This window comes from Pimephales promelas, chromosome 9, assembly GCF_988280905.1.
Source record: "Pimephales promelas chromosome 9, fPimPro1.hap1.1, whole genome shotgun sequence".
Taxonomy (NCBI): Eukaryota; Metazoa; Chordata; class Actinopteri; order Cypriniformes; family Leuciscidae; genus Pimephales; species Pimephales promelas.
Window position 1 is genome coordinate 13,817,153 of NC_142777.1, and position 144,179 is coordinate 13,961,331.

The 144,179-nt window shown below is 38.0% G+C and overlaps 6 protein-coding genes and 2 long non-coding RNA genes across 19 annotated transcripts; 4 read left to right on the forward strand and 4 right to left on the reverse strand.

Moving 5' to 3' along the window:
* Window positions 1-18,807: 18,807 nt before the first annotated feature.
* On the reverse strand, window positions 18,808-30,979 carry ids (iduronate 2-sulfatase). The gene is made up of 8 exons (XM_039675311.2): window positions 30,632-30,979; window positions 30,349-30,526; window positions 30,068-30,156; window positions 27,648-27,848; window positions 27,398-27,568; window positions 27,175-27,301; window positions 25,224-25,397; window positions 18,808-19,592 (listed from the first exon to the last, which is right to left on the reverse strand). The coding sequence occupies exons 1-8, from the start codon at window positions 30,845-30,847 to the stop codon at window positions 19,072-19,074; spliced, it is 1,677 nt and encodes a 558-aa protein (XP_039531245.2). The 5' UTR covers window positions 30,848-30,979; the 3' UTR covers window positions 18,808-19,071.
* A 380-nt stretch (window positions 30,980-31,359) lies between these two features.
* LOC120481586 (lysozyme g) lies at window positions 31,360-34,260 on the forward strand. 2 transcript variants are annotated; one of them, XM_039675313.2, is made up of 5 exons: window positions 31,360-31,495; window positions 31,644-31,727; window positions 31,817-32,013; window positions 32,563-32,701; window positions 32,920-34,260. In XM_039675313.2, exons 1-5 carry the CDS (start codon window positions 31,492-31,494, stop codon window positions 33,051-33,053), a joined length of 558 nt encoding a protein of 185 aa, XP_039531247.1. In that variant the 5' UTR covers window positions 31,360-31,491; the 3' UTR covers window positions 33,054-34,260. The 2 variants fall into 2 exon arrangements, with proteins under 2 accessions (XP_039531247.1, XP_039531246.1); XM_039675312.2 differs by having other exon boundaries at window positions 31,363-31,495; window positions 31,611-31,727.
* On the forward strand, window positions 31,369-84,678 carry LOC120481588 (lysozyme g-like). 4 transcript variants are annotated; one of them, XM_089134756.1, is made up of 6 exons: window positions 31,369-31,495; window positions 61,154-61,237; window positions 61,329-61,525; window positions 61,719-61,857; window positions 62,257-62,842; window positions 84,595-84,678. In XM_089134756.1, the coding sequence occupies exons 1-5, from the start codon at window positions 31,492-31,494 to the stop codon at window positions 62,388-62,390; spliced, it is 558 nt and encodes a 185-aa protein (XP_088990882.1). In that variant the 5' UTR covers window positions 31,369-31,491; the 3' UTR covers window positions 62,391-62,842; window positions 84,595-84,678. The 4 variants fall into 4 exon arrangements, with proteins under 4 accessions (XP_088990882.1, XP_088990883.1, XP_039531248.2 ...); XM_089134757.1 differs by lacking the exon at window positions 31,369-31,495 and adding an exon at window positions 48,391-48,447; XM_039675314.2 differs by lacking the exon at window positions 31,369-31,495 and adding an exon at window positions 60,903-61,004.
* LOC120481589 (lysozyme g) lies at window positions 48,313-58,031 on the forward strand. Its single transcript, XM_039675315.2, is given in 6 exon segments — window positions 48,313-48,447; window positions 48,580-48,663; window positions 50,334-50,347; window positions 50,349-50,528; window positions 50,722-50,860; window positions 57,165-58,031. Coding segments are annotated over 6 exon segments (555 nt in total). The 5' UTR covers window positions 48,313-48,443; the 3' UTR covers window positions 57,299-58,031.
* On the forward strand, window positions 62,708-115,217 carry LOC120481584 (uncharacterized). Of its 7 annotated transcripts, none has more exons than XM_089134754.1 (14): window positions 62,708-62,842; window positions 74,393-74,449; window positions 84,595-84,674; window positions 90,702-90,870; window positions 90,984-91,116; window positions 95,366-95,524; window positions 98,012-98,071; window positions 102,770-102,928; window positions 103,118-103,223; window positions 107,608-107,975; window positions 109,215-110,445; window positions 111,830-111,942; window positions 112,358-112,445; window positions 114,892-115,217. In XM_089134754.1, the coding sequence occupies exons 2-14, from the start codon at window positions 74,400-74,402 to the stop codon at window positions 115,053-115,055; spliced, it is 2,880 nt and encodes a 959-aa protein (XP_088990880.1). In that variant the 5' UTR covers window positions 62,708-62,842; window positions 74,393-74,399; the 3' UTR covers window positions 115,056-115,217. The 7 variants fall into 7 exon arrangements, with proteins under 7 accessions (XP_088990880.1, XP_039531242.2, XP_039531239.2 ...); XM_039675305.2 differs by lacking the exon at window positions 62,708-62,842 and adding an exon at window positions 68,485-68,750; XM_039675309.2 differs by lacking the exon at window positions 62,708-62,842 and adding an exon at window positions 68,485-68,750 and having other exon boundaries at window positions 107,725-107,975.
* A 1,628-nt stretch (window positions 115,218-116,845) lies between these two features.
* On the reverse strand, window positions 116,846-138,299 carry LOC120481574 (uncharacterized). Of its 2 annotated transcripts, XM_089134758.1 has the most exons (4): window positions 137,627-138,299; window positions 136,635-136,694; window positions 132,682-132,784; window positions 116,846-117,660 (listed from the first exon to the last, which is right to left on the reverse strand). In XM_089134758.1, the coding sequence occupies exons 1-4, from the start codon at window positions 137,831-137,833 to the stop codon at window positions 117,305-117,307; spliced, it is 726 nt and encodes a 241-aa protein (XP_088990884.1). In that variant the 5' UTR covers window positions 137,834-138,299; the 3' UTR covers window positions 116,846-117,304. The 2 variants fall into 2 exon arrangements, with proteins under 2 accessions (XP_088990884.1, XP_088990885.1); XM_089134759.1 differs by lacking the exon at window positions 136,635-136,694 and having other exon boundaries at window positions 137,627-138,296.
* On the reverse strand, window positions 121,780-123,674 carry LOC120472233 (uncharacterized). Its single transcript, XR_005620935.2, has 2 exons — window positions 123,541-123,674; window positions 121,780-123,424 (listed from the first exon to the last, which is right to left on the reverse strand). It is a non-coding gene; the product is annotated as an uncharacterized LOC120472233 (long non-coding RNA).
* LOC120492258 (uncharacterized) lies at window positions 125,834-128,066 on the reverse strand. Its single transcript, XR_016169652.1, has 3 exons — window positions 127,920-128,066; window positions 127,064-127,113; window positions 125,834-125,985 (listed from the first exon to the last, which is right to left on the reverse strand). It is a non-coding gene; the product is annotated as an uncharacterized LOC120492258 (long non-coding RNA).
* Window positions 138,300-144,179: the final 5,880 nt, after the last annotated feature.

A 144,179-nucleotide genomic window follows, 5' to 3' on the forward strand; every position in this document is an offset into this window, starting at 1 on the left:
ACAATTAAACTCCCTCAAGAAGGCAAAGTGAGACCCTATCACCCAAAGTCTCCAGGCCCATTTTCATGTGCCGCTGAGTAATAAACAACCCTTTACTTTCTTGATCCGAGAGTGCTTTGTCCAAATTCACTTTGCTCATAGGTCATAATAGTGGAGTGGAACTACATATGACATTATTGCATTACATGTTGTACCTTTAATCTTTAAAGTAAATAGCCAAGAGCATTTTTTGTCTAACAGATGTATTTAAACTACTGTAAAAACAAAGGTTAGGTAGGTCCGAAATTTGCAACAGTCTTAACAAGTCACATTAATTACGAATTATTCTACAGACAAGCTCTGAACATAAATATACAGCTCTGCATGGGGATATCATTTGGTGTCATGAACTTTACAAACTTTCTTAAATCCCTTAATTAGTTAGTAACTCAGAAACATTGGTTGCTTTTAAACATGCTGCTTTCAAGTATAAATCACATTTAAGTGTACCCTGACATTCTATATGAAATAATAGTCCGAAAAAATATTTGTTTGCATTTGTACTTTTTGGTATATCAGAATTGTATGCCTCATTTATACACTGTAAAAAATATTGTTGGTTTAACTTAAATTAAGTAACCTGGTTGCCTTAAAATTTTAAGTTTATTGGAAAAATTGAGTTAATACAACGAAGAAGATTGATTCACTAACCAGAAACTAAAAATATTATGTTATGTGAACTACTTAATTTATTTAAGTTGATTTGACAAAAGAAAAAATGTTGTGACATCTTACAAATCGTAAAAAAATATTTTTTTTTACAGTGTAGTATTATTTAGGCGAGTGCGAAGCTTGTAGAAGGGGACAAACACCTCAATTTTTATTCAGAGGCCCACTCTGAGCGAAAATATGCAATTTGGTGCTAATATTATGGCCAGAAAGTAAAATGAAATGTATATCTGCCTGTCCATGTCTTTCACAAGTTTAAATGAAATTGGATATAATAAATTATGCATATTTGATGTGCTGTCCGGGGGAGACACTGTAAAAAAATATTGATGGTTTAACTTAAAAAAGTTGCCTTAAAATTTTAAGTTCATTGAACTGGAAAGAGTGAGTAAATACAATGAAGGAGATTAATTTAACCATCAGAAACTCAAAATTGTATGTCATCTGAACTAAATAAATTATTTAAGTTGATTTGACAAAAGAAAAAATGTTGTGATTACTACACTGTAAAAAATATTGTTGGTTTAACTTAAAAAAGTAAGTAACCTGGGTTGCTTTACAATTTTAAGTTGATTGAACTGGAAAAAGTGAGTTAATACAATGAAGGAGATTAATTTAACCATCAGAAACTCAAAATAATAAGTTATCTCAACTAAATAAATTATTATAAAGTTGATTTGACAAAAGAAAATATGTTGTGATAACAAGTCTTGAAAATTTTATTTTTTACAGTGTGAACTAACATGAACAAACAATGAACAGCTAGATTAACTAACATTAATAAAGATTATAAAATAGTGCAACGTATGGATTTCTCATTCTTGGTTCATGTTAGTTACATAAACTATAGTTAGTTAGTTAGTTAGTTAGTTAGGTACTACTGTTAACAAATGAGACCTTATTGTAAAGTGTTACCACTTGTTGGTTGGATTACCTAAACGTGCTCCTCCTGAACTTTGTTAAATAAACTTCCTCAAGATTATATTTGAATGCTTATATGATCAAATTTCCGGGGCATTCCTACATTCCTAAACATTCCTAAAACGCATGATCTATCATATTTGATACTCACGTTTTAACGTGCTTTTCTAAAAAATGATGTATCAGTCCAGTAATTGTTCATCTTGAATTATTACTAACAATAAGAAATTTTCTTACGCGTCTTTTATATGGAGACCCTAAAGGGACATGATGATGGAAAAAATATGAGATGGTTGGAAAATATATATTGTGTATATATTTCAACGCAAATTTGGGCTTAGAAAAGAGGGTTAAAAATAGCAATGTCGTCATAACAGCATTGTAGAATATAGGCACTAGATATGATGGAAAGTTTATTAAAGAATTCACCTTCATTAAGCATTTTGACTGGTCATTATTGATTTCAATTATTCAGTTTATATTCAATCAGCGTGCAAAGCCTAATGATCCCATATTAACACAATACGCTTAATAAGATGTTTCAGAATGTAACAATTTAATCAGTTGGCTGTCTTCATCACTCTATCTGCATGACACCTGTTTTCCTCTATTAATAAGTGGACGTTCAGTGCCAATTGTTTCGCATTAAACAACTCTCAGGGAACATTGTGTTTCTCAAAGAGCATCAAACAGCTTTATTTCGATTAGTTCATTAGACATTCAACCACTTTTTTATTTTAGAGCAAAATATATGAGGCATTTCAGGCAGTTTCATCATGGGTAGCTGCAATGCTGTAATTTTTACAACCCTTGTTTAAAGACAGAGAGGGTCGTTGTGCCTTAAAAGCAAGTGATGTATGACTGTTTTATCACATTTAACTTGCTCCAGTGCCTTAACGAATTGAACTATGCCCCGGGGAAACAGTCAAGCTAATTCCTCACCCTCTTATTATTAATATCACCTCAGCTGCCGTATTTTTTTTTCTTTCTTTTATCGTTTAGTGGGTGCTGGATTCTAGCAGTGTTCATTCCAAACTCCAAACCTCAGAGGTCATTATCAATCCTGTTTCCCTCTCCTCCTCCAACCCAAGGATACCGCCTGACTTGCGTAGACTAAACAGATGGCTGTGCACCATCCAAGATGACAGCCCATCAGAGCAGATGGCAATCTAAAGGGCACCAACCTCAAGATCCACACAGTGAGAGAGAGCATGCTGTCACCAGAGCAAGATGTTACACATGATGCACACTAGCATCTCTGTACTGCAAATGACTGTGCTTTTGTTAACAGAGAACAACTCATTCGTAATGTGTCACGGGCAGCGTCACACCCCGCAGAAGACATCAGTCATCAAACGGCTGAGGTTAGAGGTTCATTTACATGGGTCATTCCTGATATGCAGAACTTAAAAAAGACTTGAACACAACATTTTGATTAGAAAAAGGCTGGAATGTTTCTAAATAAAAGAAAACATTTTTGCAACTACATGTCAACGTGTTCTACTGACCCTTAACCACGTCAATTTGTTCTGCTAACCCGTAACTGTCAACTTGTTCTACTAAACCGCAGCTCGTCAACTTGTTCTACTAACCTGAAACTACGTCAACTTGCTCTATTAACCTGTAATTGTGTAAATTTGTTCTAGTAATCCACAGCTCCTCAACTTGTTCTACTAACCTCTATGTCAATTTGTTCTACTAACTTCTACGTGCAACTATGCCAATTTGTTCTACTAACCCGCAACTGTCAATTTGTTCTACTAACCCGTATCTACGTCAACTTGTTCTACTAACCCGTATCTACGTCAACTTGTTCTACTAACCCGCAATTTGTCAACTTGCTCTACTAACACGCAATTATGTCAACTTGTTCTACTAACCTGTAACTATGTGAATTTGTTCTACTAACCTGTAGCTACGTCAACTTGTTCTACTAATCCAAAACTCCTCAACTCGTTCTACTAACCTCTATGTCAATTTGTTCTACTAACTTCTACGTGCAACTATGTCAATTTGTTCTACTAACCCGCAATTTGTCAACTTGCTCTACTAACCCGCAATTATGCCAACTTGTTCTACTAACCTGTAACTATGTGAATTTGTTCTACTAACCTTTAGCTACGTCAACTTGTTCTACTAATCCACAACTCCTCAACTCGTTCTACTAACCTCTATGTCAACTGTAACTATGCGAATTTGTTCTACTAATCCACAACTCCTCAACTTGTTCTAATAACCTGCAACTAAGCCAACTTGTTCTACTAACCCGTATCTACTTCAACTTGTTCTACTAACCCGCAACTCGTCAACTTGCTCGACTAACCTGCAACTATGCAGACTTGTTCTAAAAACCTGCAACTACGTTAACTTGTTCTACTAACCTGAAACTACATGTCAACTTGTTCTACAAACCCACAACTCGTCAACTTGCTCTACTAACCTGCAACTATATCAACTTGATCTATTAACCTGCAACTATGTCAACTTGATCTACTAACCTGCAACTACATCAACTTGTTATACTAACCCGAAACTAGGTCAATTTGTTCTACTAACCCGCAACTCGTCAGCATGTTCTACTAAGCCGTAACTACGTCAACCTGTACTAACCCGTAACTCATCAACTTGCTCTACTAACTTGCAACTACATGTCAACTTGTGCTACTAGTCCATAACTACGTCATGTGCACTGAACATGCTCAGTTGACTGTTATTTATTATTTAAAAAATATTTTTCTATTGAAATATATCTATTTTTTGTTCTACCAACCCATAATTTCGTCAACTTGTTCTACTATCTCGCAACTCGTCAACTTGTTTTACTAACCTGTAACTATGTGAATTTGTTCTACTAACCTGTAATTACGTCAACTTGTTCTACTAACCTGCAACTACATCAACTTGTTTTACTAACCTGTAACTATGTCAATTTGTTCTACTAACCCACAACTTTCAACGTGTTCTGCTAACTTACAACTACATTAACTTGTTCTAATAACCTGCAATTATGTCAATTTGTTCTACTAAACCACAACTTTCAACTTGTTCTACTAACCTGTAACTACGTCAACTTGTTCTACTAACCCGGTATCTACGTCCACTTGTTCTACTAACCTGCAACTTGTCAACTTGTTCTACTGAACTGTAACTACATCAGTTTGTTTAACTAACCTGCGACTATGTCAATTTGTTCTAATAACCCACAACTTTCAACATGTTCCACTGTCTTGCAACTACGTTAACTTGTTCTAATAACCTGCAATTATGTCAGTTTGTTCTACTAACCCACAACTTTAAACTTGTTCTACTAACCTGTAACTACGTCAATTTGTTTAACTAACTTGCAATTATGTCAATTTGTTCTACTAACCTGCAACTACGTCAATTTGTTCTACTAACCCGTATCTACGTCAGCTTGTTTTGCTAACCCGCAACTCGTCAACTTGCTCTACTAACCTGAAACTATGTCAACTTGTTCTACTAACCCACAACTATGTCAGCTTTGTTCTACTAACCTGCAACTTTGTCAAATTGTTCTAAAAACCTGCAACTACCTCAACTTGTTCTACTAACCTGCAACTACGTCAACTTGTTCTACTAACCCGTATCTACGTCAATTTGCTCTACTAACCTGAAACTATGTCAACTTGTTCTACTAACCTGCAACTTTCTCAACTTGTTCAAAAACCTGCAACTACTTCAACTTGTTCTACTAATCAGCAACTATGTCAACTTGCTCTACTAACCTGCAACTATGTCAACTTGTTCTACTAACCTGCAACTATCTCAACTTGTTCTACTAACCTGCAACTATGTCAACTTGTTCTACTAACCTGCAACTATGTCAACTTGTTCTAAAATCCTGCAACTACGTCAACTTGTTCTACTAATCCGCAACTCATCAACTTGTTCTAACCCAAAACTACGTCAACTTGTTCTACTAAACCGCAACACATCAACTTGTTCTACAAAGTACTAACCCGTAACTACAACATCTTGTACTAACCCGTAAATCTTCAACTTGCTCTACTAACCCGTAACGACGTCATATTGTACTAACCCGTATCTTCAACTTGCTCTACTAACCTGCAACTACGTGTCAACTTGTTCTACTAGTCCATAACTACTTCATATGCACTGAACGTGCACAGTTGACTGTTATTTATTATTTAAGAATATTTTTATATCTATTTATTCTATCTATCTATATTTATTTTTATAACAATCATTTATATTACTATTTATATTGTTATTTAGTTTATATTTGTCTCTGAATTGACAATAATACTTGATTTATTATTAACCTGTAATGTAATTTCACCCTTGTTGATGCATCATAAAGTATAATAATGGTTCAGTATTTCATTTTTTATTTTTTTATTATTTTTTCTATGAACGGGAAATCTAATGGATTAGTTCTCCAAAATCTACCACCACTCTACAACACATCTTGTTCTGTGTTCTTCTGTTGTGTTTTGTGAAAGAAAGTCATACATGTTTGGAACAGTGAGTAAATTATGACATACTTATCATTTTTGGTTGAACTGATCCTCAGAACGTGTTTCGTGCTGCATCTAAAAAACATGTTGATGTTGAGAAAATGTTCCTGATTAGATAATCATATTTATTTCTTTATAGACCCATCTCTGCACTAGATTACTTTATTTCAGTTTGCATATAATTTATCTACCAGCCAAGACTGTGTTTGTGTTTCTTTTCACTGTGTCTCCATGGAAATAATTGCGACAGAAATGTTACATATGCCAGCTGTCACTTGAAAAGGAGGTCAAATCAGATAAATACGCTTCTTTGAAGTTAGTGCTCAAAAGACCAAGATGTTCTAGGAGAGAGAGAAAGCTGTTATTTCTGAAAAGTGACCAATATGCTGTTTGAAGTCATTTCCCTATCTTAACTCGAACGATTAACGGGCGGAACGACTGAGAAAGAAGATGGAGAAAGAGTTCCTGCAAAACTCCCAAGGAATTACTGTCACTTATGCCTTTTCCGTTGTCAAGCCCAGGGTGTGTCGGGCTAATTCAGTAGCAGCAAGACTTTATGTCTGATGTCAGGTGGCATCATTGTCATTTCGGCAGAACCCCTGTACGGCCATTAAAATGACACTTTCCCCACATAATGCAAGTCCCACAAATGGGATGTATTAAGAGATAATGAACATCCGTCTCCCCGAACACACATTCTGCTGATGCAAGCCAACTTGCACTGTCTCTGCGGGCTTGCTTAACCCGATCCAACCTAGACTCTGGCTTGTGGAGTGACATTCCTAAATGCCAACATAGTGCCATGGGAGCATCAGGGGGAAATAATGATGGAGTGCCCATGCCCGCAGGTCGGCGCAAGCTTGCTGCTGGAGTCGCTCCCTGGCTGCGCCAGATGGAGGACATCAGATCCTGGACTATTATGTGCATCACTCTGCCTTGCATTTTTTTTTTTTTTTTCTTGTGCTTTTTCTCTTTCTCTTGTCTGCTCATTTCCCAGCGGACCTGCACAGTCATTAGCAGGAGCTCAGCTGCCAAACACTATTGAGCATGTGGCGGCTACAACTTTGCAGTTCCTACAGGAAATGGCACTAGCTCCTAATGTAGGTGTGTGTGTGGTGGTACTGCATTGTGCCGATTGCGCAAACATAGAGGGTTTGTGTTGTTCTGATCTTATTGTGCATGATTCAATGGTGCATGTAATAAAAGGTTATTGTCTTTAGGCTTTTATTAAGACTTTCATTTTTGATTAAGAACCAGTTGGTCTATAAAACCTGGAAAAAGCTATATATTAGCATTCCCATTTATCTCAATGGCACTTGCTTGGCTGGCACATACTCCCCCAATGACTATATAATCCTGCCATTTTCACTCATAGGAACCACAGAAGTTTTTCAGCCAAACGTTTGAGTGCTTAAATGCCATGTGATTAATCACTGTGGAGCAGCAAGAGAAAGTCCATGACGGCGTCATCATATATTCGTGGTCAGAATTATTGCCACCTTTGCCAAATATAATCAAAGAAACGCTGTGGAAATAAATCTGTATTGTTTATCCTTGTGATATTTCATTTAATAACATTGCAAAAATATAACCTTTCAACAAATAATGCCTGGGAGACATTGTACCATGTTAAGCTGTCCCAGATGAAGGATGAACAATCGTGGCGATTTCTGTGGTCGTGGTTTCTAAACGGTGGTCTTCCATTGTACAGTGAGGTTAAAAGATGGCCGTTCTTGTGATCAAAGATAGCCTGCGATAATTTTCTGACAGTGTCAGAGGTTTAACAAGATCATCTCACTGTGTGTTTGCTGCTACGACAATCCTACATACTAGCCAGTGAAAATACAACATGAAATGCAGTATTGATCAATGCATCATGGCACATCATGTCATGGCAAATCAAATTTAATTTACGGTAATATTGTAGTGTTTATTATAAATGATTTATCTGTGCACTTCATTATTTTTATTTTTTTTCAAATTCATGTACCCTTATAATCTTTAGCCAAATACATTACCCTTCCATCCCCATTGAAACGACCTCTCTTTTATTTCGGTCACGTGCAATGGCGAAAGGGTGCGGCCAGATCCGATGAGGGTGCGACTATCGGTGTGCCTCCTCACAGAGAATAACATTCAAATTTGCCGCCATTTTTTTGCAACGCCCAACCTCCAACAATCCAATCAATACCCGAAGGACGAAATCAAGCCCCGCCCTACTTTTTTTTTTCTAATTTCAGAAGCCGTTTCACTCGGATATACGTCACAACAAGGAAAAAATGACAATCTCAACTTCCGTTTCATGCCGACTTTAAAACTATTTACCTCAAGCTCCATTTGCAAAATTGACATGCCAAGTTGGCCTCTTTCCACTATACTAGCCATGATGACTGTGTCCATATTCTCATGAACAGGCTTCTTAAATTTTATTATATTGGTCAACTTATGACGTTCGCTTGGTTTTTGCATTCAAAAACATCAAAATGAATAAGTAATAGGCTATTTTGTACCCTAGTTTTGAGGCTAGCTGAAAAACGCTTGTTTTTTTATGGTCGTCTCGCACTGAAGTCTTGGAAGTAAACGCCCACTGCTGTGAGTGGGTAACAGTTTTGCATATTATAATGAGTTTCAACTCACCCGTAGATGCACATGGGGGAAATTGTTTTGAAACGTCCAATGTTGTAAAATGGCAACCGGAATGATTCGGCCGTACATGTTCGACCCAGAGTCCGTGTGTTGCACCATTCCTGTCAGATCCAATATAGACGGCACTTTTTCTATTGCTCGGTAGCTCGATCCGGTTTGTCATCACGAGGTAGACATCTATGTTATTTAGCTATGCGTGTAATGCGCAAATCGGTGGGTGGGGCTAAACCAGCCATGTTGAAGTAGGCGTTGATCTTCTTCTGCGGGGGTGGTGTTTTATCCTCTTTGATGTCATAGTTCCCCACTTTGAAAAATGAGTCGTTTGCTGAGCCTGGTGTTATAATAAATGCCTTTATTGGACTAACAAGGACGTTTTCAGTTCTGAAACTTATAATATATAATAAGGATATTCTTATAATATGATGACCTCTTAGATGGCAAAAGCTCAAGGAAAATTATATTTCTCAGTTCATCACTCCTTTAACACTATTTCACATAATGATGACTTTTTATTGTTCTTTAGTAACTTGAAGCCTGCAGTTCAATAGGTGTCATCATCGTACCTACTACATACATATCTAGTTTATTAGGTCCATGTCATACAGTGTGATTTAATGATCTTGTAGGATTGCTGAAATAGCAGTCCGAAGCAGGCATAATACACATAAAGTGTGTGTGTGTGTGGGGGGGGGGGGGTCACAATAGTGGGGGGGGGGGCTGTCACATTATGAAATAGTGATGCCATTTTAAATTGTTTTACTTAAATGAAAAGATATGTTTTTGTGTGTGTGTGTGTGTGTGTGTGAGAGAGAGAGAGGTTTTTTTATACATAAAAGATCAAAACGATTAGACATGTCACAGTGGGTTGAGTGCAGGACAAAACAAAGGAGTATCCCAAATAAACAGTGCTTTAAAAGGCTATAATTCCAAGGAGATACACATGAGAGAACAGAATAACACAGCCACACAAAACTCCGACGAGAAAGGACCACAAGCCTGGACTCAAAGTCATAACTGACTCCCACTGGTTTTTATTTTTCACGTTGAATATCCTGTTTCTCTCTGTAATATGTCAGAGCACAGAAGAATAATTGGTCATTTTTCACGTTGATTTTCAAAGCTAGGTTTGTGCCGGCATTTTTGGCGAGCTCCCGTCTGTTTACCAGCGCTCGTTGCGATATGATCTGGGCACATGATGGGGGGTGGCATTGGCCCCGAGGGTGGACGTCACTGAGCCAGCCGGAAAACAGCTTCCCCACCAGGCCACTCAGACCGCAGGGCCAAGAAATCTGGCCCCAATCTGATGTGACGCCCCTGTGTGGCTTGACTGTGTATCTGTGTCAGTATTGCAAGGCTGATGTGTTCTTCTGTTTTGAGGAGCTGATTGCAGAGATCCTTCCCGATTGAGAACACCTGGTCCCAGTGCACCAGAGGAGATAAAAGCTCCACCTCCAAGATCGTCGGGCTCTCTGATCCTTGCTACCAGCAGTCATTTGTTTTGGTTTTGTTTCATGCTTGTTTTTATTTTAACACTACAGCACTTTACGCCACGACCACTCATCCACACTTGCATAACTGAGGTTGCTGACTAACCCATCCCATTATTCAGGTATTGTTTGATTACTTTACGTTATAATAAACCTTGTTTAAATCAATTGCTGAGTCCTTTCCCAGTTTTTGCCATGGCCTTTTGAGCTCGGTCATGACAAAATGGGGGCCCGTCCGTTTTTGAACTGTTTGAGTAGCGCGATCTATATGAGATGCTTGTAGATTTGTTTGAAATAGGTTTGTGGAGTGCTCGAGCAGTTAGTCGCACATGTTGCTTTGTTTGATTATCAAATTTGGTTTGTTTGTGAGCAGGGTAGCGCAGGTACGATAAATTAATTTGTTTTTCCCCTTTGTTACCGTGATTTGATTGGGGAATGTTTGAAGGGAAAGGGCGCAGTGTTATTTTGCTGTTTTGATTTGGCAGGGTAAGCGCAGGGCTGGCACCATTAAACTCATCTGAGACACAGAGACTGTGCGTGACCCCTAAGAACACAATCAACCAAAGTGCACAAGATGACAAAAAACTGTAGCTGCATGAACCGACTACTGATTAACCCATTAAAGCCTACTCTGTCATAATCATACACACATTTGTACTTCCTCTAAATTATGAACATCATCTACATTACTACATGCTTCTGTCGTCTGATTGATGGTTCATACTTTTTTGTAGTAAAATGCCTTTTTAAAACTATATTTAAAAATGTGTTTTTGCTGTGAAATCTTTACCGATTTTTTTGGTCATGTAAATATCAACTCCAACAAATTGCAAATATTTCCTTAGTTTGGGCCTCTGAATCATTTTTTTTTTCCCCAATCCTCGTCGAGTACATATTCTCACTATCTAAACGCTAAAAGCCTGATGTATTAAATATGAAAAGAAAAAAAAAACATAATGCACACTTGTATACATTCTATTTTGTCTAAAGGTTCAATCAAAAAAAGAAAAGATTTTTCTGACTATAATTTCACATGTCAGGCTTTACATGGTTAATATAATGCCATAACTCCACTTGACTGCATAGAAAAGCATTTTTAGAATTATAAATTACACATACAGTATAACAGCACATCGTAAGAACCATAACATGTTAAAAAATATCGGTAACACTTTACAATAAGGTTCGTTAGTTAATATTAGTTAATATGAACTATAATAATGAATAGCACATATACAGCATTTGTTAATCTTTGTTAATGTTATTTTCAACATTTACTAATACTTGATTAAAATCTTGCTAACATTAATTAATGCACCGTGAACTAACATGAACAAATGATGAACAGCTGTATTTTCATGAACTAACATTAACAAAGACGAACAAATGCAGTAACAAATGTATTGCTCATGGTTAGTGCATGTTAGTAAATACATTAACTAATGTTAACTAATGAACCTTATTGTAAAGTGTTACCAAAATATCATATTAAAATAAAAGAATGAGCTTTCATTGGGTAGAAATGTAATAGCACACCTCTCTTGAACAAGTCGTTTGATCTTAGATATTATTCATGTCCGTAGCATGTGATGAGTTACACATCGGATTTAAATGTGTGGTAATGGTTTGTTTTAATCTTTAACCCCAAGAGTAATTGCTATTCTTGCAAACACACTAATGATGAGTAATAATTAACTGTTAACCGTTCTCATTTTTTAACATTGGTGGGATGATTCATTCAGTTCAGTCTGTCCCCTCTGACCCGAAGCTGAAAAACATCATTACACAGTTCTGATTTCGAGATTCTTGTTAATCAGTTTGTTTTGCTGGCTGTTTGTGAGCCTTGTCAGACCATCAGATCTCTGGAGACGGCCCTCTAAAGAATCTCCAAGTTCATTACCAAAGCGTTCATATTCACAAATCTAATTGGAAAAGTAATAGGTCACAGACTGTTTCATAATAAAGTCCAGCTGTCTTTTATTGCTCCCATGTCAGAGCTCCAGCAATCATGACATTGTTACTTTTCATTCAGGACCGTGCGGTTAGAGTTGGGTTTCCAAACAACGGTGTCTGGTTGTTTCCAGAGGATATGGAGGAAGCCTTCAACTTCAAACTGTCAAACAACACATCAGGTAAGCAAACAGAAGAACTTGTGATTATGAGGTACTGAAAAAGCCACTTAAAAAAAGAATCATTAATTAATTTGATTGAAATGGGAAATTTAATAATATAAAATAGAATGTGTCCACCAAAGCGTTTTTCCACGCACCTGGCGTATGTTTTCAATTGTTTTCAATGGGAGCGCCGCGTTTTTTTAAACGCCATTAGCGTACCGAGGCGCTGAGCGCTTTTTTCACGCTGAAGCGCCGTGCGCCCGGCGTTTTTACTGGTCGCCGAGAGTTGAAAAATGTTCAATGGCGCTCATCACTGTCACTTTTTACCCAGCCGTCCAATCACAGTGGAGGAGGGGCGGGACTAATAACACACCGACCAACTGTCACAACATTCCAACAGCTGCGGAGATTCTGTATCATAGCAACGAAAAGTCTCAACGGAAAAAAACGCGGTAACACTTTATTTTGATAGTCCACTTTAGACATTCAACTAACTATAAGTAACTTTGCCACTACATGTCAACTAACTATCATTAGAGTATTAGTCGACTGTCAGCTTAATATCTGCTAACACATTATTTTGTTGGTCCCCCAACAGATATTCAACTGACTGTAAGTAACTTAGCAACTACAAGTCAACTTGTTCTCCTAACCTGAACCCTAACACCTAACCCTAACCTAACAGTCTACTACAGCCTACTAATACTTTAATGACACTTGGTTGACATGTAGTTGAAAAGTTACTTATAGTTAGTAGACTGTCTAAAGTGACTATCAAAATAAAGTGTAACCAAAAACGCTGCTCTGCCAAAAGCACGCAAAGCACAGTGTCTTTAGCAGAGTATCTGGCGTTTTCAGTTGGCTAAAAACGCTTTGGTGGACACACGGCCTAATGGGTGCCATGCACCTGTATGACGCCTTGGTTTCCGCGTGTTATATTGACACTAAAGGCATAGTATTTCGACGAAATGTCATATGGCGTCACCTATATGACGCCAAAGGATAGTGTCGGCCCAGATACAGTCCAGCTGTCAGTACATATTCTTACTATAAACCCTAAAAGCCTGATGTATCAAAATGTGGTGCATGTAGATTCCACGAATACCAGATGTAGACCGGATCTGGGCCGACACTATGTTGCTGTCTTGGAATATAATGCGTTACGATACAATACAATACAATAAAACAGGACACAGCAGCATAGCATAACATAACATAATATAACATTAACATAACATTAACACAACAAAACGCAAGAGATAGAACTGAAATGGTTAGGGTTACCGTACGTTCACACCGCCACCGACGAGAGCGGAAAAATTCGCTCTCGCCGCCCTGCCAGCGACGCCGTGGAAAGATTCGGGGACGCTGACACAGATCGAATGACTGGCCGCAAAGCAAACAAGCATGTCGATCGTTATTTTTGTAGACATTGATCGATGGAAAGAACTTGACAATTATAGTAACATGTTTGCTAAGGAAATTAATTAAAATCCATTTGTGTGGTGTGGCTTTTGTGTTCATGGTTAAGTGCTATTAGAATTTGCATTCTCGCTGAAAAAGTGTTCTAGCATGAAAATCTTGCCCATAAATAGCGTTGCGCGCCCTCTTATCAAATTCAAATGAACCTACTCTGTTTTGCTTGGGAACTAATGCGGTCGGAACCAAAGTTTACAGGACTGCGTTCTCTGGAATTCTCTCAAACGGAGCTCTTCTACATTCCTCTACATTTGTTGCCGCCAAGGGAGTAATCCATCAGCCGGAAGTTGTAGCCGCCATTGTAGCAGAACTTCACCTGCTGTTAGCATCCCATTAACTCCCATTCATTTTGGCGTCACTTTGACAGCGAATAACATTACATCTGAGGCGTCCAAAGACTTCATTTGTCCATTATTTATTTCTAAAGAAACATGACAATGTATAAAACGCTCCATTACTTTGTATTTTACGTTACGGCCTCGCAGATGTCGTTTTTGTGAAAAATATGCTACAGATTGCGTCATCACTACGCAACTTTCTGTCGCACAATCGAGACATTACCGTATAGACAGGAGGAGAAGCTCGCAGGCAATCTTTTACTGTCTGTGAGGCAATCTGGGGGACATGGAGGCTCAAAGTCAAGGGAGAAGCCCATAGATAGAGAGTCCATAAAAGCAACGGGACAAAATATTTCAACAATGTTTTGTCTTGGCACAGCTACTAGATTTACAGCTGTCAGACTGTCGTCATGCTCAGTTTGAATCTGCGCAGTCGCTCAGACATCAGACAGGAAGTGCAAAAATCGGGCTTCAGTCTTCTCCGTTGAAATCAGTGGGGTCGCTCTGTCCATTTTACTGTCTATGGTTGCCGCCGAACTGCGTCATTGCTTATTACCATAAAGTAATCAGCTCATTTAGAATGAACGACTTCCAGCCACTTTGACGCTTTCGCCGGCGGAGGTGTGAACGCACAGTTAGTCATAGGTTCAACTATGCTTAATATATTACTACAATAAGTGCATGCAAGTTATGAAACAAGGACACTGTAAAAAAGGTGTTACACAATATAATATAATGGTAAATATGAATGTATAAATTGATTAATAAATGAATAGATTAAAAAGGTATTTAATTCATGTTTTAAATTTAAATATAATAAAACTGTAACACTTGTGTGCATATATCTCCATTTCAGCAGCAAACTATTAATCCTGTATCTATATATTCTGAAGGTTTTAAAGGGGAGTATTTTATTTTTCAGGCTGTTGACAGTACTTTCTGGATATTTAATTACATTATGACTCATTTGCATTTTTAAGCATGCATTTCCAAAAACGTGTAGCCTAATCCAAAAAAAAAAAAAAAAGTATTTAATCTGGGAAAGAATGATGATGTATATTTTTTTTCACCTGTTCAAGTCAAACATTATAGAGGACCCAAAAGAAGAAATGCAGTGTGACTTTTGCACTTGTTCATCCAGTGGTTTACGCATAAGTTTGCCAGCTATTGTTTTTGGATGCTTTTCCACAGTCACTATAACTTTGGAAAAAAAAAATGCAGCATTTGAGACAAGAAAACCCACTATCAAACTCCAGGCGTAATTACTCACATTCTCACTGTGCTTATGGAAATCAATGTTTATTATCCAGAGCAGTGATCCCTAACCATGTGTGCATTGATTCTGTGTTTGAAATCACCCAACATAATGGAGTTAATACAAACCATTTATCATCACCCGCTCTAATTCTTTTTCCAGATGTTAGTCTTTAGGTTATAGGGCACAAATGTTAAAATAATACTATACGTCAATGTTTGTTGGAACAATGCATGACAGGTTTTGGTAAGTTATTGTCAGTGTTGGTAACACTATACGTAATCAGACCTTTTTCAACTAGTAAAGCAGCGCATTACTTTTAAATGTACAAAATATATCAATTACTTTTTCAAATACAAAAACTTTTTTAAATACTTGTCCCCAAGTTTCAAGTACAGAGGCGTTGTGTGCACTATATATGATGGTTATTGACTTGTAGTTCTAGACCAAATGTGAACATACATTTACTCATCTAACTTGCACAAAATACAGATTTGGTATTCCTCAAGATGAATGTGAACTGCAAAACTCAGAAGATTATGCAAACCTGCAGTGTGTTTCATTACAAAAATATACTTTATGTATTTAATCTCACTTTATTAACCAATGTCAGGCAGGAATTTGCATTTCTGTCAGCCTGAGGCTTCTTCGTTTCACTTCTGGTGTGAAATTGCCTTTACATTGGCCAGGATGTGGGCCGGATCTGGGCCGAGTTTGTGTTGCTGTCTGGAAGCCCAGGTGAGAAAAAAATAACACAAAAGTAAAGTAGCGCAATATATCCGCAACACTGGTTGTTTTTTCTTGCTAGAATATATTGAGAGGAGCAATTTAGATTTATATAGATAGATATCTATAGCTAGATATTTAGATAGATATTTTTATTAGGAAATGTAAAGACTCTTCAATCCTAAAGTATCACAGAATCAACAAGAAAGGCCAAGTTTGGTATGAGCAATTCAAATATCGGCTTCAATCAGCCCTGTGGATTCTTCTCCGACTGCCCTGACCTTGCTTTTAGTCGACAAGAAAAAAAAAAAAAAAGAGAGACAGCAGTGGAATTTTCCGGACCAGCTGGCAATGAAGCCTGTCTGCTGAAGCTGAATATATTGGCGGTCCCAAAGGATCCCCTCAGTATAACACTCCTGCTGCACTCTTATAAGAACACACTTGAAAAAGGACAGACACAAAAATAATGCGCTTGCTTTGTTTTGTTGTTTTTCCTTCTGAGAGAAAGCGAGAAAATGTATTTATGTTGCCGCATAAATATTGAAAATATTCCTTCGAAAATAATTCATACTCTGCAGGTGTAAACAATGTGGCATCGAACACCAAAGAGTGCAGTGAATCCAAAATAAACCTGAAAAGAGAAAGCAGGTAGAAGTGTTTAAAATGCAGACTAGTATGGCACAGCGTTTTGACTTTTATTCATTCCCAAGATATGAATTTTTTATGTCAACTATTCAATTTCCACTAGTTAAAATGCCAATTCGTGATAACAGGAATTAGATTTCTCCTTGTAAAAAATTGTAATTCTTGATATCAACAATGACGTCATCGCAGAAATATGAATTCTTGATATCAGGAATTAAATGTCAACTAGTGCAACTACATATTATTCTTGATATCAAGAATTGATATCCCAGGAATGGCAAGCCGTTTTGACTTTTAATCTTGATATCAAGAATTAAATTTATATTCTATTTATATTCAAATTCATTCTTGATATCAACAATGATGTTTCACTTGCAGAAATACATATCAACTAGTAAAAATTATAATTATTGATATTTGTAATCTGTAATCACGACTTAAATGTCATAGGCTGTAATTCAAATTCAATTGTTGATTTTAATTCATTTGTTAGTTGAAATTACATTCCATGAATTCAAGTAAAAATCATATTTTTCTAAATAAATAATCATGTGGTTAGTGTCTATTCTTTATATCAACAATTGAATTGCAAATATAGTAAAAAAAAAATAATAAAAATGAATATCAATAATTCGATTGTCACTAATGAATGTGATTCTGTAAAAAAATATTGTTGGTTTAACTTAAAAAATTAAGTAACCTGGTTGCACTTAAAATTTTTAAGTTGATTGAAATGGAAAAAGTGAGTTAATACAAAGGAGAGTGAAGGAGAATGATTTAATCATCAGAAACTCAAAATAATAAGTTATCTGAACTAAATAAATGATTTAAGTTGATTTGACAAAAGAAAAAATGTTGTGATAACAAATCTTGAAAATATTTTTACAGTGCTGTTTTCTTTTGTCAAATCAACTTAAATCATTTATTTAGTTGAGATAACTTACTATTTTGAATTTGACGTCATTTTTATATCAAGAATTGCCATTGTTACTAGTAGAAATCTAATTCCTGATAAGATTTCACATTTTAACTAGTGAAAATTGAATAGTTGATATCCAGAATCCATAACCTTGGAATTAATAAGTCAAAACGGCTTGCCATAGTCTTGTGGCATGAAATGAGTCTAGGGAGAAAACGCTCGGTGACGTCACAACATGCAAACACTGCTAATCTAATCGAAGACGCTGCAGCAATTGCTTTCATTTTTTTAAATGTTGGCCAAATCATTCATCACTGTTAAACTATTCTCCGAGGTGTATCCGGGCAACATCATTTGCAAGTTTTCACATTTAAGTATCTAATTACCTTGGCAACGGGTGCAGTGGGAGCGCATGACTTGAAATTCTATATTTAAGTTGATTTTCATCACGCTTGCTGGGAAAACAAGAGCAGTGTGCTGGCAGAGTCTCCATTGGCCTCCAAGACAAAATACAATTACGACTTAGTGACCTGATAAATTGCTGAAGCAGTGTTGTCTGAGCAGAGCTTTCTATTTCTCAGAGACTTAAATTAAACTCATTTCTCACTTAAGTTGACGTTACATCATTTCCATGCATCACGTTCTGAAGGGAACGAGGAAATTAAGTCTATGGACTCATATTTATCACGATATAACCTTAAATATACTTAACAAGAGTGAATATTACCTTTTATTCTTTTAAGGAAAGCGTTAAGGAAATTTATTCCATAGCAACTTTATGAGGTACATGATTAGTCTATTAAATAAAAAAATCAACCAAAACAAATCACAAATATATATATTCAAATATATATATGTGTATATATATATATATATTATATATATGTGTGTGTGTGTATATTCTTTTGAATGAGGTCTGAAAGCTCTTTTATAGGAATCTTAATGCTTAAAATAGGATGAATCCAACTGTGAGTGCAAAACAGATACTGCAATTCTGTTTAAGATTATTTATTATGTAACATTTCTCAATTTTTATTTAAATCAGAATAAATTAAAGGCAATATAGCAAATTCTTCCGTGATGCACAAATACTTTAATGTGAAAATATAATTTATTATAAAAATGGTACAGTAATGAGAATGAAAAGTTATTAGCATTATGATCATGATATTAGGTGGGAGAGCTACTTCATTATCGTGACAATATAAGCAAAACAATCTTCATGGCCATAAAATAGGCTTTATTTTCGGTCTTTCAGTTTTTGATGAAGCATGTCCAGACATGTTCCCGACAGGTTTTGTAACATAAACATTCCCTTTTCTTTGAAACTAGAATCACATAATCCCTTTTGATTTCAACCCGCTGCTGAGATACATTACATGATGCTTTAAACTCTCTGTCCATGACGGCAGCATGCCAAGCTTGTGCAATACAGTGGCGTAATCGAACTCCTCGAACACGTTATTGTCCTCTCCCGGGTCTTCAGCCAGGAGGTACATCTCTCCCGCGTGGATGTCCGTCATGTTGGGCTGACAGTGGAGCGGGTCAAAGCCCACCCATAATGTGTAGCGGTAGTCAGTGGAGCGGATGGAGTAGCCCATGACGCGGATATCGGCGAGGTCGGGCAGGTCAGAGTTCTCCTGGATGGAGTCGGAGGGCCGAGGGAACTGGCTGAACGAGTAGCCTTCTCTGTTGGGGCGCCTTTCTGGGATGAGACGGGTCCGGCTAACGCCCTCGGTGCACAGCTCCATCTTAAAGGATGACACGGGACAGCGGCGCAGGGGACGCAGTCCGGCCAGGTTCGACAGTGTGGGGAAAACATCCACCAGCTCCACCATGCTCTCAACCCCTTGACCTGAGAGGTGCAAAGAAGGACAAAAGAGGCCTGATGGAAAGCTATGATGGAAATTCTCACTGTGAGATTCAGATGCATAGCATTATTCTGTTATGATTATTTCTCAGAACCAACCATTTTTACTCAACTTTACACAATTCGGCTATTATAAAGAAGGGGCAAGTTCCATGTTAAATTCGGAAGTAGAAGCGCTGAAATTCTTCATGTAGCTTAAAACGTACTCCAATAATCTTTATTTACAACTTCGCAAAAATCCTTCTTTTTTTTAAGTGTAAAAACAAAATGTTTAGCATCATATTCAGTAGCCTTTCCCCCCCGTTGTATAACTGCATCACACTTGTTGAAAACAGGGCTTTAGTTTGGCTGGCTAATCTTTTTTAGGGCCCGAGCACTAACAGTGCGAGGACCCTATTGAAACTGTTAGGGTTATTTTATTTATTTTTTTTATTTTTTCTGCAAAGTAAGCGCCATTTTCGGGGCCGCAACATGCTCAAAAACTCACCAAATTTGGCACGCATGTCAGGACTGGTGAAAAATTTCGTATTTTGTGGGTTTCACGGACGGGCGTGGCAAAACGGCACGCTAGCGCCACCTAGAAAATTGGAAAAAATTAGCCCCTCGTCCATGTTCAACCTACATGCACGAAATTTGGTTGGGACGTGTATCATATCAAGATGCACAAAAAAGCCTCAAGAACCCATACCCTAAACTTGACAGGAAGTCCGCCATTTTGAATTTGGCGGCCATTTTTGGACGATTTAAACACTCCGTACTTTAACGAACTCCTCCTAGGGATTTAGTCGGATCGACTTCAAATTTCTGCTGTGCCTTCTAAAGTCATTGACGATGTAAAGTTGTGCTATCTGCGCTTTTTCGTCGATGGACGTGTCCGTGGCGTCGAAGATTCGCCATGAAACAGGAAGTTGTAGTAACTTGGCTGTAAATGCCCAGATCTGCACGAAATTTTACACATTTGACAAGAGTCCCGTCCCGAACAAATCTACATGCCGACATTCACCCACAGTCATAGCGCCACCTGCTGGCAACAGGAAGTGAACTTTAACGAAGCAGCCCCCGCCGCTTGTTTGACCGATATGTACGAAATTTCTGTGGTACATCTACCATGACCAGACGCACAAAAAAGCCTCAAGAACCCATACCCTAAACTCGACAGGAAGTCCGCCATTTTGAATTTGGCGACCGATTTGGGACGATTTACACACTCCGTACTTTAACGAACTCCTCCTAGGGATTTAGTGGGATCAACTTCAAATTTCTGCTGTACCTTCTAAAGGCATTGACGATGTAAAGTTGTGCTATCTGTGCGTTTTCGTCGATGGGTGTGACCGTGGCGTCGATGATTCGCCATGAAACAGGAAGTTGTAGTAACTTGGCTGTAAATGCTCAGATCTGCACGAAATTTTACACATTTGACAAGAGTCCCGCCCTGAACAAATCTACATGCCAAAATATTCACCCACAGTCATAGCGCCATCTGCTGGCAACAGGAAGTGACCTTTAATGAAGCAGCCCCCGCCGCTTGTTTGACCGACATGTACGAAATTTCTGTGGTGCATCTACCATGACCAGACGCACAAAAAAGCCTCAATAACCCATACCCTAAACTCGACAGGAAGTCCGCCATTTTGAATTTGGCCACCCATTTGGGAAGATTTACACACTCCGTACTTTAACGAACTCCTCCTAGGGATTTAGTCGGATCAACTTCAAATTTCTGCTGTACCTTCTAAAGGCATTGACGATGTAAAGTTGTGCTATCTGCGCGTTTTCGTCGATGGGTGTGTCCGTGGCGTCGATGATTCGCCATGAAACAGGAAGTTGTAGTAACTTGGCTGTAAATGCCCAGATCTGCACGAAATTTAACAGGTTTGACAAGAGTCCCGCCCTGAACAAATCTACATGCCGACATTCACCCACAGTCATAGCGCCACCTCCTGGCAACAGGAAGTGACCTTTAACGAAGCCGCGTAGCAAATGCACATCCGCACTGGCTGAGCTGCAGAAAATGCAACACGGCTGCCTCAGACCCCGACGTGCTACAGGTGCGAGGGCCCGCCCATCGCTGCTTGCAGCTTTAATTTAACTTGCTATCCAACCCGATCTCACGGGAATTCGTACGAATTTTACGAGGTGGCTAATTCGTAAGAATTTGTACGACCTCACTCGTACGATTTTGCTAAATCGTACATATTTTACGAATTAGCCAATTCGTATGAATTCGTACGAATGACCTACCCCTGACCCCGCCCCTAAACATAACCGTCACGTGAGTTTAGACAAATCGTACAAATTCGTACGAGTGAGGTCGTATGAATTAGTACGAATTAGCCACTTTTGAATCACTCGTACGAATTGGTCGTGAGATAGCGTAGTGCTATCCTATAGAGCATAAAGGCCCCTTCACACCAAAAATGTATAACTATAAAGATATTTCTATTAGCGTCCACATCAGCGAGCGATATGTTCTGTTTATTATAAGCACTGCCGCTTTAAATGCTTGAGCTCATTACAGCAGGATGGATTCTGATTGGCTGTCAATGTCTTTATTGTTCATCATCTGGATAAAATCGTTCTGAAAGTGATTCCAATGAACTCTGCTATTCTTTAATACTGAGAATGATCTTGATCGTCCTCCTTGGTGTGAACAGGTCTTATCAGTGAACATTCACTCAGCCGCCTTATTCCAAAAGCATTTTTCCCCTTTCATTTTCACCATAGGTATTTGAAAACAATATTCAGTAAAGACTTTAACCAGATGCACTAAATTAGCTAGTTTCAAGATGAATCACAGCCTTAAAAAATTTAATAAACTAAACAAATGGATAATACTGTATACTTAATGTCTTTTATAAGGAAATGAACTACATGCATTACAATTTGCAAAGCAATTCAATCTGAAATTATGGTATAAAACAAAAACCGTGTATGAAATCAATTGATGCAATATCGGATGATTACCAATTTCATAAATATACACTAACGTGCAAAAGTAAAAACAATGATATTGTGAACTATTGTAGTGATTTAAACGAACCGTTATTCTATTTTAATACATTTTGAAATGTAATTTATTCCTGTGATGTCAAAGCTGAATTTTTAGCAGCCAGACTTTAGTGTACTATTTATGGAAAGTAGTGTTGCATTACTTTTGTATTACTTTTTCTCACCTCGGCTGGGTTTTCTTGTTTGCTTTTTATCAACAAAAGAAAAGGACGCAGGAGAAGAAAGCTCAACACTTACAGTGGGGACAAAAAGTATTTAGTCAGCCACTGATTGTGCAAGTTCTCCCACTTAGAATAATGACAGAGGTCTGTAATTTATGAGAGACAAAATGAAAAAAAAATGCAGGAAATCACATTGTAGGATTTTTAACGAATTTATTTGGTCTAACAAAAGTTCAACTCAAGACTTTGTAACGCAACCTTTGTTGGCAATGACAGAGGTCAAACGTTTCCTGTAAGTCTTCACCAGGTTTGCACATACTGTAGCTGGTATTTTGGCCCATTCCTCCATGCAGTTCTCCTCTAGAGCAGTGATGTTTCGGGGCTGGGGTTGAGGTCTGGAGACTGGCTAGGCCACTCCAGGACCTAGAAATGCTTTTTACAGAGCCACTCCTATGTTGCCCGGGCGGTGTGTTTGGGATCATTGTAATTCTGGATGATCCAGCCACGTTTCATCTTTAAGGTTCTCACTGATGGAAGGAGGTTTTGGCTTAAAATCTCATGATACATGGCCCCGTTCATTCTTCCCTCAACACGGATCAGTTTTTCTGTTCCCTTTGCAAAAAAACAGCCCAAAAGCATGAGGTTTCCTCCTCCATACTTCACAGTAGGTGTGGTGTTCTTAGGACGCAACTCTGCATTCTTCTTCCTCCAAACACGACGAGTTGAGTTTTTACCAAAAAGTTATATTTTGGTTGCATCTGACCACATGATATTCTACCAATCCTCTTCTGGATCATCCATATGCTCTCTGGCAAACTTCAGACGGGCCTGGACATGTACTGGCTTAAGCAGGGGGACACGCCTGGCACTGCAGGATTAGAGTCCCTCTCGGTGTAGTGTGTTACTGATGGTAGCCTTTGTTACTTTGGTCCCAGCTCTCTGCAGGTCATTCATCAGGTCCCACCGTGTAGTTTGGGGATTTTTGCTCACCGTTCCCACGGGATGAGATCTTGCGTGGAGCCCCAGATCGAGGGAGATTATCAGTGGTCTTATATGTCTTCCAATTTCTTACAATAGCTCCCACAGTTGATTTTTTTTACACCAAGCTGCTAGCCTATCGTAGATTCCCTCTTCCCAGCCCGGTGCAGGTCTACAATTTTATTCCCGGTGTCCTTCGACAGCTCTTTGGTCTTGGCCATGGTTGAGTTTGGAGTGTGACTGTTTCAGGCTGTGGACAGGTGTCTTTTATACAGATAACGGGTTCAAACAGGTGACAATATTACAGGTAACTAGTGGAGGATAGAAGAGCTTCTTAAAGAAGAAGTTTTGAGAGAGCCAGAAATCTTGCTGGTTTGTGGGTGACCAAATACTTATTTTCCACCATAATTTACAAATAAATTCTTTAAAAGTCCTACAATGTGATTTCCTGTTGTTTTTTTCTCATTTTGTCTCTCATAGTTGAAGTGTACCCATGATGAAAATTACAGACCTCTCTCATCATTCTAAGTAGGAGAACTTGCACAATCAGTGGCCGACTAAATACTTTTTGGCCCCACTTTACTTTATCAATAATAACAAAAATCGAAACGCAAATGTGATGTATATCTAAAGTTATTTGTATGGTTGAATTGGATCATTGAAGGTCAGCAGCAAAGACATTGAGTAATAAAGTGAGATTAAAAACATTAAGTGTATCCGTGTTATTTACAATTTAATAATTGCAGGTTTGCATAATATTCAGAGTTTACATTTCAATGTTTTTTTTTCGGGTCGAGGAATACTGAATCCGTTTTTTTTTTTTTTCAGGATTCTTTAATAAATGATTAAACATTAAATAGCCGAAGGCCTCATAGCATGTCTGTCTTTAAACTGCACACGTTATTGCTAAACATTTCTGTTGTCGTTGTAGTTTTTCCTTATGAAACCCAAGTCTTTGCCATAACAAACCATAAAATATATATAAATGCATGAAATCCTCACACTAAATTTAGCCACTATTCTGGCCCCAGCTCTGAAATCTCCATGAAATTTACTGATACGGTTACTGAATATAGCACAGTTTATTAGAGCAACAATAAGCAACAATCCAGAGCCCACTGTGAGAGCAATAACTCTCAGGACTTATTAGCTTCTCTATGCTGTGGCATTATCATTACAGTCATTACTCCAGCTGCTTATGCTGGGTGTTTTCTAAAGATTGCCACAAATGTGCACTTGAGAGCTGAAAGCGAGAAGCACCACCAGATGCGTGTGCTCTCGGTAAAACCTTTGCACTGCACAAAAGCCAAAAGAAGAATCAAAGCTCTAAATGGGCCGATACTTTAGGCATAACATCGTTTCCAGTAAGCTGATATCACACGCTTGAGTGACTTCGGTTGGAGTCTCGGATACTTGTGAAGGACCCTTGCGGTCTTTGCGTGATGACAGCTGCTTTGAGTAACATTACCTTTGCCAAACTGCTCCCGCGTGCCCTGAAACACGTCGATGAAGGGGAACGTCTTCTCCCCGGGCCGAGAGAGAGGTGAGGTCACACCTGGCTTGTACACGATCAATGGCACTCGGGTGGCCACATCAAAGTTGCTGTATTTGGCCCACTCGCCGTGTTCGCCTAATGACCAACCTGAGAGAGAAAGAGAGAGAGGGAGAGAGTTAACCGTGAGAAAAGTGCTCCGAGTCACAGAACGAGCAGTTCAAACGCAGTGTCTCTCATTTAAGGTATAACATAATTGTGGCATAACGAATGAACGCAGAAACTAGAATTAAAAAAGGAGACAAATTTAACTAATTAGCTTCAAGATTTTTTTAAATAAAATGTTATAATACAACATATATGGGGTATTTCCAGAAACATTAGATATTGAAATAGCACCAATTATGTGCAATATGTTTTTAATTTATAGTGTGTAAGACTTTACAATAAGATTTCATTCTTTAACTACTTTAGTTAACATAAGCTAAGAATAAACTGCACTTGTACAGCATCAATGTAAATCTCTACACTTATGAATACATTTTTAAGATTATAATGAACATTTTTATTAACCAACATTAACAAAGGTTAATAAATGCTGCAAAAATATATTTTCTAATTGTTAGTTCATGTAAATTAAAGAATTAGCTGTTAACCAATTAGACTTTATTGTAAATTGTTGCCATGTATGTATATATATATATATATATATATATATATATATATATATATATATATATATATATATATATATATTTTGTTGTTGTTTTTTTGTATAATGTAATATTTAAGAACATTTTATACCATTATTATTATAGATATTTTTAAGAGGTTATACGTTTTATTCATGTCAGGGATATTATTATTATTTTTTTTTTTTGAAACTTTTCATAAAAAACATTTTGTGACTTGAAATAAAATAAACGCTAACTTAAATGAAATAAAATTTGAAATAACTTAAACGCATTTTATCTCAGCTAGTTGCCAAGGCAACATTTGTCATTTTTATGTAGTTTAGCCTGATGTACCAAAATAACTAATAATAATAATTATAATAATAATAACTACAGACATATTTAAAACACACACACACACACACACCTAAATTACTCAAATTAAAAAATAATAATAAAATTAAAGTATAAAGATAAAATCTAATTCAAAATATGAATAAAAACTACAATTGTATCTCATTGATACTAAATCAAAACTGCTTCATGTTGCCAAAGTGGAATTTCTTTGAAAAAAAAAAAAATATCTTGCTGTCATTTCAATCAATCATTCTAGGCCAATTCAATACAAATTCATGCATTAAAGGTGAGCCTACTAATATATTCAGAATTTTGCACAACCCTGTATAAGAGCCACTTAATGCACTGCATGAATGTTTATTATGACAGAAATAATAAAAAAAACGTCAGCCATAGACTAACTGAACCGACAATTCAAAATGCAATTTGTGCTAAATGAAACAAAACAAAAAAAAACTGTGACAGCATCATTTCTGAAAAAAACTTACCAGTATGTGAATTCAGAATAAAATGGAAGCCCACAGAACAGACTGAAAATCTCAGCATTAATATAAACCAAATGCATCAATACTGCCATCTAATGGATGTACGGTAACACTTTACAAGAAGTTTCAACTACCTTAGTTAACATGAACAATACTTCTTGAGCATTTATTAATCTTAGTTAATAATAATTACAACATTTACTAATACATTATTAAAATCAAAGGTTTCATTTGTTAACATTAGTTAATGCACCATGAACTAACATGAACAAACAGCTGGATTTTTGATAACTAACATTAACAAAGATTAACAAATACTGTAACAAATGTATTGCTCATTGTTAGTTCATGTTAGTTATTACATTAACTAATGTTACCAAATGTACTATCTGAATTGATTCTTCAACAAACCGTGATCGGAGCTAAACACCACTATAGTGTTCTTGGCGAGGCCGAAATCATCGAGGGCTTGCAGAATTGTTCCCACCTGAGCATCCACATATGACACCGAGGCAAAGTAGTGCTGTCGGATCTGCAGCTACAAGATGAGGACGGAAAAAATATAATAAGAGATCACATTACCTATATCATGCCAATGCTATGCTAGTACTAAATCTCGAAGTGTGACTAGTACCTGGAAATCTTTAGGAATGGGGCCGTAAGGAAAGCTCAGATTTAACGCCTGAACATCTTCCCTCTTGCGGATGTCAGTCCAGGGGTTGTAGGCCACATCAGGAAGTTTCTTAGGAACATCTGGGTCTGGAGCCAGAGTCATATTCTCAATAGGATAGAGCTTTAGGTACTCCTATAAAAATGCAATATTTCCCAGATTTAACAGCTGCTCATACAGCATGTCATATGCTTCGCTAAAAACAAACACACACCCGTGGGATTCGGAAAGGAATGTGAGGTTTATAGAAGCCAACAGCCAGGAAGAATGGATTCTGGGAGTCCTTCATTGAGTCCAGGAGTCGTACGGCCTCTGCTGTATTCTCAATGTCAGGAAGGGTTCCTAAAGGCATCTCGGACACATCCACGGGACACAGTAAATTACTGTGCAGTGTGCCATCTTTGTCTTTGCAAACCTAACAGATGAATATAAGATCCCGGTAATAGGTAATTGCGCCTTTGTATCTCACAATTCTGACCTTATTTAAAAAAGGTCCGAATTGTGAGATATGCGAGATGGAAACAAGTGAGGATTGCAAGATATAAACTCGCAATTTCTCATAATTCTGAGTTTATCTCACTAAATTGTTTCAATAGTGAGATATACTGTGTAGTACAAAAGAAGTCAGAATTGTGAGATTTAAAAAAAAAAAAATCACTACTGCCTTATTAATTGTTTTATTCAGTGGTGGAAACAAGCTTCCATAGGAAATAAACGATTAATCGCATCCAAAATAAAAGTTTGCGTTTACATAATATATGTGGCTGCACTGTGTATAATTATTTTATATATATATATATAAATACACACACATGATTGTATATATTTAAGAAATATTTTCATGTATATAGATTTATATATAATTTATATTATATATAAATAATATTTTTTTTCTTAAATATATATGCATGTGTGTGTATTTATACATGTACAAAATAATTATACACACTAAACACACATATATTATGTAACTCAAACTTTTATTTTGGAAGCGATTAATCGCGATTAATCATTTGACAGCCCTAATTATAATCATTTGGATATCCATTTGTAATGTATCGAACTCACTAAATGCAACTTGATTTTTGTCCTTTTCTTATCGAGCTAACAAGTTGAATCATGCTCTCATGAACTTTACAATTATACATTAAGTATAAACATTTGTTTAACCGAATTAAATGTTATTTATATTTAAATGTGGGTCATTTTTCTATATGAAATATTTTACATTGAAGGTGATCCATGCTTTAACTTAAATCAATCGGTGCCATCACCTGTCTATTTACAGACATTCATCAAAAAATATCTTATGTTATGTTCAACAGAAGAAATAATTTCAGGTTTGGAACAACATGAGGGTAAATTATTAATATTATAACAGAATTATATTTTTTTAGGAATTTAAAGGGATACTCCACCCAAAAATGAACATTCTGTCAACATTTACTCACTCTCAAGTGGTTACACACCTGTATGAGTTTCTTTCTTATGTTGAACGCAAAGGAAGATATTTTGAAGAACGATTGGAACTTTGACACCATTGACTTCCATAGTATTTATTTATTTATTTATTTATTTATTTTCTACTATGGAAGTCAATGGTGCCAAACAACTGTTTGGTTCCAATCGTTCTTCAAAATATCTTCCTTTGTGTTCAGCAGAAGAAAGAAACTCATACAGGTTTGCAACAACTTGAGGATGAGTAAATGATGACAGAATTTTCATTTTTGGGTGGAGTATCCCTTTAAGTATGCTGTTTTAACAGCATTTTTCACTACAATTTTTTTATGTATTTATTTATTATTTCATTAATTATTTTATTTACTTAATTGTTGTATCTGATACTACCTTAATTTGCACAGCCGACCTTAGAAACACAAGAAGCCCTCAAAGGATTATGTTACAAATTAACCAGCAGGTGTCAGGATTGTATAAAAGTGAGAGAGATCAGAGATTAAATAATGGTTTAACAATGTTTTTTGTAATGGTGGGATATATACATATATATATATATGTGGTGGTGTAAGGGGTGTAAGGATGCACTCATGTCACGATTTGATACATAAACACGAAGATACGATATTATTGCGATACTCCAAGACATATGGTAATATGTCCACTTATGTCTGGTGTCACAAAAGTGACACCAGAATAAACATTTTCATGATTCTGAAACTGAAAATACAGAATTATCTCAGACTAATAAGCTTGCACTCTTTCACTGACTAGATATATTTAAAATAATGTATAGGCTATGTATTTTACTGGTGTTGTACGACATTTGGCATTATCAGAAACCACAAATATTCCCCCATTGCATTAATTATACATTATATATAGTAATTTAATGTCGTAGTACTGACACTAAAACTCTGTGCACTTGAATTGTGTCACACACAGTAACTATAACATAGACTGTAAAAAATAGAACTATACACAATATTGTCACTATCCATGATACATATTGTTGCAATTTTATATTGCAATATATTTTGACACAATATATTGTTACAACCTTATAAACAATGTGTTTGTTTGTGTGTGTGTGTGTGTGTGTTTACAGGACAGCATGGGTTTGAAAGCACATACATTGAGGAAGTGTGTACACATATCCACACCAACTCACACACTAACCTTCCTCTTTTCATATTTAAAAGAGGGTGGATGATACGGCGGTACAGACCAGCTGTACGGGTAATCATCCGAGTGGTTGGAGGCAATGCCTTGAGGACGAGCACGTAAAAGAGAAACATTATTAGATAAACATCAAACCAGACGGTTAACACATGAAAGGGTTACAGGGCAACTCTCGTCAAAAAGAAATGCCAAAATGAAAAAGAACAAATTTAGCATAAAAAAATCGGATTGTGTGCATTTTTACATCATGCATACAGTGCATCATGTGGTCTAGTTACCAGGATGGAAGACTTTTCCCACTGATAAAGTGGTGTATCCATTAGACTTGAAGTACTGAGGGAGTGTAGTGTAGTTCCCTGCATGAACTCTCCAGTATGAGTTGAAATCATACAGCTTTGTTGTGTCTGGTCTTCGACTTGTTAGGAAAGACACCCTACTAGGTCCACAAACAGCTTGCTTTAAAAGAACATAACGTACACCTGTAACTTAAATGTGCACTGCTAATAAAGCTTTATATAGTATCATGCATCTATGGTTTTCATGACCAATATTTCAACATACCTGGGCATAGGCGTTATGAAACACCGAGCTCACAGATGCAAGCTGGTCGATGTTTGGAGACTTGACCACTGGATCAGAATAGCAGCCTAAAGTTGGTCTCAAATCATCAGCAAGTAGATACAAAATGTTGAAATTTTTGCTGTCTTTTGCAAACACAGCTTGCCCCAAAACGTGTAAAATCAAAACAAAAAACCACATCTGAGTATTTACAAACATTATGTTAATATGTTTAATAAAGCGATATAGTTTAAAGTCAATACTATCGTATCTGAATCTTTATTTTATGTTGTAACATGTCCAGTTACTTCCAGTGTTTTTTGTTTTGCTTCCTGGTTTTCATAGACTGGCTGCTGGGGACTGTTCTTAAAGGCGCAGTACACGTTTTTCTCTGGTGTATTGATCGTTTTTCTCGATTCTATGTTTTGTTAGTGCATTAGTATAACGTGAACCAGCAATGAGTAATTACAGTATGTAGGCTATTTGCTAATATTAATATTATATTAGTTCACAGGGAATTAACAGTTAACTAAGTGTTTTTTTTTTGTTTGTTTGTTTGTTTTTTGCTAAACTTTCATTAGCTAAGATTAGCTGACGCTTTCATTAAGATAAGATACAAGTTAAGCTAATACATTCTGTAGATGTGTTGTAGTTCATGTTAACTAAAGGGGGTAACAAATGAAACCTTGTTTAATCTCCAAACCTAAAAAAAGGGGAATTCCCCGAAGTCAGCACTTGATTTTGCCCCACCTTCACTGCAGAGCTGGTAAAACAGAAAGAGAAACCAGTTCGACAGCAACAAGTTAACAAAAAAATCTGTGGTCTTGATTGTTTTGTTTTGTTTACAACATTTTCGAGTCATCATGGGTAAGACAAATAATGTTATGCTAAATAATACCTTACTTAATGTGATAGGCTACTAATAGTCTAGTAGGCTACATTAATGTTCTGTTTGAAAATCATTGGTTTATCCTTTTTAAAGGCCTTCAGACGATATTTGCCATGTTTTTTGTAGCATGCATATATGGAGACATCATGAAGATAGACACTACCGGTGCATCAGAGGCGACAGCAAAACAGGATAAATTAACCGTAAAGGGTATGACTGTCTAACTGTGTCCAGTAACCAAACTTTACCAATATAGCCTATGCTCTACATTATATTTTATAGATTTATTATTTTCAAAGGTGTTGAAGCCTCCAAAAAACTGGCTGAGGCTGATCTGACCCGGATGGATAAATACAAGAGTATAATCACTAAAGTTGGCAGAGCAAAGCAGATGGACCCGGCTGTGATCGCGGGGATCATATCCAGAGAGTCCAGAGCCGGGGCCGCTCTGAAGGATGGGTGGGGCGACCGTGGCAATGGCTTTGGTCTCATGCAGGTTGGTTAGAGGAATAAATCTAGTCTATTTGAAAACAATAACTCCATGACAGGGAGATCTTAATATGAGGGATAAACGGTGTGCAAGTGCACATAAGATGGGTGTTTAAACTACAGTAAATCTGAAAATAAAATGGAAATACTAATCAGAGAGAATAAATGAAAAGCATTAATGTTATATATTGTTTTGCATTAAGGAACCTAAAAATAATGAGCATTCTTTGTTTTGTTTTTGTAGACAGTTGGGAAGGATTAGGATATAACAATATACACTGTATGAATTCAACACGTCAAATATTGTAGTTTGTCAGGCCATGCCTCCACCTAATGAGCAAATCCAAAGACTTGTGTTACATAAAAAGATGATGTTGGGTTGTTGTTGTTTTTTTCAATTATTGTGTAAACTTGATTTTCCCAACTTCCCTATTCAAGCAACAGTCCCCCTGCTGTGCTTCCTTAATTTGCCACATGTTGACCCAATTTATTAATCTATAACATTTAGTTGTTATTCTCTTTATTACTGATGTTTTTGTTGTTGTTGTTTTTTCAGGTTGATAAACGCTACCACACTCCAGTAGGTGCATGGGACAGTGAGGAGCATGTCGCACAAGGAACTGAGATTCTCATTGGCTTCATTAAAGAAATTAAAGCAAAGTTTCCCCAGTGGACCCAAGATCAATGCTTTAAAGGTAGGGTTAGGATACACTAGTATCTCAGAGTATCCATAAAATAACTCTAATTAAAACTTTTATTAACTTAGAGTACACACGGTCATGTAAACTTATAAGATTTCACAAAGGTTTTAGAAGTAATGTCAACTTTGCAGAGTATAAATGTTAATAGTAGGCTATGTGATTGCCTTGATTTTAAGTGAGTGTTCCTAGTGTGATTATAATGTCTGTTCCAGGGGGAATATCAGCCTATAACGCAGGTGTGAAGAACGTCCGTACATACGAGCGCATGGACGTTGGCACCACAGGCGGTGATTACTCCAATGATGTTGTGGCCCGAGCTCAGTGGTTCAAAAGCAAGGGCTACTGAAGAACAGTAGTTATAATCTTTCTTTTTTTTTTTTTTTTTAATTCTAACTGTTGTCAAAAAACTCGGTACTTCGGTACCAAGTCGGTACTAAAAAAAATGTTACGGTACCAGCTTTTCTAGGTACCGAATACCAGTTCTAGACGCGCTGTGAAAGGTGCACAGTTGCGTCCTCTTCATAACGGCTCTCTCTCTCTCTCTCTGAATCCACTTGTTGAAACGAAAGGAGGAAAGAGCCACATATGGAAATATTTTGGATTAGGCTAATGTCACGTTGCCATAAGAGGCCGATTACATGCAAATGCGCAATTTCAAATATAGGCGCGAGGCAAGCGCGCTCATAATAAAAACTCGTTGCATAGCAACGACAGACGCCGCGTGAGAGCAAGCGCTTTGGAAAGAATAAGCACGCGCAAAAATATAATAAAAAAAAAAAACACGCGCGATATGTGAACGGCCTCTAAAGTGCTTTCGGGGTAGTTTTACGAGTACATGAGCACAGTAGTATCCAACCGACACCAGAGGTATCTGGTATTAGTAGCCTATCGATGCATCCCTATTTATGTCATTTAATGTCAGTGCCAGTTCTAGGCGTATTCCTGCCGTTATAACTCAGCAGTTTTAAAAAGCCTTTTCAAAATTAAATATGAATGCAGTTTTAGATTAAATAAAAGTACAGTAAAATCAAATAAAACATGTTTTTTCTCCTGTAGCCGTTTGGTAATGCTACAATAAGATACCATTTATCAACATTAGCTACTTCACATCAACACATTGAGTGAACAATATATTTTTACAACATTAATTAATGTTTGTAAATGTTATTTAATAGAAACACTTTATTGTTCATGTTTGTTCACTTCATTCGTTGTGCATTAAATAAATGTTAACGGATTAGAACTTTACAAACAACTTTAAAAATGTGTTAGTGTATACTATTGTTTATTTTAGGTCATTTTATCAAATTTTTTTCTAAAGTGTTTATAATACAAATGTACAGTTTCCATAGCCTACTTGTAACCGTGATAAACACTTAAATGTAGGCTAAATTTAAACTAAGCTTTGGTACCGAAATTAGTACCGAGAACCGTGAATTTTTACTGTATTGGTACCGAATACTGAAATTTTGGTACCGTGACAACACTAATTCTAACCATTGTTCACTGTTCTGTATTTTTGGGAATTAAATAAAACTCAATTATTCATTTGATCATGTGTCTTTCATGTAATATAAATTTCATGATCACCCTTTCTTCTCTGTAAAGCACAAAACGTCTGAGAAGGGAACGAGACATCTGGGGCCTCATGTATAAAACTTTGCATAGATTTCATCCTTAAAGTGTGCGTACGCACATAAGGCAGAATTTGCGTACGCACAAAAGTTTTCAGATTTATAAAACCGTTCGTACGCCAGAACCTGCGCAGAATTTACTTTATAAATCCCAGTCTGCGGGAGATTATGCGCACGTGCGTCTCCTCCCCGAAATAACCATATATGGAGATTACAACGCCTAGTTTAAATATGCATATCCTAATCTGCATATCATTTTCATATGATTATTCATCCACGTGATACGTTTAACGGTACAAGACATTAGGAAAATATGAAATGCGGATGTGCCGTCACATTATTACAAACATTTTTTTTAGTAGCCTATATCCTTGCCTTGTTTTTGAATGAATAGTAAATCAAATAGTGTTAAATACATTTCAGAGAAAGTTTTTCTCAATCTTTTCCACTGGCCAAATAGTATTTTTAATTGATTTATATTTTAATGGAAAGAGATAGACATGGTTGTGCATTATTTGCACGAAACAGTTTTCTCAGACAATCTCTAGTTAAAACATTAAAACACATGCCAGAAGAAAAGTGTTCAAAAGCAATGCATCCACAACAAATAGGTCTATTTCTATTTATTGAATTTATATATAACTTCTCAGTAATATGTAACTGATATGTAACTTCTCAGTAATATGTAACATATAATATATATGTAACTTCTCAGTAATGATTGCATGTAGTTTAAGAGTTTAACTCCAGTAATGAGAACGGCATATTTAATCTAAATGTTTATATCAGAAGTAAAACATAGTTTAAACCATTTTCGTATTTATTTAAACTGTTAAATTGGCCAAATTGATTAATTCAGGTGTGTCTGATTATTATTGCCATGACAACTGAGGTCATGCAGGCACACCTGGATTAATCAAGTTGGCCAATAATCGCAGACAGGAAACAAGGAGCTGGCTGAAGTTCAGGAAGTAGTGCAGCTGGGCATAAAGCCCATTCTCTGGTTCAGAAACGGATCAAGGACTAATCACCGCCGTGAACCTCAAGCAGGCGCGACTGCAAACTCCACAGGCCTATTACAGTCGCATCAAGCCTACTTCGGTGCACAGAACGAGCCTGGAATGGAGGAGGACTTTAACTTCCGAACTTTGTTCCTCGGAAACCTGCATCCCACGGTGAGTCATCACTGCCACTGTCAGTAGCCTAAAAGAAATAGGGTTTCGTTCCAACAAGTGGGGCACTATACCTACTTTTTTTTTATTTAACATCGGAAAAATATAGAGATTCCTTAGGAAAAAGTTCTCCGCACACAACCTTGCAGTTTTTGAGAAAAATTATGCTAAAATTGCCCATTTTGAAATAAAGCGAAACCATAGGGAATTTTGCATTTTTTTTAACCTGTTTATCATATAAACCCAAAAATGCAAAATTACCACTTGAGTGAACCAGTAAACTACAAAATAAACCAATTTGAAATGTGTGATATACCTGAAGTTGCCATCTAGGCACAGTAAACATAAGATTATCAAGAAAACTTCTATCATTAACATCCCAATTACTTCTCATTATGTTGTTCCAATTCAAAGGTAATGTTTGAGGAAAATCTGAATAACAAATAGAATTCAGCCAAAATATAGCTAATAAATAAAAAAAATAAAACACTTTTCAAAATAACACTGGTGAATTGTCAGTTCGCATATACAAACAGTAACTGCACTGCATGTACACTGTAAAAAAAATATTACATGGTATCTACTTAAAAAAATGATGCTATAATATTACATGTATTATATTTGAGTAGATTTTAAGGTGTTTTTTGTGTGTGTGAGATCTACCCGAATAAATTAAGTAAAATGTCCTAAATTATTTAGTCTATGGCACATGATGAATTTAATATTATTAGTGTAATGTGCCTTTTTTTTTATTTAAGTCGCCTCACAAATAAATCAAGCAGAATTTACTCGCTTGTCTTAATGAAATTTACTTAATTATAACATTTACTGCCTTTTTTCAGACAGTAAATGTTATAATAATGAATACATAATGCACCTTTTGTTATCAAACATGCTTTCATTCTGTATTTTTTGCACAAATAAAACAAATCTATATAAAATGTAAGACAACAGTTTTAAGATATGAAAAATAAAAGCAAAAAAAAAAAATGCTAACATTTTTCATGTCATTGAGAAAGATCATTTTGTTACACAAAAACCTGCGCATACAAATTTCTGTTGGAAAAAGTCACATTCTTGACTAACTTGTGAATAACTTGTAGCAAAACATATAAAATAATTTGTACTTGCTGAAAGCCTGTATGTAGAACAATATTAAACGTTCATCAATCAATGCCGTTTTAATTCAGAACTTTCCTTGGTCATAATGCATTGTCTCAATCAAAGTCATTAGTTTGTTTTTAAGTGTTAGTAATTTCGGGGAAAACTTGCAAACATCCAGTTCCAAGAAGAGCTTCTGAAAGGCCTCAAAAGTGTGCCTCAGTTCTTTCGGGTAGTTGTGGTTTAGTGCATATATATATTATTTTCAAGGTGAAAATGATTCATTTGCATGGATCCACCCCGAAGAAAACGTCTAAATGTCACGTTTTTAATGAAGCAGCCTAATGAGTGTAAAATGTCTATTTTCCGGCGTCCCCCAGCTCCTCGTTTAAGCAAAAGGTACGCTAAAACAACGTATTACATCGACGTTAAACCACGTTAACCGTGTTAACCATAACCTTTTAAATAGCTACTCGACCTAGTTCCATTGCTTAGCAACGGGAAGAAACTCCTGTAACTTCAGTGCCCAACCCGTATCACGACAAGACGTGAAATAATCACGTTGGTTCAATTTGGAAAACGTGTAGATGTCACGGTTTAGTTTAAACTCAGAACCATAAATAGGGCTATACTGCCCTCTTGTGTAAAATTATATTTCTATATTTATTTTTCCAACAAATAAAACCAAACCTGCAATAAAACCCCCTCCAATACATCCTTAAACTCAACAGATGCAGTGGCTCAGTTGATAAAGTGTTGGGCTTTAATCAAGATGACCTGAGTTCAATTCCCATACTTGCGTTAAATTGTTGTGATTATATCAAACAAAGTGGCCTAAACATCATTTCTTCAACCCGGTATCGTGACAAGACGTGAAATAATCACGTTGGTCCACTTTTGAAAACGTGTAGATGTCACGGTTTAACAAAGATACTGTAACAAATATACTGCTCATTGTTAGTCCTTATTGTAAAGTGTTACCAAATAAATCAAAAAAATGACTTAATCTGGCTTTGTATTAAGTACTAGGAGATGGCTGCCAAATTTGATATTTGTATTGGGCACATAACTAAACAAACAACCATTTGATCAAGGAAGTTGAAATTTGGTACGCTTGCTTTTCATTTCATTTCATTTGTTATTTATTAAGCACTTTTACACGACTGGTCGTTAAACAAAGTGCTGTACAAGAATGGAGACAAAAAACAACCATTCCAGATAAAAGTAATTTTTTTTTTACCACAACTTTTTATTTCTCTTCACTTTCTTTTCCTGCCTGTAGCAAAGTTAGATTCCATTGTCATCAAGTTGCTTCATCAAAAGTAGCTAAACCTTTTTGAGGTGTATGAAACATCCACTTGATAAATCTGTTATGATTCACTGTGCTTCAACTAATAATATAAAAAGGATTCTAAATTTTGCAACAGTCACAGTTGCAAATTTTGTAACCTTACATTTCTCCACACCTCAGTGGAAGAATATCTGAGGAAAAGAAGAGAGACTCCCTTTCTTCACACTCCCTGTGTTTTTAGCTGATATTATCTGAATTATGTTGTACTTTTTGTGATTGTGTGCATAAATGTATTGTGTGCAATGTGCATAAATACTTATTGATTGAAAGAGCTTCAGGACATTTTTTCATGTTGTTTCTAGCATGCATTTAAGGAGACGTCGTGAAGATAGACACCACCGGTGCATCAGAGAAAACAGCAAAATAGGATGAATTAACTGTAAAGGGTGAAAATTCATGACTGCATCCAACTCGCATGTGACTTTTTTTTTAAAAAAATTACCAATATATGGAATATATATTAACAATAATTGAAACTAGGGGTTAAAGCCTCTAAAAAAAACTCACTGAAAGCAAAGAAGATGGACCCGACTGTGATCGTGGGGATCATATCCAGAGAATCTAGAGCTGAAAATGTACTGAAGAATGAATGGGATTCTGCAGGCAATGGCTTTGGCCTCATGCAGGTTTAGATCTAATCTATTTGAAAATAATTCACATATAGACTTTAAGAGGTTCATATAAGAATTTGCATAAAAAAAGGTCCAAACTAAAGTTTTAATCTGAACATAAGTGTTTAAACTAAAGTTTACTAATCAACCAATTACCTTTTTTTTCTTCCAGGTTGACAAACGCCACCACACTCCAGCAGGTGCATCAGTGAGCAGCATCTCACACAGGCTACTGAGATTCTAATTGGCTTCATGAAAGAAATTAAAGCAAAGTTTTCCTGGTGGACTCAAGAGCAATGCTTTAAAGGTAAAAAAAAACTACAACTACAGAAGCCAAGCCACAGATGCAACTTGTTTTAAAAATTAGATATACATCACCAAAGAAGTGCAAAAACATAATGATTTTATAGCTTTTCATGAATATTCAACGCATTCTCACCCCAAGGCGTCACCTTTGACCATGCTTCAATATTTGACGTTTTAGGCGCCCTTTAGCGTCACTTACATGACGCGATCCTACGGCGTCATCTAACTGACGCTAAAGGAAAGCATCAGTTAGAGGACGCGGTTAGGTTTAGGTGTGGGGTGGGGGTAGGGTACACGCGATCCTAGGGCGTCATCTTACTGACGCTAAAGGGCGCCTAAAGCGTCAGATATTGAAGCATGTCCAAATGCTTCCCAAGGCGTCAGTTAAGTGACGCCTTGGGGGTGAGAATGGGCTGGAATATTGATGAATTAATTGATTGATTGATAAAGGTATCTACTTTGATGCATTAGCTAAAAACCTTTATTATAAAACTTACAAAAAAATGTATTCTTTATATGCATTCAAAAATAAACGTAAATAGAATGTCATCGTTCGGATTAAGTTAGTGTTTCATGTCTCAGTTATAGTATAATGTTTGTTCCAGTTGGAATAGCAGCTTACAACTGCATAGAGTCACTGCTCAGTTCTGAAGCAAGGGTTACTGAACTATTTATTAAATAGACACAGTATATTAACTTTACATGAAGGGCAGTTATGTATTATTATGATCAGTAAAATATACATTGAGGTGAAAGTTTGGAATAATTCAGATTTGTTAATGTTTTTGAAAAATGTCTTATGCTCATGACTGCATGTTTTTGATTAAAAATGCAGTAAAAACTGTAATCTGAAATATTATTAGTAGTATTACCAATTAAAATAACTGTTTTCTATTGTAATACATTTTAAAATGTATCAATTCTCAGCCCATTCTCACTCCCAAGGCGTCACCTAACTGACGCCTTGGGAAGCATTTGGACATGCTTCAATATCTGACGCTTTAGGCGCCCTTTAGCGTCAGTTAGATGACGCCCTAGGATCGCGTGTACCCTACCCCCACCCCACACCTAAACCTAACCGCGTCCTCTAACTGACGCTTTCCTTTAGCGTCAGTTAGATGACGCCGTAGGATCGCGTCATGCAAGTGACGCTAAAGGGCACCTAAAACGTCAAATATTGAAGCATGGTCAAAGGTGACGCCTTGGGGTGAGAATGCGTGCAATTCTTGTGATTCAAAAGCTGAATTTCCAGCAGCCATTATTTTATTTATTTTTTTTTCAGTATTTTTTTCTTTCCAGTAATCTAGCCAAATTGCATATGGCATGATGAAAGAAACAATTTTTTAAACTCAAATCATCCTTGTTATGATCAGTCTTTCCATATCACCATTAAAATGACCTCATACTGTACATTGCTCTTGGAAGTCAATAGTATCCAGTGTTGGGAGTAACGCATTACAAAAGTATACATTACTGTAACATATTACTTTTTGCTGTAACGCAGTATTGCAAGGCATTTCTAATCAATTTTCAGTAATATTTTACTCGTTACATGTTCAGTGAGGCTTGTACAGTTGTATTACAGTGTATTGTCTGCTTTTACTTCTTAAAGGCAACGGACTGTGTGAAAGTTTTAAAGCAGTCTTTTAGTGCCAGTCAGTGTTGTGCAAGTTACTTCCAAACTGTAATACATTAGGTATTACTTGTTACTGTTATTTAAAAGTAATTCATTACCTTACAATATTACTGTCTCAGAATTGTAATGCGTTACATTACTCATGTATTACTTTTGAGTTACTTTCACCAAAATAACTAAGTAGAACTTAACTTTTGGGATGTAACGATATGCAATATGAAACCGAAATCGCCATTCGCCACACGACTCAGTTCCACGAACCTACAGAATCGCGACACACCTCTTCCAACTCCAGCGTTATTCTCCTTACCGTCCATATCCAATGCTGCCTCATCTTTAAATTAGGCTATTAGTATTATTTGAAGTTAACATTTGAAGTTAAGTCCAGCATTATGGACATGACATTTGCAGTCAAAACTTGAAATAAAAATTCTCAGAAATTACATGTATTGAAACGTATATAGGCTACTTCCTTAAAGGACTCCAGACATTAGACAAATATCAGTCTATGTTTTATTTTTAATATTAGGGAAAAGACACACATTCATGCGTGACAAAAAAAAATAGGAGGCAAAATATATTTTTTGTAATTCTGTTAATTACACTGCGCAAATCTGATGAGGAAGGGTTGGCTCTCCAGTCTCCATAGAACTTAAAATATTCATTTTATTTTAGTTTTCGTGTTCGCATTTATGAGGAAAAAACAATGTTACAGACGCGACCGCTCTGAACTGGCACTAAAAGACTGCTTTAAAACTTTCACATAGTCTGTTGCCTTTAAGAAGTAAAAGCAGACAATACACTGTAATACAACTGTAATACAAGCCCGACTGAACATGTAACGAGTAAAATATTACTGAAAATTGATTAGTAATGCCTTACACTACTGCGTTACAGCTAAAAGTAATATGTTACAGTAATGTATTACTTTTGTAATGCGTTACTCCCAACACTGGTGCCAGTTCAGAGAGGTCGCGTCTGTAACATTGTTTTTTCCTCATAAATGCGAACACGAAAACTAAAATAAAATGAATATTTTAAGTTCTATGGAGACTGGAGAGCCAACCCTTCCTCATCAGATTTGCGCAGTGTAATTAACAGAATTACAAAAAATATATTTTGCCTCCTATTTTTTTTGTCACGCATGAATGTGTGTCTTTTCCCTAATATTAAAAATAAAACATAGACTGATATTTGTCTAATGTCTGGAGTCCTTTAAGGAAGTAGCCTATATACGTTTCAATACATGTAATTTCTGAGAATTTTTATTTCAAGTTTTGACTGCAAATGTCATGTCCATAATGCTGGACTTAACTTCAAATGTTAACTTCAACTAATACTAATAGCCTAATTTAAAGATGAGGCAGCATTGGATCTGGACGGTAAGGAGAATAACGCTGGAGTTGGAAGAGGTGTGTCGCGATTCTGAAGGTTCGTGGATCTGAGTCGTGTGGCGAATGGCGATTTCGGTTTCATATTGCATATCGTTACAGCCCAAAAGTTAAGTTCTACTTGGTTATTTTGGTGAAAGTAACTCAAAAGTAATACATGAGTAATGTAACGCATTACAATTCTGAGACAGTAATATTGTAAGGTAATGAATTACTTTTAAATAACAGTAACAAGTAATACCTAATGTATTACAGTTTGGAAGTAACTTGCACAACACTGATAGTATCTATAAACTACATTCTGTTTCTAGATTCTTTCTATAAACTACATGCTAGTTTCTGACCAGCAGAGACAGACCAGCAAGTTCAGGACACAGGTGATTGCTTGGTTAAAAGCTCCCCTGCCTCCACTTCAAACAGATTTCAAATGCAGTTTGATTTCATTGTGACTAGACTGATTGTATTAAATGGACAACTATCTTTACACTGGGAATTCCAACAGGGGATTTTGTTATCTAGTTTCCCCTATTTGGAACTAATGGGTGGAGAGTTTAGCCAGAACTTAACTCTACCTAATTGGCTCAAGCTCCACACATTTGGCACTGCTGTGAGCACCACTTGATTTCAGCAGTGCTGATTACAACATGATTACAATGGGATATATGCAAGCGTCGTTTCCAAATGTCCAAAGTACAGATACAGTGTCAATGGTGAAACTTTTTAGATGCAGCTTTTTATGCAATGTCTCATTCTCCTTATCTCAGGGAACCGGGAAGCATGACAATTTAGCTCATAGAATTTTGAAAGAAGCACTTGTTTTACCAGTGAAAAAATGAATCCATTGAACAGGCTGTAACTCAGCTCAGCAGCAGATTTTAATATCCAAATTATAGTGAAAACACTATTTATTAGTATATGGTAAAACTAACAAGATCAGCAGTTTAAAACATTACATTTGTAAGCACATAACACTAAGACACTTCTTTTTAAATACAAATAAGACTTTGACTATACTAACACATAAACTAATATCTAACATATAAACACTTGCACATACACATTCAAACGAGTTGCAAAAAGGAAGAATGTGAGGAAAGAATAAGAGCGGGAAATGATGAACATTTCTTTAAGAGAGTGAGAGTTTTTAGCAATGCAATTTATAATACCTGAATGAACCATAAAATATTTTTTCTTAGGTGGCTTTATTCAATTTTATATCAATGCACGAGTTTGGAGACGTTACTTGCTTTTGTTGCTTGTGTCTTTGATGGGAATACCCTTTTGTGGCATCCATCTGGAGTGACGACTTGGGAAGCCAATCACATTGTAATTGGAAAAGGAGGCTGTGTTCCAATGCAAAGGCCACGCCTTTGAAGCCTGCGAAGGTCTGACTGTGACGGACTAGCATACAGAGGATCGTACTTGCCTCCAACTGTGACAGCTGCCGTTGATGAGTGACAGTAATGTTTGTACTTGACTTTTTTGAGAGTTATTTGAAACTTTGTCAAAAGTTTGTACTATACTTTGTGAACCCTGTATATATAAAAAAAAAACAGGGTTCACAAACTGAAAAATATGTTCACCATGGGCCATTTCTTTTATGATAAAGAGTACACACCGGCCACTTTATTAGGTACCCCATGCTAGTAACGGGTTGGACCCCCTTTTGCCTTCAGAACTGCCTCAATTCTTCGTGGCATAGATTCAACAAGGTGCTGGAAGCATTCCTCAGGGAGTTTGGTCCATATTGACATGATGGCATCACACAGTTGCCGCAGATTTGTCGGCTGCACATCCATGATGCGAATCTCCCGTTCCACCACATCCCAAAGATGCTCTATTGGATTGAGATCTGGTGACTGTGGAGGCCATTTGAGTACAGCGAACTCATTGTCATGTTCAAGAAACCAGTCTGAGATGATTCCAGCTTTATGACATGGCGCATTATCCTGCTGAAAGTAGCCATCAGAAGTTGGGTACATTGTGGTCATAAAGGGATGGACATGGTCAGCAACAATACTCAGGTAGGCTGTGGCGTCGCAACGATGCTCAATTGGTACCAAGGGGCCCAAAGAGTGCCAAGAAAATATTCCCCACACCATGACACCACCACCACCAGCCTGAACCGTTGATACAAGGCAGGATGGATCCATGCTTTCATGTTGTAGACGCCAAATTCTGACCCTACCATCCGAATGTCGCAGCAGAAATCGAGACTCATCAGACCAGGCAACGTTTTTCCAATCTTCTATTGTCCAATTTCGATGAGCTTCTGCAAATTGTAGCCTCAGTTTCCTGTTCTTAGCTGAAAGGAGTGGCACCCGGTGTGGTCTTCTGCTGCTGTAGCCCATCTGCCTCAAAGTTCGACGTACTGTGCGTTCAGAGATGCTCTTCTGCCCACCTTGGTTGTAACGGGTGGTTATTTGAGTCACTGTTGCCCTTCTATCAGCTCGAACCAGTCTGGCCATTCTCCTCTGACCTCTGGCATCAACAAGGCATTTCCGCCCACAGAACTGCCGCTCACTGGATGTTTTTTCTTTTTCGGACCATTCTCTGTAAACCCTAGAGATGGTTGTGCGTGAAAATCCCAGTAGATTAGCAGTTTCTGAAATACTCAGACCAGCCCTTCTGGCACCAACAATCATGCCACGTTCAAAGTCACTCAAATCACCTTTCTTCCCCATACTGATGCTCGGTTTGAACTGCAGGAGATTGTCTTGACCATGTCTACATGCCTAAATGCACTGAGTTGCCGCCATGTGATTGGCTGCTAAGAAATTAAGTGTTAACGAGCAGTTGGACAGGTGTACCTAATAAAGGGGCCGGTGAGTGTATATATAATCGCATCTTATGAAGATACAAGTCAACATTTGCTTTAAAGAGTCCTTTTTTTACGTTTGTATCATTAGATATTTGAGTAAGTTGAAACCCAATACTTATGTTTAATTTATATTTGGCTATTTCTCCCAAATAAATCCTGTTGTCAGTGGCACAATACATTTTGGGGTAGGCAAGACAATGAAGGAACCATCTGTTGTATCCTTCATTTCATGGGAAACGAAGAATGCATTTTAGAAGCCACGTTTGAAAGAGACTTCGAATTGGGACAGCCTTCATCGCACCGCGGTTACAAAATCAGCCTTCAAATGCAGCTTTCAAAGGAGAGTAAAGATGATCTGGTGACAATTAGCAAAGCTTCAGTCAATGACTCTATAGTCTGAGGGATTATAGTTTCGTCCAGATGTGCATCTCAGTAATCATTCCGGACAATATCAGTAAAGATTAGGGCGAGTTTTACCTTCTGTAAAAGGTCCGCAAAATTACCTCGGCCCTCGGGTAATACCAATCCCGCGCGAATAGACCTGCTGTAAATATGTACGTAAATATTCCGTCATTTGTTTAAAAGTAGTTTTCCGTGGTTTTTCAAGTATGGAGGCACTTGAAAAAGCAGTCAGTTGTGTTCAAGTCGGTGGCAAAACTGAAGTGTTTTCCACACACCATTCAGATCAAAAAGATGGAACACACTTTTCAGAGGCACGAAACTTTGTAAGTGCCTACCTACATAATTCAATCTGAAATTAAGAAAAGACATCTTTTTATATACATAAGAAAAGGTAAGACATCTCTTCATTTACTGCTACAAACTGATAACGGTCTGATAAGTATGATTTAAACCATGCTAATGCAATTCCACTAATGCCTACAAAATTTAAGAGTCTACTGTATTTACAGTAAAAGAATGTTTTGGTCGATTGTGTCAAATGCAGCACTAAGATCAAGAGAGAGATATAGAGAGATACAACCACGATCGGATGATAAGAGCAAAACATTGGTGACTCCAATGAGTGTGCTGTCTCAGTACTATAATCTACTCAGTACTATGTTTCACAGAAATACCTAGGGTTTTGTTTATTTTCTTCTAATGGGGTTAAAAATTAGCAGACCTAGCGGTTTTTAAGGCCTCTCTGTATGCGTTCATCTCTTTCCATGAAATGCAAAATACCTCTAGTTTTGTTTTCTTCCAGTTTCACTCCATTTTTGGAGCCAAAAGAATTTCGAAGAACCTGAGCAGCTTTATTAGCAAACACCACAGCGCTACCCACACTGCCGAGAGCAGCAATAAGTAAAAGTGCTGCAAGCTTTCCTCTCATCAACAAAACTGTCACAGTAGCATGGTAAAGCAAGGAGGTGAAGAGAGAATATAGTCGCAGTAATCCGTTTACTAAAAAAAAAAGTAAACAAAACCCTCATTTTTTAGCGCTTTGGGTCTCCCTCAAATCTGGTAGACAAATAAACAGTGCAAATAAACTCCTCAGAGCACTCTCTGCAATTGTTCATCAGTGATAAGAACCGTAATGTCTGTAAAGTCGGTAGGAAGTCCTCTGCATAAAATACTTCCATGAGTAATCACTGAGAATCGGTCCATGTATCAACCTCTTCTAACTGAGTAGATCAGACTCCGCCCAATAAGCAAGGAATTCCGAATCATGGGATCTGCATTTGGATCTGCCACATCACTAGAGACACAATCCCAAGGTTTTTGAATTTAAGCAGTGGTGGAGGAAGTACTGAATCTCAGTACTTAAGTAAAAGTACAAATATCCAGATAAATATTTACTTTAGTAAAAGTAGAAGTAACACAAGGACAACCATTTTTAAGTAAAAAGTACCTGATTTTAAATGTACTTTAAGTATTAAAAGTAAAAGTCTTTTTGGAATATTTGGTAATTTATTCTCTTAATGTCTATTTTGTAATGATTAATGAAACATTTAATTCTAGCTCATTCAACCTAATACTCCTATAGACCATTTCACAAGATGTAAACAACACTGGTCCAGAAGCACTTCCTGTTTCAGTTTTTTAACACTACATAAAAGCTGGGATAAAATACAACCAACAGAACATTTAAAACTGAATCAAAAAGTTAAACAAACATCTTTAAGATGTTTTCTTCACATGTGAAATAAAGAAAACAGTTACAAACTGAAACAGGAAGTGTTTCTGGACCAGTGTTGTTTACATCTTGTGAAATGGTCTATAATGATAATGATGGAAAAAAATGTTGTCACCATTTCTGAAACAAGCTTGCAATTAGGCAATATACACAGCATGCTTATCCTTACTATATGTTAATAACTATTTTTTGGCATTAAACGCGATTCATTTATGGTGTAATTCTGAACCTCTTGGCTTGCCATAATCCTAACCAAACGTATATTACACACGGTGCGTTTCCTATGCACGTAAAAACAAATTTTCAGGTATAAATTGCACGATAAACACACTGCTTGCGAGACGCATTTAGTGTGACCGGGTTGATATATTTATGGCAACCAAACGTCACTGGTGAGACAAACGTGCAACGGACGGACGGTCAGATTACGTTTTGGCAGGGGAAAACTGATCAGAAGTTGTAGAAATGTCGTGGAGTAGAAAGTATAATAATTGCTGCAAAATGTAACGAAGTAAAAGTAAAAAGTATGCACTATTTATTGTACTTAAGTAAAGTAAAGATACGTGAAAAATGTACTTAAGTAAAGTAACAAAGTATTTGTACTTCGTTACATTCCACCACTGAATTTAAGATACCATCAACCTCCACTAAGATGTTTCTCAATACCTATTGGACAATCTGAGCACCCAGCGTCATCCGTAGGGCTGATATCATTCACCTCTCACTTCTCTTTCCTACTCAAAAAAATGAGGTGTGCTGTGAGGATTAAAATGGATCCTGATTTGTCCGTTGACAAGCTCATCTCTAAGGATGGGTTTGCATCTGACTAAGCTTCTACCAACAACAACTCCTCCCTGTGAAATCGTTTCCTTGTTTGGATTGAAGCTTGTTGCTTTTCTTCTACATACAATCAAGCATTGGAGAAAAATCAGGAATACATTTCCCAAAGTTATCCAAAAAAATCTATAAAATGACTGAATCTGGCTTTGTATTCCTGGAAAGTGCTAGAAAGCGGCAGCCAAACTTGACACATTTTTATTGGGACCCATAACTAAACAAATCGTACAAGCATTTGATCAAGGGAGCCAGGGGAGGCAGAGACGGAGCCAGGGGAGGCAGAGACAGAGCCAGTGAACTTTGGCATGCTTCTACACTGGTACGAGTGTCAACATTTCCAGAAAAAAAGTACTTTTTCCCACAACCTTTTGTTTCTCTTCACTTTCGTTTCCTGACTGTACTAGCAAAGTTAGGGATTCCCTTGTCATCAAGTTGGTTCATCAGCTAAACCTTTTTGAGGTGTATGAAGCCTCCAAAGAATAAATATGTCAACTTACAGTATGATTCACTGTGCTTGGGTGTGCTTAGAATAATTAAATTTCTAAAAAATCTAAATTTCGCAACATTGACAGATGCACGTTTTATAACCTTACATTTCTCCACACCTCAGTAAAAGAACATCTGAGGAAAAGAAGTAGACCACTCCCTCTGTGATCATATATAATCACGTCCTGCAGCGGTCTGATTTACTGACAGGACTCATCAAACTCAGTGATTTGATCTCGCACAGCAGTTCTAAGTCATGGGTAAGTTGCGTGTTTTTATCTGATATTGTTTAAATTACGGGGAACTTTTTATAGCATTGCATAAATGTGCATACAGTATTATTACTTAATGATTGAACAATCTTCAGGATATATTTTCCATGTTGTTTCTAGCATGCATTTATGGAGAAGTCATGAAGATAGACACCACCGGTGCATCAGAGCAGACAGCAAAACAGGATAAATTAACCGTAAAGGGTGAGAAGAATGCATGATGAGTAGTAAAAAAAAACTTTTGCTGAGAATTTACTCACCCCCATGTCATCCAAGATATCCATGTCATTCTTTCTTCAGTCGAAAAGGAATTAAGATTTTTGATGAAAACATTCCAGGATTTTTCTCCATATAATGGGCTTCAATTGAAACCAAATGGTTCAAGGTCAAAAAGACAGTTTCAGTGCAAACTGCAAACTGTTCAAAGGTCTTTAAACGATTTCAGACGATGAATAAGGGTCTAAAAAAACAAAGTTTAAAGGGATAGTTCACTTTGAAATTAATTTTTGATATGTTTTAGCTTACCTCAAGGGCATCCAAGATTTATGCGCCTTTGTTTCCACAGTATTCTCAATTTTGATATTTTTCGGTCAAACCGTTGTTGTCTATCAGTCAAGGGGAGCGCGGGGCACAACCTAGAGCGGGGTTAAATGTAACACGGACCGTTTACATAGTTCGTCAGGATCAAGCAGGTTGTCTTTCCGCTCTTTTTCTCTTGCTGCCAGAAGACAGTCTCCCGCGAATTTGATGAAATTTTTGATTATATTTCGTGAAGATACTGGACAAAGAGTGTTTTGACACCATAAAAGTAAATTTTTTCATCATAGGTTTTTTTTTTTCGGTTTCTGAGTTGGGTGTATACGTTTCCAAAGCTAACTTTATATTGCCTTAATCACTGTGGCTCAAACATAGCACCGTTTTGAAACATGTCAACAATTCCTAGCGACTGTTAGCATAGGCTGAAAATATGTAATACACAGCAGAGTGTTACAACTAAGCCTCCAAGTGTACAATGATAATCAAATGAAAACGGAGCCACACAACTTTTCAGGTTTGAGTATACATTTAATTTTGTTAGACTTTCACAAACAATGTTGGAATTTAAAATGTTTAAAATTTAGTGTACCATGAACGATAACTTGTTTATGTATTAAAAATATGGCCTGTTATTAATGCAATAAACCCTTTCAATTTTTATTTTAAGCTCATTTGTATTATTATTACTGTTATTAATAATAATAATAATAATTGTACATGCAGCTGCCACACACAAATCTAATTTAATTGCAATTTTATAATTTTATTTATTATTATTTATTGCAAAACTATGCAGCCCATTTCTATGTCTCTATCCATGATATTGATCCATAATAGAAGGATGATTGGATGAGGGATGGATGTATGGATATCTGTCCCAAATGAACCAAATGACACGAAAAAAAGATTTGTTCATTTTGATAAACGAGTTCGAACAGAAGAGTCACAAATGCGCATCACAGAACAGAGCAAGGCGAATATTTGAGCTTATAAAACTTAAACTTTTTTTTTTTAATCTTTTCGCTTGATAAGACCCTTATTCATCGTCTGGAATCATTTAAAGCCCTTTGAACAGTTTGCAGTTTGCACTGAAACTGTCTTTTTGACCTTGAACCGTTTGGTTCCCATTTAAGTTCATTATATGGAGAAAAATCCTGGAATGTTTTCATCAAAAACCTTAATTTCTTTTCAACTGAAGATGACATGGGGGTAAGTAAAAAATAAGCAAAAGTTTTTTTTTAAAAGTGAACTACTCCTTTAACTCACATCTGACTTTTGTATGACTGCCAGTACAGCACTATACAGCTTATATTAACATTGATTTAAACTTGTTATAGGGGTTGACGCCTCTAAAAAAACTGGCTGAGGCTGATCTGACCCGGATGGAGAAATACAAGAGTATAATCACTAAAGTTGGCAAAGCAAAGAAAATGGACCCGGCTGTGATCGCGGGGATCATTTCCAGAGAGACCAGAGCCGGGGCCGCTCTGAAGAATGGGCAGGGGCATGGCAGTGGCTTTGGTCTCATGCAGGTTGGTTGGAATAGATCTGGTCTATTTCAAAGTGATAAGATAACATTTAACATAGCCTACTGTACATTAACTAAAGCTGATATCCCATGCAAAATCTTTTGACATCAGCAAGGAAATTTTGCAAATAATAAGCAGAGAATGTTAAACCATTTCTGAACATTTCTAATTGTTCTCTTCCATGATGGTGTTCCAGGTTGATCAAAACTCTCACAAAGTTGTAGGTTTATGGGACAGTGAGGAACATGTCACGCAAGGAACTGAGATTCTCATTGGCCAGATTAAAGCAATTAAAGTACATTTTCCCCAGTGGACCCGAGAGCAATGCTTTAAAGGTAGGCAATATTTACTCAAGACATAAATAAATATAAATAGCATTGTAAAAAGATTAAGAAATGCAGGTAGCACAGGTAGCCTACATCTCTAAGATGTATGCGATAGAGCACTTAATTTGGAAAACATCTGATAAACATCTTAGAAAAAAAAAACTGTTTTACACTCTAAATCATAAACATCTTAAAGGAACACTCCGACTTTTTGGGACTTTAGCCTATTCACCTTACCCCCCAGAGTTAGATATGTCCATAGATACCTTTTTCATCTCTGTGCGTGCCATAAGTCTGTTTGACGCACCCACCGCTAGCCTAGCTTAGCACAAAGACTGGATGTGAATGGTTGCAGCTTTCTTACTAATCCAAATGAGTGACAAAATAACACAAACGTTTTCCTATTTACATGTTGTGATTTGTATAGTCACAGAGTGTACAAATATCAAGGCCATATGAGACATAGACATCTTTTAACCGTATAAATACTATATTTGCGAAGCACTGCTACTTGGGCAGAGTGATAACCATCACCTGAGACGCACCGTGACGAGGAGCAGAGAGTTCGCTCAGTGTTGGAGTAAAGAGTCAGCAATTACTAACGTTAGATAGAAAAGCATAGTTTATCATGGGTGTTTGCTTTATTGTATGAGCTGTGACAATAAACAGGGGAGACCAGGTACCATGTTTCATTGATTTCCAACCAAAAACGCACCCAGATTTATAAATATCACATGAATAAATAATTATTATTACAGGAATCAATATATTTTAAATGCAATTTATTAGCTGAACCAAATGTATTCAACAGTATATAATATATTATACAGTATTGCATAACTATAGGATAGAATAAGGGGAAAGTAATAGCACAAATTGTTTTTGCACAATGAACTCACAGCCTATCGTACCCTTTTGCACGCTCAAGTTCGTTATTTCCATGGTTATTTCAAATTTAGGCTACTAGGCGCGCCGCGCGCAGGGTGCAAGTTCAACGCGGTGAACGCACTCGTTTTTTTCCCAAGCGCGTCCGCACCGCATCAAGATAAAAACATATTTATACCCTAATCATATAATAGTGTCACTAACGTTACATTAGCTCTGGCTAATGGCCCTGTTACAGTAGGTCATCTAAAAACATAACGGAACACTTACCTCAGCCACAGGTGATACTTGTCCTGTCTGTGCTATCGATGGGATGGCCGTATCTTTCAGCACATTATGGTCCGTGTGGCAAATTCCAATTTTTCAAAATAGTCGTCCATTGAAATGTACCAAGCAAACATAATGTCCCTTGATAATCTTAGGTGTGTTTGGATAAATAAATATCCAGAGTAAGTTAGCCATTTCTTCATCCAGTCAGCGTTTTTAGTTGGAATTCTGTGAAACATGGTATTACCTCCCCTGTTTACTGTCGCAGCTATTTACAATAGAGCGAAAACCCATGACTGTAAACTACACTTTTACTAATTATAAATTACTGACTCTGTTACCCAAACACTGAGCGAACTCTCCGCTCAGTCTCCGGTGATGCGGTTATTACTCCGTCAAAGTAGCAGTGCTTCGCCTTCAGAGAATAGTTCCCAGGTTTTATACGGTTAAAAGATGTCTGTGTCTCATTTGACTTTGTTATTTGTACACTCTGTGACTATACAAATCACAACATGTAAATAGGAAAACGTTTGCGTTATTTTGACACTCATTTGGATTAGTATGAAAGCGAGTAGGGGTTCAATCTTCAACTGGCTGACTGGCAGCTGCCAGTGGCTGAGTGGCTGAGTGCCTGACACTCTCGCTGAAAGGAAATAAAAGCTGCCAGTGGCTGAGTTGCATGGCAGTTGCTGACTGGCAGTTGCCAGTGGCTGAGTGTGTTGACTGACTGGCAGCTGCCAGCGGTGTTTTGGGTACTGTTGTCCCGATTAAACCAGTCAAATGGCCGTGATCCGACTGGCAGCTTGCAGACGCTTGCTGGACGCTCATCCAGCCAGCCGCTGCTGATCAGCGAATATAACGCGTTGCCTGACACTCTTGCTGAAAGGAAACAAAAAAAATTCTTATTATGAATATAATGTCATGCCTTTATTCTTGTGTATGATTGGTGTTTTGGGTACTGTTGTCCCGATTAAACCAGTCAAATGGCCGTGATCCGACTGGCAGCTTGCAGACGCTTGCTGGACGCTCATGCTGGATGCTATTTGACTGGCAGCTGCCAGTGCTGAGTGGCTGAGTGCCTGACACTCTCACTGAAAGGAAATAAAAGCTGCCAGTTTCTGACTGTGGCAGCTGCCAGTGGCTGAGTGGCAGCTGCCAGTTGCTGACTGTGGCAGCTGCCAGTTTCTGACTGTGGCAGCTGCCAGCGGCTGAGTGGCAGCTGCCAGTTGCTGACTGTGGCAGCTGCCAGTGGCTAAGTGGCAGCTGCCAGTGGCTGAGTGGCAGAGTGCCTGACACTCTCGCTGAAAGGAAGCTGACAGTGGCTGAGTGGCAGCTGCCAGTGGCTGAGTGGCAGCTGCCAGTGGCTGAGTGCCTGACACTCTCGCTGAAAGGAAATAAAAGCTGCCAGTTGCTGACTGTGGCAGCTGCCAGTGGCTGAGTGGCTGAGTGCCTGACACTCTCGCTGAAAGGAATTAAAAGCTGCCAGTTGCTAACTGTGGCAGCTGCCAGTGGCTGAGTGGCAGCTGCCAGTTGCTGACTGTGGCAGCTGCCAGTGGCTGAGTGGCAGCTGCCAGTTGCTGACTGTGGCAGCTGCCAGTGGCTAAGTGGCTGAGTGGCGGAGTGCCTGACACTCTCGCTGAAAGGAAATAAAAGCTGCCAGTTGCTGACTGTGGCAGCTGCCAGTGGCTGAGTGGCAGCTGCCAGTTGCTGACTGTGGCAGCTGCCAGTTGCTGAGTGGCAGCTGCCAGTGGCTGACTGTGGCAGCTGCTGACTGTGGCAGCTGCCAGTGGCTGAGTGGCAGCTGCCAGTTGCTGAGTGGCAGCTGCCAGTGGCTGACTGTGGCAGCTGCCAGTTGCTGACTGTGGCAGCTGCCAGTTGCTGACTGTGGCAGCTGCCAGTTGCTGAGTGGCAGCTGCCAGTTGCTGAGTGGCAGCTGCCAGTGGCTGAGTGGCAGCTGCCAGTGGCTGAGTGGCAGCTGCCAGTTGCTGACTGTGGCAGCTGCCAGTTGCTGACTGTGGCAGCTGCCAGTGGCTGAGTGGCAGCTGCCAGTGGCTGAGTGGCAGCTGCCAGTGGCTGACTGTGGCAGCTGCCAGTTGCTGACTGTGGCAGCTGCCAGTGGCTGAGTGGCAGCTGCCAGTGGCTGAGTGGCAGCTGCCAGTGGCTGAGTGGCAGCTGCCAGTTGTTGACTGTGGCAGCTGCCAGTGGATGACTGTGGCAGCTGCCAGTGGATGACTGTGGCAGCTGCCAGTTGCTGACTGTGGCAGCTGCCAGTTGCTGAGTGGCAGCTGCCAGTTGCTGACTGTGGCAGCTGCCAGTGGCTGAGTGGGAGCTGCCAGTGGCCGAGTGGCAGCTGCCAGTTGCTGACTGGCAGCTGCCAGTGGCTGACTGTGGCAGCTGCCAGTGGCTGAGTGTGGCAGCTGCCAGTGGCTGAGTGGCAGCTGCCAGTTGCTGACTGTGGCAGCTGCCAGTGGCTGAGTGGCAGCTGCCAGTTGCTGACTGTGGCAGCTGCCAGTTGCTGAGTGGCAGCTGCCAGTGGCTGAGTGGCAGCTGCCAGTAGCTGAGTGTCAGCTGCCAGTTGCTGACTGTGGCAGCTGCCAGTGGCTGTGTGGCAGCTGCCAGTGGCTGAGTGGCAGCTGCCAGTGGCTGAGTGGCAGCTGCCAGTGGCTGAGTGGCAGCTGCCAGTGGCTGAGTGGCAGCTGCCAGTGGCTGACTGTGGCAGCTGCCAGTGGCTGAGTGGCAGCTGCCAGTGGCTGAGTGGCAGCTGCCAGTGGCTGAGTGGCAGCTGCCAGTGGCTGAGTGGCAGCTGCCAGTTGCTGACTGTGGCAGCTGCCAGTGGCTGAGTGGCAGCTGCCAGTTGCTGACTGTGGCAGCTGCCAGTTGCTGACTGTGGCAGCTGCCAGTGGCTGAGTGGCAGCTGCCAGTTGCTGACTGTGGCAGCTGCCAGTTGCTGAGTGGCAGCTGCCAGTTGCTGACTGTGGCAGCTGCCAGTGGCTGAGTGGCAGCTGCCAGTGGCTGAGTGTGGCAGCTGCCAGTTGCTGACTGTGGCAGCTGCCAGTGGCTGAGTGGCAGCTGCCAGTGGCTGACTGTGGCAGCTGCCAGTTGCTGACTGTGGCAGCTGCCAGTTGCTGACTGTGGCAGCTGCCAGTTGCTGACTGTGGCAGCTGCCAGTTGCTGAGTGGCAGCTGCCAGTGGCTGAGTGGCAGCTGCCAGTGGCTGAGTGGCAGCTGCCAGTGGCTGAGTGGCAGCTGCCAGTGGCTGAGTGTGGCAGCTGCCAGTTGCTGACTGTGGCAGCTGCCAGTGGCTGAGTGGGAGCTGCCAGTGGCCGAGTGGCAGCTGCCAGTTGCTGACTGTGGCAGCTGCCAGTGGCTGAGTGGCAGCTGCCAGTGGCTGAGTGTGGCAGCTGCCAGTGGCTGAGTGTGGCAGCTGCCAGTTGCTGACTGTGGCAGCTGCCAGTGGCTGAGTGGCAGCTGCCAGTTGCTGACTGTGGCAGCTGCCAGTGGCTGAGTGGCAGCTGCCAGTTGCTGACTGTGGCAGCTGCCAGTGGCTGAGTGGCAGCTGCCAGTGGCTGAGTGGCAGCTGCCAGTGGCTGAGTGGCAGCTGCCAGTGGCTGAGTGGCAGCTGCCAGTGGCTGACTGTGGCAGCTGCCAGTGGCTGAGTGGCAGCTGCCAGTTGCTGACTGTGGCAGCTGCCAGTTGCTGACTGTGGCAGCTGCCAGTTGCTGACTGTGGCAGCTGCCAGTGGCTGAGTGGCAGCTGCCAGTGGCTGACTGTGGCAGCTGCCAGTGGCTGACTGTGGCAGCTGCCAGTTGCTGACTGTGGCAGCTGCCAGTGGCTGACTGTGGCAGCTGCCAGTGGCTGAGTGGCAGCTGCCAGTGGCTGAGTGGCAGCTGCCAGTGGCTGACTGTGGCAGCTGCCAGTGGCTGAGTGGCAGCTGCCAGTGGATGACTGTGGCAGCTGCCAGTGGCTGAGTGGCAGCTGCCAGTTGCTGACTGTGGCAGCTGCCAGTGGCTGAGTGGCAGCTGCCAGTTTCTGACTGTGGCAGCTGCCAGTGGCTGAGTGGCAGCTGCCAGTGGCTGAGTGGCAGCTGCCAGTGGCTGACTGTGGCAGCTGCCAGTTGCTGAGTGGCAGCTGGATGAGCGTCCAGCAAGCGTCTGCAAGCTGCCAGTCGGATCACGGCCATTTGACTGGTTTAATCGCGACAACAGTACCCAAAACACCAATCATACACAAGAATTAAGGCATGACATTATATTCATAATAAGAAAACAATTTATTTCCTTTTAACGAGAGTGTCAGGCAACGCGTTATATTCGCTGATCAGCAGCGGCTGGCTGGATGAGCGTCCAGCATGCGTCTGCAAGCTGCCAGTCGGATCACGGCCATTTGACTGGTTTAATCGGGACAACAGTACTCAAAACACCAATCATACACAAGAATAAAGGCATGACATTATATTCATAATAAGACATTTTTTTATTTCCTTTCAGCGAGAGTGTCAGGCAACGCGTTATATTCGCTGCACCCGCGGCTGACTGGATGAGTCCAGCAGCGTCTGTACTGCCAGTCTGATCACGGCCATTTGACTATTAAATTGGGATCCTAGTACTAATAACAATAATTTCAACAGATAAATAATAAATGAGCTATAAAGGGAGGAACACAAAACACAAAAACTGTCAAAAATCAATGGTTTCTGAAACTTGCCAAAGGCAGATAGACAGACAACCACTGGCAGCTCCTGCCAGCCAGTTGAAGATTGAACCCCCACTCATGAAAGCTGCAACCATTCACATCCAGTCTTTGTGCTAAGCTAGGCTAGCGGTGGGTGCGTCAAACAGACTTATAGCACGCACGGAGATGAAAAAGGTATGTATGGACTTATCTAACTCTGGGGGGTAAGGTGAATAGGCTAAAGTCCCAAAAAGTCGGAGTGTTCCTTTAAAGTCATTTTCTAAATGTCTACTTAATAATGGATTGGAGATGTCTACAACACATTGCAGATGAGCAAATACTCTTTACAACTTACATTATTTTACATCTTGCAGAAGTAAACGCACAATGCAATGCAGACATCAAATAGACGTCTCCATGATGTACATGTGCTATCAGGGAGTTTATCGCTTAACTTTCATGTCTCAGTTGAAGTATAATGTCTGTTCCAGGGGGAATATCAGCCTACAACGCAGGTGTGGGGAACGTCCGTTCATACGAGCGCATGGATGTGGGCACCACAGGAGATGATTACGCCAATGATGTTGTGGCCCGAGCCCAGTGGTTCAAAAGCAAGGGTTACTAAAGAATGCAGTTATGAACCTATAAAACATTACATTTCTGAAAAGAGCACAACTCAAGATGACAAGTCCTCATTTTTAATATTAATCCTAGTGTTTTGGAATAAATGCTGTTATGCAGCCTAGCTTTTAAGAGTTTGGGAACTATCAATTTCCTGCATGATAGTATCTTTTGAAATAAAAGTAATGTATTTACTTAACTCGTGTGTTTATAGTTTATCACATCACTTTCTAAACCCACACCTCATTTTCTTCGTTGGCTCCTGGAAGTAGAGCACTGCAGTGCAAACACGTATTGCAAACAGCTTGTTGCTTTCCACGACAGAGGGCGACGTTGTAAGTACGCCTCGTAAGTACATGCCTGTGTTAAAGCAATAATACGTCCATTCGTTTTTATTGAGGCTTTCTGTCGGTTTTGAGTTCACTAAGTTAAAAACTCGACACAGCGGTTGTTTGGGAAGCAAACATCTCCATCACTTTCCGATAGTCCAGTGAATAATGTTATGCGAACTTTTTTTGTGCGTCACAAACGGCGTGTCGTCTTCGGTGGTTTATCGCATTTTGAATTCTCTGGTACTGCTGTAAAACAAGATAACTTAAGAAAATTGAATAGTGCTCTAATAACGAACATAATCAGTTCAGCGAGCAGTTATAACTCCTAAAGTTTTGCCCATCTTGACCTGTTTTTTTAATAGCCGATATGCAACAACCTATAAATTCCGTTATTGTATCTTAAGTAGGCTAGTAAACCTTTTCACGCTAGTTCTAGGTTTTGATTGGTTGTTTCCAAGTCGTGCACTGTTATTATGTTTCATGATTTTATTTAAAAAAAAACTTTAGAGAGCCACAAAATTGCAACTGTTGATTGTTTTAAGTATTGTTCACACATAATGGATATACTGTAGATTAAATGATATAGGCTATAGTCTAATTGAAGATATTGATTGTGTGTGTTGATTACTGTACAGGTTGTACAGCCTCATCATCAAATTATGAGTTTGGTCTTGGAATCATGTCTCATTTGATGTCCGGCTATACGTGCAATTAGTATTTGGAGAATTTGATATGAAATTTCAAGCATGTTCAGTTTAGAGTCGTGTGATGTGATATGTTATAATTGATTAAACAAAAATTGTATAAGTAAATGGAAACCACAGAAAAGAGTGGAAAACCACACAATAATGCAAAAAGAAGTGATTTATCACAACTGAAACAGATGGTGATGGTGGTGGGGAAGGGGTGTTGATGTCCATAGTGGAAGGAGGGTCCAGTCCTCCAATAGGGAGAGTCCATCTGGGAGCGGCAGAGGAGGCCACATCTGAACAGGCCAATTAGGGTGTATTACAGAGACAGAGGTCTGAAGATCCATGGCAGAGCCTTAAGTGGTATGGACTAAGATGAAGCCAGGGGTCAGAAGACCCAGAAGCAGAGTCAGGAAGGTTGGAGACTAAAGCTTGGAGGACCAATGTGGAGCCAGAGGATGGAAAGACCAAGGCGGAGCTGAGGGCTCAAAATACTAAGGCGGAGGCTCGGAGCTGGTGGGAGTGAGGTCCAAGGTTGTGCCAGAGGGATGACAGACCACGGTAGAGACAAGGAAACGATGAACCATGGTGGAGCTATGCTCATTGCATTGGAGACAAATGGTTGTGAGGCATGAACTGGGGTCTAGATTTCTTCGACCACATTTGGATGGGCTGGCCTAGAGACCGTGGTCTCGCAAATGGAGGAGGAAGGTTAAGGAGAGTCAGTGGATCCAGAGGTGGAGAGCCTGAGGAGGCAGAGACAGAGCCAGTGAACTGGACGAAGCCAACAGAGGGAATGGAGTCAGGAAGCTGGGCTGAACCAGAGGAGGAGGCAGAATCACTGTGCTGGGCAGAGGCAGCTAAGATGAAGGGCCTTGGAGGCTATTTACAGTATATCGTTTGAGTGTATGAGTGTGTTTCTACAATAAACAAATAAATCTTACTCACATCATTAAAACAACATAAATGTGCAATTAACATAAACAGCTCAACAAAAAATGGTGAGTAATGACAATTCTATAATGGGCGATCAGGCTCGCCTCAATATAGAAACCACATTGTAATATTACGTGAAATCAGACTTAGAAGCAGTTGAACAAGCTAAACAGTGAATGATTTACATAATAATAATATAATTAACAGTCAAATGACATTCACTGTTTTCAATGATGCACTCTTGAATTTCACGAAGCATAAGCGAGAAGTTAATAATTATGCACCAATAGCTGTCAATCAAGATCACAAATATTCAACCCGTAGTTCACAATGTGAAGAAGCTGCAGAAAGAGATCTTATTCTGTATTAATTTGCTGCTTTCTAGCATTGCAGGACCTCATGCTTTCACTCAGCTATTACCAAACTGGAGCTACTTCACACTTGTTGCTCCCGCACAATCTCTGTTTAGACCACACCTCCTCAAGTCAAATCAATGGCCAAACTAATAACTGTACAGCCCTTAGTAAACGAAAGCAAACTAAACATGGGCTTTGGGTCACCCCCAAATCTGTGAGACCAATAAACAGTGCAAATAAACTCCTCAGAGCACTCTCTGCAATTGTTCAACAGTGATGAGAACTGTAATGTCTGTAAGGTCGGCAGGAAGTCCTTTGCATAAAATACTTCCATGAGTAATCACTGTCTGTGTCTCAACCTCTTCTAACTGAGTAGATCAGACTCCGCCCAATAAGCAAGGAATTCCGAATCATGGGATCTGGATCTGCCACATCACTGGAGACACAATCCCTAATGTTTTTGAATTTAAGATACCATCAACCTCCACTAAGATGTTTCTCAATACCTAATCTGAGCACCCAGCGTCATCCGTAGGGCTGATATCATTCACCTCTCACTTCTCTTTCTTACTCACCAAAATGAGGTGTGCTGTGAGGATTAAAATGGATCCTGATTTGTCCGTTGACAAGCTCATCTCTAAGGGTGGGTTTGCATCTGACTAAGCTTCTACCAACAACAACTCCTCCCTGTGAAATCGTTTCCTTGTTTGGATTGAAGCTTGTTGCTTTTCTTCTACATACAATCAAGCATTGGAGAAAAATCAAGAGTAAATTTCCCAAAGTTATCCAAAAAATCTATAAAATGACTGAATCTGGCTTTGTATTCCTGGAAAGTGCTAGAAAGAGGCAGCCAAACTTGACACATTTTTATTGGGACCCATAACTAAACAAATCGTGCAAGCATTTGATCAAGGGAGCCAGGGGAGGCAGAGACAGAGCCAGTGAACTTTGGCATGCTTAGTACGAGTGTCAACATTTCCAGAAAAAAAGTACTTTTTCCCACAACCTTTTGTTTCTCTTCACTTTCGTTTCCTGACTGTACTAGCAAAGTTAGTTATTCACTTGTCATCAAGTTGGTTCATCAGCTAAACCTTTTTGAGGTGTATGAAGCCTCCACATGATAAATCTGCCAACTCACAGTATGATTCACTGCGCTTGTGTGTGCTTAGAATAAAAAAAGGATTCAAAATTTTGCAACATTCACAGTTGCAAATTTTGTAACCTTACATTTCTCCACACCTCAGTAAAAAAAAAAAAAAAAAAAAAAACATCTGAAGAAAAGAAGAGAGACCACTCCCTCTGTGATCATATATAATCACGTCCTGCAGCGGTCTGATTTACTGACAGGACTCATCAAACTCAGTGATTAGATCTCGCACAGCAGTTCTAAGTCATGGGTAAGTTATAAAATATCAGGTACTGCGTGTTTTTATCTGATATTGTCTGAATTACGAGGAACTTTTTATAGCATTGCATAAATGTGCATACAGTATTATTACTTAATGATTGAACAATCTTCAGGATATATTTTCCATGTTGTTTCTAGCATGCATTTATGGAGACGTCATGAAGATAGACACCACCGGTGCATCAGAGAAGACAGCAAAACCAAATAACTTAACTGTAAAGGGTGAGAAGAATGCATGACTGCTTAACTCACATCTGACTTTTGTATGACTGCCAGTACAGCTTATATTAACATTGATTTAAACTTGTTATAGGGGTTGACGCCTCTAAAAAACTGGCTGAGGCTGATCTGACCCGGATGGAGAAATACAAGAGTATAATCACTAAAGTTGGCAAAGCAAAGAAAATGGAGCCGGCTGTAATCGCGGGGATCATATCCAGAGAGTCCAGAGCCGGGGCCGCTCTGAAGGATGGGTGGGGCGACCGTGGCAATGGCTTTGGTCTCATGCAGGTTGGTTAGAGGAATAAATCTTTCAAAGTCATAAGATAACATTTAATATAGCCTACTAAACATTAACTAAAGCTGATATCCCATGCAAAATCTTTTGACATCAGCGAGGAAATTTTGCAAATAATAAGCAGAGAATGATAAACCATTTCTGAACATTTCTAATTGTTCTCTTCTTTGATGGTGTTTCTTCCAGGTTGACAAACGCTACCACACTCCAGCAGGTGCATGGGACAGCGAGCAACATGTCTCACAAGGAACTGAGATTCTCATTGGCTACATTAAAGAAATTAAAGCAAAGTTTCCCCAGTGGACCCCAGAGCAATGCTTTAAAGGTAGGCTATATTTACTCAAGAGATAAATAAATATAAATAGCATTGTAAAAAGATTAAGAAATGCAGGTAGCACAGGTAGCCTATACATCTCTAAGATGTATGCGATAGAGCACTTAATTTCAGAAAACATCTGATAAACGTCTTAGGAAAAAAAACAGTTTTACACTCTAGATCATAAACATCTTAAAGTCATTTTCTAAATGTCTACTTAACATCGTATTAGAAATGTCTTCGAGACACATTGCAGATGAGCAAATACTCTTTACATCTAACATCTTGCAGAGGTAAATGCTCAATGCAATGCAGACATCAAATAGACGTCTCCATGATGTACGTGTGCTATCAGGGAGTTTATCGCTTAACTTTCATGTCTCAGTTGAAGTATAATGTCTGTTCCAGGGGGAATATCAGCCTACAACGCTGGTGTGAAGAACGTCCGTTCATACGAGCGCATGGATGTGGGCACCACAGGAGATGATTACGCCAATGATGTTGTGGCCCGAGCCCAGTGGTTCAAAAGCAAGGGTTACTGAAGAATGCAGTTATGAACCCGTAAAACGTTACATTTCTGAAAAGAGCACAACTCAAGATGACAAGTCCTCATTTTTAATATTAAACCTACTGTTTTGGAATAAATGCTGATAGGCAGCCTAGCTTTAAAGAGTTTGGGCCGTTTTTAAAACGTAGGCCTATGTTTCCTGCATGATAATATCTGATGAAATAAAAGTAATGTATTTACTTAAATCGTGTGTTTATAGTTTATCACATCACATCACTTTCTAATCCCACACCTCATATTCTTTGTTCGTTGGCCTCTGGAAGTAGGGCACTGCAGTGCAAACACGTATTGCAACAGCTTGCTTTCCACGACAGAGGGCGATGTTAAGCTAATCCTGCTATCACACACAAAACAATGTAGAGATTTCTGATTCTGATGTTTCGCTCGTTTAAGGATGGCCAGATACCTCTAGGATTTCTTCGATTCGTAAGTACATGTCTGTGTTAAAGCAATAATACGTCCATTCGTTTTTATTGAGGCTTTCTGTCGGTTTTGAGCTCACTAAGTTAACTTATACACTCGACACAGCGGTTGTTTGGGAAGTTTGGGAAGCAAACATCTCCATCACTTTCCGATAGTCCAGTGAATAATGTTATGCGAACTTTTTTTGTGCGTCACAAACGGCGTGTCATCTTCGGTGGTTTATCGCATTTTGAATTCTCTGGTACTGCTGTAAAACAAGATAACTTAAGAGAATTGAATATGCTAGTGCTCTAATAACGTAGCCTAATCAGTTCAGCGAGCTGTTATAACTTCTAAAGTTTTGCCCATCTTGACCTGTTCTTTTAATAGCCGATATGCAACAACCTATAAATTCCGTTATTGTATCCTAAGTAGGCTAACTTAGTTAATCCTTTTCACGCTAGTTCTAGGTTTTGATTGGTTGTTTCCAGGTCGTGCACTGTTATGTTTCATGATTTTATTCAAAAAAACTTTAGAGAGCCACAAAATTGCAACTGTAGATTGTTTTGAGTATTGTTCACACATAATTGATATAGATAAATGACATAGGCTAATTGAAGATATTGAAACAATGTTTTTTTAGACTGGGATTTACATTAAGACAATATTGTAAATATGATGTAAATTTCTTGATAAACTTTTCGTATGTGGAAATTGTATTAACAACATGATCTAGAAGATTCAACAGAAAGAAAAATGAAATGTATTCTACAAACTAAATTGCAGGTTGTCATGTTCTTTAGGAAAAAAAAACGTCTGTGGTAACAGTGTTAACATTGTCTTTGGCTCTTGATCTGCCATCACCCTGCTGCTCAAAGATCAAATGACCCTCCTCTTGCTCTCTGTAGTGTGTGTGTGTGTGTGTATGTATGTGTGTGTGTGTGTGTTTGTGTTGATTGCTTTACAGCCTCATCATCAAATATGAGTTTAGTCTCGACTCGGAGTCATGTCTCATTTGATGTCCGGCTATACGTGCAATTAGTATTTGGAGAATTTGACATGACATTTCAAGCATTTTCTGTTTAGAGTTGTGTGATGTGATATGTTATAATTGATCCTAAAATATTTAAATTGACAGATTGCCAATTTGCCTATATATTCATAGTGTTTATGACCTGACTATATATTTTTTTTATGCATTTGTTACCTTGTTGAAAACGAGATGACGCATCATCACACAACATCTACAGTAACTAACATTCATTAACTGTCTCTGTATTTCATGAGTTTTGTAAGCAGGCATCAGGCAAACAGCTGAAGTGTACTTTTATAAGCTATTATGGCCCTCCTCCGAGCATGTGTTAAGAGACCTTGTTGTCCTGTGTTGATGATGAGCCATGTTAATAGTCCTGTTGTGTCTCCAAGATACTTAGAAAGAAAAGCATCGTAAAACCCAGGCTGCAATTATTTCATTATGATCGTCCCATTAAACTATTAAACTCCATTTGGAAGCCTCCCTCCAGATACGCCACACACAGAGTTTTAAAGAGCCTGGAAAACAGGGGGATACAAAGTTAACTGGTCACAGATAGAGCAAAAGAGCAGCTGAATGGGCCGTGTTCATTGGTCAAGCTGTGTGGACCCAGCTGGATACTTTCTATTGTAAGGGTGAAGGACTTAACGGACACACGGAGAGCCTGGCCTGCTCGTGGCTTTGTTTTAGGAGTTCTTTCTCAGGAGAGGATAGACTTTGCACGCTGAGAGGAACTTATATATTCAACTGTTATTTCGAAACATCAATCCACACGTCCCGCTTTTCAGGCCCTATATGAGCCGAGGGGTATCATTTCTTGGGTTATTTACAGTTTGGCATACATGGCCTTAATTAGAGTGTGGGGTAGAGCGCTGCCTCAGAAGATGCGTTCCAGATGTGGGCTGGAATTCAGAGAGCTTTGTAAAGAAAAGAAACAGTGCTCTGCAGGAGATGCCTAAAGAAATTTGAGTCAGAGAAAAGTGTTGAAGGGAATTGACGGAGTTGAGACGGGGAGGGGGATGCGAGTTTAAATATTCATGACTATGTCTATATGTCTTTAAAAGAATGTAGTCAATTTTTGTTCTGGCTGATTCTGTTCTAGATGTTTGAGCTAATTGAGTGATGGTTAGTATTACAAAACTGTGACCTGTGCCAAATGCATAAATGCAAAAAAAATAATAATAATGATTTTTGGTTAAAATTCACATGGAAAAGTATATTTGAAAACTACACACTTCTTACTCTACAGTTCAAGTACCGTTTGGGGTCGGTAAGACTAACTTTTTTGAAAGAATGTCAGCAAGGATGCATTTATTTGATCAAAAATTACAGTGTTATTGTGAAATTGTTAGTGTTACAATTTGAAATAACTGTTTTCTATTTTTAAATTGCAATTTATTCCTGTGATGCAACATTACTCCAGTCTTCAGTGTCACATGATCCTTCAGAAATCATTCTCAAATGTCGAATCATCCAAGTTTTGGCTCAGATTTTTGAAGAAAGAAAGACAAACATTAAATAGCCATGAAAGCCAAAATATTAAATGTAATGTATTGACTGACTAATCGAGGGGGTCAAAATTTGCAACATTTACAAGAGATATGCATGGAGCCAAATTACATGAGGCAAAAATGACTAAAAATAAGGAAGCATTATATTTTTAAGATGGCTAGGTTTATCAGTTAAACCTGCTTAATTTTATGTCAATGGTAAAAAAATGGGGAAAAGCACTTTTGTCCTAAGTTTGCGTGCATGTAACTCATGAAATATTAAACATATATTAGTATCCTTTTTAGATTTTGTTTTTTAACAAACATTTATTTTGGTATCTTCATTTTAATTTCATTTAAAGGCCTGATATGGACACTTTGCACACAGCTAATTAATATGTTGACCTTTTTCTTCATTTATCTATTTTTCACCAGAAAAATTTGAGACAGGATGACCCTTTTTTCTGTAAACAGCATTTTTCTGTAACATTATAAATATCTTTACTGTCACTTTGTAAACAAATTAATTCATCCTTTAATATATATATATATATATATATATATATATATATATATATATATATATATATATATATATATATATATTCTTAAATAACCCGAAAGACTTGATGGTGGTGTAGTAATCTACAAGTTTAGTAATTATCCAGTAGATTACTAAATTACTAAATTAACTCTAAATTATCATATGCTGTAGCAAGTTTCTTATCATTTGGAATCACCTTTTTTTCATTAACTCATCTCAATATTATTCCATGTAGTCTAATCAACAACTATGATCATGAAAAGGATGCATAATAAATAGCCTATAAAAGAATTGTAGCAATTATGACATGTCCTGTGGTGTGAAATGCTATACATGAATGTCAGCTTTCCAAAAGAATTTAACTCTCCAAATATGAAGAAGGCTGTAGAGAGAAGTCAAGGACGTTTGATACAGACAACCGCATAAATGACTGACTGAATGAACGAATCTACTGATAATATGAGGAACCATATGCCTGAAACAAAATATGGATTTCTTCAGCGGCAGTGCAAAAAGGTCTCAGGAAATACCAACATGTTTTGTTTTTTTTTTCCATAAGGAAAACTGACATTCCACCCAGCTTTGAGAACTGTTGGACATCTCCATAGGCATTCTGTTCACCATATGTGTGAGGTAAAAATAAAGGGGTCTGACCAACATTACCGAGTGTGAACTTAATTTCTCTGGCTACCAACAGTATGTTGGTTTAAGCAGTTTAGTATGAAAGGAAGATATCCACCCCCCCCCCCAATACCAGAAGAAAATACTCTTTCAAAGTCCAGCATTTGCCATTGTTTGTGTTTAAGAAAAGGAATCATCTGGCGGAAAGCTTTGTTTACACTTTTGCTGGATACTCCTACACGATTTGCCTGAGGGGGAAGGAAAATATTCAAAACCGGCAACAAGGCGAAACATTTGTATGTAGTGAAGTGAAAGACGTATGTTTTGAGATTGAGTGCACAACACATTTTCTAAAGAAAACAGGGTATATGACAAATGTCCCTTCACTGAAGTGTTCGGTCACTTCCGTTAGAGTTGAATATAGATTGAGTAATTCTGTCATTTCCAGCCTGGTGAAGCTTGGTCTTTAAAAGTCATCTTCCTCCTAAAATAAACAAGAATTTCAATTTACCTGCATGAACCAGCAGCACTTTGATAAATGTTTTAGTTAAGACATATTAAAAGATTTACTCACCGTCATGTCATCAAAGATGTCCATGTCTTTCTTTCTTCAGTCGAAAAGAAATTAAGGTTTTTGATGAAAATATTCCAGGATTTTCTCCATAAAATGGACTTCATTGGGAACCAAACGGTTCAAGGTCTAAATGAGAGTTTCAGTGCAGCTTCAAAGGGCTTTAAACGACACCAGACAATGAATAACATCGACTATTACATTATTACATTATCCCGCTTATTATATCATGTACTTGCCACATAAGTAAATAATTAGACACGAAATATTGACTTGAGCTGAAATATTTTATTAGTTCTTTAAACGCAAAGCGTCCGCAAAGGAAGCTGTTGCTAGCAAGCCACAAGTTTAAACTAGACGGACGTTTGGGATACGGTACAGTCACTTAATACACAGCATTTCGCTACATAAATAATAATGGGGTTACAAGAAATTTATTTGAGATTAAACTGTTTTAAAATCATACCTGTTTGTTATCTTATAATTAGGGCTGTCAAACGATTAATCGCGATTAATCGCATCCAAAATAAAAGTTTGTGTTTATATAATATATGTGGGTGCACTGTGTATAATTATTTTGTGTGTGTATATATATATATATATATATATATATATATATATATATATATATATATACACACACACATCTATATTTAAGAAATATTTAAAATATTTATATTTATATATATTATAAATTATATATAAATCTATACAGTATATGAAAATATTAAATATATACAAGCAAGTGTATGTATATATATATATATATATATATATAATAATTATACACAGTGCACCCACATATATTATATAAACACAAACTTTTATTTTGGATGCGATTAATCACGATTAATCGTTTGACAGACCTACTTATAATCTGTTACTATGTACAAAACAATCGTTGAAAAATGGCAGCTGCTGCGTTTGTTTGAAACGAGAGAGCAAGTTATCGATACCAGATGACATAATTAAATACTTGTTCACAAATTATTGATTTGAGTTTTAATATTTTATAAGCTCACCAAACGCAAAACTGAAACATAGAAAAAAACATTCCTAGCAAGCGCCGTTATCAGTTTTTTATCGGGGAATAACAAACCGCTGGATGGTGCGATTGACCAATCAGAATCAAGTATCCCATAGAGCTGTGTAATAATAAATATTGGGTTAAAATGTTACCAATGATTTATTCAGACTGTGTTGGCCCTCAGCTGACTGGCTTTTCCAACCCCCTTCGAGGGCCAGAATGAGCGTCCCTCAGACACGAAGGTGGTATCTCTCTCCTCAGGGAGCCGCCTCATCTAATTATCAAATGACGCCTGGCCTGTCGGCGGTAAGCTGCTGGGCTGAGACAATAGTAGCCGATTCTCTGGATTAGGTGACGGGGGTTGGAGAGGGGCGGGAGGGGGAATCCGAGAGGAAGAGACAGAGAGCGTGCTCAGTCCTGAGAGACAGGCTACTGGAGCACACATGTGCCTTCTCTGCGAAGGATACACATTCTCAGACAGAAGCTCGTGTGAAGATATGAGAAAGGAGATATTGGTGATTTGACAAAACTGCCGTGAAAATACACTTTTGGACAGTTTCTTACGAAGGATGCATTAAGGAAACTCAGCTTTTGGGGTGAACTTTGACACCATGCCTCGACTTTACAGCTGCTTTGGGGACAGAAAGTAAGTTTGAACCTTTTGTTTATATTAAAACTTAATATAAAATGATTACTCGTATAGTTTAAAAAGAGTTTGTGGTACTTATCTCTTGTCAGAGTGCTTGAGTTTGAGTTTTAGCATGGTTGCATATAAAACTATTGTAGTGTGTAATATTTTTTTAGTGGAATACTGATGAACATGGTTGTGTTGATTGATAACATGATACTCCACATGACAGATTTTTTTACTGTAAGGCTTCTGTTGTGCTCTCTGAGAATGGACTGTAATATCTTCTTAGATGAACTCGCTCAATTAGAGTCTCTTTAAAAGCTCTTCTATCTAATGGTCTCATGACATCTCCAACAAGACCCTACTCATCACCACTGAGAGAACATGTTGTTTACCATTGGGTTTCGTCCAGATTCTTAGTTTGGGTAAAGAGACGTTCCTGAATGAGCCATTTATTATTGTTTATTGTAGTCCAGCCCCCCAGAGACTAGATTAATGTACAATAAGAGAGTTTGGACCAGTTATTGAGACAAAATGTTCCATATTTAGATAGAAATGGCAAATGTGCCTTTGCAAAGAGACTGGGGCTTTTTTGTGCACTAGAACCGGCTTTATCCTTAGATTCTGACCTACCTCCATTTTCACACCATTTATGGTCCTTGCGCTCCTGTGAGAGTGCTGCTTTGTTTGTATCTACATGGTGTATCTATTTGGCAAGTCATCTCATGAAAGAAGAGTCCAAATGTTAATGTTCAGACTCCTTTTTTGTTGACCTCTATGTTTTCTCTGAGCTTGTTGATGTTGAACCTACTCTTCCTAGTTTCTCTTATTATTTGCGGTTGATGAGGTTGTTGTTTTTAGCAGGCTTCTGCTATCTTTTAAAATGTCTATTCTCAAAGAAGTCCCAAGTCAGTGAGAGACTGTTAGTGTGACCTAGTTAAATTAGCATATTGTGGAGAGTGGGGTAAGATGTGTCAGTGAATACATCTTATTTTAGCCCTCTGATGGTCTTCTTTTAAAAGTCATGTCCTGGGCCTTCCCGGTCAGAAGTGACCGGAGGCCTAAAAATGAAACTTCTTCCATCCCAGTAAAACCAATGCAATTTATTTTCGTTCTATAATATTTATTCTTTTTAATTTAGTATTTTGAGATAATTTGATTGAATTTATGAATATTTATGCAATATTTATGGTCTATTTGTTCAATGGAAATATATATATATATATATATATATATATATATATATATATATATATATATATATATATATGTATATATATATATATTTTTTTTTGATTATTAATGCAGCATTTTTGTTTAATATAGAGTCTAGGCCTTCAGAAAAAAATATTTTTTAAAGAAAATTAGCACCATCTGGTTACATTATAGAGAAAAAGCGTAGAATCATGGTGTAACTTATATATGGCATGTACAGCTCTCTATGGAGAGGCATGAGAATTCTCCAGCTGTTTATGAACACTTTTTTTTTGGTGGATTTGAATATATAATTGAAACAATCTCAAAAACTATTTCTTATTTTAAAAAAATTGTATAAATAAATAAATAAATAACATTTTTTATTTTTTTCTGTTTTTGTCAATTTCCCATTCATTTTCTATGGGGGTCATGACCAAAAGACCAAAATCGTGACTAATTTTTTTACGACCACTGCTCGGATCATGAACTCAATTTTTTTTGAGTTTAGTAACATTTTGATGAAGCTGTGATTTTTAAAAATTCAAAACAGATTTTTTGTAGTCTGAATTTATTGGTGTGTTTGTATGTGTGTGTGTGTGTGGGTGGGTGTAAATTTTTTGCACTCTTGATGTTGTAGAGTGTCACCCCTTTACTGCGGTATACTTCTTTTAAGAATCGTGGCCGATTTTTAGATTGTACAAACATTTCAGAGAATTCAGAAATTCAGAGAATTTTTGTTTTTTGTAAATTTCCCATTCATTTCCTATGGGTCGGTCATCTCTGACCGAAGACCACGAGTGTAACTATTTTTTACGACCACTTAGCATGCTCGGATCATGACATCAATTTTTTTTTTTTGTATTCACATACCAAATGGCAAAAAAGTCACCAAGTATCATAACCTTCCGATGAAGCTGTGATTTTTAATAATTCAACTATTCACTAACTACTAGGATTAGTAAACTTTAAAATTAAAATGTGTCATCATTCACTAACCCTCAAGTTGTTTCAAACCTGTATACATTTTTCTTCTTCTGCTGAACACAAAAGAAGATATTTTGAAAAATGTTGGTAACCAAACAGTTGATTTATCCCGTTGGCTTCCATAGTATTGTTTTCCTACTGTGAAAACTGTTGGACCCCATTGGAACACCACTCTTTACTCTGTAAAACATTTCTGCTGTGGTTTGCTTATGGATTCTCTGATAATGAATCATCCAATATCGGATAGCTAGAATGTGCTGCTCTTTCTCTACTGGTTTAGTTACAGCTAAAGGAGTTTTGTATTTTGTGGTTAAAGTTCAGAAGAACCACAAAAGTACAGATGGTTTTGTAGTATGTGTGGATTTATGCTGTGCTGTCCCTGCTACGAGTTTTTAAACTATCAATCAATACCAGCAAAGGCCTTCCAAGCACAGCTCATTGAGTCCATGCAGTAATATTGCTTAAAATATCTTCCTGAATGAAAAAAAAAACCCATGTTTTCAGATAATTCTGTGCTCGCTAAATGTTCTGTGTCTGTAATTTTAGGGTACTTTAAATATACAGCTCTTTTCAATTTTAGGGTACTTTAAACATACAGCATTTTTATTCTCGTAAAGCTCCCACATTTTGTGTAAGATGTGCGTATAGAGTACTTGAAGTCTATGTAAAACTTTAGGGGTGTACATTTAAAAACACTATGTGCAAACTCACTTTTTGGAAGTCTAATGTGATTATGAATGGTTTGCTTCCTATTCATGAGGAGATAATTTAATTTAAACCACTAATTTTGCTAGATGTTAGAATCTAACCAAAAATAATTTACTCATCAGTAGTACTGGTATGATGGTGTGTGGCTGTTTAAAAGCTAAATAGCTTGGTAAACTAAACTATATGAGAAAACAAAATCACAGAAGATTGCTTTCATTTTGCTCCTGCCCTATTACAAAACTGCCCGGAAATAGAATTAAACTTCATTGTTAAGTGAGCCAAATGTTGTTAGCCCAGTAAATGTTTTAGGACGTTCTTTCTCTTCAAATATAAGTTAAGGAATGAGATGGGGATGGTCACCACTTTAGCTATAATGTTGTCAACTGATTTAGCCAAATGGTGACTGCAACTGGTTTCATAAACTCGTCATTAGTGTAGTTTACTCCAGGTTTCTCTCTGCTTAATGGAGTAGTTCACTTTAAAAAAAAAAGCTTTTGCTGATAATTTACTCACCCCCATGTCATCCAAGATGTCCATGTCTTTCTTTCTTCAGTTGAAAGGAAATTAATGTTTTTGATGAAAACATTCCAGGATTTTTCTCCATATAATGGACTTCATTGGGAACCAAACAGTTCAAGGTCCAAATGAGAGTTTCATTGCAGCTTCAAAGGGCTTTAAACGACACCAGACGATGGATATGGGTCTTATCTAGCGAAACAACCGGTCATTTAAAAAATGGCTCAAAAAAAGATTAAAAAAAAGTTAGAACAGGAGAATCACGAATGCGCATCACAGAACAGAGCAAGGCAAGCAATTGTGCTTATAAAACTAAAACTTTTTTATTTATTTTTTAAATGACCGATCGTTTCGCTATAGACAAGACCTTTATTCAACGTCAGGTGTTGTTTAAAGGCCTTTGAAGCTGCGATTAAACTGTCATTTGGACCTTGAACCGTTTGGTTCCCAATGAAGTCCATTATATGGAGAAAAATCCCAGAATGTTTTCATCAAAAACTTTAATTTCTTTTCGATTGACGAAAGAAAGACATGGACATCTTGGATGACATGGGGTGAGTAAATTCTCAGCAAAAGTTTTTTTTAAGTGAACTACTCCTTTAAAGGTGCTGTATGTACTTTTTTGCTTACAAAAGCAAAATACCATAACATGGTTGCATATATTTAGGAAACATGTTAAGTTCACATACTCGTTTCTCTGAAAAAACAACACTACAGCCAGTTATGCTGCTTTTCCATTGCATGGGATGGCTCAGTACGGTTCAGTTAAACACGGCTCGCTCCCCTTTTCAACTGCGTGGTACGACTTGGCTCAGCATGGCACGTCTTCGCTTTAGCTCAACTTGCTTTTCCACTGCAGTTAGCACCACTTCAAAGTGGGTGGGATTATAGACTCCTCCACTGACCACGATTTAAAAAAAAAAAAAATTTCAAGCAAGTAGTTTTAAAACAGGTGCTACAGCGGTGGCTATTTATATCTAGCGGGTTTGATGTCTTTTAAATACAGTGACGATTCTGTCTGACCAATCAGTGATCTGCAGTGTTTTCACGTCACATTTTAGTATCGGTACGGTATGTTTGTAACCTCAACAGATGTGGTACCGTACCATACCATGCAGTGGAAAAGCGTCATTCTATTTTTAAAGTTCCATGTTGGAATGCCTGTTTTTGTTTTGGTCTGTGTGATTCCGCCCACTGCCCGTTTACCCAATAGTATTAGTATTTCCCAATAGTAATAGTTGGCGGAAAACACAGCGCAATACAGCCATGGAAGCCAACGAACAAAATCAAAGATTCTACCCAACCTAAAAAGCCTCGGCATCCATCTGATAATCTCTATCAATTAAAACGAGATGAATCAACTCAACGACTTACACGGTGTAAGTCTTCTCACCTTCCATTGTCAATCCTGCTTGCTCCTGTTGCATATCCTTGGGTCTAATCCAGTATTGCATAAGATGACTTTGATCGTCATTCGTCAGGATGTTGAATGACGAGGACTGGAATTTAAATATCTTAACTGATCAACTTCTGATAACTAAACTGATCTGACACAAATAATAAAATATAATGTGATAGAACAATTCAATATCAGATCATATTTACACAAAATTAGGTAGCCTTATAGGCTTAATATTGTGTGACTTTGTGAACGCATCCTTTAATATTGATTGTTTATCTGTTAGCCTTATAATGGAAATAATTATTGACCTGTATGTATGTATTTTCCTAAATTGTATTATTGGTGCATACCTATACAAAATTGCTACATTTTACCCTTAGTTTACACAATACTTGCTAAATTCACACACACAAAAAAGGTTGACAACAGAAATGTGCTCTTATATGCACACACACTCTCAGTTTGGAGCTGCTGACACAATTTGTTGTGGAATTACCACATATGTTATTAATCCACAATGGCACAGTTATTGTGCCATTGTGCCAATACTCTAGAAATGGCCAAATATCAGTCTTTCACTAGGTCCATAGTAGTTTCATAGTCTTGATTATTCCTCAAACTTTCCTACTGACGTAATTCACACTGCATTTAAAATATTTTGTTTAACAAAAGCAAGTTTTGCATGTGCATTAAAGTCTCATGTCTGTGATAACTCTCTAAAAACAAAATGTTGGATGTTAACATGGCATGCTTGCTAATATCTTCTGCTTGAACACTTCTCTCCACTAACTCTCATTATTTCTTTCTTTCTCTCTCTCTTATTCCGCTGTTCCTCCCCCCTGTCCAAAAGTTAAGACATGAAACGTCGGACGTCATCACAGAACTCTGGCGTTGGAGGCAGTCCAAGGTCAGTCCATTAGTCCCTGTAAAGCCTGTAAAACGACGTCTCTGCTATCATAATCACACACTGGCCAATGATAAGGACTTTTTAGTCAGAAGAGACTCTTGCAAGTGGTCAGTTTGGTTTGCTTGTGTAAATTATTTAATCATTTCAAACAGTAGGACTTTCTTTCATCCTTGGAATGCAAAAGAAGATGCTTTGCATCCAGGCTTCTCTTTTCTAGTGTCAGTCAGTCTTCATAAATCAAAACTATATGGATTTTCAGATTGTGATGTTTTTCAGATGTTTGCATATGAAAAACAACACATGTCAAATGAAACCAAAGCAGAATGAAACCACACTTCTTGTTTGAGCTGCTCTGCGCAACTGCTTATCAGCTCAGAACAGGTCGACACTAAGTGCTCTGGCCCTGCCTTTTAATCAGACATCACGCTTAAAGGGCAGGGCATATGTGCCGGTGGGTCTGGCTGGTGATGCCTTGCACACAATGGCTGTGTTGCAAGTATACCATGGACCATGGTCGTGGTCTTTCCCCTGACGCAGTGAGAACGAGCTGCGCCGCACTACAGATTTGCTCTCCCGGCCAGCATACAAACAGCAGCCGCGATGGGATGAACTCGATGGCGGCGATGGTGGCTAGGGAAAGGCATCTGTGGATGAACTTGGATGACATTGGGGAGAAAGCTAGCTTTTGTACTTCTGAACTTTTCTCTACAGGCAGCTTTACGCTCTACAGGCAGCAGGCTGAGCTCTGTAGGTCTCTTAACGAGAGTTTTTGTAAGGTTGTACAGTAGACCTCGTTTCTCTGTTAGAAAGTGTTAAGGTGTGTGTTAGGTAGGGTTTTTATAGGAGTAGAAATACAGGGGTTGGACAATGAAACTGAAACACCTGGTTTTACAACACAATAATTTCTTAGTATGGTGAGGGCCTCATTTTGCATCCAAATACAGCACCAATTCATCTTGGGAATGACAGATAGAAGTCCTTCACAGTGACCAGAGGGATTATGAGCCGTTCCTCTTCCAGAACAGTGTCCAGGTCAAACCCTTCTGTCACAAGTCTTGCTGTGTGTGTTGGTGCATAATCATGCTGATACACGGTTTGAGCATCAGGTGCTCATGATCCTCCAGAAGGGTTTGGTAGTCCTCGGCAGTGTCGTGTCCATCAAATACAATCAGGATTGTCATGATATTGGAGCTCAAACCATCACTGATCCACCCGTGCTTCACTCTGAAGATTGGCCGCCAGATACGTAGATGTGAAACCTCCAACATTGGCCAATGTTTCAGTTTCATTGTCCAACCCCTGTAGATCCCTGAAGTTCCCTGTGCTATGCACACCCTTCCGGCCTCCTCTGATTAGAGTTGTCAGGCTTCTATAGTGGGTAGTGCCAATCTGTGGTAGTGAACAGTTTTGCTGTATTATACAAAAAAAAAGTTCTAGTCAGGCCACCATTCATCTGCGATGGCCTATTGGGCGTTTTTCTACTGAGGCCACTGCTCTGTCAATCTCCAGATAAAACATCAGAATCAAGTGGCACTTGTCTGGCCACCTTGATAGCCACCTTATACTACAGCAGTAGTTCTCCTCTTACTTTTGAGAGTCGTTTTGAGATTATAGCTCTGAATTTCATACATATAATATTCATTATCTGGGTTAGGTTTAGTATCAAGGATTTGTTGGTTGTGGTCTGCTAAACATTCTCACTTAGAGCCTCTCAGTATATGAGTGTAGGTTGACCATCAGGAAATGATATTCCTGTAAATCTAGTTTATCCTAGTACTAGTCTCCTCTTACTCAAGAATGGTCTGCCAAGGCCCCCCTTTTGCATTAGGTATAATGCCTTCGCCCTTTACAGCATCGTGTGTGATTGCTGGCAGCAAGGCCTTAAGTTAAAAAAAGTTTTTCTTGCCTCTTGAAAATAAGAATTCAAGTAAATGTTGAATGTCTTTGGCCACTTACTGAGGCCTCCATTCCCTTGGGTTTAGTAGAGAAATATAATATCTGTCTTGTAAAATTGCAAGATAATAGGCCTTGACCCTGCAGGGTCATGCTGATATTGCTCCCCTTTTTAGGTTCATTAATTAGAGCACTTTTCTACCCATAGCTTGTATTTAATCACCCTTCACCACCCATGCTGCTTTACACTGTACACTGCTTTTTGGGAATGTTAAATAAGTATAAGTGGCCCACTAGTGGCTTTGCATACATCCTCGCTATCAAGTAGTTAGGCCTTAACAGGCCTCCTTGAAGGTGGCTCCCCATAAGAGTGTGATGCTTAGCATTGCAAAGGCATTAAATATGATGTTCCTGGCCCCATGGAGCATAGTGTTCCAGAATTTATCTGAGGATCGCTCTGTTTGAATACTCAACTCCTTAAGTCTGGTCGGAAGGTCGAAGGACTCTCACAAGGCCTCACTGTCAGATCAGCCCAAGAGCTGGAAGCACTGTGTAGATCCAGGATCATTTAGAGTTACTCCCCTCGTTTGCAAAGGTTAACAAGCGCTATCCTGAGTTCTACTCTCCAAGATGCCCTGTCTCTATGATCCCGTTTCTTGTGACTCTTGTTTTTTTGTGAGAGACTCTGTTCAGGAAACAGACAAGTTGTTGATAAGACTAGGTCAGTAAATTTGACCAGGTCAGCTTCCTTGGTGGCATGTGGGGTTGACTTTATGTTCACCTCCGAAAGTGACTGGACAGGACTCCTTTTGGAATCCCCTGGCCATATTCCCTTAAAGCAGGTGTGCCCAACCATGCTCCTGCCGATTGACTGTCAAGCACAGTTTATCTCCAACCCTAATCAAACACACCTGAAGAAACCAATTAAGGTCTTCAGGATCACTTGAAAATTAAAGGCAGGTGTGTTTGATTAGGGTGTGCAGGACACTCGATAGGCAGGAGGAGCACCCAACCCGGGCACCCCTGCCTTAAAGGAACCCCTTCCATGGAAGCTGTTGGTTCCAAGCCTTTAAGTGGCCTTCATAGGCCTTCTGTTGTTCGGAGGCCACTTTGAGGCTTATAGCTTGGGCAGTGACTGTAGGGAATAATGTCACTGACAAGCCTGTATGTGACCCGGAGGGCGAGTGTGTTCTTGGCATTTCAGGTTGAAGTCATGCCTCTGGGATGCCTGCTGAACAGTCCCTTCACACGAAATTGGATAACATTTTCACTAGAAGCCCCTTTTATACTTCCGTGTCACACTAGTAGTGACGTCATAGGCTGTCACCAGTCAATATCGATTGCTGTGATTGGATAGTTTTCAGACACCGGTTCAAGTGGAAGGCGTTCCCCAATAGCGCCATCAACGCAGTGTCTCGTTCCCTGTTCTCAGGGAGCAGAGGTTACAGTCATAACCTAGATGTTTTCAAATAGGTTACCTGAACATGTGGTGTTTCTGGGATTGGTTCAGCAAACAGATAGTCCCACCCCAAACTCACGCCATTGGTTGTTTCAGTGTTGCTGGGTTGATGCTCAAACAAATAGACTGATGTTCCAATAGCAAAATTGTTTACACTTTTCAGGTGAACCAACCTACAAATTACTTATAGTTCCCTTTGCACTGGGAGGGAAGAAAGTAGCACACACTTTACTTTTATTAGATGGACTTGCCTGTTCGTTTTCTTGTAAAATGAATACAGAATCTGTGGCAAAACATTCTTGATAATGCAACATGTTAACTGGTTTACAGACTTTCACAAGCTAAAATTAACCAAAGTACTATGGATTGTACTATTCTTTGCATAACCTTGTGTAAATAGCATGGTACATAGTGTACAGTATGGTAATAATTAACTACCAAAGTATCACTGTACCATGGCACTGCCACAGTACTTGATTTGTAAGGGTTGTTTTCTTTGTGACCTAAAACTTTCAGTGAAGGGGAGGTGTGGACACAAGCCCAGCTGTGTGAACAATCCCAGGTGGTCCTTCATCCAGAGTTTGTCACAAGCCACACAATGCTGACCTGAAAGGGGTCAAAAAGGTTTTTGGAATTTAAAAAAATTGTGAAAATCGTGGAAGTGGAGCTGCCCTAAACCAATAATTTAAACGCCCAACTGTATTGAAGGAAACACACAAATCTGTTTTGATCATGATGCTGATCATAATGAGTCACATAACTTTCACATTCTTACCCTTAGGCAATAACTGGACGAAATGATCATGTGTAGGAGTGTATGTTTTCATCATGACTCTGAATATCCTCTTCAACAGTGTTTTATGGTGTTTTTTACACTTTAGCCATGACTGTTCTTTGTATCTGTGGTTTTTCTTGTTTTCATGTCTTGTTCTCTCATATGCTATCATAAGCTATCTGTGAATCACTCGTCTGTGAATGTGAAGGAGACTTAATATAAACTTCCCCTGAGATAGCAAGAGGAAATGAATGAATGCTATCTGATGACTTCATGTACGGGTCATCAATGTGATGTCACACCAGCCCCTTTAACCATTACAAGAAATCTATACAACCCCTTCTAACAAATTAAGTATCACCAGAAACTGCAAATCTGGTTTCTGTTAAGCAGTAAAGGATAGATAGAGTGAAAGATGGATTGAACTTGCATGCAGTGGTAAGAAAGATTGTTTCTCATTAGATGACTGCTGTTATCTGGTCTATTGTGATGTGAAGGCTCAAAACATTAATGTTCTCAGTCCGTTAAATTGTCTTCTTGTGTAAATTGCATAGAAAGTAGATTTGTACAAATGTGAGATGTGCTTGCCTGTGTAGAAGTGTTGTAGGTTAGTATAAGAGTATTCATTTCTTCAAAAAAGACAAAAAATCCTACTGATCGAAAGTTTGTCTCATGTTTCTCCTTCATTGGCGGTTGTTTTATCATACGCCAGGTGGAATAAAGTCTAATCACTTCGAAAAGTAATAGTAAATCTCTTCTCAATCAGCTGTATGATTCAAGGCTTGATATTAACATTGAATTTTATAGATATTTTATACATTTTTCAATAGTTGGCTTATAAAAAGGCATCTGAAATAAGTGTTGTCATAAATATAGATTTTTCGATACATATCAATACTGAAATGTCTGAAACATTCCCACTGATTTTGTGCTCACTACCAAAATGCGGCACATAAAGCTCTCACCTCTCAGTACTGGTTTAAGTTCTTTTTGCTGCTTATATTACACTTAAACAGTCAAATAAACACAAAATAATGAGTATTGGTGAGTATTCATAGCCGGACGTCGTCTTACTCAGATTCTAGACAGAATATGAGTCCAATGCTGCTCCATTGGGCTGTCATTATGGGGCGTGTTTCAACCGAACCAGGAAAGAAAATGCCTCTGCACTCAATTTAATCGACAAATGCCTTGATCGCGGTTCTCTGTTCCTCTTTTAAAGTGAATGCGCTGTCAATTAGAGCCCGACTGATAAAGGATTTTTAAAGGATACCGATACAAATATTTGTTGGTTTTAAAATCCGATATTCCGATATATCGGCCGATACTCTTTTTTTTTTCAGAAACGCGCAAACGCAGAAAACATGAACAGATTTCCCTAACATAGTTATTTGTAGTTATGTATGAGTTTTAACTAAATATGATAATGCATTTTAATGCATGTCGCAACAGAACAGAGGAACCAAAGCTCATTAATGTTAACGTCAGTGGTCTTCCACTGATGATAGTGGCATTAGCTAGCTTTGTGGTTAGCAGGGACGGTGTAGAGGGCCCTCTGGTGGACAAACTATACAACTCCAACACTCATGACATGGTTGAAGCATGTTTCGTCCGTTTTTATTTTATTTTTGAAATATTCATTTATCGGCCATTATAACGGCCTATACCGATAGTTTGGAAAATGCGTGATATTGGCCGATAATATCAGTCTGCTGATATATCGGTCTGGCTCTACTGTTAATATCTTCTCTAACAGTCATGATGGCTGAATCTACACATCTAAATTCTCCAGCAGCAGCCATTCTTCGTTGTAAACTAAATCAACCCAAGCGAGTGTGACGTGGATGATTACTTTAAGGTTGATCATCTGTCCATCATCGGATAAAGCTCGTCCTGACAATTCGATTAGTCTGAACAGCTTTGGTTCCGGCATACTTGCTTCACAACGGATCAAGTCCAGACCAAACTTATCATCCTCAAATGTTGTGGACGAGGCTAAGTTCGGCTGGCATCCAAGCTAGAGTATTCATCTAAACACAGTCAATATGTTTTAAGTGGACGCAAACAGTTTTGAAAGAAACGCACCATTAACAGTATAATAAATCAATGCATCAGGTATTAAAGTGACATCAGCATATACTTGCTGTCAAGTTATAAGATAATCCTAAAAATATCTATTGGAGTTTTTCCCCATGGTATCGATGTCGAAGTTGAGGCTTGTAACTTTGAAAAACCACTAGCCACAGTGGCTGGGGAGCAAAAAAGTTAATGTCAAGCCCTGATACACTGTTATATTTAGCTGTGACTGTCACATGACTTGTTGCTTAAATTTAAAAGATAACACATTTGAAGGTCTGATATAAAGAGTATCACAACACAACACACAGTCATGAACTCAACAGATGCCTTGCAAAAAACCCTGCAGTTTTGAGTTGAAAATTTTCTCTTTTGTTATGTTGATAAGAGAATGTAGCAGAAACCCGCTTGAGCCTAACATCACAGGAAATGATGGTGGGATGAGTACAGGAAGTGGTACAAGAGAGGGTGGGAGTGATGACAGAATGCCAGATGTTTTTTAGGTTATGTGAATGTATGGATGAAAAAGAGGATGGGTAAAGATAAATACTTACACAAGTTTGATTAAAACATTGCAATGCTTTGTATAGACCTTTCATTAGCTTTACCATAAGTACATTTACTTCACCAGCTTATAACTTTTCGACAGCGATGCCATAGAAATCTATAGAGCTACTACAAAAACCAAAGTTCAAACACAAAATTCTAAAGATGCACGCTTGTTTCTCTGGCACAAAAGGTCTATAGGCAGTGGTACTATTAAAATAAAAGGCTTTGAAAATGGCTTTACATATTGTAGGTCATTGTAGTAGTTGCTAGAGAACCAGTCAAGCAATCATATATCCTGCCCTAATTAAACTGGAATAATCCTTGTCAAACTGATGCATGTCAAACTAGACTGCAAATTGCCTCCACATCCTGTTGGGCCATTCCTCCAGCCCGAAAGTTAAGCCGTCTGTCATAGATACTGTTTGAGAGTTTCCTCCTTGAGAGCTGGAGGTGTTCCAGAGGAGAGTCTGATCCAGGATTAGGCTGTAGTCACTCTACAGGACAAACACTGAGGCCTCAGCTGGTCTGGAGTCTGTTTTGAGCTGTTGCTGGTATCAGCAAGTCTGGTACTGCAGATATAGTGGATCCACTGGAGTGACTCGGCTCCAGTGTTGTAATCTAAATGAGTCAGCGTTAAATGAGTCTTATCACCAACGCCTCCTGTGCGTCCTTGGGTGTAGTAGACACACTCTTATGAAGGATAATATAGACAAACAAAGACTGAACTAAACAGTCTCCATTTTCTCGAATGATTAATTACTTCAATTACTTAATATATATTATATTAATATATAGACCATTTCACAAGATGTAAACAACACCGGTCCAGAAGCACTTCCTGTTTCAGTTTGTAACTGTTTTCTTTATTTCACATGTAAAGAAAACATCTTAAAGATGTTTGTTTAACTTTTTGATTCAGTTTTAAATGTTCTGTTGGTTGTATTTTATCCCAGCTTTTATGTAGAGTTAAAAAACTGAAACAGGAAGTGCTTCTGGACCAGTGTTGTTTACATCTTGTGAAATGGTCTATAGGCTATATATTAATTCTACGTGGCATTGATTCAACAAGGTGCTGAAAGCATTCTTTAGAAATGTTGGCCCATATTGATAGGATAGCATCTTGCAGTTGATGGAGATTTGTGGGATGCACATCCAGGGCATGAATCTCCCGTTCCACCACATCCCAAAGATGCTCTATTGGGTTGAGATCTGGTGACTGTGGGGGCCATTTTGGTACAGTGAACTCATTGTCATGTTCAAGAAACCAATTTGAAATGATTCGAGCTTTGTGACATGGTGCATTATCCTGCTGGAAGTAGCCATTGAGGATGGGTACATGGTGGCCATAAAGGGATGGACATGGTCAGAAACAATGCTCAGGTAGGCCGTGGCAAATAAACAATGCCCAATTGCCACTAAGGGGCCTAAAGTGTGCCAAGAAAACATCCCCCACACCATTACACCACCACCACCACCAGCCTGCACAGTTTTAACAAGGCATGATGGATCCATGTTCTCATTCTGTTTACGCCAAATTCTGACTCTACCATCTGAACGTCTCAACAGAAATCGAGACTCATCAGACCAAGCAACATTTTCCAGTCCTCTACTGTCCACTTTTGGTGAGCTCTTGCAAATTGTAGCCTCTTTTTCCTATTTATAGTGGAGATGAGTGGTACCCGGTGGGGTCTTCTGCTGTTGTAGCCCATCCACCTCAAGGTTGTGAGTGTTGTGGCTTCAGAAATGCTTTGCTGAATACCTCGGTTGTAACGAGTGTTTATTTCAGTCAAAGTTGCTCTTCTATGAGCTTGAATCAGTCGGCCCATTCTCCTCTGACCTCTAGCATCAACAAGGCATTTTCACCCACAGGACTGCCGCATACTGGATGTTTTTTCCCTTTTCACACCATTCTTTGTAAACCCTAGAAATGGTTGTGTGTGAAAATCCCAGTAAGTGAGCAGATTGTGAAATACTCAGACCGGCCCGTCTGGCACCAACAACCATGCAAAGCTCAAAATCGCTTAAATCACCTTTCTTTCCCATTCTGACATTCAGTTTGGAGTTCAGGAGATTGTCTTGACCAGTACCACACCACTAAATGCATTAAAGCAACTGCCATGTGATTGGTTCATTAGATAATTGCATTAATGAGAAATTGAACTGGTATTCCCAATAATCCTTTAGGTGAGTTTTGGTTTGTTTCCCACATAAATATGTGTATTCACTTCAACAGTGTATTTTTGTCAAATGGAAGAGAGCAGCCTGAGAATTCTTCAAAATTTCTTAGTTAAGGTATGGTAACATTAGCTAAATTTGGGCAAACTTTTAGAGGCAAAAAATGGTTCATTTATCATCTATAGCTTAGCAATGTATAAAGCACAGCTTACACATACAGGGGTTGGACAATGAAACTGAAACACCTGGTTTTACAACACAATAATTTGTTAGTATGGTGAGGGCCTCATTTTGCATCCAAATACAGCACCAATTCATCTTGGGAATGACAGATAGAAGTGACCAGAGGGATTATGAGCCGTTCCTCTTCCAGGACAGTGTCCAGGTCACTATATGATGCTGGTGGACTCACTCCTCTAAAACACCTCAACAATATTTAGATCTGGTGACTGTGCATGTTCAACGTCACTTTCATCTTCATCAAAGCCTTCTTTCACAAGTCTTGCTGTGTGTGTTGGTGCATGATCATGCTGATAAACGGTTTGAGCATCAGGTGCTCATGATCCTCCAGAAGGGTTTGGTAGTCCTCGGCAGTGTCGTGTCCATCAAATACAATCAGGATTGTCATGATATTGGAGCTCAAACCATCACTGATCCACCTGTGCTTCACTCTGAAGATTGGCCGCCAGGCATACAGATGTGAAACCTCCAACATTGGCCAGTGTTTCAGTTTCATTGTCCAACCCCTGTAGAAGTCACTTTCAAAAGTCAGCTTTCTTAAAATTTGCAGAAAATTTGCATGACTGTCCTGAACATGAGCAGAAGCTGCGTAAGGAACATTTTCGCCTCAGCACAAAACTCTGGCAAAAGAAAGAAGGTCATATTGGTTTGGAACATCATGAAATTGAATAAATCATGGCTGATTTTTTTTTTTTTTTTTTTTTTAATGAACTGACCTCCTTATGTGTGTACACTCTGAAAACTAATGGGTTGTTTCAACCCGTGTTTGGGTAAAATATGGACAAACCCAACCATTGGATTCAGCATTTGGATTTGTCCATATTTGACCAGAATGAGTTGAAACAACCCATCATTTTTAGAGAGTAGGTTATGAGATTTAGATTTATTGTTCCATTCTAGGTTACAAACCTTACATTCAGCTGCTCCTCGGTAGTACTGTCCAACCATTTATCTGACAAACCTTTTTTTCCTCAACAGCAATTGTGACATCATGGCCTCGGGATCTCCAGACGTCACAGATGCTACTGAACCATCAGATGCAGGAGAAGAGTGTTCAGGTAATGTTCAAGTCCTGTTCAGTGCATTATAATCCATGAGAACAAAGAAAATGTCATACATTTTTCCTTACATAAAGATCATACATGATAAATTAAGACACTCTACTCAATGAAGTGATACAAAATGCTAGTTCTCACTGACAGGAAGCCAGAGAAAGCCAACGTTTGCCTCTCCAATATGATCATGCTTTCCGCTCTCCGACATTTGACCTTTCTCTCCAGTTTAGTGTGGGAAGGAGGAAGCTCAGACTGCTAGAGTCAGATCCTGCAGTACAGACAGGGGACCTATGTGGGGATGTGGATTAGCCATTTCCTTGCAAAACAGGGTGCTTGCAAAGCATCCATAATCTCCTATATCGGATTGTGGGTCTCTCTAAGTCTATTAAGTTCAAGAGTTAGTCAATGTCTATAGTGTGTATGGGAGGTGTTAATCTTGTACAGATTTATCACAGGATACTGCTAATTGATCCATGACCAGGGTCACATTAATTAGACTCATGGCCGACACATTACGTGAGTGAAAGGATATGAATATTGTCATATGAATGCAACTACTTTTACATTTTTAGTGTCATCTGAATCTTTTTCTTTTTCACTCTTTTATTTGTTCAATAACTATTCATGTAGGCTTCTTTATTATACACGTTAAAAGTATTTTTATAATTGCTGATCCAAAAATAGAAGCTAGATTTTAGATTTAGACTCAATCTTCTGAAACAGTTCACCAAAAAAGCTCATTCAGATTCATTCTTTGATTAATTCAATATCCCATCTTGTAGGTTACTTTATTTCACCTTTCTGTTATTATATTTCACTTTATGAGTATATTTGTAATTGCTCATCCAAAGTCACATGGTCATACAAATTGTTGTAACATTTATTCTTGCGAGTGATTCAAGTTATCTGAAAAAAGCTCATTCAGATTTGTTTTAGGTTTTTTTTTCATTCAGTAACAATCGCTGTAGTATTTTTTTCACTTTCACAAACTCAGTCAAAAATATGTTCAGTAGGTTCATCTATTCTAATCAATACTATTCTCCTTTAAAATGAACACTATAAGGTTGTTTGCTTACGCTGTAGTCAATCTTTGAAGGTAGAAAAAGCAATCACATCTCTCTGCTACAAGGGAATGGAAAATATGAGTCATAGTAGTGAACAGAACAGTTTGGTTCACTTAAAAGATTAATTTGTTCACGACCGAACCTAGTCAAATAGATGCAGTCCAGATCTTGCGAAAAAGAAAGGTCTAGTATATTAAAAGTTAATTTTGAATTTGATACTAATCGGAATATTATTATATGTGCCGTTATTTTGACAAAGATAAAGTTGATTTATAATCATCTTAACTGTGATGTACTAGCATAAACAATTGTATGATACATCCCTGAAATAAAGCCACGAGGCAAACAATGCACTTTTTTCCCCTTATGCATATACTGAGGCTCTGTTCTTAGAAGGGAATATTTAGCATCCCTTACTGTGTAATCAAATAACCAAGCTTTGAGTGCTTTATAAGAGACAGTGAGATCTCTTTCTCTGTGTGTTGTTTACTGCCTTTAGATGGGCCACAGCTGGAGACTGTAGGCTTTGCCAGTAGAGCTGTATCATGTGAATCTACCCGAGACGAGAGAGAGAGAGAGAGAGAGAGAGAGAGAGAGAGAGAGAGAGAGAGAGAGAGAGAGAGAGAGAGAGAACAGGGAACACCAATACACAAAGCCTTAAAGGGTTAGTTCACCCAAAAATGAAAATTAAGTCATTAATTACTCACCCCCATGCTGTACCAACCCCGTAAGACCTTCGTTCATCTTCGGAACACAAATAAAGATATTTTTGATTGAATCTGAGAGCTGGATCAGTCCTATATAGACTGCCTAAGGGACCGGCTCTTGACGGCCCATAAAGTCATTAAAGAAAAGGTTTAAATATTCCATGTGCCTACAGCGGCTCAATTATAAGTTTATCAAGCGCCGAGACTACTTTTTGTGCGAAAAAAAACATAAATAACGACTTTATTCGACTATTCCATTACTTCCTTATGGGCGCATGCGCGAGAACTGAGACGAGGACGTTCTCATTCGTCTACTTCTTGTTACCGGCTGCTCACCGCTTAGGAGTTTTACCGCCACCTACCGTATAAGATGATGTGCTGATATAGCTGGAAGTGCAAAACTTTCTGTTTACAAGCGGAGGAAGATGCGCGCTGTACACACGCTTTTCAATTTGCGTATTTTCCGCACTAAAAGGTGCACTTAAAAGTATGGAAGTTTGTTTCCGCCAATGAATAAAAAAATATAATAAATAATTGTGACTTTTTATCTCACAATTCTGACTTTTTTTCTCACAATTGCGAGTTTATATCTCACAATTCTGACTTTATTTCTCAGAATTGTGTGTTATAAAGTCAGAATTGCGAGATATAAAGTCAGAATTGCGAGATATAAAGTCGCAATTCTGAGAAAAAAAGACAGAAGTGTGACTTTTTTTCTCACAATTGCGAGTTTACATCTCGCAATTCTGACTTTATAACACATAATTGCGAGTTTATATGTCGAATTTCTGACATCTTTTCTCAGAATTGTGAGATATAAACTCGCAATTGCGACTTATTAGGACAATTCTAAGGGGAAAAAAAGACTAATTTTTCCCCCCTCAGAATACTTTAAATCTCACAATTCTGACTTTATATCATGCATTTCTGACTTTATAACACGCAATTGCGACTTTATATCTCGCAATTCTGACTTTATAACTCGCAATTCTGACTTTATATCTTGCAATTCTGACTTTATAACTCGCAATTCTGACTTCATATCTCGCAATTCTGACTTTATATCACGCAATCCTGACTTTATATCTCGCAATTCTGACTTTATATCACGCAATTCTGACTTTATATCTCGCAATTCTGACTTTATATCACGCAATTCTGACTTTATATCTCGCAATTCTGACTTTATAACTCGCAATTGCGACTTTATATCACGCAATTCGGACTTTTTATCTCGCAATTGTGAGAAAAAAAGTCAGAATTGTGAGATAAAAAGTCGCAATTATTTACTTTATTTTTTTATTCAGTGGCGGAAACAAGCTTCCATATAAAAGCCTTTAATCTTCTCAAAAAACGACAGTGTTCCTTATAATCCGGAGCACCTTATATATGGATCATCATTTTATACGGTAGGGGGCGGTAAAACTCCTAAGCGGTGAGCAGCCGGTAACAAGAAGTAGACGAATGAGAACGTCCTCGTCTCAGTTATCGCGCATGCGCCCATAAGGAAGTAATGGAATAGTGGAATAAAGTCGTTATTTATGTTTTTTTCGCACAAAAAGTAGTCTCGTCGCTTGATAAACTTATAATTGAGCCGCCGTAGGCACGTGGAATATTTAAACCTTTTCTTTAATGACTTTATGGGCTGTCAAGAGCCAGTCCCTTAGGCAGTCTATATAGGACTGATCCAGCTCTCAGATTCAATCAAAAATATCTTTATTTGTGTTCCGAAGATGAACGAAGGTCTTACGGGGTTGGAACAGCATGGGGGTGAGTAATTAATGACTTAATTTTCATTTTTGGGTGAACTAACCCTTTAAATCATAATCTAGACTAGTCCTCAAAGACGTTGAGTTTTAGTGGAGTTGAGTTGAGTTGAGTTAATGCTGTTGCAAAACCTACTTTTCATGACATTTTCAAAAGGTAGGCAGCAACATGTCTAAAATACCTTATTTTGGCCAAATCTCATATATTCTTCATAAAGACAATTGAAAAAAGAGAAAAGAAATGTGGCGAAAATAAACATTGAATTAAATTATTTTACCCATTTTTTTGTGCTACTGCATGTGAGACTATCATTTTATTAGCCATTTAATTTGAATCAGCTGTAATTGAGTCAAAGGCTGATAGGATGAACAGATCTGGCATGTTCAAAGGAGTCAAATGAGGATTTTCTATAGTTATTTTTAAATATCCCCCCACAACAGCACTGAGAATTGTTTGTTCTCAGTAGAAAGAATGACTCACTAATAAAGGTTGCCATCCCAGTATTGTTCACTGTACTTAAAAAAAAAAGCACTGGCTTTTTCATTTGAATGAGAATGACCTTTCAATGTTTGTTTTGGCTTTTATAATCCTTTCTGGGTCTTAACCTTCGGAGTAAAATTAGTTTGTGATCTAATGGTTAAAATAGCAGCTAGATTGTTGCCTTGCTGCCTAATGGCAATGACTTTGCATGCAGTGTTTGTGCACCAATGAACCTCATAAAACTGATTTTAGTTCACGTTTCCAATGCCCTGTTTACACCTGATATTAAAATGAGTTTCTTTCGATCGGATCGCTAGTAGATCGAGACACATTTTCATTTACACCTGGTGTTTTAATCTGTCTCTTTTCTCCACTTTCAACCTCTGTCCTGATTTCTTTAAGGAGAAGGACTATGGGCGGGTAAATGTATGGGTCTTTTCAGATCTTTCGATCTAATGTACAAAAATAAGCTTGCTTGACTGGGTTGTGACTGGGTGTTAGTAATCAGGAATTGTGAGAACATTGTGCTTGCTGCTTGGTACTTTTTCTTCAAACCAAACTTGGGTCTTCAACTGACAAATTTTAAATCCCGTCTGGCTAGAGCGCTTCCCATAATGTTTATGCATTAGGTCAGTAGGCGGAGAGTAGAAGGTCTTTTGTGGCGGTTTGAACTCATTCGACCACATGACCCTTTACACTATGAGAGCTTTGTTAAATGTGTCATCGACTACTTCTGGAAGTGGTTGAAAGTGGACGAGCTCAAAACGTTTTAGACCCTGTTTGGTCGATCGGATCACAAGTGGACGACACTAAATACAGGTGTATTTAGTGTCGTCCACTTGTGATCCGATCGACCAAAGAGCATCTTAATACCAGTAACAAAAAAAGATCACAATGAAGTGAGTTTACACTTAAACAAGACAATCTGTAAATGGTGTCAGAAAAAATAGTTTAAGACTGGAAAAATGTTGCCTGGTCTGATGAGTCTCGATTTGTGTTGAGACATTGAAATGGTAGAGTCAGAATTTGGCATAAACAGAATGAGAACATGGATCCATCATGCCTTGTTACCACTGTGCAGGCTGGTGGTGGTGGTGTAAGGGTGTGCGGGATGTTTTCTTGGCACACTTTAGGCCCCTTGGTGCCAATTGGGTATCGTTTAAATGCCACGGCCTACCTGAGCATTGTTTCTGACCATGTCCATCCCTTTATGGCCACCATGTACCCATCCTCTGATGATGTCATAAAGCTCAAATCATTTCAAATTGGTTTCTTGAACATGACAATGAGTTCACTGTACTAAAATGGCCCAATAGAGCATCTATGGGATATGGTCATACGGGAACTTCAGGAACTGTGCCCTGGTCTTAAACCAGACCCTAATTCGTGCTGATTAGATTGTGTTGGTCATTATCAATATGGAAATGATCAATGTTTAACTTTCCACTCCCATCGGCGCTTTTATAGAATTGCGCTCTCACGCTAATTTGCCCTGTTTAGTAAACCTGGTCCTAAATGTTAAACTACAGGGGATCAGTTGTGTGCTAGACAGTATTGTTGTGTAAAATTATCTAACATTAAACCTTACTGGACCTATTAACATTCAGGACCTAGAGAATATTTAGAAGTATACAATGAAAGTTTGTTAAATAGGTGTCATATAAACACATTTCAATGGATGTTTTGAACCATTTAAGGGTGCTGTCAGATGTACTTTACCACGGTCAGTAGGACTCCTCACTTGCTTGACACTGTTACAAGTGGTATTTGTGTCATAAATTACAATGTGATTGTTTAAACATGCTGTATATATAATTTCCAAGACTGGAGGGCCAGTAAACATGATTGCCTTCCAGTTGAACTCATTTTGTTTAGATAAGTGAACATTGACTAATTGACAGCATGTGTTCAGTGTTTGCTGTATGCAAGCCTCTCAAAATCCAAGATTCTCTTTTAGTGATACTCATATTATGGTATGTACTAAATATGTTTCCGTTTTGTTTGCACTCCAGGGAAAAAGAAGTCCAAATTCCAGACGTTCAAGAATTTTTTTGTGAAGAAAAAGAGGAAGGAAAGTCCTGCTCCAGCGGGTGAGAGTGGCTTGAAGGCCAGTCAGTCGAGTGATGATGTCAACACCTCCGAGCCAACTATAAGCCACGCTAACAGTGACAATGACCGGGGGTGAGGGAATAAAGTTATTTCTATACTTCTCCATTTCTAATGTTTGTATTACTATCTGTTTTCATCACATGTTTTATACAGTAAACATAAATCTATCTATCTTCCATTCAAAGATCCAAGATCAACTTGGGAAACAAAGCCATGTCACATGATAGTGTCTTCGTTTCTGATTCGCCCTTATCAGAGACTAATGAGGGTCTGGGGGCGTCCCAGGACAGCATTCATGGGAAAGTGAAATCTTTACAGGTATTCAGAGGCTGTTATAACTTATTCAATTATGAACTGTATGCATGTCACGATTATTTGTTTAAAGGGGTCATGACATGGATTTTTTTTCTCGTTTACAAAACAATCCGCAGTCAAATTCTCTGAACAAACATATAATCCTGTGACGCGATTAGGGACGCCATTAAAAATAAACTATCCACTTGTGAATCTATAAAGAAATGAGCAAATAAGCTATTCCAACTGGAAACGTCAAGACATCCTTTACACTTCTATCTTGTTGGCAGACTCAAGCGTGTGGAGTAAAGTGAGTGAGCAGATGTATACTGTATCCAGTGTAGACAGCGTCAGTGATTATAATGGGGTTTGTTTGCTTTTGACGCGGCTTGACGCTCATGTTCAGTGTAGGCAAAAGCCATAGGGGGCCTATGGTGTGATAATGTATATCTATTCGTCAATGTCACATCCAAATGTATCTGCCCATGTGACATCACAGATCCCGCAACATCAGAACAAACAGTTTTTTTGAGCTTGATTAAATAAATGCTTTGTTTATAATGAAGAGGATTTAAGCTCTAAATTAAATTGCACTAAATCTTGTACAAAGGCCAAAAGATCAAGGCAAATCTGATTCCTCATGTCATGACCCCTTTAATCGTCTGATCGTATGTTCGATCTAATGAGGGTTTGTGGGTTTACACGTGTGTACTCTTTAGTTTCACAATTTGCTTAATTTGACAATATTGTTTTTTACTTCTGAGTGGCAGGCGTAAGGGAATGTTTTTTTTTTTTGTTTTTTTTTTTAAATAAGATGCATAATACCGTGGAATGGAGACCCTGAACATTAAAGTTGCATGGTGATTAAAAAAAAAAATTAGATGGGAGGAAAACTTTTATAACAATGCTTTTGCGTTCTCTCGCAAATAATTTCTGTTTCCCCAGGAAACTTTGTGTTCACTTGCAAAAACTTTTGAGTTCTTTCTAAACAAATGCAGTTCCTTGGGGGAACACAAAACCTTTGCAAAAGAACACAAATGCATTGACATATGTTTATTTTTCTTGATGGATGTACATTTTCCATCACCATTTCACTTTTCCTCAAAATAGACAATTTGAAGTTAAAAAAGCGGAGAAAAAAAAATTAAAGTCTGCATGAAATGGATGTTGCGATAGTCTTTTCTTCCCTATTGTGTCATATATTTGAGTGAAGCAACTTCTCAAACAAGAACAAATGTAGGGCGGGCTTGATTTTGTCCATGTGGAATTGATTGGATGATTGGATGACTGTGGTTTGCTATTGGCTGATCAGGTTGTATCACTGTCACTCCAGTAGAGAAGAGATGATGCTGCATGAGGGAAGGGAAGTTATTTTGATTAAGGATTGTGAGGACACATGATGTGTAGGGATAAATCTTCTAAACTACATGCTGCAATATTTCATAAAAAATAAGAATTGTCAGTTTAGACTTCAGTTTTGACTTTCAGGCTGTTTGTGTGCTTAGAGAGAGAGTGTATTGGTATATTCACTTTCCTGTCCTCTTTCTTTAATGAGCATCAGTGATGGCAATTTACTGGACTTTGGTATAATTAGCAAGTCTGAGCCTCAAGACACAGAGCCTGAGATTTTCACTGTTGACATTTTGCCACCGGCCCAATCTTGGCAGCAGGGTTATCGTCAATGTCACTGAAAGACGGGATAAAAACAAGACCAAACAAATGTGAGCTATAAAATGTGTTTTAAATGTGTTGTTCAATTTGTCTGTAAACCTTAAGTGTATTAAGCGTAAACATCATCAATAATGTATCAGCACTTGAAATAGCCCACAAAAATGCGCTCGTCTGTGTCTTGGCATTGATTAAATGCTACTTAGCGTAGCCTTCTCAATGCGGTTAGCGTATTACCCGTAGACATTCCGGATAGGCACTTTGTCATGAGCCAGTCATGAGAGTATCTCAGCAATGAAAGTTACCAGTCCATTAAGAAAGGAATCAACATTTCACCCACTGTTTGAAAGAAGCCGATCATCTGTGAATAGCTGAGACTAGGCTGAATGAATTTCTCCGAGGTGTTTGAATGCACTGGCTTTTAGCCTTGATTCAAAATGATTGCTTTCTCTTTTTTTTTTTTTCTCCATGAATCTCCATGAATTCAAAATTGATCATAATTATTTTGTTTGCTTAAAGCGATCGTTTTGTTGTTAACAATTCATCCATGCAAGTCAATCCACACACACAAAAAAATTTGAGCTTCGCAATCTTTAATCAAAATCTGAAAATTCCCCTCCCCTCTGCATTGGAGGACCTTTTCTGATGACTTAGGTTTGACAGTTTGGGTGTCTGCTTAACATCCATAACTACGCCCCTCCAACTGACAGTAGACCTCCAACTGACTGACTGCTGCAGGAAGGGGACTGCTGGCGGTGTTTCAGGCGGCAACAGATTGTAAACTTGCGTTAAGATCTGCCTCCATTTCTGAACGAAACACCTACTTTTCTAGTTCCAATCAGGTACTAGTAGGAAAAAAGCCATGCCCACTATTTTGCCTAATTTAGTATTCCGTTTCTCTCAGAAATACGTCACAACACTGGAGAAAAATCGCTTGCAACTTCAGGTTCACGTGGACTTTAAAGGTACAATATGCAAGATTGTTTGGCCACCAGGGGTCGCTAACCTCTTACAATAACAAAGGCGTATATTAATGAGGTATATTCTGCATTAAGCAGGATTATGGATCTTGTCGTCAATGTGATGGATCTTTTATGGATGAGTGAGTACATTGATGTTTTTAACATGACTGGTATGAACCAGTGCACGATTGCTAGACGTATACCAGCGCCACACGCAACGCAAGTCTTACGGATATAAAGGAATAAGGACATTTAATTCTACCGAACTACACGCTGAATTACTCACACAGGTCAGTTTATTGGAGGAATTAAACTTGAGGTAACGCAGCGCTGCTTCACTCGCTCTAACAGTTTCACTATCACACTAAATGGCATTTGAGTGTGTTGAATGTTAGTTAGGTTGTTTGTTGGCTGTATGAGACTAAGCTAGATTAACATTAGAGAATAACACACAGATCATATTCTAACTTTTCATCATGTTGAACTATATAACATTGATTAGTTTTAAATACATTGATTTGCTCACCTGGTTGCTCAAGTAACATGCAACACTCGCGTCTCGAAGTCGAAGTTAGTCGCGGACGTGGAGCTCTCGGCATCTGGAAAGATGTTGATCTTCGTTTTAGTCCTCTTTTTGTCTCAAAGTGTGCTTGCTATGTTTGAAAAAAACCCTGCTATGAACGCTAACGCTGTTGAGCACGCATAACGGGCTTAACCGACCCAGTTGTCCATGTCTGTCGTCATGGTTACTATTGCAGTACGAGGTCAAACCTGGCGGTAACGGGGTAACGGATATGACGTCATTGACTGGCGACTCCTCACCCCTGCTCACACGCCCCATTTCCTTGGTTAAAAATCACAATTTCCTCACGATTTACAAATAGTTGGAAACATTTGGGATATTGTAAGTAATCAACTAAACAAAATATATAACATTGGCCTAGTGGGTTTTGGATATTTTACTGCAAAAATCCTGCATATTGTACCTTTTAAAGGGCAGTTCAGGAAAAAAAAAAGTTATCAAACACTACTTTTCTAAAGGTTTGGGGTCTGTAAAATTTTTAAATGTTTTTTGTCTCTTATGCTCATCAAGGCTGCATTTATTTGATCAAAAATACAATAAAAACCGTTATAATGTGAAATATTATTACAATTTAAAACAACTGTTTTCTATTTGATTTTTTTTTTAAATGTTATTTATTCATGTGATGCAAAGCTGAATCTTCAGTGTCACATGATCCTTCAGAAATCATTCTAATATGCTGATTTGATGACCAGAAAAATATTTCTTATTATTATCAATGTTGACAACGGTTATGCTTATTCATATTTTTGTGTAAATTGATACATTTGATTTTTTTTTCAGGATAATTTGATAAATAGAAAGTTCCAAAGAGCAGCTCTTATTTGATATAGAAATCTTTTGCAACATTATACACGTCTTTACTGTCTTTGATCAATTTAATGCATCCTTGCTAAATGATAGCATTAATTTCTATAAAAACAATCAAACCAAGGCCAATCTTTTCAACAGTAGTGTCTGATGACAGTAGTCTCATGTCAACACATACTTTACCACATTTACTTTACCCTTAAATTACTATTACATAGTATTGATGGTTGACGTTCTGTCCCATCTGTAGCTGCAGCTGAAGCATGCGATTTGTCTGGGATCGCCTCCATCACTCCTCTGCGGGAGGAAAGGAGAGGACGCGGGGGCTTTTTCTGACGATGATGGTCTTCCCTGCAGCCCAACAGAGTATTCCAGCCTCCACACTGTGTTGACCACACCTCTTCACACGGTACTCGTCGCGGCACTGTTTTCACACTCATGCATTCCTGTAGCACTGATATAGTTTCAATTTGTGAAATGCACGAAATGCCGAAATGTGTCACACAAACAATGAAACAAATGATCAGAAACCTTGTTAAAAATAAATTTCAGTCACTCATTTCTAATTTTGAGATCCTTTAGAAAGAAGGATCATGTTCGACAGACTTTAACACGTTTTAGTCGTATTATTAGTTGTACTGGTATTTTTAAAGGCCCCCTAAAATCCCAATTTAAATTTTTTAGCTTTAAGGTTATGAATAAGCTGGTGTTTTCCAAAACAATGACAATTTGCTTTTAGGAGCTATAAGCACTCACAACTTATAGTCTCTCACTTCTGCCAAAATGGAAGTGAGATTTGTATTATTTTTTTCACTCACGAGTGGTCTGTGGAGTTCACTGATATGCTGATACAAAAACTGCTGCAAAAGATGCTTTCCAACAGGTGTTTTACCATTCGTTATAAAACTGTAGACCTATTTTTCTGAACGCCTCACAACCGTACATTCTTCCGTTGAGAGCTTGAATAATAGACACTCCAGCCCAGTTGGTGGCGATAATGCACCTTTGCCAATTGCAAGCAAACCACTTGTATAGTGTAGCCTACGATACCGCAACTGCATAAGACTACAGAAAGAATACAAACAACCCCATTTCCGTTTCCAGCGGCGGAGTAACACCGTACATCACAGAACATACAATACAAGTCAATGGAGTTGGACAAAAACTATGATAAAACCTGTTGGAAAGCATCATTTGCAGCGATTTTTGTGTGAGCATATCAGTGAACACCCCAGACCACTCTGTTGAGTTTCACGTCTTTGTAAACTAAAGTTTTATGCGTTTTATAAAAAGGATTGTTCCTGTGCACCTATGCTACGTGTTTTTTATGTCTAAAAAACAATCTTAACCAATCTATTTCATCAGAAACGATACTGAAAAAATACCGAACTTGTCCTTTAAGAATGATATGGCTAGAATTTATTCACACCTCTACTATTGAATCCAACGTATCGTCACTGCTCGGGTTCCTGTTTCAGAGGAAATTATGTCCATGCCTCACACAAAGCTGTGCGATCCAAAGCACTTCAGTGGGCCTTTAAATAAAAATATCTATCGTACTTCTTTATTAGCTCCCCCTGAATGACTGGTTTCAATACATGTTCTTTTTTTCACTGGGGACTAAGCTTTGAAAGCAAATTTGCATAGTTTGAATAGCTTTTCCATATGAAAAGAAAGAAATATTGATTTCTTGATGAAAACCACACCTATTATGCTTCTTTTGAAGTTTTGATCGTACCTTTCCTTTAATGTGTAACATTGTTGCTTGTAGATGTAACAAATCTGCAAAGTTACGAAACACAAACTCCACACCAAAGAGAGTGAATCTTTCCAACCTGAAACGCCTCGTTTGTAGCCCTGCCATTATTTCCGTAACTTTGCGATGTCATAAATTTGCATAATGTCACCTACTGGCTGTATTAGTCGCCTTTAAAAAACAGTTCGACCGAGTGATTGATTGATGTCAAGGAGGAGATGCTACAGTATTTTTTCACTGAGAGGACAGAACATTGCATGGACTTCCAATTGCGACGCCTTAGTTAACATAGATGCGTATAAAGCCTCGGGAGCTGAAACGTGATCATGGACATTGCATTTCCAATACACGCTTTAAGCAGTTGACCACTCACAACACACTGGGCCAACTGACCAATCAGAGAAGACTGGGCTTTTCGGAAAAATGGGCTTTAAAGAAACAGGAGTGTTTCAGGCAGTGGAAGAAAAGAGGTACTGCAGCAAACTTGTGTTTATAAACTTCAAATCACGTGAATATATTCTAGCAGAACCCAAAAATCTAATTATGAACTTGTAAATGAGTGTGTTATAGGAGATTTAAGCAATTTATTTGCTGCAAGTACTGTTTGTTTGTTTTTCACAGAGATTTTGAAGCAGTTTTCTCATAACCAGGGTTTACGTTCATCACTGAATCGAACCACATAGAAAGTCAAGTAATGAGACGCACTGTGATGAACGTGTTCTGCGAGCGTGGGTATTTTTGGCTCTGTGAAAAGCGTGTAAGAGCCTCAGACATCACGAGGCATGATTGAAAAGACAGGAAGCTCCCTGCTGAGTTCTGTAACAGGATTAGGTGCCGTGCCGTTCCCCTCGCTGTACCTGAAATCTCTTTCAGAGATGTACACAGTTCCCGTCCTCACCTGCCCTGAACCTCTTTCCTCTTTCATTTAGAAAATCTAGTGTGGTTGGGAGGAATGTTTGATCAGCTGCGACCTAAATATTTTAGTCCTGACTGTCAGACCAGTAAAACTGTATATAGTGTCAGGCAAGCATATTGCTGTGATACTGATTAAATATCAAAGTCATTTTATTAAGGAAAACATGGTTTATGTCAAACATTCAAACAGAAAAATGATTGTAATATGTCTCTATATCATTGCAGTCGGTGGATTTGACCCAGAGTTCCTTGAGCATGGAGGCATCAGACAGTGAAGATGATCAGGTAACACATGCAGCACACATGGATGCACATCATATGCCAAATATAGGAAATGCCTGGATGGTCTGTGAATGACTTTTAGCTTGTATTAAAGGTATAGTTCACCCAAAAATGAAAATTCTGTCATTTATCTGCATGACATTCATTCATCTTCGCAACACAAATGAGACATTCCTGTCCCAAAAAATATGGTAAACGGAAATTCAACCTCACTAACCTCATTGGCTCTCGTGTGTCAAACAAGCACGTTTGAGCATCATATTACCATATTTGATGTGTGCTTTATGTACACTCACCTAAAGGATTATTAGGAACATCATACTAATACTGTGTTTGACCCCCTTTGCCTTCAGAACTTCCTTAATTCTACGTGGCATTGATTCAACAAGGTGCTGAAAGCATTCTTTAGAAATGTTGGCCCATATTGATTGGATAGCATCTGATGGAGATTTGTGGGATGCACATCCAGGGCATGAATCTCCCGTTCCGCCACATCCCAAAGATGCTCTATTGGGTTGAGATCTGGTGACTGTGGGGGCCATTTTAGTACAGTGAACTCATTGACATGGTCAAGAAACAAATTTGAAGTGATTTGAGCTTTGTGACATGATGCATTATCCTGCTGGAAGTAGCCATTGAGGATGGGTACATGGTGGCCATAAAGGGATGGACATGGTCAGATACAATGCTCAGGTAGGCCGTGGCGAATAAACAATGGCCAATTGGCACTAAGGGGCCTAAAGTGTGCCAAGAAAACATCCCGCACACCATTACACCACCACCACCAGCCTGCACAGTTTTAACAAGGCATGATGGATCCATGTTCTCATTCAGTTTTCGCCAAATTCTGACTCTACCATCTGAACGTCTCAACAGAAATCGAGACTCATCAGACCAGGCAACATTTTCCAGTCTTTAACTGTCCAGTTTTGGTGAGCTCTTGCAAATTGTAGCCTCTTTTTCCTATTTGTAGTGTAGATGAGTGGTACCTGTTGGGGTCTTCTGCTGTTGTAGCCCATTCGCCTCAAGGTTGTGCGTGTTGTGGCTTCACAAATGCTTACTGAATACCTCGGTTGTAACGAGTGTTTATTTCAGTCAAAGTTGCTCTTCTATCATCTTGAATCAGTCGGCCCATTCTCCTCTGACCTCTAGCATCAACAAGGCATTTTCGCCCACAGGATGTTTTTCCCTTTTCACACCATTCTTTGTAAACCCTAGAAATGGTTGTGTGTGAAAATCCCAGTAACTGAGCAGATGGTGAAATACTCAGACCGGCCAGTCTGGCACCAACAACCATGCCACGCTCAAAATTGCTTAAATCACCTTTCTTTCCCATTCTGACATTCAGTTTGGAGTTGCATTGAAGCAACTGCCATGTGATTGGTTCATTAGATAATTGCATTAATGAGAAATTGAACTGGTGTTCCTAATAATCCTTTAGGTGAGTGTATGTGTGCTCAACAATTATGAGAGCATGAGACAGTGAGACTGAAATGGATTTCCAGAAATGCAATTTGAATAGGATTTCAAACCACATATGGATGTTGCCTGTGTTTTATGTGCCTTTTTTTGTCATTCTCTTTTTCTAAATGTGATCGGATTTGCACAAACATCGGAATTGGATTGAAAGTCACATAAAGTCTAGACTAGAAGACTAGAAATGGATGGGTCAGATAAGAGAGACATCCAGCAGTTAACACTCACTTTTGTTCAAATCATCTACCCAATCAGCATGAGAGGAGCCGACTCACCTATGATCCTCGATAGTTTTCAGCATCCCACCGGGGAAGTACTCTGGGTTCTGGCCAAAAATACCGAGCCCGGAGCCCTCTCCTCGGACAGCACGCCAAATACACATACTGTTTTACTCCATCTCATTATTTGTAAGTGTGAACTCGAGAATAGCCTGTTGCTCAATTTTCTGAAAAATGGTTTCGAATTATTTGTTTGCGGGTTTCACTAATATTCATCCATTTAAATGGGACTTAGTTTTCCAAGTAATGTTTTGAATCGCTTCTGGTGATTTGAATGGAGTGTGGAATTCAGACTCTTGACATCTTTGGAATGTACCTATAAAGTCCAGCACTGGAGAGAGCCTTACTTACCTTGAGAATGTGCTTATCTGCTGTTGTTTTGGCTAGTTAGGATAGTGTAGAACCAAGTATTGTGTTATCAGTGGTATTTCAGATACTCTGTGTTCAAGTACTTTCACAGTCAAAGGTATATGGCAGGACACTGTCTACTCGTGTCTTGTAGTTACATTTGAATTTCAAATAAATTGACTCGCATCTCACCAGCAACTATCCAAGACTGATCCAAAACAATCTCAAACCACTGAAAAACATGCACTTTTGGATTTGTCTTGTTGCCAGGGCTTAAAATAGCTGTCATGTGTTTGTGTTATGCAATGCTTTGAGCTGGACCAGAGGCTGTTTTGACAATTTGTGTTTTGGGAAATGTAATACTTGTTGGATATTCTTTCTAAATGGGAATACATTTTTGTATGCATTTTACTGTATATATGCAGTATATATGTGTATATATTATATGGTATACTGTATATAAACAGATTGAAAGTTTGTTTTTGAAAACAGTATTTTATGCTCACCAGGGCTGCATGCAAATCTGATTTTTCAGCATCATTACTCCAGTCTTCACTCTTCAGTGTCACATGATCCTTCAGAAATCAATCTAATATGCTGATTTGCATGTTGAAAACCGTTGTGCTCCTTAATATTTTTGTGGATAACAAGAATCTTTGATTAATAGAAAGTTCAAAAGTACTGCAATTATTTAATATAAAGATGTTTTATAACTTTGTTATGTTTTGCATTGATTGTCACCCAGCTCTCTAGATATTATATGAGCATTGGCCATTAAACACCCTTAGTTGATCTCTACTTAAAGTTCACAGCATTGTTGAGTCCTGCCTGTCCATTTCGGGGCTACGAGTGAAGTAGGCGTGTGGTCTGAAAAGCATTCCAGCGGTTCACCCTCGCAGCCTGGCTGTCTGCTGGAAATGGGATATTCCAGCAATCTGGGTCAAAACGGCGGCCAAGCTGGACCTGAGCGCTGCACAAACACACTGCTGCCTCACATTCACACCCATTCCTAACAGTGCACCGTAAACACCACGTTAATGCATGTTTTTCCATCTGCAATAGTGTTCATGAATGTTCATGCCCTTATGAAGAGTATTGATGTTATATTTTACTGCCGGCACTAATGGTTTTATGTTGCCACAGAGTTAATTTGAACATCAGTATGAAAAACCTTCTTTCAATAGGATAATTATAGTTAAATCAAGCCATAAAAACAATTTTGTTACTTGAAATATATATATTTTTTTATATCAGCTAGTTCTTAAAGCACTAGTTCACTTTTAAAAAAACATTTTGCTGATAATTTACTCACCCCCATGTCATCCAAGATGTCCATGTCATTCTTTCTTCAGTCGAAAAGAAATTAATGTTTTTGATGAAAACATTCCAGGATTTTCTCCATATAATGGACTTCAATGGGAACCAAACGGTTCAAGGTCCAAATGAGAGTTTCAGTGCAGCTTCAAAGGGCTTTAAACGACACCAGACGATGAATAAGGGTCTTATCAAGGACCCTTCGAGTCATGACTTGAAAACAGATTCGTTCATTTTGAGTTTGAACAGGAGAGTCACGAACGCTCATCACAGAGCAAGGCAAGCATTTGTGCTTATAAAACTTAAACTTTTTAATTTATTTATTAATTGACCGATCGTTTCGCTTGATAAGACCCTTATTCACCTGACACATTCGTCTGGTGTCGTTTAAAGGGCTTTGAAGCTGCACTGAAACTCTCATTTGGACCTTGAACCATTTGGTTCCCAATGAAGTCCGACTCCATTATATGGAGACAATCCTGGAATGTTTTCATCAAAAACCTTAATTTCTTTTCAAATGAAGAAAGAAAGACATGGACATCTTGAATGAGTAAATTATCAGCAAAAGTTTTTTAAAAAAAAAAGTGAACTACGATGTGCTAAAAATGGAAAAAGTTGTCCCTTTGATTTTCATGTACAGATGACAACATCGTCAAAAAGATTTTCGAAAATGATTAAAAACGCTGTATTATGTTGCCAGGCCAGTAGTTGCCACTTTGTAAAGACTAATACGCATGCACATGATGTCACAAATTCGCGTTTTTGATAATAACGGTATAATTTTCTTGCACATTGAAACCTGTTTTCAAACGTTTGCGCATTATAGGCCCCCAAAACTCCATTGTATAGATGGTTTGAAACATTTCTAATGATACTAAAATAACACTAGTCTTCAAAGGGGGAAAACACACATACAGGGGAATCGCAACAACGCCAATATAACCTACAGTTGTTTCTACTGGAAAAGCTTTTGTTTTTGCGTTTCATTCAGAGAGGAAATAGCTGAGGACAATCATCATAATCCGTCATGATGTGGTGAAGGTGGCGGTGATGTCTGTTTTTATCGTGGTTCGTGCTGTATGCATGAGTGACCTTGGGCTTCTGCTATCATGATGCCTGTCTGGTTTGCTGGCGGTTAAGCGTAGGAAGGAAATACTTTGAATACGACCATCTATTTAAAATCGCAAGCCACATATGAAGGTTTTGGTGGGAAGTGGTTTGAAAAAGAACTTGTAGTTGTAAACAAATCAGTTGTTTCAATGTCTGTCTTCTTTTTCGTATAAAGATGTCTTATGAAGCTTCTTCGAGACCCGCCACCCCTCAGGGGTCCGTCCCCGTGGACTTCAGTCGTCCCGCCAGCTCTGTGTCCTGCTTAGACAGCTCAGCTGCCCGTCACCGCATCGCCGTCAAAGCCAACGCTCGTGCCAAGAGAAAACCTGCCAGCGTAAGATTCTTCACATCAAATATTCATACTCTTCCATTATTTATGTTGGCCCATCATGTCTGTTAGTGATGTTTTAATCTTATATAAGATGTCTATTTTAACATTTGAAAGAATAGTTCATCCAAAATGCTTAATTCTGTCATCAGCTTGTGTTTTGTGGTTGAACTGTGCGTGCTGGTTTATGTTTAGAGGGAAATGCTGGACAGGAGAAGAGACCTGAGAGAGAGAGTGCTGATCAGAGACGCAGAAGACAAACTACGGATGATTGCGAGTTCGGGAAAGGAAGAACGTGAAGGTATGTCGGGCAAATGTTTGGGCAGATTAAGATTTTTCTTAATGCAGGCTCCACCAAGGCTGTATAAATTTATAGGAAAAACAGTAATATTGTCATATATTATTAAAATTTAAAATAACTTTTCAATTTGAATAAATTTTCAAATGTGATTTATTCCTGTGATGCAAAGCTGAATTTAATGCAGCCTTCAGTGTCACATGATCCTTCAGAAATCATTCTAATTTGATGATTTGCTGCTCAAGAAACATTTATTATTATTATCAATGTTGAAAACAAGTGCTGCTTAATATTTCTGTGCAAACTGTGATTCACTACCATTTAAAAGTTTGAGGTAAAAAAAAAAAAAATATATATATATATATATATATATATATATATATTATAATGTCTTTACTGGCAGTAAAGACATTTAAAATGTTGCACAAGATTTCTATTTTTTATTTTTAAAAGCTTTTTTCTTATGAACTTTAAATTCATTCAAGAGTCAACATTGATATTAAGAATCATTATTAATAACTGGGCATCAATAATAATTAAGCCACAAATCAGCATATTAGTATGATTTCTGAAGGATCATGTGACACTGAAGACTGCAGTAATGATGAAAATTCAGATTTACTATCACAGGAATAAATACATTTCAACATTTTTTTATTATGATTCTATGAACTCAACCACCAGTATTTTAGATCCGGTACCCTGTTCAGTTATTATGAACTGCCTTGCATTAATCTCCCCTCATATGACTTTGATTGTGAATTTACATACATACATATGAAGAGCTCTTTTCCAAAACGCTATAAATCCATTTCAATAGTTTTCAGGAAAACTACATTTTTTACCTAGACCCACACATTTTGTGAATATTCAAATTATCCTGTTTAAATGTTTTATTGGTTCAGTCTGAACATTTTGAACAATAATTATTAAATCAAACAACAATATTGTTAATGATAATTTAAAAGTTAATTTTATTTTTTTCCAAAACGCTATAAATCCATCCATTTTTTGTATCATTTTTAGTAAAGTCATTTTTAGTAAAGAGTCAAACCTCAAACAAATAGTACCAATTTCAACATATGCATGAAAAAAAACGAATTATTAAAAATGATCAATATATGATAACGATATTCAAAAAAGGGATGGGCACCCCTCCAGCACATGCACACACACACAGGCTACATAACATGTGAGCAAAGCGGAGCAGCATGACGCTTAAATATAAGTTAAAAAAAATAAATAAAAAAAATAAACATAAAATATACGTTTCACATTTGTTTTTAATAATATTACATTACTTATTTTTATTATTTCATCTATGTTGAGTAGGCTATGAAAAGGGAACCGCATGAGATGAGCAAGATAGGATCAAAATTCAAAAGCTGCCCAATATCGGAAAATATTTGGAGTGCGTCAGACATGATTTTGACCACTTATTAAGTTTTGTTTTGTAGAAAGCTTGTAAATTTCGTTTCATATAAATTGTATCTTCATTTTAATAAATGTTTCATCGACAAATTGACTGGCTTAATACATTAGAAGTAAATATCAGACAATATAATCAGGACACAGAGGCGCGCAGGTGAACCGGAGCGCGTCTCATAATATGAACCGAAACACCGCGATGCTTGCCTCACACAGGCCTGAGAACTAAGCTACAGCAAGCTTTAAATATCTACTTTTAAACAAAATAATTAAAAACTAAAATAAATTGGCAACTCTCTGCGTATGTAGGCTAATTCGAAGTATGCGTTTCTATAGGCCTATGCGCGTTCACTGCGAAGATGGCGAGTAAGCATCATCAACTTTATCTTTGCTGCCGACACTGACAGAAAACACTAGTTTATTAATAAACAATTCAAATGTTTCATGCATAATCATTACTTTTTGCCGGTTCTTTGTGGCAAGCTTTATGCATACGTTGAAATGCGGAATAGGCAATTAAAAACGCTCATATGGTTTCTCTCCCATTTAATTAAATCAATATATGTGATTACTGATAATACAAATGGCTTAAATGATCTACTACTAGTCGACTAGAACACTAGGACTCATTTTGAGGAATAAATGAACATAATAAACCTCTGTTCAGAGTGCCGCCGTGCTGGATTGTGTAGAGCGCTCATTGAATTTGAGGATTTATCGTGTTTAGGCTAAAAACAGGGCTGGCGCTTATCGCGGCTTGGAAAGAAACTGTATCTTGCAGTACATTTTAAACAAGGAAATATAGCGATTCGGCATGAAACGTTGATGGAGCAGTGAAAGGGTTCTGTCCACAGCAAAATGACACGACAAACTCATTTTTTTTAAAAATGGCGTTTATCGCTTTTTGGAAAAGAGCTCTTCATATATACATACATGTTTTTACATTGTACTTATATATTTTAAAAATACCAGCATGTAATTACAGCTGTAACTAATTTATGTAATTACATCTGTAATTACAAAGCTGACCCATCCTTATACTTAAACCCACCCCTAAACCTACCCATACCACTGACACCTGTCGAGGGACCCCCTCGGAAATGAGATGGTTCATTTCAAGGGGCTATCCTTGAAACAAATAAAAAAAATAAAAAATAATAAAAATAAACCCTACCCGTATCCCACCTCAATAGCAGCAAAAGTGTTTTACAATACAACATGAGCACAATAAGTACATTGTACTTATTTTTCAATATAAGTACATAGTAATTAAAGCCACTTAATATTAAGTGGGACCTATCAATGTGTTCTTGTGGGACCTATCATTGTGTTCGGGGCGGCAGTGGCTCAGTGGTTCATGTGGGTTGTCTACGAACTGAAAGGTTGGTGGTTCAATCCTCGGTTCCACCTGACCAAGTGTCGAGGTGTCCATGAGCAAGACACCTAACCCCAGCTGCTCCCGACGAGCTGGATGGCGCCTTGCATGGCTGACACCGCCGTCGGTGTATGAAAGAGTGTGTGAATGGGTGAATGTGTGGCAAACTGTATAGCGCTTTGGTGGCCATTAGGTCTATGAAGGCGCTATATAAATGCAGTCCATTTACCATTTCTTCTGGAACTATTCCTCCAGAATTAAAACAGCTGCCTGTGATGTTTCTGATTTGTCCAATTACAGGCCAGTCTCTAACCTTCCATTCTTGACTAAAGTTTTGGAGCGTGTTGTGGCTTTTCAGTTAAATCATCACCCATCACAGAATAATCTTTTTAAACCTTTTCAATCTGGGTTCAGAATGGGCCAAAGTACTGAGACAGCTCTAGTGAGGGTTGTAAACGATTTACTTATTGCGGCAGATTCAGGTGCATGCTGTATTTTGGTTTTATTTGACCTCAGTGCTGCTTTTGATACTATATGTCACTCTCTTCTGCTAAATAGGAAAATTGGCTGGGTGTTTCTGAAGCAGTATTCAGTTGGTTTGTCCTATTTAACAAATCGTGCCCAGTTTGTAAGCTTGGGTAATTACAAATCTGACACCGTGCCTGTTCGACAGGGAGTTCCTCAGGGCTCAGTGCTGGGTCCAATTTTATTTAACATTTATATGCTTCCACTTGGGCAGATCATCAGGAATCATGGTCTTGGGTATCACTGCTACGCGGATGATACGCAGATTTGCATCACCACTAGTCCGGATGTTCATTGCTCATTAATAGCATTAGTTTAGATTAGTTTATGTATGCAGAATAACTTCCGAATAACTGAACTGATGCAGATTTGTACTCGTAAAGCCGAGCAGATTAGTCTGATTGTTGACTCCAGCTTGGTAACTCCAACTTTACAGGAATCTTGGTGTCATTTTAGATCCACAGCTAACATTTGAAGCGCATATAAAAAAAAAAAAAAACATCACTAAAACGTCCTTCTACCACCTGAGAAACGTTGCTCGATTAAGCCCTTTTAATCTAATTCTCTTTTACTTCATCAGCCTTCATGTGAGCTTAAGACCATGGGGGAAAGAGCCTTTTCATACAAAGCTCCCAAGCTATGGAATATGCTTCCCCCTAGTACCATCAGAAATGGACCAGCACTGAAACACTTTAACGGGCTGATTAATAAACATTTATTTAAGGCGGCTTTTCTCTGATTGTTGCATTGTCATTGTTGTTTTTGTTTATTTTAATGTAGCGCTTTGGGTTTGAGAAAAGCGCATTATAAATAATTAAGAATTAACATATTAAAATAATTAAATAATTAACATTCAAATAGAAAACCGTTATTTTAAATTGTAGTAATATTTCACTGTTTTTACTGTATTCTTGATCAAATAAATGCAGCCTTGGTGAGAATAAGAGAAACTTTTAAAAACACTTTAAAATCTTAGTGACCCCAAACTTTAGAACAGTAGTGTATAGTAATTCAATAATTGTTGTTAATAGTTCAATAATTGTTATTCTGTTGTTCAAGTTGGTCTAGATTTGGTTAATGATTCAGACCACGAGTCCTGTGCTTCTGGACTCGAGGAAGAGGAAGTGACTGATTCCAGCCAGTGTCACAAAATCTCTCCAACATCCTCCATCTCAGCAGAGAGCGTCTCTGAAGGAGAGGAACATGTCCCTGCCGAGGATCACGTCCCCAAGTCTGAGCTCCCAGAGTCCTCTTGGGAGAGTCCAGTAACACTTGATCTGCAGGCGGATGACTTCCTGTTGGACACAGGATGTGAGGTCGTTCCTGAGGAGCAGGGGTCATTGCTGGAGGAAGTGTTGAGCTCCCTAAAGAGTCCTCTTGTGTCAGGACTAGCACTGGAGCATGAGAACATGGTTCTTCAGAGTGAGGTACAACACATTCAGTAACATTTTTCAAGATTGCATTTGTATTAATGTTGGATAAATATGATTTTGAAAAAACATCACTGTAACAGTGATACAATCTCAACATCTTAAATACATGAGTGTACATATCTTTATCATCATTTTCAAAATAAATTAAGGAAAATATATATACATTTTTTTTTTCTTCAAAAATTGAAGTGATGTACTCATAAATCTCATTAACAGTCATGACGGTCTATGTGGGGTCGTCTCTATGATATCATTTCCTTATTTATGTTATTTTTTGTTCTGCCACATCACTTTCCAAATGTTATTTTAACTCCCTGAAGTTTCATTTTTTTAATAAAACAATGTTTATTTATTATACATTTGAATTCAATATTAATAATAAAATAGAATAATATATTGTATAAAATAATGTAGTATTTTAATAAAGTAATAATAAAATATTATGCCAAACTGCTCAATAAGAAATTCACATTTTTATTTAGGTGGTTGTAGTGTTATAATTATCTAAAAGTAAAACATTTCTGTTAAATTAAATGAATCTGAAATAAAATAAAATATTATTTTTAGTTGGAAAAACTCTACGAAAAAGTTTAAGTTCGAACTTCGAACACTAAAATTATTAACTGAAGAGTTCAGATGCAAAAGCCTCTAAATGCCATTTGAAATTTTCTTCTTTAATGATGATTTTTATCAAACTTGTATATTTAAGTTCAGTAATTTCACTTAAATGGCAATGAGAATTACCTATTAATTGTTATTTAAGTGAAATTACTGAACTTAAATATACAAGTTTGATAAAAATCATCATTAAAGAAGAAAATTTCAAATGGCATTTAGAGGCTTTTGCATCTGAACTCTTCAACTGGAAATAAATTTAAATTAAAATATTTTTCAACCTAAATAGCAATATTACAAAAAAATAAATAAATAAAATAAAAAAAACAAATAAAATGACAAAGGCACATAATGAAATTACAAAAAAAATAAACTACAATCAACATGAAAAATATAAAAAATAAATGCTAATTCAAAATATTGATTAAAATATGAAAACTAAACAACAAAGCACTGGGCAGGTGTTTCATCCTGACATTTTTCTTTTTACTTTATTCCCCCAAAAATATGAAAATTGTATGTTAGTTATGTATGAATTTTTTTTTTTTTTTTTTTGATGCATAACGCCATTGACCCACAAATTAATTTATACTCGTGAATTGTTTCTTGGTTTTGTAGGTGAAAGACATAAACAGTGGGAGGAGTGTGGTTTCTCAGCTTGAAGAAGATCTTCTCGATCCCTCAAACCCTATAGCTCCCCCAGAGGAACCGGCTCCTTTGCCTGACTCGCTCCCGGAGTCACCCGTGGATTCAGAAGAGATCTTAGAGGAGACCACAGAAGAAGAGGAGCTGCTAGAAGACTCAGAGTCCGCTGATGAAAGCCCCCGAGTGCCTGAAGCTGATGCTGACAAACAAGTGGACACGGCCAAAGAGGACCAAGAGTTCTTTCAATCGCCAAAAGCTTTCGCGGTAAATGTGCAAGAAAGAGACGAAGATGAGGTACATGAAGATGTTGTTGAAGAAGAAGCTGAACTGGAGAGAGAAACCAGAGACAGTGGAGATGATGAGGTAGAACCTGAGAAAACCGAGAGCTCTGCGAATGATCAACCTCAAGGAGCTGGAGGTCAGAGACGAGATGAGACTTCAGTTGACCACAGAGAATCGGTGGAAGTCAATTTTGAGAACGTTTCTGAATCTGATCAGACAGTCAGAGATGATATCTGGAGCTCGACAGAGACCACAGAAGACTCTGAGGTCCTTCTTTCAGCGATGTCTCCTGCGCTCGAGAGTCCAATTCTCCACTTTCAGTTCTCCAATGCTTTAACGTGTCCTCTGGAGCAGGAGGAAGAGTCCAGTGAGCCAGACGTGTCTACAGAGCCTCAGAAAGAGTCTTCAGAAAAACCTGAGGCTGTTTCCGAGCATCAAGATCAGCCAGTTCTTGAGTCGCCTACAGGAGAACAAAGGAGCAGCGCTAATGTTCGACCTCGCTTCACCATCGCCCCTGCGTGGCAAAGGTCACAGTTTTCTGGAGGAACCCAAGAGCAAAGCGTCTCGCTGCCGGAGACTCCAGAGGCTAATGCTTCAACTCCTCAGACATATGAACTCTTTACTCCCGCAAAAGAGGAACGACCCGTGCCGGATGGAAGTCGAAGTTCCCCATCGCTTCCCATGCAGAGAGAGACGACCCATGTTCACGAAGAGACGAGCCCAGAGAACCCGTTTGGCGTGCGCTTGAGAAAGACTCCCATCCTGCACCGTTACGGTTTAGATGGAGAATCACCTCGGACACACACCGAGGCTTCAGGGGCGCAGGAGACACCCGATCAGGACCAGAACGCCAGAAAGCCCGTCTTGCCAAACAAGGCTGATCCGATAGTTGACGCTGTGATGTCGGCCAGGAAAATCCCAGGTACCTCCATGCTTAAATAGCTGAATGTGTGCAAAAAAAAAATGCAGTAAAGAGATTTAAATCTTCCAAATATGATACATTTACTAATAAATTTCATCCAAGATGTCCATGTCATTCTTTCTTCAGTCGAAAATAAATTAAGGTTTTTGATCAGAACATTCCAGGATTTTTCTCCATATAATGGACTTCAATGGGAACCAAAAGGTTCAAGGTCCAAAAGACAGTTTCAGTGCAAACTGCGATTCCACGACAATTCCAGACGATGAATAAGGGTCTTATCAAGCAAAATGATCGTTCATTTAAAAAAAAAAATGCTCTGTACTGTGATGCACGCTCATGACTCTCCTGTTCAAACTCGTCAATCAAAATGAACGAATCTTTTTCCGAGTCAATTCGTTCGTTTTGTTTGTTGAATGAACCAAATGAACCACTCTTCGTTCATTTTGATGAATGAGTTCGAACAGGAGAGTCACTAACATGCAGAACAGAGCAAGGCGAGCATTTGAGCTTATAAAACTTAAACTTTGTTTTTTGTTTTTTTTTTTTAACTGAGCGATCTTTTCGCTTGATAAGACCCTTATTCATCGTCTGGAATCGTTTAACGCCCTTTGAACTGTTTTCAGTTTACACTGAAACTGTCTTTTGGACCTTGAACCGTTTGGTTCCCATTGAAGTTCATTATATGGAGAAAAATGCTGGAATGTTTTCATCAAAAACCTTAATTTCTTTTCGACTGAAGAAAGAAAGACATGGACATCTTGGATGACATGGGGGTGAGTAAATTATCAGCAAAAGTTTTTTTTCAAAAGTGAACTACTCCATTAAATGAAATACTTTTTCTAATAATTTATAAGATCTGGTCATTAAAAAAATAATTAAAATCTTAATGTTACTTCTTTACTGTAAATAAATTAAATAAATAAAAATATATATATTAATTTTTTACAACTTAAGTAAATGTATCATTTAGATGTTTGTACTGAAAATCTAAAAATAATTATAATGATTACATTTAATTGATATGTATTCAATAATGATATAAATTGCAATGTAAAATAGGATGATTGCAAAGTCTATAATGCTGATTTTTTTGTTAATTCAGTTCCGAAAAGGTTTGTGTTGCTTTGGTGTTTATTTGCAGGCACCAATTTAAATAATCAACAACAACTTAACAGCATTTGCAATACATTTAACTTGCATAACTTGACATAAATAAAGAAGAAAATGAAGAATATTGGAAATAATACAGGGCAGGACTTTATTGCATTAATCTTTGGTTAATCTTTGGTTCTTCAAAAATTGGTTATTATTGTTTAGCATTATTTTTCTCTTCCGTTTTATGTCATAAAATAATATGATGGTTCATATTTTCTGTTGTTTTCAGATGCGGTGGGCAGGATATCTGCCAGTAGTGCTGAGTCTCCGAGCTGGATCTCCGTGGCCAGACAGAAGCAGAAGAACTTCATGGAGACCTCAGCTGAGAAACTTCCCTCACAGGTGTGTTTCATATAATCAACACAAATGTGTCATGTACAGTCTTGCCCGGTTCTCAGGGAGGTGCTTGAAAACTGTCTTAGCATCATGAAACAACAGGACGATCAGATTCGCACACGCAAAAACATCCTGCTCTGTATTTTCCCAAGATGCAACATGCAAAGATGACTGTGTTCAGTGATGTTTTAATGAAGTGAATCAAGCTCTGTTTTAAAACCGAGTGAGGTTTCATTTCAGTTAATGACCCATTTTCTCTGGTAATTCATATTTTCAGATCCCAATGTAATCAGTAGGTTTTGTATTGAACATTCCTTTCAAAGTTTCATGTACATTATCCTTCATGGCTCTTTTTTTCATTTCTGAAATACTGTTTATTTTCACTTATATTTCATATGTGGATATGTGGACTTGTTTTCAGGGGGAAGACAAAAGACCGGATTCACCGAGCAGTTTATCAGATCCAGTCACCAAAGAGCAACCAGCACAGCCGTGTTCACCTTTACAAGGTAATAATCTCTCCATTAGTATCAGCAAAGCTTCTCTGGATTTAGGTTTGTTCTGTTGGGTCTGAAATGTGCAGCGACCTGCAAAGTTACAAAATATGGTTTTAATCTCTTAATAGCATGAGGCTGTGGTGTAAGCTTCGGGTGAAAAGGCAAATGATATCGATACATGTCTGCCCCCTCGTGGATATTTATTGTAACTGTCAAAAATCAGTCGAAATTAACTTAAATTAAGCCTGACAATAGTCCGGAAATTTTTTTTATTATATATTTATATAATTTTAACTCATTTATAAAGTTTTATTATATATTTATCAATATATTTCTTATAAAAACAGCTTATATATATATATATATATATATATATATAACAAACTAAGCATAAAAGTTTTATTACCTATAAAGTTTGATATAATGAGAATATGCAATTTGGCCCAGAATTTGTTTCAGGTATTATTTATTTAATCAAAAACTATGACGCAATTCTGATAGCTTGTAATGTAACTCAATGAGATATATAGCAGACTACTTACATAAAATGCATATAAATACAATTTCTCACATTATGGCTCAATCCCAATTCACCCCTTGGCCCTTAAAACACGGTTACAAGGGCCAAGGGGTTGAAATATTCCCCTACGAAATGGAACAACCCTTCATGAACCCGATACGTTATCAGCCGTCGGCGATGGCTCTGCCGTTACAGAGTTTTTTACAGGATTTCTCCATGACAACGACTGACAATCAGCGCAGCTGCTCTTAACTTTGAATAAACATGATGATTATAACATCCCTTCCTCGAAATGTATGTCTTTTCTGATCGGAAAGGTAATTTATTATACAATTTCTTAATTTAAATGACTATAATATTATTATAAGAGTAAATAAAGTACATGGTGGTGTCACCTGGCACGAAATTTAAAGGGATACTCCACTTTTTTGGAAATAGGCTCATTTTACAACTCGCTCAGAGTTAAACAGTTGAGTTTTACCATTTTCGAATCCGTTCAGCCGATGTTCTGATATTTAGAAGAATATCAGTAACCAGACAGTTTTTGGTCCCGTTGACTTCTATAGTATATCGTTTTTCCTACTATGTAAGTCAACGGGACCAGAAACTGTCTAGTTACTGATATTCTTCTAAACGTCAGAAATTCGGCTGAACGGATTCGAAAATGGTAAAACTCAACTGTTTAACTCTGAGCGAGTTGTAAAATGAGCCTATTTCCAAAAAAGTGGAGTATCCCTTTAAATTTCGGATTCGAAAACGGTAAAACCCAAAACTGTTTAAAGGTACAATATGCAAGATTGTTTGGCCACCAGGGGTCGCTAACCTCTTACAATAACAAAGGCGTATATTAATGACGTATATTCCGCATTAAGCGGAATTATGGATATTGTCGTCAAGCTGATGGATCTTTTATGGATGAGTGAGTACATTGATGTTTTTAACATGACTGGTATGAAGCAGGGCGCGATTGCTAGACGTATACCAGCGCCACACGCAACGCGAGTCCCGCGGATATAAAGGAATAAGGACATTTCATTCTACCGAACTACACGTTGAATTAACGTTACTCACACAGGTCAGTTTATTAGAGGAATTAATCTTGAGGTAACGCAGCGCTGCTTCACTCGCTCTAACAGTTTCACTATCACACTAAACGGCATTTGAGTGTGTTGAATGTTGTTAGTTAGGTTGTTTGTTGGCTGTTCGAGACTAAGCTAGATTAACATTAGAGAATAACACACAGATCATATTCTAACTCTTCATCATGTTGAACTATATAACATTGATTAGTTTTATATACATTGATTTTCTCACCTGATTGCTCAAGTAACATGCAACACTCGCGTCTCTAAGTCGAAGTTAGTCACGGACGTGGAGCTCTCGGCATCTGGAAAGATGTTGATCTTTGTTTTAGTCCTCTTCGGAAACCGGGGTAACGCGGATATGACGTCATTGACTGGCGACACCTAACCCCTGCTCACACACCCTGTTTCCTTGGTTAAAAATCGCAATTTTCTCACAATTTACAAATAGTTGGAAACATTTGGGATATTGTAAGTAATCAACTAAACAAAATATCTAACATTGGCCTAGTGGGTTTTGGATATTTTACTGCAAAAATCCTGCATATTGTACCTTTAACTCTGAGGGAGTTGTAAAATGAGCCTATTTCCAAAAAAAAGTGTAGTATCCCTTTAAATGTTTAGCTGTTTGCAAAGCCATCTCACCGGTGATTTGCGATGTATTCTGTGAACTTTCTCATAGCCCTCTGTTTGGAGTGTGCATCTGAAAAATCTCTGTTTCGAGGGCTATGTAGCCCTACCCCTTCGCCCTACCTCTCGAAATCTTAACAAGAATCGGGACTCCCTCCCTAGTATAATAAATGCTGTATAAAGGAAGAGGAGTATGAACTGTTTTGCATTGTTTTTGAATGAACAGTGTGCTGCTCCCTGGAGCTCTCCAACACGTCCATGCTAGAGAAGGAGAGCAAGAGGAGCGCTGACCCGTCCGCTGCGCCTCTGGCCCAGGACGAGCCCCCCTGGTTGGCTCTCGCCAAGAAGAAGGCCAAAGCCTGGAGTGAAATGCCACAGATTGTCCAGTGAAAACTCAGCTGGCGTATGGACTTCAGAAGCATTCACAGGATAAACACTTTACTGACTTTCTCATCTATATGTGCACATACATGTGGGCAGTAATAGGAAACATATACAGCCTAATTTTGCTTAATCAGCCCGGTGTCGTTTATTTTTTGACATCATAAAGAATACACTCTAAAAAATGCTGGGTTGTTTTAACCCAACTTTGGGTCAAATATGGACTAACCCAGCCGTTGGGTTAAATTTTTACATTACATTTTTAACCCAACATTTCGGGTTTGTCCATATTTGACCCAAAATTGGGTTAAAACAACCCAGCATTTTTTAGAGTGTATAGATACACTGTAGACTGGGGCTTATGGGTAATACATTGTATTTGTATTATGTCTTTTTTTTTTTTTTTAAACGGACTGAGTTGGTCATTCAGATGGAGTGCTTCAAACTGAGGAATGAGTTTTGCTTCCTAAAAACCATGTTTGAAACTGATGATCCGCCAAAGCGGTGTTTTTATTTAGGACCGTGTGAATGAACACCTTCACCGTTCTTTACTAAGTAACTTTGCTATGTTATGATGTAGCCTTTAACGTTAGTAACACAGTTATCGTGAGTGGAGCGGAAGGTGTCTTTGTATTTATTTATCTCACTCTTGTATGTTTTATGTATTTTTGTATTTACGTGCACAGTTTTGTGACTTGTACATAAAATGTGAACTACAAAAAAAAAGTCGTTTATTTGATACGTCCAAAGATACTGATATCAGATTTTTTATCTATCTATCTATCTATCTATCTATCTATCTATCTATCTATCTATCTATCTATCTATCTATCTATCTATCTATCTATCTATCTATCTATCTATCTATCTATCTAGTGTTTCGGCATACATGACTCTGCATCTAATCTGTTTGTCTGTCTAATTGGTTATCATAAACATCTATGATCATAAATATATTACATTTATTACGTCACAACAGTCTTAAATAAATCAAGCTGCCCTTTAAATGTGACAGTGGCGCCATCTACTGGATACTTTCTATGAAAAAAAACAACAGGAAAGTAGATACTGTAGCGTAACATGCTTGTATATCAAATACTGCAATTAATGACTTCATGAGTCATTGTGTGTTTTAATATATTGTTAATTTAGTAGAACTAATTATTATTTATATAAAAAATAAGACTAGACAAACACGGCGTCTCAAGTGACACAGCAGCGCTGATAAAAAGTACGGATTGAAAGTTTAAAATGCTCAAGGAAAATGATATAATAATTTTAGTGCTGAAAACATAGCAGTATTTATAGTTGCCAAACGGTAGCGTATCTTGATAGTTAATGTGATTCTTTCCACCTGTGTGAGCTTGAGGAGAACTGATCAAAAACACCTCAGCACCAGACGGTTCAATGACAACATGTTTCAGAAAGGTTAGTTACTGATTATGTCTAGCAGCATTTGTCCATTTATACACTGTAAACCATTATGACCAATAACTTATGAAAACATGTATTTTTACATTGCTTTAACGATGCTCATCAAAATTTTCAAAAAGGAAGTAGCAATCATCAAAAAGCAATTTTCTACTTTTTTTTTATTCAACTCAGGTTAATCTAAGTTGAAATGACAAACATCAAGTTGATTGTACGAAAAATTTTAAAGCAGTAACTTATTTACAGTGTATATTTAATGAAATTAATAGGTGTTTGTTAAGCATTGTGTGCATGCATTCAAATATGTTTTGAGGATGCTGCTATCGTTTGCATATAGTGGGAAGTAATGAGCCAACCCACAGCCAAAGGCAAATTATCCAGATTTATTCAGGCATGATAGTTATATGCAAATCTAATACATTTTATCCATATTGTCTCAAATAAGGCCAGTACATTCCTAATACGTTTCCCTAATCAGTGTCTTCATTGTGTTGATTTCGTATTGTTGTACAGTTGAACTGAACATTAAAATGTTCATGCAATGACAGTATTAGAGCAACAGGCAACATTCAAGAATAGCTTTAATCATACCACATGAAATTCACAGAGCTGTCTGATGGAGTTTTGTCTTCTTGCTTTACAGAGAAAATAAAGCTATTCCTTTTCTGGTCCAGTGAATTATGCAATATATTCAAAGCAGGATAAATCAGACATAAATACTCTTAAGGCTGCTTGAAAGTTACATGAAACACTCAGAATGTCATCCCTGAGTCCTCATCCTTCTGTTGTCGTGAGTCCGTATCCGTATACTTGTTTTGATCTGCTCATCACTCTCTTTTCTTCTTTTCCATGCCTTTGACTCGACCCTCCAGACTGCTGATTCGGGTTTCCAGACTCCCTCCTCCTACTCCGCCGCTCGTAGCGACTCCAAACACAGCGCAGACGAGCACTAGCAGGGTGAGTCTCATTGTGGTGACCTCAGGGGGGGCGAGGGGGTCACTGACGATCCGCACAAACAGCCACAGCACTGCAGTTGCTTTAATCAGCCAGAACACTCTCCGCACAAGCGCCACAGTGACCCGCAGCAGGAAGGACAGCAGCCAGTAACCAATCAGAGCCAGCACAGCACACTTGGTCACAGCAGACACTCCCTCGGAGGTGAAATGAGGGATAGATATTGTCTCTTTAAAAAATACATACACAGAGAAAGAAAAAAATGTTAGTTAGATGTTGCATTTATGAAGAAAATTGGTGTGATTTCTCAGCACCATATTGTCAGAATTGTCTTTATTATTGTGTGTGTTGCTAATTTTCCCCAGTATCCCATTTCATACAGCAGGGATTCCCAAACTTTTCTACATTTACATTGGTTGCTATTTGGTTGATGCTGTGGGTGCTTAGCTCTCCTCAAATAAGACGTATCTATATAGCGTGGGATGAGTCAGGGACCGTTTTTTCTCTTAAAAATGTGAAGTCGCACATTAGTATTCAACTACAGAGCCCACGGCGCTGATGAATAGAAAACAAAGCAGAGCCTCAATACGCTTTTAAAGGGTAACTAAACCCCTTGTCAGAGCCTGACTCCAACCACTGGCAATATTTGAAAATGCTGAAAAAGTGGGCTGACCCCAGTGGAGATAGAGGGGACGAAATAGATGCTAAAACACACAAGCGATCACTTCTGGCGTAACATTGAACTGATTCAGTTCGCTTCAGTTGGACATTGCACAACTGATTCAGATCACTTGGACGTCACTTATATAAAAACGATATAAATACTGTTCGTTTTCTCACAAAAAATGCTCGTTTTGTGTCTTAGGCCATCAATGTGTACTTACATTTACGAGTCATTAAATCATGTTTAATTTTGACTTCTCTGTGCTGATAGACAACAACGGTTTGACTGAAAAATGTCAAAATTGAAAATACTGTGGAAACAAAGACATCTACATCTTGGATGCCCTTGAGGTAAGCTAAAACATGTCAAAAATTAATATTCAAATTCAAAGTGAACTATCCCTTTAAGCTTTGTATCTTTAGAAGAAACCCAGTCATATTTTTGAATGGTTATGGTTTATTCACTTTTTTCCCCTGAGATGGGAGAAATAAGGATTTAAGTGTTTTACTTCCTGTTTATTATGACGTAAAAATCATCATTTTGCGTCATAATAACCAGGAAGTCACATTTCATTGGAAAGTGTAGAGACTACAAACATTGGCTCATTATTATTCAAGAGTGTGGGACCCACTCACAGGCCTATTACAGATCAGTGGGTGGTGGAGCTCTCCACAAGCGCTGTGGAGATAGGAAGTATGACAAAGACGGAAAAAAACTATACATGATATGGTAGTGGATTTTGAAATTCTGCTGCTCGAATCCGATGTTCGGGACTATCTTTACGAGCCGCAATATAGTGAAGGTATCATGCAGTAATTCACCATATAGAAAGAAATACAAACGAGGAGTAATTCACTAATGAGGGTTCGTTGTTGTGGGAAGGAGGAGGCGGGCGAACATTTAAGCATTTTAATAGTAAAATTAACAAATACAAAGCAAAAGTATAAGCCAGCAGCCCCTCATTGACAACTGCTGTCCACTAGGGTTTGAACGATTTTTTGAAGTCAACTGTTATGACATCAAAGTCGACTAGTCGCTGACGTCATTCATAAAAACACAAGAGATGTGACAGATTTGCAACATGCCACAATTTGCAATTAATTAACAGAAAATTATACAGATGCTGACAGCTCATAATGGGGCCATTTACACCTGGACACTTCATGCGTTTTTACTGACCGATTTGTCAAAACGATTCCATTTACACCTGGTCACATAAATATGTTTTCGCATCCGATCTTCAAACAACGCGCTATATGTAGATTTAACGGAGTTCACCTCACCGAAAGCAACAGTAATGAGCTGCATTTTATTGATCATAATTTCACAATCAAAGACCGCAATAAGAGAGACAGCACTGGCAGTGGCGTAACTTTGTTTTAAAAAGTGGGTGGGACATGTGTATAAATAAATGAATCACGTGACACGTGAATAAAAACATAAATCCGACTTTAAAACTTGTCCAGTGGAATAGCCTATACAGAAAGTCCTGTAAAATTAAACGAATAAATTGACCTAATAATATGAATAAAAATTATAAAAACAAAAATATCCATAAAAGTTTTAAAAGTAAATTAACTATTAAGCCAGAATTTTGATAACTGATTTTTTGCAGAACACACGATTAAAATTTAAATTGGCTTATATCCATTGTACACACAAACTGCTGTACAATTAAACGAATGAATGTGCATAATAATATAAATAAAGATAAAAAAATAAGTGTATAAACAAAAATGTACAAAAAAATTATAATAAAGGCCTACATAAACATTTTAAAAGTAAATTAAAAAAATTAAAAAATTAACTATTAGGCCAACATTTTGATAACTAAACGTTTGCACAGCGCTCACAAATAAAATAAAATTATGCTTTTATCAATTGTACAAAAAAATGCGGTAAAATCAATCGAATCAATGGGCCTAATTATATATAAATTAAACTTAAAAAAAAAAAGAAAGAAAGAAAGAAAATGAATTGCTTTCCTTACAGTTCTTTTGAGTTCACCTTCAAGAACACAAGTTTGGACAATGTCTGAGGCTTCAGACTCATGCGGTTGTTGCGGAGATAACCGTCTCTGCCCTTGCAGACCGGCTTGGGATGCTGAACACAATGCGAGCTTCTTTAGCCAGGCGGGGAAAAGAAATGGAGTCAGACTCGTGGTGTGAGCGGAGCGAAATTGGAGCGGGAAATAGGGCGACGCTCAGTCCTTTAAAAAAAATGCCCCTTTGCGCTCTGTCCAAGATCCGCCCGCTCGCGCTCCACTCCGCTCACATGCTCTGAGTCTGCACCGGAATGAACAAATAGTCTCCGAAACGGATTGAAGCGCGCATGTGAAGATGCGAAGACTGTGTGTGTGAACCACGAGATACACTGTAACCGCGCTACCGATCGCAGGCGGCAAAGAGCACTTTGATCACTTGATTTAAAAAACAACGTATTTCAGGGCTAGATCGCTTCTTTTATTTTACAAACGAACTAAATTAATGGTCTGTCAGTTGGAGATGTTTTATTTATTTCTACTGTTAGATCCGTGCCGCGAGAGCTTTTAAAAGTGGTGGGGACAATATCGACCCTGGCAAAAAGTGGTGGGGACATGTCCCACCCGTCCCACCCGCAAATTACGCCCCTGAGCACTGGTAAGATTTTGTTTCTTTACTTTTAACGAAGATGATTGTGTGTTAAGCGTCTGTGACTTACTTTCACTTTGATTTACGATAGTTTGCACGTTGGCTTTATTAGATGCTCAGCTGCGGTGCGTGTTATAGCTTCGTCATACAAGTTAATCAATATAATAGCACAGGCTGCTCTCACACGTTTTATTTCAGCATTTTTGGGAGAAGTCCAATTTACATGCGGTTTCAACAACCAGATGCCTTTACATGAGTCCACTTTCGTCTGTAAAGCGGCCCAGACTTCCTCGTGAAGTGGTTTGAGCGATCGGATTTAAATATCCGTCTCCAATGCGTTTCGGAGGGCATTTAGCTTACACCTGGTCTTTTCACGATCGGATAGCAATCAGATCACAGAAACACGTGAAGTGGCCAGATGTAGCTAAACAGCCCGCTGTTTACATTATCATTTAGGATGAAAAGAAAAAAAAAGCTATAAATTCATCTGCACGTAAGTGATGGATCTAAGTAATACCAACTAATATTCCAATTGATTGCGGGTGAATTAGATGCATTATGTTTACATAAAAAAAATAGGCTAATGTTTGAATAATTTTAAAAGAGACTGCTCTCATTTCCCGGTAAAACTTTAACTAAACTTTACTTTCGTTTTCAACAATATAGTGGTGCTACGTAAGTATTTCCATATGCTTTATGTGCCAATGCTGCTTTCTTGCACTGTAAAAAGTGAACAGTTGGATCAACTTAAAAAAATTACTTCAATTGGTAACACCTAAAAAAATTAAGTTCTCTCAACTTAAATTATCACATTTTCTCAACTTAATTTTACTAGGTCAATCACACTTAAATTATTTGAGTTCATTCAATCCTATTATTTACATTAGTCTGACTTAATTTCACTGCATTCCAACTTAAATTTATTAATTTTTCCTACAGTTGGATCAACTTAAAAAAATTACTTCAATTGGTAACACCTAAAAAAATAAGTTCTCTCAACTTAAATTATTTTATTTTCTCAACTTAATTTCAGGTCAATCACAGAAGACTCAAATTGCTGGAGAAATATTTATTAACATTAATTCATTTTATACACCATCGGTATTTTTCATATTACAAACTTTGAGAATTTTTTTTACAAACATTTGTTGTGCCAATGAAATTACATTTACTGACACACTTGTTCCATTAACAGTTTTTTTGCAAAGTTGCCTTTGCACTGAATTATGCTCAAAACTGCATAAGCCAACATATTTATAAAAATAAATATAAAAACATAGTGGTTATGCCCTTAAAGGGTTAGTTCACCCAAAAATGAAAATTAAGTCATTAATTACTCACCCCCATGCTGTACCAACCCCGTAAGACCTTCGTTCATCTTCGGAGCACAAATGAAGATATTTTTGAATAAATTTGAGAGCTGTATCACTACCACATAGACTGCCGGGACTGGCTCTTGACGGCCCAGAAAGTCAATGAAGAAAATGTTTAAATATTCCATGTGACTACAGTGGCTCAACTATAAGTTTATCAAGCGACGAGAATACTTTTTGTGTGAAAAAACAAACAAAAATAACGACTTTATTCTACTATTCCTTTTCTTCCTTGTTGGCCTGAAATGACACTTCAATACGATTTCCACGACGCATGCGCGTGAACTGAACTGAAGTAGTTGAAGGAGATCGCAATTCTCGCGCGTGCGTCGTGGAAATCGTATTGATTGGTAGTTATACAGCTCTCAAATTTAATCAAAAATATCTTCATTTGTGTTCCGAAGACGAACGAAGGTCTTACAGGGTTGGTACAGCATGGGGGTGAGTAATTAATGACTTAATTTTCATTTTTGGGTGAACTAACCCTTTAAATGAGCCACCTAAAAACAATTAAATGGATAGTTCACCCAAAAATGGTTCAAGTTGCTCCAAACCTGCATGAGTTAGTTTCTTCTGCTGGACACAAAAGAAGATGTTTTGAAGAATGTTGGTAACCAGACAGTTGACTTCTGAATTGTTTGACTGTTGACTTCCAAAGATACAGGAAGTCAATGGGTGCCTTCAATTGCCAGGTCACCAACATTCTTCAACAAATCTTCTTTTGTGTCCAGCAGAAGAAACTAACTCATGCAGGTTTGGAACAACTTGAACCATTTTTGGGTGAACTTTCCCTTTAATCTTTCAAATAGAACCATACTGCATGAGAAGAGCTTTACAGGTAATGCCCTAAATTTAAAGTGAATCAATCAGATTCAAACAAACAACTACACATTCATACTAGACGTATGAATGAACAAATGGATAGTCTACAAACATAAGAAAACAAATTAAACATCCAACATTCTTTCAAACACAGACTAGACATATGCACATTCAAACATTACTGCAAGTTCACTGTTGTCTACTGAAAAGACTTTGAACTTTTAGTGACATCTTTTGCTGTTCAAGCTGCAAGAGAACTTTCTGGAATACCTCGAAAGTAAAACGAAGCGGTTTTGGGTAAGCCAGATTGATGATGTATATTATCCCGAGAAGCAAGGCACAAGCTGATGTGAACGAAGGCAGTTCATTCAAAACTTTAACACCCTCGATGACGACACCTATGTCAGCCGGTGGTTCGTGATGTTCTCCCCCCTCCTTCCGAATAACATACACCGCCATGGTGAACTGCTCCAGCTCACCCTCCCAATCATCTCGCTGCTTATCCTAAAGAAATGTACATAAAAAAATATAAATAAATAAACATTTTGCAGTCATAACTACAAAACACAAATTTAAACTTTCTGAAAAATCTAAATAGAACATGCAGAATTTCAACTCACAAGGTACTCCTTGATGAGGTCTTGAGGATTTTCGTTAACACTTTAAAATAATGGTCCGTAGTTAACAAGTAGCTATGCAGGAAGTAATAAGTAGTACTGCATTAAAGGGTTAGTTCACCCAAAAATGAAAATTCTGTCAGTATTTACTCAACCTCATGTTGTTCCAACCCTGCAAGACCTTCGTTCATCTTCGGAACACAAATTAAGATATTTAAGATATTAAAATCGCTCCTGCATACAGTCCATAGGCTTCTTGAGGGACTGGCTCTTGCTGTCCCCGAAAAGTCATTAAAGACATCGTTAAAATAGTCCAAGTGACTACAGTGGCTCAATCTAAGGTTTATCAAACGACGAGAACACTTTTGTGCGCAAAAAAACAACAAAAATAACGACTTTATTTCAACTATTCACTTCCTTCTCCATGAGCCTGTAAGTCAGTTAACGTAGTGTGATTGCGTAGAGCTACGTCACACGTAGGCTCACTATTGGCCGACGCTGGTCATGTGTGTGTGATGCGTGTGACGTACAATGACAGAAACTTACGCTATTAAACTAGTAACCTGACTCGCGCAGAGGGAGAAATAAACCAATAGTTGAAATAAAGTCGTTATTTTTGTTGTTTTTTTGCGCACAAAAGTGTTCTCGTCGTTTGATAAACTTAAGATTGAGTCACTGTAGTCACTTGGACTATTTTAACGATGTCTTTAATGACTTTTCGAGGACAGCAAGAGCCAGTCCCTCAAGAAGCCTATGGACTAGTATACAGGAGCGATCTTAATATCTTAAATATCTTAATTTGTGTTCCGATGATGAACGGGGTTGGAACAACATAAGGGAGAGTAAATACTGACAGAATTTTCATTTTTGGGTGAACTAACCCTTTAACACCGAAGTTAATACTATTAACTAATATGGAAGCAATATTAACTAAGCAGTAAGTAATAGGTAATTAGTACAAAGGTAGTTCCTTGGTAGGTATTTGATCGTTACTAAAGAAATATATCCTCATTGAGAACTACTTGCGAACTAAGAATTAATAATCAATTAATTACTAAATCACAAAAGTAACATATCTAAAAAGTGAACAATTGTGGGGGTTTTATACTCTTAACATGGTCATAACATTTCAGAAGCATGTGCCTCAAATGGGTTCTTTGTGGAAACCAGTTTATGAAGTTTATATATCCCCCCAAATACATTAGCTAGGTTGAGATTGTGACTACTACTCTTGCCAGGATGGACGCATGTTCTCTGTTTATTTAAAACTTAAACATAAAATAATACTAATAAAGACAGTTTTTAAATAATAAACCTTAAATAACAAGGAAGTGATGCTGACACTCTCATGATTGGATTAGTTCACTATTATAACTATGTTACAGTAGCTGCCTGAGGAGGACTTCTTTTTAGGACATGAATATAAACATTGATGTTCACTTGTCAAAAACAATTTGTATCTTTAATGAAGAAATTGGCTGCATTTATGTTACAATAAGCGCAAAACCACATCTTCCAGATTACAGTGTTTGTTTGATTATTAGTGCCTCACAGAACCTGTACAGTATGTGTCAAATATAAAATTAAATAACTTGTGTAAACATTGTGGGATGACAAGGTAACGCTTGTAGTTAGTTAGGAGTTAACATGTTTTTCACTTTAAAATAATAGGCCACATCACTAGTAGTTCCTGCGGGATGACAAGGTAACGCTTAAGTAGTTATTGATGAGTTAACAGGTTTTTCACAAATGATACAAGTAATGTAATTTTATATTTGACACATACTGTACAGGTTCTGTGAGGCACTAATATTCTAACAAACACTGTAATCTGGAAGATGTGGTTTCGCGCTTATCGTAACATAAATGCAGCCAATTTCTTCATTAAAGATGCAAATTGTTTTTGACAAGTGAACATCAATGTTTATATTCATGTCCTAAAGAGAAGTCCTCCTCAGGCAGCTACTGTAACATAAAGTTATAGGTCTTTGGAGTCTGAGATATATGTGACTGACATTCAATAGAGCTCATAATAGTGAACTAATCCAATCATGAGAGTGTCAGCATCACTTCCTAATTATTTAAGGTTTATTTTTAAAAACTGTCTTTATTAGTATTATTTTATGTTTAAGTTTTAAATAAACAGAGAACATGCGTCCATCCTGGCAAGAGTAGTAGTTCTCAATGAGGATATATTTCTTTAGTAACAATCAAATACCTACCAAGGAACTACCTTTGTACTAAATTACCTATTACTTAATGCTTAGTTAATATTGCTTCCATATTAGTTAATAGTATTAAGTTCGGTGTTAATGCAGTGCTACCTATTACTTCCTGCATAGCTACTTGTTAACTACGGACCATTATTTTAAAGTGTTACCGGATTTTCCCCCAGGAAAACGATGAGGGCCTTCAGGACACTCTTCTTTCCGTGTGAATGTTTTCAGTCTGTGAAAAAGCATTTGTGATTATTTTTCTTATTTTTAAAATTTGGAGTAATCTGTAATGGAGAATCAGATTTCCCCAAGGATAGCAAAGGACAAGAAAATATAAACAAAACTTAATTTACAAAACTATAAAAGGTTGTATTAATGACTGGACAAAGTATATACATCACAGAAGTATAAAAAAAAATCATTATTCAGATATAAACACTGATGTCTACGTTACCGTTCAAAACAGAATTTTTTTTTAGGTTCACCTCAAAGAACATACACAGAGAAGTCAAAAATTAAAGATGATTGAATGACTCATAAATGTAAGTACACATTGATGGCCTAAGAAACGAAACAAGCGGTTTGTGTGAGAAAACGAACAGTATTTATATCGTTTTTACCTCGTGTAACACAGCCATGTCAAACTGAACTGACGGCATGGGCGCTTCGGTCTGCGCACGCGCCGGAAGTGATCGCTTGCAAGTCAACGTCACTCATTGTTTACACAGAGATTTCAGAAGTTTTACCTTTCACTAAACATATTTAGATATATCGAAATAATCTTCCATTGCATTGCATGCTCTTTGAGGTGGTGACCATAGACCTGCATTATATGACTGATAGACAACGGTTTGACCGAAAAATATCAAAATTGAAAATACTGTGGAAACAAAGACATCTTGGATGCCCTGCCTTGAGGTAAGCTAAAACACACCAAAAATTAATTTCAAAGTGAACTATTCCCTTTAAATCAGCCAGTACTTGTGCACCTTTTACATGCACAATACATGTCACATCATAATCATTTTGAGCTTCAAAATTGGTTTACACTGTATAAACTAAAAAAAGATATTTCTGAGAATCAAAAAAGGCACATGCATTCGGGATGTCATAAGGGTGAGTTGATGCCAATTTTAGTTCTTAATTCTTTTAGTTTTAGTTCAAAATTCTTAATTAGGATAAAATGCAAGTCAATAGCATTAGACAACATTAGATGGAATTTACTCAAACATGTCCAACATTAGTAATTCATATTATCTATTATCAATAGAAGAAATTAGAAATTACTTAAATTAATAGAAAATACTTACCATGTAATGTTATAGCAAAGTGTCGTCCTCAATCGTCAAACTTGAAAAAGCTTTTGGTCATAAGGAGAGAAAAATGTTGTATCATTAGTATTTAACTTAAGTGGTAAAAAATAGTTTGCTACAGGTCAAGTAATTAATTAGTTGTGAAATACTACTATTTTCTACAAAAAAAATCATAATTTTAAAGAAAACCCCGATTTGTTTTCCTGCATGAAACACCTCGAGCTAGGCAAATTAAGCTAGCGTTAAGCACAGGCCACAGATCAGGGAATCAGGTAACGTTAACGTTAATAATGGGCTGACTCCCTGATCAGTGCCCTGGTTAACTTAATGAACTGATTGAGATGCACCCAATGGCGTTTATCACAGACTTTCAGCATCATTTTGGGCGAAAAAAGTCGATGAATAAGTCAGAGCTAACGTTTCAAAGACAAATAAAAGAACAGACAAAAAATAAAACTCAAATATTGTACTGCAGGAATTCAAATTCGAGCATTTTGTCCCGCTCCCCGACCACTTCCCGCCCAAAGCATTTCCAATTTCTCACGCGGCACAGACGGTTATCCTTTTTTAAACTATTTAATAACTGTTACACAAGTCCCAAGATCCAAACTGAACACATTTTTATAAAACAAACGAGTTAAGTTAAAGATAACATCATGTTTAACGTTAACTTGCATAGAACTATAATTCAGTAATGCTAGTTTGCAAACGTACGTTTAAAAATGTGGTTAATTGCGATTTTGTTAGTATTCATGTTCACAAACAACATTCATTAACTCATAAACAACTAAAACAAACGTCCAAAAGTTGCATATTTGAGTATATTAATTAAAAAACAAAACTTCCAACCTACCTTATTCATCCGAGTGCGAAAAAGAAAATGGCGGTCGAGCAGAAAGTTCCAGACAGGCTCGTGCGTCATGACGTCAGCAAAAAAACGTCTGACGCGAGGGTCCTTAAAGGGAAATTACACTTTGGGTGAAAGCGAGATATCTGAGTGTCTGTGAATTTCTATGCGTTCAAGTTGAATGAGTGTACAATAATCAATTACGATTAGGAAAGCAGAAATACGAAGTAAATAGACTCAAAAAGTTCTAGTAATCCAACTTACACCCATATTCACTTTTTACAGTGTGCTGCAATGACCCTCTGGGCTCTTCATCTGTTGTCGTCTTTAACTAGCGCAATCATATAGTGTCACGATCAACGCGACTAGTCGACGTCAAGCTTAAAGCGTCACGGCATTGCATTAATCGACTAGTCGGTTCAACCCCTACTGTCCACACACAACAAAAACAAAACACAAAACGATCTGCCCTGTCAGAGAGATGCGAGACCGGGGCTTTTTACAGGTGTCTTTCATTATCACTCACGCCCCTCGCCCTCGTCCTGCTCGCCACAGCCAACTAACTAGAAATTTTGTGTGAAATTAATTTAAACTCTGACAGCTAACGTTATGCCGAGTTCAGACTGCATGATTTTAGCCACGATTTTGGCTCGCCGACAGGTTTTGAGAAATCGCCGACAAATGCCCAAAATCACAGGCAAATCGGCGCTCGTTCACGCGAGTGACAATCATGCAGTGTGAATGAGCAAAGACGCGAACTGAGAGAATCACCGACGAGTCGCCGACGCCCGTGAGATATTTGGCATGCTAAATATCTGGACCTGTCGGCGATTCAAAATCCTGCTGTGTGAAAAGTGTTTTGACTGAAAACTACATCGGCGATCACCGGCAGCCTGTGAGAGAGCAAGATACAGAGCAGCAGGGAGTTCGGGGAGGAGTTATAGATCACATATCAACATGATGATATGGCATTGTTTCAGAAAAAAGCTTCTTCTCTGTCTATTTGGACACAATAAATGGAAGAAAAATTAGTAGAAATTTGGCAGGAGCACTCGTGTCTGTTTGACGTTTCACCATCTGTATCACAACCGGGTCGGAAAAAAAGTCTCACGTGAGAACTCCGGTCTTGCACGTGTGGTGTCGCGTTGTTTCCTTTTCACATCTCACGTGTGTTTGTTGTGAAACGTAGTTTGCGCGCAGCATGCTAGACAGAGTCTGTCGGCGATTTTTCCCATTGTAAAGTCATGCAGTGTGAAACCTTCTGTCACCGATCAATCGTCCAGTGTGAACACAGCAGTGACTGAATGCTGGCCAAGATAGTCATGCAGTGTGAAAAGAACAGCGACCCGACTACTTTCAAAATCATGCAGTCTGAACTCGGCATTAGCCTTGTAGTTGAAAGAGTGATTTCTCTGATGTTTGTGCTGTTCTGGATTAGTGGGAGTGGCTTGTGGAGCTGTGGAATGTGGTGCATTGTGGGAGTTGTTGTCTTACATACAAATGCACCCTAAAGTTAATTTCTGTCTTTTCTCGGTCAAGAGGGCACCAAATTCAAAATTTCTTTTACATCTCGACTACATATATGATCCACTTTCAATAAAGACCTTCTGTCCATAAAATGGGTGAAATGCTCCTTTAAAAACAAGGCACACATGTATGAGACACTAAAAAAGCAGCAAGGTTTAAAAGCAACTTGTACTGATGTATCTTAAAATATATTCGGGCCATTGTTTAGTCTCAAAATGCTCACCAGTAATGTTTTTTATAATACTTAATGTCCTAATGGCTACTTAAATGTCCTACCTTAACTCTCCTGGCTTAATTTAAGCCTTGTCTGTGAAACCAGGCCATGTTGACCCAGGAACATGTCTTTCTTGGCAAAATCACAGTGACCGTAAAGGACTTTCTTAAAGCCCCTTGCATGCCACAGTTTAACTATAACAATAACGATATTAGTGTCGTCACCAGTGTTGTATATAACAGCAATATAATTCAGGGTTTCTGCGGGGTCTTAAAAAAAAGTCTAAAATTTCAAAATCATAATTTAAAATATTGTGTTGTAAGTCTTAATTCATTTTCAACGGGTCCTAATTTTCATACGTCATGTAAATCTCATTGAAATGCTCATGCAGCACTTTGGAATGTTTTTTTTTTTTTTATTCCGTGGTTGTAGTTCCTTATTTTGCTAGTTCAAATATAATTTGCTGTATTACGACTACAAAATAGATCCAACATGCAACAGCCAATCAGTTTTGAGTTTCGTGTTATTGTCATGTATCTCAGATACCACAGACAGACATAAAACGGTTTTTATTCAGCTATGGGGAAGTGGAAGTTTAGTGATACTTGGCTTGAAAAATCTGAATTTCGCACTTGGTTGAAACCAGTTGCAAACAACGTATTTAAAGCCTACTGCTTCTAATGCAAGAAAGCTATTAAATTGGGAAGATTGGGTGTACGGGAACTGGAGTCACATGCAAAAAGTGATAAACATCTAACTGCTGTGAAGAGTCTTCAGCAAACGACAGCCATCAGCCTGTTCTTGCAAGTATCTGGCGGCTCCAGCACTAACGTTACTTCTACACTGCCTAGGCGTGCCAACTACTTGCCCAACTAGCTCCGCAACTCCCGCAATTCGCCTTTGGCTAAGCCACGCCCTAGAATGTAGATTGACCAATCACAGCACAGCCAAGAACGAGCTCCCACAGAGGTCCAACACTTTTTCACAGCACTCCATTGACTTTCAACACAGGCGTCTCATATTTTTGGTCTCGGCAGGGTTAAACGTTGTGCCTGGGCCATTTGTAACACAGATACGCGTTTCCCAGAGAGGTTGGAGGGGGTGTCCGTTTTTTTTCCCTTCCCAAAACCGAAGTCAAATCCTGACAAGTGTCGTCTTTGGATTAAACTGTATGGACGTCCTCAGTCAGCTAAACCCCCCAAAGATCAACAAGCACATATTTTTTGCTTCTAACCTTTGAAATTATACTAGTTAGACCGTTTTATAATGTTTTAGGTTATGATTTCGGTTCTCATACCGGTTGTTGATACGCTAGCACACGCTGCTTATAAATACAACGTTATACTCGTGTAGTCCGTTTGCTTTGTTATAACGATTATAGAAGTGAATAGAGACCTACCCAGCTTTGCATGGACTGTGTTGCTCCCTGATATTGTTAGTCCCAGCCTCCGTCTCGATTAGTAGGAAATGCGGTGGTTCATTTTTTGACTGTGACCGGTAAAGTTATGCTTTTGCCTCTATTTGGATGCCTTGTTGTTTCTTGCGTTTCACCTCTATATGTCTTGAATATAGCCTTCGAACGCATATTGCAGCCCCTTTTGCCTACTTCTATCGGACACTTTATTTGCTGATTTATAAAAGTTTGATAACATTTCAGCAGGAACAGCTGTCACAGCATAAGCTATGTTGATACCAAACCAGACAGATGTAGCAACAGCTCCGCACTAAGGGGGGCGGGGCTTAGCCAAAGGTGAATTGACCTCCATGTTACTTTTGGATCCAGCTGCTGGAAAAACCAAGTTTGAGAGGAGCGCCCCAACAAATCTTGCGAGAATCACGACATGCTTTACGGCAACGACGTCACACATCAACCACCACAGGAAGCATGAAGACACTTGCGTCGAGTATCATTTCAGACATGATACTCGACGATGGAAAAAGCAAAGAAAACACGGTCGGAAGAGATTAGGAAAAGGAAAAGAGAATGACCCGTAAATAAATGCATCGATCCGCAAGTTTTGTTTCTTTAATGGTCTAGTGGTAGATCTTTTGCCAAAAGAGTGTCAGAGGTTACAGGTTCTACGTTTTTTCCTCTCTTGTCAAAACTGAATATGTTCATCAGTGGTTACAGTCTATATCAAGCAGGGACACGTTTTTGTGTATTTTATTTTGGGATTTCACCGGAAAGAATAATAATAGAGTCTCCGCAACTGAGATAGATTGAAGAGCGCGTTCACTGTGAAGACTGCTCGCACGGCCACAAGAGACACTATCCATCCATAACACTGACAGCAGCGGACACGAGTTCAAAAACAAATTTTAGCGCTAGATCTCTTATTTAAAGCAAAAAATGCACACTATGCAAGATTTGTACCTTAATATAACAGCTTCAAATGGGTATCAGGCTGAGTGCAGAGACCAGTCAATGGCAGAGACGCTCCACGTGAGTGGTATTTACGACAGTAGCGTTAAATACAAGTACTCCACTAGGGGTCGCTGTTTGATAAAAACGAAATTCCTGCATAGTGTGCCTTTAAGCATAATAGGCAGTGAAAAAAATAACTCAATCTAGTACTGAGAGGTGGCTTTATCTGCGCACACTTTTGGGTGTGAACACAAAATCTGCTGGAATGAGTAAAATTATGCGAAATATGCACAAACCCTGTAGCACCAACAATATTTACCCGGAGCAACTGAAACAAGTGAGTGAGGGTTTGTGTGTAAGAGATAAGAGCAAGAAAGGCCATCTATTCTGCATAACGTTGGTATTGAAAGCGTCACGGATATTTCAGAATCGATATTTTTGACAACACTACATTGCACAACAATAATATGCTTAAAACGTATACGAAGTGTGACAGTCATTTCTATCAGCATTACGAAAGCCTAACATACGTTCTCTGCAAGTTGTCAACAGCTCAAGCTTACACTTCATGTGGCTTAGTTTGATTACACACTGAATTACATTTATCTTTGATGTTACGCATATTCAAGTTACATAGACCCTGCGAGATGACCTTTACTCACCGTTCACTCCTGTAACTCTGAGTATCTCAGACACATACACAGCAATGACGTTCAGCCCACTGGCGGCTCCTTCAGCAACAAACTTCAGCAACATTTCCACAAACTGAATAAAACATTAAGGAAAAGAATAGCGGTTAGATTCCAGCACGTGTGAAGGTAGTGAGCATTGAGGGCGGTCTATATCTGAACTCGACTCACGGATCACAGTTGATCATTAACTAACACTCTGACACAATGCACATGTGATTCAATTAAAGGAATGTTTTGGGTTCAATACAGATTCTACAGTCAGCATATGTGACATACTTTTGATTACCTTTAAATACAAACAAATTTATGTTTTTATTAATGCACTTAACAATGTATGTCTATGAGGTAAAACGTTGCATCGTTTATTCATCTAGAGCGGTAGAGGTACAGTAAGGTTTTCTGGTCACAGGCCTGTTTTTAGAGGGTCACAGACCGCAAGGGAAACACTTCAAATAGGAATATTTATAGTGTATGCAGGCTGTGAAATTTTGAACATAACTTTTTTTCTGAAAAATTCTTAAATATTATGTCAAACTAATAAGGGTGCTTTTCCAGAATTGTATTCTAAATAACTAAATAAAATTTACTTCAAAATGTGTATGTCGTAAAAGAGATGTGGGTTCCACTCTATATTAAAGGAGCTGTATGCAAGAAATTTATTTCAATTAATCGTAAATTTTCCCTGATATTTCACTAGACATTAATAAATCATGTTCATTTCAAATACTTATATCATTGACAACAGTAGTCCGGCCAGGATATTGCCATTTAAAAAGTGAAGTTGCAGCCCTCGACTGATGTTGTTGTCATGTTGTGTTTTGGTCTGATGCGTCACCTTCCACCGATCTACCAATCACGGAGTCAGTAGTGTTGCGGCATTCGGGTTGCCAGCTCTTCTCTGGTTACCACAGCTGCAGATACAATTGTGTCGGAATCGGATAAAAAGAAATGTTTAAAGGGATACTCCACTTTTTTTGGAAATAGGCTCATTTTACCAGTCCCCCAGAGTTAAAGGGTAACTAAACCCCTGGTCAGAGCTTGACTTCACCCACTGGCAATATTTAAAAAATGCTGAAAAAGTGGGCAGACCCCAGCGGAGATAGAGGGGACCAAATAGATGCTAATACTCGCAATTCCAACTCCTGACTCGCTACAGTGGTTTTGACGAAACAAGCTGGTTTTTATACTTCCAAGGGCGTAGCTCGCGTGGTGAGCTGAAACCTGTGTACGTCACGAAGTGCGGAACATCCAATAGAAAAATTCAAGTGCAGTAGCCACCGTTCAACCTGAAGAGGGCAGCACTAAGACGCTTTTACACCATATATTGTAGAAATAAAACACTTTATACACAAATGTCAAAAAAGTTACTCGATTCAATGACTGGTATTAATAAAGATCCATTCTTACAGATCATTAACTAAAAAAAGTTGGTTTAGTGTTTAGTTACTCTTTAAACATTTGGGTTTTACCGTTTTCGAATATATTCAGCCGTTGTTTTGATATTCAGAAGAATATCAGTAACCAGACTCATTGACTTCCATTGTATATTTTTTCCTACTATGGAAATCTATGAGACCAGAAACTGTCTGGTTACAGATATTCTTCTAAATATCAGAAAATCGGCTAAATGGATTCGAAATCGGTAAAACTCAACTGTTTAACTCTGGGGGAGTTGTAAAATGAGCCTATTTCCAAAAAAAGTGGAGTATCCCTTTAACGTCATTAGAAGGGCATGACATTAACGTTTTTTTTAAAAAAAAAATCCAAAATACTTTGTGACAAAGTCCGAAATAAATAATTAACAGAAAAAAATAATTAACAGGGGGATACACCGCTCTCCAGTAATTTGAAAGTGATTGCAGTACCAGTTTTGGCCACAATCTTGCATACGGCTCCTTTAAGTGTCTCTAACTATGTATATACTAACATCTAAAATAGTCATGTGATACATTGCACTTATTGTGAACAAACATGTTTTACATTATACATGTATTTAAAAAAGTTGCATGTAATTACAGCTGTAATTAGTTACTGTAATTACATCTATGATTACACCAGGGTTTCGGCGAGGTCTTAAAAAGTCTAAAATTTCAAAATCACAATTTAAGGCCTTAAAAAGTCTTAAATTTGCTGAAAAATTTGTGTTCTAGGTCTTAAATCATTTTTAACAGCTCTTAATTTTCCTACATTCTCACGCAGCACTTTGGAATGTTTTTTTTTTTTTTTTTTTTTTCGTGGTGTTATAGTTTCTTATTTCGATAGTCCAAACATAATTTGCTGTATACGTCCACAAAACAGACCAACATGCAACAGCCAATCAGCTTTGTGCATGCATCTAAGCTGTCTTCAGTACTGTTCAGTTTGAATAAATTAATTTACTTTGCAAGTAATTATGAGACTTTTTTTATGTTTTGATATAGGTCTTAAATTTAATTTATAATGGTCTCAAAAAAGTCTTAATTTGACTTTGTGAAACCTGCAGAAACCCTGTCACCCTTAATCCTACCCATAACATTAAATCTGAGCCTAAAATTACCTATTTAACAATAACAATACAACATCAACATTGTAGTAAACTTTTTTGGGGGGAGTGGGTGTAAGTACGTAGTAGTTAAAGATGCATAATATAAAGTGCGAACGAGTTGTGTTTTAAGTCATTGAATGTACGAATTGCACTTTTGATGTATTATCTGGACAAAAATATGACATGATGTATAATACAGTATTTGGCTCAGTGTTAATGTTAGGCTGGTAAATCATAATTCCGCTAATGCTTTTGCATTTAGAAAGTAGTAAAGCTTTTATTTAGTAAATATCAAATGAATAATTTCGCATATGCATTTCATGGTAATATTAGTCAAGTTTAATGTTTGATTATGTGGGCAGTTTTGTATAAACAAATAATTTTAGAATAAAAATGTAAAAGATAATTACAAGTTTTTATCTCACAATTCTGACTTTTTGCGAGTTATAAAGTCAGAATTGCGAGTTATAAACTCAGAGCAACTTTTTTATTATTTATTCAGTGGTGGAAACAAGCATCCATACAAAATACAAATGTGATATTGTGTTGATTGTCACATAATGTTCAATGTCAAATCTGGGTTGGGAACAAATCTGAAGAATTTGATTTTAAGTTTCTAATTCCAGCATAACTACATAAGTTGAGTAGTGTATTCCAGCTTTTAGACAATGTTACCGCTCAAATAACACATTATTGTAAGGAGGAATCAAAGTGACTGGACATGTAAGCTGCAGATTTCGAGTTTAAAGCTTCCAGAAGGTTATTTTCCACTGTAAGTGTAAACCATGATTTTTGCTTGTTTTTACGAGCTTCACTTGTACTGAACCCAAAACATTATTTTAAATGGTGATAAGATAACCCATCAGCTGACTGAGATCAAACAAAGAAAGCAAACTAGCAGGTTTGGAGTCTAGCTTGAAAGGCTAAGGAGGAGGGCTAATCTTTAATAGTATTTGTACATGAACACACCACAATACTAAGAGAGCTATGTGTGTGTGTGAGTGTGTGTGTAGCTGCCAGAGTGACAGCTGGGCACCTCGCTTAACTCAATCACTCACACACATGCGCAGTTATCACACATACATTACTTGTTATCAAATACACTCCTCTCTGGCATAAGGTCACCTCATTAGGACGAACCAAACAAAATGTATACACACAGAGAGAGAGAGAGAGCGAGTGTGTGTATGACTTCATGATAATCACTGATCATGTAGCATTGTTTCTGGGCATGAGCCACCAAGCACTTGCGCACCTGTTCTTGCATTTTTTCTTCTCAGTAGCAGTTGTCGCTTACACACACACACACAGTAACACAAAGATGAGCAGTGCACATGTCAAAGCAAGTGAACAAATCAGTCCGTGGAACACAGGCTCTGACACTTTTACTAGTTCTTACCATAGCAACAGAATAGATGTTCTCTGGGCCAAACACTGAGTCAAGGTACAACACAGCATTCTGGGTCAAAGAGAGGTGGGTGAGGGGGACACAACCAGAGGAAATTAGGCCAAAGGATGAGTGGAGGAGAGGAGGCGTTAAAGAAGGATTAACAAGTAGAGGGATGACATGAGAGAGGGATAGAAGTAGGAAGAAAACTGTGTTTAAGCATTCAGTGAAGGTCCAGTACCAAGGTAACCATAATTCAGTTACCTAGCTTACAAAAATATGTTCTAAGAACGTTTTGCTAATGTTCATGCTATGTTTTGAAAACGTTATTTCTGAACGTTCTCTGAATGTTTAAAACATTCTAAAAAAACAATTTTATTTGTTATTTGGACACTAAGGAAACATTCCATTTGATAATTTTGCCAACATTATGGAACACTTTTGAATGTTTTAACCTTCCATGAACATTATTTTTTTTTTTGTGCTAACATTAGCACACTATTAAAGATCTGATAACTTTACGAATATTTTATCAACGTTACTGGAAAAAACGTCTGTCCATGATTTTGAAAGAACTTTGCCAGAATGTTAGCAAACGTTCTGAGAACATTCCATTTTAGATTATTAAATAAATTATTATTTATTTATTTATTTTAACCATCACAAAAGAGATCTATTCAGAATCGCAATTGTTCCACTGGCTAGAGTCTCATACTTCTCAGGTGTTCCACCTTAGGCAAAAAAATAAAAATAAAAAAAACTATCTAATATCATGTTAATAAAGTTTGCTCAGACAGCAGATATCAGTATGAATTAAAATATTTCAAATTTTCTCAATGTCTAGCAAACGTCATGTGTGTCTATTTTCAGGAGAAACGTTTGAAACAAAGTTCAATGAAACTCAATAAGAGCACGCGCACCATATGTTTTGCACGGTTAAAGGAGATAATAAATAGCCTGATTACATCATCTCACAAATAACCAAAAAGAAAATGACGTTTTACCTCGATACAAATCTCTATCACATGGGTGCCAACAACAGACTCCACGTATCTTCTCAATGCGTCCACAGGCTCCAGTATAACAGACCCAAAATCATAAGAGCCTGGATTAAACTCAAACCCATGACATAAGACTGAACGAACCAGAACCAAAAAGCCAAAGTACAGGAGTTTTTCCGAACTTTTCGAGGCAACGTTGTGAACAGACATCCTTTAGCCGGATGAGCACGCGACTTCTGATAGTTGAGAAAAGAGACCGGTGTGCACAATAGCTCGATAGTGTTGTCCAGTGTTGTTGTTTTGTTTTTACTTGGAAAAAGTCTATGAATAAAAATATCTACTGGTAGTTCCTTCTGATAAAACTGTATTTCATGCCTGGGCAGATTCAGTCGCTCCTCGGGCACGCGCGCTGGCCAAGGGTAGTACTTAAAAATAGCGTCCAGATGACTGTATATGGTATCGAAGAACAAAGCGTTAAGACATAGATTGAATAGGTTTCAACTGAATTTTTAAACGTTCTAATACAAAAACGAGGGGTTTTAAACGCCCAAAAGACTAATTTATTAACAGAACGAAGCGTTTATTGAGAAAATATCTGAAATAAATCCAGCGTTTGAGGATCTCTTAATTCAAATGTTAAAAGGTGTTTGAAGAGTTCGTCGTGCACTGTAGGGTAAAGTGTGAACACTATTGTTGGACTACAGACATGTTAATACGGTTATGCCTCCGCCTCCTGCATTCCTGTGCCATGCAGAGAAACACAGTGTTGGCAATTCAAGCGAACGACGCGACGCGACAGTAACGCTCGCGAGGTGTTTATTATGTGATTTACAGTTGCGCCCGAGGTGCGTGAAGATCTGCACGCTGGGACGTGCTTTTTCATTATGGAGTACCAAATATGAAAATAGAAAAATGAGAATATAAAATGCGCATAAACTAGGCTATACCAGGTTACAAACTGACAGTGAGTTGCTAATGTCCTACATTCCTGTTTATATATATATATATATATATATATATATATATAGCATTTACACTAACAACTATTAGGCTTTTGTATGTAGCCTATTGTTTCTTAACCTAAAAAAACAACAACTTGGCAACACTTTTAGTGTCCTTGTTATGTCCTTGCTAGTTATTATGCATAATTATAAGCATTGCAACTAACCCTGAACCCCAAACCCTAATCCTACTCAGTTGTATAATTACACTGTAAGGGCACCTTAAAATAAAGTGTAACCATACACTTTCTGTTAAACTTATTGCAGGGTGGCTACAGGTAAATTTAAGACTTTTTAATACCACTTCTAAATTAAATTTAGGACCAAACTTACGATGGAAATATAAATTAAAACCAATATTAAATAAAACTAATTATAAATTATAGAGTAATATTTCCAAGTAAACACACTGTCTGTTCAAAAATATGGTGAAATGACAATAACAAAGTGTCAATTCCGTACGTGCAGTCGCCTGTGGTGGAATACAGTGGAGTGAAAAAAAAAAAATTGAATTTTTATAAATGTCTTAAAAATAATAAAGTATATTAATAAAGACTTAGATTTAATTTACTAATAAAGGCATAGAACCAGTTTATTTGTAGTGTACTGATAATAGTTTCATATAATTAGTTTGTTAGTTAAACTAATAATTATAAATAATTGATTTCCGTATAAAATAATACTACAAACACTTAAAATAAACAGATTAGTGCCCTGTTTTGAGGACAAGAAATTTTGAGTTTCTCTGATCTTCTTGAAACTCTGGATTCCGATAGAGGACCAAGAGACTTAGACCTGAGTGCAAAAATGGAGGCTCTAGCCCCTTCCAGAGCTGAGATATTGAGATATTTATAATGGCATAAATGCTACGTGGGATCTTAATATCTCAGCTCTGGAAGGGTCTAGAGACTCCATTTTTGCACTCAGGTCTAAGTTTCATGGCCCTCAATCAGAATCCAGAGTTTTGAGAAGATTGGAGAAACTTATTTTTTCACACCGAAAAAAAACCCCGACAGGGGTACCACTGTCGTTTTTTTTTTTTTTTTGGGTCGAAATTTTGAGTTTCTCTGATCTTCTTGAAACTCTGGATTCCGATAGAGGGCCAAGAGACGTAGACCTGAGTACAAAAATGGAGGCTCTAGACCCTTCCAGAGCTGAGATATTTATAATGGCATAAATGCTACGTGGGATCTCAATATCTCAGCTCTGGAAGGGTCTAGAGCAGGGGTCTCAAACTCAAATTAACTGGGGGCCGCTGGAGATAGAGTCTGGGTCAGGCCGGGCCGCATCAAGTATTCCAAAAAATAAAAATGTATTTAAGTATTCCAAAAATGGAGCACAACTGATCAAATCTTCTCAATCTTTATTAACGTTTCTTCTGAACTGTTCCTCTGAATTTGAACATTCCTTTCTGTACATGATTGGTTCTTCATGAGCTGTCCTTCTGACAGTTGACAGTTTTACAAACTTTCTTTGTCTTTTACTTATACACAACATTTGTTGTGATGATAGTCATATTTGCTTTTTTTTTTCTTTATACAACACTATTATATTGATTTTTTTTTTCCAAAAGGCACATTTCCTTTTATTATACTTAGAAAAACAATTACTGCTTTTGAAATACAAATAATTCTTTCTACACATGTATAGTGTCTCAGGCAAATTACTGACTTTGCACATATCAAAGCAAACCTTCTTATCAACCTGTTGGACCAAGTTCATTACATGAACTAGTTCAAAGTTCAATTCACAAATTTTAAAATGAACTAGTTCAGTTCATATTTCAAAAATGAACTAGTTCTTTTTGTCCATATGTTGCTGCGAGCTTCTTTTTTATTATTAGGCTATTATTATTGCCACAACCCATATACAACCACAGATAACAATCATTTTATCGACGGGCAAAGTTTGCACAGACATGTAAGATTTTCCCATCCTCACCGACCTCATAAAAGCCTTTTAAATGATCTTACGACGCCTCCTCGGTCCCCGGTTCACAGCCACTAGAATGAACGAGTTCACTGTAACATTCATCAGGCAGTAATACAGTAGGCTACGTTCAGTTCACGTTCGCTCAAAATATGAACGAGTTCATTAACTATCGTTCATTGAACGCGTTTAGACACAACACGTATTACAAGATCAAAATGATTATTCTCACATTGTTTTAGAGCAGGGGTATCCAACACGTCGCTCGCGAGCTATCAGTAGCTGTGGCCTGATTTGGTGGTGGTAGCTCGCCTGTTCACATATCGCGCTCACATATTTTGCACGCTCCAGTACGTTTCAAATGCAGGCACGCATCAAGCGCCGAGAGCGCTCATAATTGAAGCGACGCGCTCATTTTTTCCAGACGCAGTATATTTGTACTTCGTGGTAGTCTATGACAACTATTGACAACAAACCCACGGTAAGCTGTCACGAGACTATATATGGTAGCCCATAAAGGATAAAAATAATAATAATAAAAAAAAAACGCGGCAAACGCAACGGCGGGCTGCACTAACATTAAACTTTAATATCAAGCCTCCATTTTTGCACTCAGGTCTAAGTCTCATGGCCCTCTATCAGAATCCAGAGTTTTGAGAAAATTAGAGAGACTTATTTTTTCACACCGAAAAAAAAAAACCAACACGGGTACCACTGTCGTTTTTTTTTTTTTTTTGTTTTTTTTTGGGTCGAAATTTTGAGTTTCTCTGATCTTCTTGAAACTATGGATTCCGATAGAGGGCCAAGAGACGTAGACCTGAGTGCAAAAATGGAGGCTCTAGACCCTTCCAGAGCTGAGATATTGAGATATTTATAATGGCATAAAAGCTACGTGGGATCTCAATATCTCAGCTCTGGAAGGGCCTAGAGACTCCATTTTTGCACTCAGGTCTACGTCTCTTGGCCCTCTATCAGAATCCAGAGTTTTGAGAAGATTGGAGAAACTTATTTTTTCACACCGAAAAAAAAAAAACCGACAGGGGTACCACTGTCGTTTTTTTGGGGGGGTGGACATTTTGAGTTTCTCTGATCTTCTTGAAACTCCGGATTCCGATAGAGGGCCAAGAGACTTAGACCTGAGTGCAAAAATGGAGGCTCTAGACCCTTCTAGAGCTGAGATATTGAGATATTTATAATGGCATAAAAGCTATGTGGGATCTCAATATATCAGCTCTGGAAGGGCCTAGAGACTCCATTTTTGCACTCAGGTCTAAGTCTCATGGCCCTCTATCAGAATCCAGAGTTTTGAGAAGATTGGAGAAACGTATTTTTTCACACCGAAAAAAAAAAAACGACAGGGGTACCACTGTCGTTTTTTTTTTGGGGGGGGGGGGGGGGGGGGGACATTTTGAGTTTCTCTGATCTTCTTGAAACTCTGGATTCTGATAGAAGGCCAATAGACTTAGACCTGATTGCAAAAATTGAGTCTCCCTTCCAGAGCTGAGATAGAGGCTGCTTTCCAAACCGCATACTTAATGAGTAGGTACTTAATTTCGATAAGTACTTACTCAACGAGCGCTAAAAGAGTAGGTACTTTATAACCAAATCTCATTGAGTATGAATGAGAACCAGACATCTGCCATGTTGACGTTATCATGTGACCTACTAAGCGTTATCACAAGCGCAACAACTTAAAATATATGAAGGATAGGCTACGTTTAATTCAACTATCTATAAATATCTTGATATTGATGAAACTTGCTCATTTTGTTGTGGTATTGATGAAGAAACAGCTTCCCATTTATTTTTTGAATACATTTAGGGTTGATTTAAGTTGTTATATTTTAAACCCTACTAATGTGATCCACAGTGTTATTCTTATTCCAAAATCGTCTTCTCTTGAATATGTTGTTAATTTCTTTATTTTATACCCAAAAAAGTTTCTCCTTAAAGTTTTCCTCTTTTTCTTGATGAATTTACCTCGTTTCATCCCTCAGACTTATAACAATAACACATTTTTTTTATGTATTATGAAGAACTATTATGAAGATATTTAGCCTTGTTATTGTTTTTTTCCTGTATATAAATATAATTTTATGATGTCACATTATGATGTACACAAACCAATGATCCTTATATTTTCTGTTTTGTCATTATGATTGTTACATACAACTATGGTATCTTTCCATGATCTTGTATGTAATAAGTTTAAAATATATATGCAACAGGTGCACTAACACTTAATAACATCAGTAACTCGACAGCACAACCTAGAACAGTTTTCCTCTGCGTTTGTAATGTCTTCATAAAGGAGACGGGCAGCTGCTCGAAGATCTCTTTTGGAGAAAATTGTTGATTTTATACTCGAAAAAATGTAAGTATCACTCCTTAAAAATTAATATTACCTCAGAAAGAATTTCATTGTTAGCCCACCCCAAAACTTAAACACAACAATAATATTAAATGCTGACCAATACTTAATTATACAACTTTTTACATACTAAAAATATAATTTAATAAAACAAGTAAAATTAAATTTGTTTTGTCATATCACAGTTATTCATGAATACATTTATATTGCTAAATGCAGTGAAACATCTCAATTGTCAGTCATTCGATGAATTAATGCGTATATAATTAAATAATTATATTTTATATACTGACAACAATAAGAAACATGAATAAATGAGTAAAAGAACAAATAAAAGTAACCATCACAATAAACAAATGCATATACAAGTCAACAACACATGAAACAAAGCTTTATTCAAACTACAAGCATGTATTTACAGCCGCTGAACACCATATCCTAATGCCGACTCAACACAGCGGTTCCCATTCTGCAGCTTTATTCTGATGAATTCACCAGAGGTGACTGTGCCTTCATCGCAGAGCTTGTTGCTGTGCTGCGCTTCACAATCTGAGGCAATAAGGGCAGGTGGAGCGATAGAGGGACTCATAAGGGCAGATGGAGAGATGGAAGGTATCATAAGGGCAGGTGGAGAGATGGAAGGTATCATAAGGGCAGGTGGAGAGATGGAGGGTATCATAAGGGCAGGTGGAGAGATGGAGGGTATCATAAGGGCAGATGGAGAGATGGAAGGTATCATAAGGGCAGGTGGAGAGATGGAGGGACTCATAAGGGCAGGTGGAGAGATGGAGGGTATCATAAGGGCAGGTGGAGAGATGGAGGGTATCATAAGGGCAGGTGGAGCGATGGAGGGACTCATAAGGGCAGGTGGAGAGATGGAGGGTATCATAAGGGCAGGTGGAGCGATGGAGGGACTCATAAGGGCAGGTGGAGAGATGGAGGGTATCATAAGGGCAGGTGGAGCGATGGAGGGTATCATAAGGGCAGGTGGAGCGATGGAGGGACTCATAAGGGCAGGTGGAGAGATGGAGGGTATCATAAGGGCAGGTGGAGCGATGGAGGGTATCATAAGGGCAGGTGGAGCGATGGAGGGACTCATAAGGGCAGGTGGAGAGATGGAGGGTCTCATCCATGGGACCACTTCCAGGATTCAGCTCTGGGCTCCTCATCCTCAGTGCTCACACCAGTCTGCAGACATTTTAGATCCTACAAAAATGCACAAACATTACACAAAAGCAGTCATTTTAACAGCACA

Bases quoted from the DNA above. Each gene is read 5' to 3' on its own strand.
- ids (XM_039675311.2), bottom strand. From the start codon at position 30,847: ATGTTTGTAAATACTCAGATGTGGTTTTTTGTTTTGATTTTACACGTT. The intron at 30,527-30,631 runs GTATGTTGAAAT...GTTCTTTTAAAG, and splicing joins TTCATAACGCCTATGCCCAG to CAAGCTGTTTGTGGACCTAG. The intron at 30,157-30,348 runs GTAACTAGACCA...CTCGTCCTCAAG, and splicing joins GGGAAAAGTCTTCCATCCTG to GCATTGCCTCCAACCACTCG.
- LOC120481586 (XM_039675312.2), top strand. The intron at 31,728-31,816 runs GTATGACTGTCT...TTATTTTCAAAG, and splicing joins GGATAAATTAACCGTAAAGG to GTGTTGAAGCCTCCAAAAAA. The intron at 32,014-32,562 runs GTTGGTTAGAGG...TTGTTTTTTCAG, and splicing joins ATGGCTTTGGTCTCATGCAG to GTTGATAAACGCTACCACAC.
- LOC120481588 (XM_089134755.1), top strand. From the start codon at position 61,141: ATGTTGTTTCTAGCATGCATTTATGGAGACGTCATGAAGATAGACACC. The intron at 61,526-61,718 runs GTTGGTTAGAGG...TGTTTCTTCCAG, and splicing joins ATGGCTTTGGTCTCATGCAG to GTTGACAAACGCTACCACAC. The intron at 61,858-62,256 runs GTAGGCTATATT...TGTCTGTTCCAG, and splicing joins CCCAGAGCAATGCTTTAAAG to GGGGAATATCAGCCTACAAC.
- LOC120481584 (XM_089134754.1), top strand. From the start codon at position 74,400: ATGAAACGTCGGACGTCATCACAGAACTCTGGCGTTGGAGGCAGTCCA. The intron at 84,675-90,701 runs GTAATGTTCAAG...TTTGCACTCCAG, and splicing joins TGCAGGAGAAGAGTGTTCAG to GGAAAAAGAAGTCCAAATTC. The intron at 90,871-90,983 runs GTGAGGGAATAA...TTCCATTCAAAG, and splicing joins AACAGTGACAATGACCGGGG to ATCCAAGATCAACTTGGGAA.
- LOC120481574 (XM_089134758.1), bottom strand. From the start codon at position 137,833: ATGTCTGTTCACAACGTTGCCTCGAAAAGTTCGGAAAAACTCCTGTAC. The intron at 136,695-137,626 runs GTAAAACGTCAT...TCTTTGACCCAG, and splicing joins TGATAGAGATTTGTATCGAG to AATGCTGTGTTGTACCTTGA. The intron at 117,661-132,681 runs GTGAGTAAAGGT...TATTTTTTAAAG, and splicing joins CAGAGTTACAGGAGTGAACG to AGACAATATCTATCCCTCAT.